Below are 124,085 nucleotides of genomic sequence, written 5' to 3'. Positions count from 1 at the left end.
AAAAAAAAAAGAAAAAAGAAGGACTGAGACCTATCATGTCATTGTAATTTTGGAAAGTCAGCTATTATCATCATAAATGTTTTCTCTTTGCACAGAATGCTATGTGCTGGGATCTTTAGAGTTTCATCTGTGGTTTGTCCATTATATGCACTGGAATGTTCCTGGACAGAGCTGGGAATCTAACCCTTCAATGTGTCACCTAGAATTGCACAATGGGGTAGCCTTACCCAGCAAACCAAAAACTTGTTCTGTGGGATACTGACTAGAATTTAATCATATTCTCCTTCCACGTGATTCTATGTTGTCAGTATGTGGATGTCTTGCTGACACTGCTGTTTCACTCCCACTGCTCTGGGTGGAGTTGTATTGATTGCTGGCCTAGATGCACGTGATTACTTGGTCTGTGTCCTGCTGTCTGCCCAGTGGCCTTGTACCTTGAATTTCCCAATTATGTGAGCCGATACATTTTCTTTTTTGCCTACAGTGATTGAGTTGGATTTCTGTCACTGGCAAACAAAGAGACCTGACTAATATTCCTGGTAAACTTTGTTCAAGGTCTCAGTGGCTTTTCTTAAAATGGAGAGAGTAAAATCTTAAAAATTAACATGTATTTTTTTCCTTGGGGAGCATATGTATGAATGTAAAATTATTATTTTTTTAAGTTTAGAAGGATACACATCAAACTAATAATAATAGCAGGTTACGTCTGGAGACAGAGTTAACAAAGCAGAATAAGGGGTGATGATCAAAAGAGCCTTTGGTTTCTTCTGCAATGTTCCATTTAAAAAAAAATAAGAAGGTAGAAATCGTTGTGACTTTTAAATTAGTAATAAAGTAACCATTTTCAAAAGCAAAGTTCACTTTTCCTCTTCTGTACCAGCCCATTCCTGAATCACTCAGTTTTAAGCAAGGTTAAGCCTGCACATTGGGTGGAGATGGTGGTATATGGCAGGAGCCACCGTGGCCAAAAAGAAATGTCAGGATGCAAACTTGTTAGAGAGGGAGTCCAGGAAGGAAGGCTGCCTGGTGTGAGGTTTGGGAGCCCAGAGAGGGATGTGGAGGGAATACGCACATGAAAAGGGCCCAGGGAATTTTGTTATATAGAAGGAGTTTGCTCAAATAAGTAAATCTACTAAGGAAAATGAAAACGAGTTCTCCTTGAGAAGGGAGTAGGAAATATGGAAAAGGAGGAAACTAGAATGAACTCTGAGATGTTGGACTGTAATTGAAAGTATCTGAGTGAAGTCAAGTTTTTCAATAGTGATAGATGATAAATGATGATAGATAGATAATAGATAGATAGATAGCTACAGGGATTTTCAAAGGAGTATGTTTGTGTGTATAAGTGAACATATGCCTCTGCTCCCTAACTCTCACTGGGAGGCCCTGGGCACAGCAACATCCGCATAACCATGAAACACCTGGCACCCAGATCATGGCTCTAAATACCATTCACCAAAAAGCAACAAGATACTGATTTCAGGGCTGCTGCTGGAAAGTATGAGATAAGCCTGGAATACATTTTTGTGCCAGAAAGTAAGGAAAGTGCTCAAAGAATGACAAAGATGTGACAATTGGGCAGAGAAGGTGGTTTGAAGGGGGTGGGGCTCGCTGGTTAAACAGGCAACAAATTGAGCATCAAAATAAATATTAAAGTTAAAAGAAAAGAACCAATGGAATAAAATAGGAAACCACGTGGTGCCTGGGTGGCTCAGTCGGTTGAGCGGTTGAGCGGCTGCCTTCGGCTCAGGTCATGATCCCAGGGTCCTGGGATCCCCTGCTCTGCAGGGAGCCTGCTTCTCCCTCTCCCTCTGCCTGCCGCTCCCCCTGCTTGTGCTGGCACTCTCTCTCTCTCTCTGCCAAATAAATTATCTTAAAAAAAAATAAGGTAGGAAACCAGGAGTCCATACTGATATTAATTAGTTAATGGGGAATAGAATATTTACATAGTTTCACCGTTTACTTCCCCTCAAAATACTTACTAGTTACCATGGAAAAGTAAGTAACTTTACAGGGGAGAAGTTTCTCAGACGCCACCTGAATCAAGGATGGAAGTGAACTTTGTCAGTAGTGGGACAAACTGAAATCAAGCACCACCTGAGAGGATACACTGAGAGGAACATAGCTTCACCTGTGTGATATTCCTGCCAGCGAAGCCTAGCCTGGATCCGGCCATGAAGAAAAAGCATAACATCCCAAGTGGGGTGCATTCTATAGCAGAACTGGCTTGAGATCTTCAAAAGTGCTCAGGTCATGAAAATCAAGGAAAGACTGAGGAACAATTTCAGACTGGGGTCTAAGATGAGCTGGTGGTGATGTAATAATGTTCATTTCCTGATCTTGACGGCTTGTGGAGAATGCTTATGCAGAATGATGATGTTGGTACAAAATACAACTAAGATATTCAAGGGTGATATGACATCATGGTAGCAACTTGCTCTCCAATAATTCTGGAAAAAAATAGTTTTTTATACTGTATTTGCAGCTTTTCTGAGATGTTAAAAAAAAAGGCACATAACAGAATGTACCACAAAGCAATATTTATATTATCCAAGAAATTAGTAATAGTGACTGGTTCTAGGGAAGAGAACTGGAGAACCAGCAGATAGTTCTGAGGGAAAAACTTATTTTTCATTGCACATCTCCTTTATTGAATTCTTCTTTTAAAAAAAGACTTTATCTATTTATTCATGAGAGAGAGAGGCAGAGGGAGAAGCAAGCTCCCCACAGAGCAGGGAGCCCAATGAGGGACTCGATCCCAGGACGCCAGGATCATGACCTGAGCTGAAAGCAGATGCTTAACAGACTGAGCCACCGAGGCGCCCAAACTCTTTTTTTTTTTTAACATGTGCATGTATTTTCCATGAAGTTTTTAAAATTAAAATTTAAAAATAAATAATAAATAATGGGGGGGGAATGTGACCAGAAATTCCATTTCTAGGTATATACTTTTTTTTTAAGTAAACTCTATACCCAACATGGGGCTCGAACTCACAGCCCCAAGATCAAGAGCTGCACACTCTACCAACGGAGCCAGCCAGGCGTCCTTTTTTTAAATTAAATTAAATTAAATTAAATTAAATTAAATTACATTATTTTTCTTTTCTAGGTATGTACTAGAGAATTATTTGCCCATAAATATGACGAGGCTTAGAGAAGGATGTTCATTGTAGTATTGTTTATAATAATGGAAAATAGGAAACAAAGTTCCCTTGAGCTAAAAAAAATGGCATATCAATTTAATGGCAAACTCTGCAGTAGTTAAAAAGGACAACGTGGACCTACATGCATTAATATGGGTAGATTGCTAAATCTATACTGTTGAATAAAGGCGTCGTGCTGCAGAGTAGGAACACATGACACCCTTTATGTAAAAACAAAATTCAACTGTACATATTCAGAGTGTGTTTGTGAGTGTGTGTGTAAAGAAGAGCAAAGTTTGACTGTAGTGGTGTTTATCTGACAAAGGAGTGGCTAACGGGCCATGCTTTAGTCTTGTTATTTCTCGCCACATTGTTTTACAGGGATATCAGGTCAACCTAGTATCACAACAACGTAATCCTGCGAACTGGGCAAAGAAGGACATAGACCTGCCTGGTAGGGGGAAGAGAAAAAATTAGTGGAAAAAAGTGTAAAACGATCTATATAAGAAAGACCTTGGGGTGAAGAGCTGGAATGGGGAATGAGAGGGGATAGAGGAGGGGATTTGAAATAGGGGATCAGAAGATAGAGGAAGTATCAATGAGAGAGGAGAGAATTGATCAGTCAGGGTCACTTAGGAGCCTGAAAACTTGGGTTCCACGTCCGGGGATAGAAGAGAGATCTATTGTTCCCTTCTTCGTGGAAAGCCGACAAGCATGAGGAACTGCTAACAAGTAGGTGGGCTATGGAGAGGGAAACTGAGATCCAGACTGATGGCTCTGATTTCTTAGTGAATTAGAAGGCAAAACTGTCTCCTGAAAGAGAAGAGAAATGGGTGGTGGGCGTTGAGAGGAAGGCAGGGGAGTGAACATGTGAAACAGTGTTTGGAAATATGATAGGAGCCTGACTAGGGACACGGTAGCATTGTACAGCTGAGGTCCCAACTGTGAACTTTCAGAGACATTGACCCCCACATTTAATATTCCTCTGTCAGAGCTCAGCAGTGGGGATTATGGGAGAAAAGAGGGCCACCGGGTTCAATCGGAATTGAGGTTTTCCTTGGCAAGTGGCTCCAGGATATGAAAGATTTTTGCTGGAGGATTTTTGGAGTGATATAGCCTTTGGGTCTGGGCTTCAACTGGTCAGGGAAGGGCTAGGAGGAAACCAAGGGCCCATTCAGGTTAATATCTTTAATTAAAAGCCAGTGAATCAGAGATAAGCTGGTGTAATTAAACTCAATAGGCAGTATAAATTAGTACAATCCTTTGAAAAAATATTTTGAGAACATTCATGAAGATCCTTCACATTCTACCATTTGCATTAGCATTTTCACTTTCTGTACTCCACACTTGAAAAATATACAAACGGACAAAATATACAATTGCACAAAAATGATCATTGAACCATTATGTATGCAGTGAAAAGTTGGTAATCAGCTAAATGGTCGGCAGTACTACTACAGAGGGTGTGTCAAGAAGGAGACAGACCAATGGTCACCTGGTTCTGTGGAAAGTAGCGTGAGGACAGGAAGGGAACCCTGGCAGTCCAGGAGGAGGTCACCGGCACCTCCATGGAAGCAGTTTGGGAAGAGTGGCGGGGATGGGTGTGTGACCAACATCTTTTCATCCAACATGGGAAGAGGGATTGGAGGCAGTGAGTATGGGCAGATCCCTAGAGGAATTTGGGGGTCACAAGATAAAGATGTGGTGGTGGTGGTGGTGAAGGGACGGCAGGGGGGGAGGACATAAGTAGTGGAGAGAGAGGGAGTGGTGATTTAGGAGAGGAGGGGAAGGGTGGAATGGCTGGAGGGCATGCTGAAGGGCCCCCAGGGGCTGTGCTGTACTGCACATGTGCAGGGACAGGACTCAGACGGGGGGAGGGGGAGGGAAGGCAGGCTGGGCGGCTGCAGGCCCTGGTGGCTGGGAGGGCGTGGGAGAACTATGGGGAAATTCTCCTCCAATTGCTTCAGTGTTTCTCAGTCAAGTTGGTTATCAGCTCAGAGCGATGATAGGAGAGGGCAAGTTGGAAGATTGAAGAGAGAGGAGGGCTTTGGAAAGGTGGTCTGGAAATGGGGAGAATGAATGGAGAATGGCCATATCCAAGAGCATAAAGGCCCACTGGAGATCTGTGGTCACAGATTTCTCCTGGGACCAGTCAGCCTTTGAGTTCTGTTCTCTCCATCCAAGCTCAACTCCATAAGGGCAGGCCTGGGGCAGTGACAGGTGGTATGACCCGGGCTTGTGGTTTGGCCAAGCGAGTACCGCTAAGGGAGAGAGGGGAGCAAAGGAGTCTCGGGCATGGCCAGTGAGGGGAGGATAGCCACAGATCAGGGAGTGTAGGTGGGGAATGAAGGAAGAGAGAATAGCAAGGGGTGGGGTTTAGTGAAAAGGGGGTTGTTGGGTCAGTGGCACTGGAGTCCTGGTGGGCTCAAGAGCACTGGGGACTGGGAGAGAGGTGGAGTGAGCTGGAAGGAGCAGGGGGGCGGTTGCAAGGATGGAGTGCATGCACCTGAGATGCCTCAGGCTTCTGGGAAACTAGGGGCCCAGCCCTGTTGAGCCAGCTTTGCAGTGAAAACCTGGCAGAGCGCAGTTCCCTGCAGGAACAAGCAATTATTTATCTTGAAAACTGTTCAGCTTTGGGAGCAACAACCGGAAGAATGTCCTCCTGCCTCGGATGCTAACTTTCACAGTCTCCCAGACCTGGCAGGTGATAGCACCTGGCCTGTGCAATTCCTGGCGCTTTCCTTTCCTTTCCTTTCTACTCAAAACTGTCCTGCCTTCCTCCTTACAAACTCTACCAGAGGGGCGCCTAGCTGGCTCAGTCGGTCAAGTGTCAGAGTCCTGGTTTCTGCTCAGCTCATGATCTCATGGGTCGTGGGATTGAGCCCCACGTCGGGCTCAGTCTGCTGGAGATTCTCTCTCTCCCTCTCCTTCGGCCCCTCTGCCCATTCACACACCCTCTCTCTATATATATCTAAAATAAATAAATAAATCTGACCACAAAACAAGCTATTGGGATGTGAGGACCTACAGAGAGCGAGGTCGTAGGTAATCTCAACTCCTTTCCCAAGTATTTTTTGTTCAATGTGTTTTTGAAGGGACAGCCTGGATGACCTTTGCCGCTCAAATACTACTTGTTAAGTAATAAATTGCTGCATCTCCCCATGACTTTTGACACATCTCAGTGCTTTCACAAGTCCTCGACTGAGGATTGCTGATGTGGGACCACATGCAGAGTGAACCAGCCCAGGTGACAGGGTCCTGTCCCTGGACACTGACTCAGGGAAAAGGTCTCCAGGAAAACAGTGTCAGTTACAAACATGAACAAAGGGGAAGGTCTTAATTTCCACATACATTCCTCATCTCACGATGCCTGGTCCTCTGGCCCCCAGCCTCATCACCCAAAACTGCTGGATTTTCATGGCTGCTTCGTGAGGGTGGAGGCCAGGAAACCACTCCGCGGTCCTGGTATTCCCTTTCCTTGTATAACGACGACACCCTTTATCCTCATTCTGTACAACTCTCTGTGTGTGTGTGTGTGTGTGTGTGTGTGTGTGTGTGTGTGTGTGTGACATTTACCACAGTTCATGCCCTTGGCTGGCTGGTGCCCCACAAAGGCGCTCCCCACTAAGAGAGCCCTATTCTCTACAGGCAGAGGGTGAGCGGTGGTGTGTGGCCGCGCTGGCGGGAGCAGCCAGGGAATGCCGCCGAGGCTCCCGTGCTGACGCCGCCCAGCCTCTTAGGGGAGCCTGCGTGTAAGTGTCTCTGAAGACATCAATCCTTGTCTCTGCCACAAACTGCTCCTGGTAGAAGTTGTGATGGGAGAAGGGAACGATGCGCTGGTAATTACTACAACCAAGTTAGCTACCCGAAGAGTGAGAGAAGTATGTGCAGGGACGCCTGGGTGGCTCAGTCGGTGAAGCGACTGCCTTCGGCTCGGGTCATGATCCTGGGGTCCTGGGATCGAGCCCCCCCATAGGGCTCCCTGCTCAGCACAGAGCCTGCTTCTCCCTCTCCCTCTGCCTCTCTACTTGTGCTCTCTCTACTTGTGCTCTCTCTACTTGTGCTCTCTCTTTCTCTCTGTCAAGTAAATAAATAAAATCTTAAAAAATACATATGTGTCACTAGATTTGCAGAGAAGGTTTATGCTGGGGGCTGGACTTCCAAGGGAAAGTTTCTGAATCAGTGAGGCAGAAAGGGGAAATGTGACCACAGGAAACAGCGGGCCCAGCAGGCCCCAAGCACAGCAAGATTTAGCTCCTGAAGTGTAAGAGGCTTATTTCAGACACATTCAAAGTGTGAGGTCTCGAGGCTTCCACCTTTCCTGAACACACACAGATTAGTCTTGAAGAGCCAGGAAGGCCCTTTTCCAGTCCTCTCTCTCTACTACAGGAGAGGAAGGAAAAGGGACACTTTGCAGGAGGCAGGCTTCCTGGGGCCTGAGGGATTTTCAGGGTCTTTGGAAATGCTGGAGGCAGCAAAATGTGTGTTCACTCCAGGAACTGGAAACCAAGTGGCCAGAGAGAAGCCTTTTGAAATAAGCGATTGCAGGGGCGCCTGGGTGGCTCAGTTGGTTAAGAGTCTGACGCTTGGTTTTGGCTCAGGTCGTGATCTCAGACCTGTGTGGGGCTCCGTGCTCAGTGCGAGTCTGCTTTTCTCCCTCTCTCTGCCCCTACCCTCTCTGGCGTGTGCGCGCTCTCTCTCTAAAATAAATCAACAGACCTTTTTAAAAAATGAAATAAATGATTACAAAATATATGTCCATCTCATTCATGGTCCATTGTTCCGTAAACAATTTAGGGATCGAAATGTCTCACATCTGAGCCCCTGGGAGGGGGCTCAGTTGATCAAGAGATCAACTCCTCAGCTCAGCTAAGGCCATGGTCTGCAGATTGTGAGATGGAGCCCGCGTGGGGCCCCACATTGGGCATGGAGCCTGCTTGGGATACTCTCTCTCCAGCTCCCCCTCCCTCTGCCCTTCCCCCCTCCCTCTCAAAATAAATAAATAAATAAATAAATAAATNTATGTGCAGGGACGCCTGGGTGGCTCAGTCGGTGAAGCGACTGCCTTCGGCTCGGGTCATGATCCTGGGGTCCTGGGATCGAGCCCCCCCATAGGGCTCCCTGCTCAGCACAGAGCCTGCTTCTCCCTCTCCCTCTGCCTCTCTACTTGTGCTCTCTCTACTTGTGCTCTCTCTACTTGTGCTCTCTCTTTCTCTCTGTCAAGTAAATAAATAAAATCTTAAAAAATACATATGTGTCACTAGATTTGCAGAGAAGGTTTATGCTGGGGGCTGGACTTCCAAGGGAAAGTTTCTGAATCAGTGAGGCAGAAAGGGGAAATGTGACCACAGGAAACAGCGGGCCCAGCAGGCCCCAAGCACAGCAAGATTTAGCTCCTGAAGTGTAAGAGGCTTATTTCAGACACATTCAAAGTGTGAGGTCTCGAGGCTTCCACCTTTCCTGAACACACACAGATTAGTCTTGAAGAGCCAGGAAGGCCCTTTTCCAGTCCTCTCTCTCTACTACAGGAGAGGAAGGAAAAGGGACACTTTGCAGGAGGCAGGCTTCCTGCCTGAGGGATTTTCAGGGTCTTTGGAAATGCTGGAGGCAGCAAAATGTGTGTTCACTCCAGGAACTGGAAACCAAGTGGCCAGAGAGAAGCCTTTTGAAATAAGCGATTGCAGGGGCGCCTGGGTGGCTCAGTTGGTTAAGAGTCTGACGCTTGGTTTTGGCTCAGGTCGTGATCTCAGACCTGTGTGGGGCTCCGTGCTCAGTGCGAGTCTGCTTTTCTCCCTCTCTCTGCCCCTACCCTCTCTGGCGTGTGCGCGCTCTCTCTCTAAAATAAATCAACAGACCTTTTTAAAAAATGAAATAAATGATTACAAAATATATGTCCATCTCATTCATGGTCCATTGTTCCGTAAACAATTTAGGGATCGAAATGTCTCACATCTGAGCCCCTGGGAGGGGGCTCAGTTGATCAAGAGATCAACTCCTCAGCTCAGCTAAGGCCATGGTCTGCAGATTGTGAGATGGAGCCCGCGTGGGGCCCCACATTGGGCATGGAGCCTGCTTGGGATACTCTCTCTCCAGCTCCCCCTCCCTCTGCCCTTCCCCCCTCCCTCTCAAAATAAATAAATAAATAAATAAATAAATAAATAAATAAATTTCTCACGTCAACAGAATTTCTGAGTGTTTGTGATGATTGCAATCACCGACTAACATAAATCATGGGTAGTTGTGAAATTTTTTGTTGTCAAGTAAACTCTACCCCCAATGTGGTGCATGGCCTCAGGAGCTCGAGGTCAAGAGTCGCGTGCTCTGTGGACTGAGCCAGCCAGGTGCCCCTTAGATTCCATTTTTAAGTAATGCTTCATTTTAAAGTAAAACTGGCTCAACCAAGGCAATATCACATGCTCTTTTGGGGGGGGCCTCAGTAACCACAAAGCTCAGAAAAAAAGATTTAACTGGTTTCTTGTCTTGAATTTAAGCTAGAAAATGATGCCACCATCACCAACCGGGATGTGAAGAAGCTTTGTTGCCAAAGCCCCAGAGGAAGACCTCGAACTTTGCCCCTAAAAGGGGGCCCAGTGCCCTATAACGAACTGGCGGTCAAGTGTCGTCTTCCTCCCAAGCTGCAGGAGCCCTTGGGAGGGAGCGCGAGGACCACACCGCGTGGGCAGAGGGCATGAACTCTGCATTTCCCTCTCAGAACTGGGAGTGGGAGGCCCCGCAAGGAAGCAGCATGCAGAGAACTCGAGCGTGACTCACAGAGAGCAGCAGTCCCCTCGGCGTGGGCACAGCGGGGTGGGGACAAGCCGTGTGCCCTTCTTAGGGGCAGCCTCTGTCGGGGATCCCCCGTGCTCCCCTCAGAGCTCTTACCCGGGGTGCATCGGGCCGGCCAGGTGAGTGCAAGGTCTACAGAGACACTGCTACACCTGCTAGTCTGCAGGAGGCCCCCCTTCTGCAGCCCAAATGGTCCGCCCTGGACTCTCTTCTAGAAAACAGGAACGTGCTGAGGCTCACGGGAAGCCCCCTCTGCTACTTGCCTGAGCTTCCTCAGAACCCTTCCCAGGACTGATAAGAGGGGAAACACAAAGGAAACATTGGACAAAATACGTCAGCACATGAATATGGATGTAAGCAATAGAAAACAGCATGAAACAAAGCAAGTTTTTTTTTTCTCTGAAAACTGCTAAGGCCAGGAATTTTCCCTTACGCACCAGTTCTGTTTTGGGGCCACGCCTGCTGGAGAGTGTGTGAAAGGAAGCACCTTGCAGAACAGAGAGGGCTCTTGGACCAGATGACCTGGTTCATAATCCTGCTTCTGCCGCTGTTCAGATTATTGGGTGATTAACTCAATTTCTCTCCCTGTAGTGTCCCAATGGATAAAAGGTCATAACCCTTCCCTTGTAGGGTTAATAGGTGAAGGAACTCAGCTGGCAGGGAGCTCATTGGAATCAGGAGCAGGTCCGCTCTCAGCAAGAAGAGCAGTGGGCAAACCCAGAGCCATGCCTGGCACACAGGAGGTGCTCAGGACACTGTGTTACAGTCATGAATTTGCCTTCCCGCTCTGATGGTCTTGAGGGCAATTTTAAGACCTTCCAACTGTGTCTCCAAAGCTCTCCTCCACCACCAGGGACACTTGACCGCAGTCTCCTTGAGTATGTCCTGTATACGGTCAGGGCAGAGGATGGACGTTCGAGGTTTCCTCTGTCTCTGTTATTAACATGAGGACCAAAGGACCAGCTCCCTTCTGAAACACAAAGCAGGAAACTATTAAGAGAACGGTGTGTGTCTGTCTAATAATCCCATCCTGTCCTCTCGAAGATAATGAGACAAGTCAGCACGAAGCTGGGAAGATGAAAGTATGAATCTCATAGTAGCTGGAGAAGATGTCCAAGGACAGCACAAACGGGCAAGTTATTAGTTGAATCATATGTGTTTGCCATTTTAGTAAGTCAAAGACGGTGGCATACGGGCAATATAATATGATCCAAGCCAAGACACCTAGATTTCTTACTAGAAGTGAAGATGCTTCGGGTGGGGGGAGACTTCAGGGCTGTCTCTGTCCTGTTCAGCTCGGGGTCACTCGCACTAACCCAACTCACCCTGGGGCCAGGCCGAGTGCCTCTGGGTCTCTGGACACCTGAGCCCTTTAATATCCACCGTGCCCTTATGCAGGCTGTTTCCTCTGCCCGGAACACCATGCCCCTCTTTCCCTGCCTTCTCAGGCTACAGCTCAGCTCCTGTGTGGAGCCTCCCCTGATGCCCCATTCTAAAGCTAAACCAGTCACCTCCTCACGAATGCTTCCCTTGCACTTAGTGAATTCCCATGCATTCACTATACTTATTATACAGCTGGGGGCCAGGACTTTGCAAGGTTCTCAACAGTCCATGCCCACAGGGAGACACTAGAGTGACGCATACGGTGTTTTTGCTTTAATATAAATAGCTTCTGGTCTGCTGTCCCTTCCTCAAGCTGGGACGTTAACATGCCCTCACCCCCACCTTCCCCAAAAGACATGCTGGCTTAGACTAAAGTTGCCTGGCAAAACCAGGGTTGGGAGTAACCACAACCGTACAACCAGGAAATCATTGTAGAAGTCTGAAAAGAAAAAAGTTGTGGGGGTAATGCTTCTGAAGTTACGTGTTAATGTGCCTCAGATCTTAACTTCTTCCTGCTCTCTCACCTGACAAATGATGGTGACAGACATTGCATATCCACGGGTGTACTTCTGCATTAGCTTCGACTCTGGTGACCCTATGATGTATCATTCAAACCATTCCCTGTGTCCAGCCTGGACCCATTACCTGCAGCTTCTCCCTGGGGGTTTCCATCCTCATCCTTCAGAGTACTTACCCAGGGTGCCAAGTGAAGAAAGAAAAAAAAGGAAAGTTTCTCAGACTTACCCAGTGAGAGATTTTGTTTGCTGGAGTTAGAACCCCAGCTGTCGGGGGCCTACATGTGTAATGTCTTCTGCCCCACTGAGTTTATTCTCTAAAAAACGCCACTTTAGGGGCGCCTGGGTGGCTCAGTCATTAAGCGTCTGCCTTTGGCTCAGGGCGTGATCCTGGCATTCTGGGATCGAGCGCCACATCAGGCTCCTCTGCTGGGAGCCTGCTTCTTCCTCTCCCACTCCCCCTGCTGTGTTCCCTCTCTCGCTGGCTGTCTCTCTCCGTTAAATAAATAAAATCTTAAAAAAAAAAAAAACAACGCCACTTTAGATAATGCTGAGGTGACTCATAGAAGGTGTCAGGTAATTTAGAGTCCTCTGATAGCTCCATTTGAAAACCAGAAGAGCAATGTAATTCTTCCTAGATTACTTGTGACTTTTATTCTGATTTTATCATTTTCATACAATTTTGGCCACAATTTAGTTGCAGAATGGCAGAGGACAGAGACCTGTCAGGGAGGGGGAAGGTAAGATAAAGACCTCAGAGTGGAGAGTAGGAATGGGGAGAGGCTGAGTAGAGGAGGGAAGAGGGGATTTGAAACAGGAGCTCAGAGCTGACAGAGATGCCAACACCAGGGGCACCTGGGTGGTTCAGTCGTTAAGCGTCTGCCTTCGGCTCAGGGTCTGATCCCAGGGTCCTGGGATCGAGCCCCGCATCGGGCTCCATACTCCACTGGGAGCCTGCTTCTTCCTCTCCCACTCCCCCTGGCTGTCTCTCTCTCTGTCAAATGAATAAATAAAATATTTAAAAAAAAGAGAGAGAGAGAGAGAGAGATGCCAACACCAGGGAAAGGATTGACCAGAAAGCTCACCGAGGAGACTGAAGGGCTGGGCTCCACAGCCAGTGATGGGAGAAGAGGGATCTCGAGGTCCCTTCTTCTGTGGAGAAGCCAATAATCATGAGGTGGGTGCTGACAAGTTGGTGGGGGCACAGCGAGGGAAACTGAGAGATCCAGATGGATGGACCTGATTTCTTAATGAATTCGAAGACAAGGTCTTCTCTTGAAAGAGAAAAAAGGGGGTGGTGGGGTTTGAAAAGAGGGGAGGAGAAAACATCTGAACAGCTGTTGGGGAATATGGGAGGAAGCTGACCTGAGATATGGAGTAGTACTGGAAAGAGGTTGAGAACAGTGGGCTCGTGGTGGCAGCAATCCCCGCAGAAACTAATTTTACTCTAGCAGAACTCAGTAGTCGGTAGTAGAGGAGAGAAGGGCACCAAATAGGTTGACCCAGAAATGAGGTTTTGCTTAACAGGTGGCACCAGGATGGGAGGGCACTGGCTGAAGGACTTTTCTGTGAGTGATCGCCTGTGAGTCTGGACTTAGAACAGGGAGGAGGCCTGGGTAACAGTGAAGGGCTGATATGGTTAATATCTTTAATCCAGGAAATATATAAAAAGCTCATATACTTTAATTAGAACACTATGAGTAAGCCTTTCCTTAAAACAATAGAGAAAAATCATGAATAGGAACTACAAATAACCTAACAATTACATGGAGAACGTCCGACTACATCAGGGGTCAAAGAGATGAGAATTTAAATACTGAGGTATCAGTTTTCATCTACTATGGTACCAAAAAAAACCCAATTTCGAAAAATAAAAATACTTCATGCTGATGGATGAAAGGAAAACTACAAGGGTGTAAATTAATATAAATCTTTAAGAAGATAATTCAACAATTTCTAGGAGGCTTAAAATTTTAGAGGCCCCTGGGTGGCTCAGTCGGTTAAGCATCAGACTTGTGATTTCTGCTCAGGTCATGATCTCAGGGTCGTGAGATGGAGCCCTGCATCTGGCTCCTCGCTGAGCCGAGAGTCTGCTTGAGAGTCTCTCCCTCTGCCCCTTCCGCTACTCGTGCATGCACGTGCACACTCTCTCCCGCAAATAAATAAATCTTAAAAAAATATATAAAATTTTTACCCCTTGGGGTGCCTGGGTGGCTCAGTTGGTTAAGTACCTGACTCTTGATCTCAGGGTCATGGGATCGAGCCCAGCATCAGGCTCAGTGCCAGGCATGCTCAGTGTGGAGTCGGCTTGAGACTCCCTCCCCCTCCGCCCCTCCCCCACCGGTACGTGTGCTCTCCTCCTCTAAAATAAATAAATAAAATCTTAAAAAAAATTTTTTTTTTTTACCCTTTGAATTAGTCATTTTACTCCTTGGAATTCATAGTAAGGAAATAATACAAACGAAGAAGACTTTTACACAAACTATTTTTTATAAGTTCATCTGGAAGAATAAGTTTTGAAAAAGAGTAAGAAGAGGAATCTGATTTAACAAATATCAAACTATAAGCTAATGATACTAAAACTGCATGATGTTGGGACAGAAATATCCAGATGGCTCTAGAGAACGGAATTGGCCCAGAAGAGAACCAGATACAGAGGGAATTGGCATATTATAAAGGTGGCATTTAAAATCAATAAGGAAAATATTGGCTTTTTAATGAATGGTGTTGATACAATTGACTATCCAGCTGGAAGCAAAACAAATTACACTCCTAGCTTATGTCATAAACAAATATAATTTATTGATATATGATAATTACAATTGTTTTAAACTTATACCAGTATTAAAAGAATATGTAAGGGAATATTTTTATTATCCTTAAAGTACAGAAAGCCTTTCCATGCATTACAGAAAATCTAAATGGAATAAAGGTAATGAACTATAGATTTGAATAAAAATTAAAACCTTTGTATTACGAAAAACACTTCTTTAAAAAGGATTTTATTTATTTATTGGACGGATAGAAACAGCGAGAGGGAGAACACAAGCAGGGGGAGTGGGAGAGGGAGAAGCAGGCTCTGTGCTGAGCAGGGAGCCCTACGGGGGGGCTCGATCCCAAGACCCCAGGATCATGACCCGAGCCGAAGGCAGTCGCTTCACCGACTGAGCCACCCAGGCGTCCCTGCACATACTTCTCTCACTCTTCGGGTAGCTAACTTGGTTGTAGTAATTACCAGCGCATCGTTCCCTTCTCCCATCACAACTTCTACCAGGAGCAGTTTGTGGCAGAGACAAGGATTGATGTCTTCAGAGACACTTACACGCAGGCTCCCCTAAGAGGCTGGGCGGCGTCAGCACGGGAGCCTCGGCGGCATTCCCTGGCTGCTCCCGCCAGCGCGGCCACACACCACCGCTCACCCTCTGCCTGTAGAGAATAGGGCTCTCTTAGTGGGGAGCGCCTTTGTGGGGCACCAGCCAGCCAAGGGCATGAACTGTGGTAAATGTCACACACACACACACACACACACACACACACACACACACACACACAGAGAGTTGTACAGAATGAGGATAAAGGGTGTCGTCGTTATACAAGGAAAGGGAATACCAGGACCGCGGAGTGGTTTCCTGGCCTCCACCCTCACGAAGCAGCCATGAAAATCCAGCAGTTTTGGGTGATGAGGCTGGGGGCCAGAGGACCAGGCATCGTGAGATGAGGAATGTATGTGGAAATTAAGACCTTCCCCTTTGTTCATGTTTGTAACTGACACTGTTTTCCTGGAGACCTTTTCCCTGAGTCAGTGTCCAGGGACAGGACCCTGTCACCTGGGCTGGTTCACTCTGCATGTGGTCCCACATCAGCAATCCTCAGTCGAGGACTTGTGAAAGCACTGAGATGTGTCAAAAGTCATGGGGAGATGCAGCAATTTATTACTTAACAAGTAGTATTTGAGCGGCAAAGGTCATCCAGGCTGTCCCTTCAAAAACACATTGAACAAAAAATACTTGGGAAAGGAGTTGAGATTACCTACGACCTCGCTCTCTGTAGGTCCTCACATCCCAATAGCTTGTTTTGTGGTCAGATTTATTTATTTATTTTAGATATATATAGAGAGAGGGTGTGTGAATGGGCAGAGGGGCCGAAGGAGAGGGAGAGAGAGAATCTCCAGCAGACTGAGCCCGACGTGGGGCTCAATCCCACGACCCATGAGATCATGAGCTGAGCAGAAACCAGGACTCTGACACTTGACCGACTGAGCCAGCTAGGCGCCCCTCTGGTAGAGTTTGTAAGGAGGAAGGCAGGACAGTTTTGAGTAGAAAGGAAAGGAAAGGAAAGCGCCAGGAATTGCACAGGCCAGGTGCTATCACCTGCCAGGTCTGGGAGACTGTGAAAGTTAGCATCCGAGGCAGGAGGACATTCTTCCGGTTGTTGCTCCCAAAGCTGAACAGTTTTCAAGATAAATAATTGCTTGTTCCTGCAGGGAACTGCGCTCTGCCAGGTTTTCACTGCAAAGCTGGCTCAACAGGGCTGGGCCCCTAGTTTCCCAGAAGCCTGAGGCATCTCAGGTGCATGCACTCCATCCTTGCAACCGCCCCCCTGCTCCTTCCAGCTCACTCCACCTCTCTCCCAGTCCCCAGTGCTCTTGAGCCCACCAGGACTCCAGTGCCACTGACCCAACAACCCCCTTTTCACTAAACCCCACCCCTTGCTATTCTCTCTTCCTTCATTCCCCACCTACACTCCCTGATCTGTGGCTATCCTCCCCTCACTGGCCATGCCCGAGACTCCTTTGCTCCCCTCTCTCCCTTAGCGGTACTCGCTTGGCCAAACCACAAGCCCGGGTCATACCACCTGTCACTGCCCCAGGCCTGCCCTTATGGAGTTGAGCTTGGATGGAGAGAACAGAACTCAAAGGCTGACTGGTCCCAGGAGAAATCTGTGACCACAGATCTCCAGTGGGCCTTTATGCTCTTGGATATGGCCATTCTCCATTCATTCTCCCCATTTCCAGACCACCTTTCCAAAGCCCTCCTCTCTCTTCAATCTTCCAACTTGCCCTCTCCTATCATCGCTCTGAGCTGATAACCAACTTGACTGAGAAACACTGAAGCAATTGGAGGAGAATTTCCCCATAGTTCTCCCACGCCCTCCCAGCCACCAGGGCCTGCAGCCGCCCAGCCTGCCTTCCCTCCCCCTCCCCCCGTCTGAGTCCTGTCCCTGCACATGTGCAGTACAGCACAGCCCCTGGGGGCCCTTCAGCATGCCCTCCAGCCATTCCACCCTTCCCCTCCTCTCCTAAATCACCACTCCCTCTCTCTCCACTACTTATGTCTCCCCCCCTGCCGTCCCTTCACCACCACCACCACCACATCTTTATCTTGTGACCCCCAAATTCCTCTAGGGATCTGCCCATACTCACTGCCTCCAATACCTCTTCCCATATTGGATGAAAGGATGTTGGTCACACACCCATCCCCGCCACTCTTCCCAAACTGCTTCCATGGAGGTGTCCGGTGACCTCCTCCTGCACTGCCAGGGTTCTCTTCCTGTCCTCACTCGACTTTCCACAGAACCAGGTGACCACTGTCTCTGTCTCCTTCTTGATACACTTTCTTCCCTTGGCTTGAGGACACCACTGACTTGCAACTTAGCTCCTCTTGTCTTGATGCTTCCTCTCAGTTTCCTTTGATGGTTCCTCCACTTTTCCCAGATCCTTCATGTGGGCCCTGGGGGCTCAGTCCCCAACCTCCCGTGTAACTATCCTTCCATGTCAGCCTGCCTGCTGAGCTCCAGACTCGGGTTCCCAATGGCCTCCTCCACATTTCCCTTTGAATGCCTGCCAGGCATCTCAAATGTAACCTTAGGAAGGAGATCATTTTATTTCATGCTCTCCTGAAGGCGGATCATTGTGTAAATCATTTCCACTGAATCCAAGGTAGTTCTTAAGAAGTTTTATTTTTCAAAAAGTGTCTTTGGGAGCGCCTGGGTGGCTCAGTCGTTAAGCGTCTGCCTTAGGCTCAGGGTGTGATCCCAGCGTTCTGGGATCGAGCCCCATATCAGGCTCCTCCGCTGGAAGCCTGCTTCTTCCTCTCCCACTCCCCCTGCTTGTGTTCCCTCTCTCACTGGCTGCCTCTATCTCTGTCAAGTGAATAAATAAAATCTTTAAAAAAAAGTGTCTTTGGTGAAGTCTTAGTATCACGCATCAAGTCAGACCTATATTTTGATCACTAAGACATGTTTTGTGTTTTTCTGCATATTGAGTCCTACTCATGAGTTGTGAGAATTTTTTTTTAAAGATTTTATTTATTTATTTGAGAGACAGAGCATGGAGGAGCAGGGGGAGAAGCAGGCTCCCCGTTGAGCAGAGAGCCCAACATGGGGCTCAATCCCGGGACCCCGGGATCATGACCTCAGCTGAAGGCAGATGCTTAACGCACTGAGCCACCCAGGCACCCCGTGTGGAGAATTTTTGAGGCAACCTAAGGAACTAGTAGACACCGTGTGAACCTAATCAAGGATCAACTTCGGAGAGAGACAGGTGTTACTGTTTCCTGGAAGAAATGCCAAAGCTGGTCATGTGATGCCCTCTGAGGGGAAGAGAGTCCACCCAGCAGGACCAGCTGCAGCCAAGAGCTCCACATGCAAATTTTACACATTCCCATGATTCTCTTATCCTTGCACTAACCTAGCACTGGCCCGAGAGCCCGCTGGCATCCTGGACAAGTGGTCTGAGGGCAGGAGGATAGAACACCACAGAGAGAGTCTTGAAGCTGAAAGGTGTCCTACGGTTGTCTGGCCGGCTCAGGGTGTCGAACGTGCGACTCTTGCTCTCAGGATTATAGTTTGGGCCCGACCTTGGGTATGGAGATTACTTAAAAATAAAATCTTATGAAAATAAAAAAAATTAAAAGGCTAGCCCAGTCAGCCTGAGGTCTGAACCAACTTGTGGTCTAACATAGTCAGGTCTTTTGACTTATTGCCATGAAGGAGCCTGCATTCCAGAAGACCCATGGGTCATCCACCAAACAAAGGAAAAGAGTTAGTACAGGATATAGGAGTGAAGCAATGTTTTGATAGGCTCCAAGCAAAGCAGGGCTGTGTGAAAAGGGGTCTACCTCAGGTCTGAACTGCAAAGTGGACCCAGGGTCTGTTACCTTAGAAAGCATATTTGACTCTTGAACATCAGGGCTTGGGGCACTGACCCCCTGCATAGTCAAAAATTCACAGGTAAGTTTTTTTTTTTTTTAAGAATCCATTTATTTATTTGACAGAGAAAGACACAGCCAGCAAGAGAGGGAACACAAGCAGGGGGAGTGGGAGAGGAAGAAGCAGGCTCCCAGCGGAGGAGCCAGATGCAGGGCTCGATCCCAGGACTCCGGGAACACGCCCTGAGCCGAAGGCAGACACCTAACGACTGAGCCACTCAGGCGCCCCCAGGTAAGTTTTGAGACCCTAAAAACATAACTATAAATAGCCTACTATTGCCTGGAAGCATTACCGATAACGTAAGCAGTCGATTGACACATATTTTTATGCTATATGAATTATATACTGTATCATTACAATAAAGTAAGCTAGAGAAAAGAAAATATTAAGAAAATCATAAGGAAAGTGCAGGAAATGGCAGAAAAGAAGTCAGGGAGACTTCGATGGTGAAAGGTGCTGTTGATGGTTCTGAGACGTGAGCCATTTACAATTAGTTACTGGAGAGAGGCTTCCAGGACTTTCTCCAAAGCATAAGGACGTACACAGACAGGCTCTAGGAGCAAAGACTGGTTCCTGAGTGAGAGCCAGCCAGAAACTGAAGATCTTAATCCTATAACCACAAGAAAGTGAATTTGGCCAACAGGGTAAAAGGGCTTGGAAGCAAATTCACACCTAGAGCCTCCGGTGATCCTATGATGGGTTCATAAATATTTACAAATACAGTATCGTTATGTCATATCCTTATCCTGACTACCAGACATAATATATTTTTTAAAGTTTTTGAGTATAGTTGACACACAATGTTACGGTAGTTTCAGGTGTACTATATAGTGATTTATCATCTCTGTACTTGGCTATGGCTCTCCACAAATGCAGCTACTACCATCAGCTACCATCCGTCACCATACAACACAACTACAATATCACTGACTATATTCCCTATGCCGTGTTTTTATTCCCATGACTTATTCACTCCATGACTGGACGCCTGTACCATATATAATATTGCATTAACTAAAGGGGTCACCCTCTTTTCTCTGAGGTTTGCAAAAATGCCTCTTCCCAGCTTGGGTGAAGAACCTTCTCCTACAAATGAGGAAATCATAATTTCAAACAGAATATTCAGTCCTCGGTACAGGGAGGTGCCTGCTATATCCACGCACGAGGCCATCTGGTACACCAGGTTCCAGCTGCCAAGCTGAAGGTCTGGCTTGAGTTCCACTGGAAAATAATCACATTACAGGTGGTGTCACGGAGCAAGCAGAACTTCCCACCTCCAGACATCTGGTCGATTCATCAGGCATCCATCTCAAATCCTAGGTTTTATTATGCAAATTCAAGGATCTGATTTCAAATGCCAATGTGTTTTCCAGATGTGCTCCCCCCTAATTTCAAGAATAGCAAATGTTCAAATAAATTTTATATATTGCAAAAAAAAGAAAATCATAAAATACCTTTATAGTACTATATTGTATTTATCAAATTAAAACAAATCTGTATATAAGTAGACGGTGAAGTTCAAACCCATGTAACCCGTGTTTTTCAAGGCCCAAGTGTACAGTTAAGATAGCCGCGGAATGTTGTGTCTAGCACCTGTTAGCTGAAGCCCTGTATCTGAGTTGTATATTGAAGCTGCTTCTGTGTCAGAGTGACTCTGAGGCAAGAAGGGCATATCCATTCTTTCTGATACAATTTTAAACAGCAAAGTTTTTGATAATTGATCCTTTTTCAGAGAACAAGGTTTCTCAGTAGGTGAAAATGCAGAAGTCACTGGAACAAAAGGGTTGTTAAAACACTTCACGGTTGCAATATGTCCTTTGGAGAAACATTTGGCCAGAAATCTGGCAGAAATTTACTTTCTCAGCTCACGTTAATATTTACTTTCTCAAGAACCAGAGCAGGACCTGGGGGATGCAGGGGAGCAGGCGGCAAGTGGCACAAGGCCTTGGTTAAACTATTGCTTTCTTTGCAATTCACTCTGCAGCTCTCTTGCATTTTCATCCTGTGCCTATCCCTCCCCCTTCCGATCTTGAATAGAAAACGGGATATTAATATTCTCTGCCTGACCCCACAATCCTTTCATCCCCAGTAGCTCCGGGCCCCTAGCCTGACGTAGGAAGTGAACATGTCAGCTTGGGGGCTGTAACTGTTTGAGGAAAATAAAAGATCTTCTTTTGAGACTTGGCAAGCAAAGTCTTTTCAAAGCTGTTGACAACCTGTCCTATAAAAGCCACCTTCTCCTCTGACACCTCTGGGATGGTTTGAGCCTATAACCCTGTTCAAGACCCTTTCATATTCACTGCCTAGCAATTAACATTTCATGTACTTGTTTAATATGCTTGTTATTTCAAGCAAGTTGTAATATTTTTGAGAGAAGGAATGTTGCCATAAATACGTGTGTGCACTTAATATGTATAAACAATCTCGTGGTCTTTCTCAGGAGCCCTCGGTGGTGCTGGGCACAGAAGAATCAGCAAATGCCTCCTGCCCAGGCTGGTGCGGGCAGCGCCAAGACAAGATCCCTTAGCCAGAGTGCAGAGCCGAAGCTGTATATTGTGCCAGATGCTACCCTCTTGGCCTGTGAATTTTTAACTCTTAAAAAATGAAAATAGGGAAGGGTAGTGAATTTTAAAAGCCAAGCAAGTCTGGGTAATTAATTTTCAAATGAGCACGAGTGACCACCCTAGAGGCTTTCAGGATGAGACACCCCCAAAATGCCACTTTGGCATAAAGATTATTTTGAGTTAAAAGTAGTAAAAAGCCAGCAGGTGCAGGAAAGTCTCCCTGCCTCCCCCATAACTGCCCAAATTTACTTTGGAAGGGAGAGCCTGCATTGGGAAGAGACATATTAATAGAGACCCCTCTTTACCAAAGGAACTCCGTGGCTTTTGATAGAACAATCCTGTTTTTCCAAACATCTCCTTTCACCTTTCACCTTCTCTCTTTTCTCACCTTTGTGTCCTCAGGCCCTTAGCTCTGTCCTGAGCTCACACGAGCTTCCTGCTGCCTCATTATCTTCAGAGCCTCATGTCTGTGTGGATTCCCCATACATGCGCACCTTAAATTTCATTTTCTCCTATTAGGCTGTCTCATGTCAATTTGGTTCCAAGTCCAGCTGGAAAGACCAGAGGGCAGAGGAAGGTCTTCCTCCCTGACAATGCCCTACCTCGTCAGTCGTGAGGAGGTCAGATGCTATGGCCGGGAGGATTAGGATCCGACTGATCCCCTTTTGTGTCCTTCTTCGTTTCCTCTGCCTCCTTCTTTGCCTTCTCTTCCTCTTCTGCTTATTCCTTTCTGCTTCATCTACTTCCTCTTCTCTTCTCTCTTCTATTTTTCTCCCACACCTTTGTGGAAATGGCACAGTGTTTCCCAGACTCACTGCCCAGCGGCGGGGTCCCTTCATAACACCCCCACCCTGCTTCCTGGGCCAGGGACGGGCGCCGCCTGCCCACGCGGGTACGCTCCGACAGGGGCCTCTGAAAGCACGGTGTGCGCGGCACCCGGTCGCTGGAGTTAATACAAAGCAGCCGTGATATCACAGTTTACAAAGGGCGTCATTACAAAGCTACAGGAAGAGGCAGACTTATCTCACCAACAACATAAGCCTCATTTGCTTATTATCCAGCTTGTTTGTTTGTTTGAGATTTAAAAAAATAGGAGAGGGGTACAGATTACGCAGCTAGGAAGTCCGTGGATGTAGGTAACACACATGCCCATCACGTCTTAGAGAGAAAAGTGAAGAGCACGGAGTCCGCTTGTGTTTCTCTCTCCCTCTTCCTTTGTCCCTCCCCCCAGATAAATAGGTAGGTAGGTAGGTAGGTAGGTAGATAAACAAACAAACAAACAAAATTTAAAAAAATAATTTAAAAATTTCTTTTTAATTTTTAAAAATTAAAATTTTAAATCATTAAAATTCTTTTTTAAAAAAGAATAAAATACTTAGAAACAAACTTAAGCGGAGAGGCAAAACACATAGAAATTACAAAATGGTACTGAAAGAAAATAAAGACAACATAAATAAAAGGAAAGACATCCAGTGTTCATGGATTGGAAGATGTTACTACTACCCGAAGAGATCTACAGTATCTGTGCAATCCCCATCAAAATCCCAGTGATGTTTTTTTACAGAAATTTTTAAAAAATCCATCCCAAATTCTGTTGGAATCTCAAGGGGCCCTGAATAGCCAAAACGATCTTAACAAAGAACAAAGTTGGAGTTCTCACACTTCCTGATTTCAAAACTTGCTACAAAGCTAAGGTGGTCAAAATAGTGTGGTATTGGCATAAAGATAAACATACAGACCAATGGAATGCAGTAGAAAGCCCAGAAATAAAACACTGCGTATACGGTCGAATGATTTTTTTTAAGATTTTACTTACTTATTGAGAGGGAGAGAGAGACAGAGAACTCGCGTGCATGTGCACACAAGCGGGGCGGAGGGAGAGAAGCAGACTCCCCGCTGAGCACGGAGACTGATGCAGGGCTCTGTCCCACAACACTAAGATCACGACCTGAGCTGAAATCAAGAGTGGTGCTTAACCGACTGAACCACCCAGGCACCCCATGGTCAAATGATTTTTGATGAAGGTACTAAAACCATTCAAAGGAGAAAAGATGGTCTTTTCAACAAATGGTGCTTGGAAAACTACATAGCCACATGCAAAAGAAAGAAGGTAGACCTTTACCTTATACTATACACAAAAATTAACTCAAAATGAATCAAAGACTTAGAGATATAACTATAAAACTCCTAGAAGAAAAGACAGGAGGAAAGCTTCCTGACATCAGATTTGGCCATGATTTCTTGGATATGACACCAAAAGCACAGGCAATAAAAGAAAAGAATAGATACATTGGACTACATCAATATTACAAACTTTTTTGCACTTCTAACTTTTTGATTATATATTTTGCTGTCAAAACAAAGGGTTTGAGGGCTGTTTGCTCTGATAGTGGGGTCATGTGGGTGGCTTTTATGTCCATCGCAAACACATGCCTCCCTCTGCAGAAGAAGAGTAAATTGTACAACCACTTATACACAGATGGCATGATCTCCTTCTTCAACATTTCTCTCTCAGATTTTCAGGCAAGCTTTTAATTTTTTTACTTAATAATAAACCAACCTTATGACTGACACTATAATAAAAGGCAAATACCTTAAATCACTCCTGCAATGTATTAGCCAAATAGCATTTGATCAAAAACATAAATGGAAGTTGATGATCCAAGGCCTTCATGTGGGGAAATTATTTTTCCAGACATTATCCAATAGTCTAGACAAAATTTAATTTTCCTAAAAAGTAGTCAATTTACAAGGTGTAGTTAAAATAGTGATGATTAATATTACTGTTTTTAATGGCCAAGTACATTTTTCCATGTTCCAAATACAGATCTCCATGTTCTCCTAGTTCATTCTTAACCTCCCAGCCTCCCCCATCTCATTTAAACAAAAGAACAAATAAAAAAGGTTATGATTTTGCTTTTATTATCTAGGTTAGGCAAATTGTTTCCCAATTCTCCATTGTTAAAAAACAAAATTCAACCAAGTAAATTTGAAGATCTAATTGGTTTTATTAAAATGAGTCAAGAATCAGACAGCATCCCATTTAGCAAATACAGGGGGGCGCCAAGGAACTGTACAAAATGGAAGGTTTTTAAAAGCAGAGAAGGATGTAAAAAAGGAATGTATTACCAAGGAAGCATTGCTTTAGGCATGTCACCCTCCTGAGGGGAATCAGAGGGGTGAGCTAGGAAATTACATCCTAGTATCTACCAGAAAATTCAGTTTGGCTGGTTAAAGTTTACATTCAGGTAGGGCTGGGGGTGGTTAAAACTGCAGTTAGATTAGGTATTGAGGCTGTTTTGTGACATGGGGCCTTAACATGAGTGACACAATTTGGGGACTGTGGTTTTCTTTTTAACACCATCCAGTTTTAATTCTATCAAAGAAACATGATCACAATCCCCTTAAAAGCCCATCCCAAGTAGTCATTTTTCTATCATGAACTTATCAATTACCCAGTCATCTCAAGGGTTAATCAGCACAAACTTCTTTGACTCATTCTCATTTGCATTTAATGAAAAGTCACGCTATTCAGTTTCTGAACATTGATATGAGCTGGGACCAGGCTGCACTGACGTTCATGGATGGTGCAATTGGTTGGCCCTGAAAGACCTCTAAGCTCCAATGGGAAGGCAGATAAGAGCAGGTGATATGCCCGGACAGCCTGTACCGTGGAGCAGGTGGGTCAACAGACTGTATACATGGAAGGTTCTGTGTTAAAGTACAATCAGGTCCCCAGGGGAGATTTTCTTCCTCTGACCCTTTCAGTTGAGGCCCCAATGCTTCAAATAGAATGTAAGATTTAACAGAACAAAATAGGCCAATCACCACCTGGGTTCAAAACCACATGGATTAAAGACAGAAAGGACTTGTACTTGAGAAACTCAGGGAGAAACCACTGAACATCCGAGATGAATCTGCCCTCACCAAGAGGGGAGAGGTAGAGAGAAAGAGCCCAGGCTGACATGAGGCTCCTGTAGACAGCTCCGCCTTGGCCAACGCAAGGTTAGAAAAATCAGCGGATAAATTTAATATACAACTGTGGTTATGTTATGCTTAATCAAATTGAAGCTTTGGAATATTTCTTTCTCAAATCCATTCCTTTTTTGTTTCTTAAATACATTAATCTGACATTTTGTGAAAACATTAAATCTGAACATTAGCCTGTCCACCCAAGATAAATATCTGATATTAAAGGAGTCTCTTTAATTCAAATGATGCCTTGTGATATCTCTGCCCCGAGCAGTGGGACCCCCATGACTAATGCCGTCTAAACCATCTATTTCAATGCATTTGTCGATACATCGTGTTGGCAAAAAGGTGTCAGTGTTATGTGTTATGTAAGTTGAGCTAGATGTTTTCTTGGCTGGGTTTACTGAGTTTTGTCAGATAGTTAACATTCCAGCCTAACCTCAAATTATTTTCTCTTTAAAGAAATAGAAGCAAAGAAATTGTTTTTCATGTATATACACGAAGCAAGTTACAAAAGTGCAGAATTCATATGTGTAAAACGAGAATCATAATCGGTAAAAAAGAAACACCCTTTCATCAAAAAGCATATGGTAGGGGTGCCTGGGCGGCTCAGTTGGTTAAGTGGCCGACTCTTTTTTTTTTTTAAGATTTTATTTATTTATTCAACAGAGATAGAGACAGCCAGTGAGAGAGGGAACACAAACAGGGGGAGTGGGAGAGGAAGAAGCAGGCTCATAGCAGAGGAGCCTGATGTGGGGCTCGATCCCATAACGCCGGGATCATGCCCTGAGCCAAAGGCAGACGCTTAACCACTGTGCCACCCAGGTGCCCCAAGTGGCCGACTCTTAATTTTGGCTCAGATCATGATCTTGGGGTCGTGGGATGGAGCCCCAGGTCAGGCTCCACGCTCGGCATGGAGTCTGCTAGTCCCTCTCCCTCTGCTCCTTCTCTCTCTCTCAAATAAACAAATCTTTTTAAAAAGTGTATGGTAAATACCTGATTGCTCAAGATAATTGCACTTAATCCATTTTAGATCACTGGAATCTGTCTTTACTACTTTACATAACCAGTGACCAAGTCCCACTCAATTCTTCCTTTGCAGTGCCTCTAGGATCCAGCCTTTCTCTCCATTTCAAAACAAGATAATCGATTTTTTAAATCTTTTCTATACACTGGAAAATACTATACAAATACAAAATATTACTATTATTCCCACTATGGTCTCCTTACTTTGTCATCTCCCCTTTAGGTCCCTGTACCCTCTGATTCTCCTTTCTCCAGTCTTATCCCTTCTTATTCCCACTAATTTGACATTAAAGACCATAACTATCTTGGATCAAAATATCCCCTCCCTGGGACATAGAAGCTGTGGCACATATGACAAGCAAACAGCTAACAGCTCTGTCACGTAAACGTCCACATATGTTAGTAGACGAAAAACGTCAAGACCCCATTAGATAAAAGAGCACAGAATTCTGTACTGTGGGACAGAAAAGAAATGGGTCTACAGAGACCTCAGGTACCTTTGCTGTAACTTAAAGTTTTTCTATCTTCAAATTGTCTGTTGTAGAACCATGAAAATATGCTCCCTGACCTCCCCCACCCCAATAATACAAAACACAGATCTAAAGTCCCAGTGCAGCTCACTGCAGCAGCACTTACAAACACAGATTTTTTTTTTAAAGATTTATTTTATTTGAGGGGCACCTGGATGGCACAGTCATTGGGCGTCTGCCTTCAGCTCAGGGCGTGATCCCAGCGTTCATGGGATCAAGCCCCACATCAGGCTTCTCCGCTAGGAGCCTGCCTCTTCCTCTCCCATTCCCCCTGCTGTGTTCCCTCTCTTGCTGGCTGTCTCTCTGTCTCTGTCAAATAAATAAATAAAATCTTTTAAAAATTTTATTTTATTTGAGAGAGAGAGAGAGCACGTGCGTGCACGAGCTGGGGAAGGGGCAGAGGGAGAGAGAGAGAGAAAGAATCCTCAAGCAGACTCCCCCCCACCAGCTCTGCACCCCCCCACCCCCGAGTGCAGAGCTCCAATGCAGGCCTTAATCTCAGGACCCTGAGATCATGACCTGAGATGAAATCAAGAGTCAGCTGTTTAACCGACTGAGCCACCCAGGCTCCCCAAACACAAATATTTTTTTTTAAACAGCCTAAATATCCAATTACTAGAAGTTACATGAATTATAAATTATAATACAAGTCATTAAAATGTATAAAGATTATGTAGAGAGACAGTATATTAACTGAAAGAAGGACATTGTTTTGACACTATAATTAAAATATTAGAAGTATGTCTGCATAGTGAAATGTAGAAAAAAATGTAACAGTTTAATTTGTTAGGGTGACTGAACTCTTGTTAGTTGAATTATTATCTTTCTTTTATTTTCATTTGCATGAATGCTGTTGATGCAGTTTTTAAATTTTTTTTAAAGAATTTAGATATTGATTATTTGAAAACAAAGTTGTTACAACTTGGATCCTATTATCCCCTCTGTAACATAGGGATAATAATAATACGCCCTCAGGGGAATGTTGAGACTTAAAATTAGACAATGTTTTTACCAACATTTTGGAAATTGCCCAATATTAGGCAAATGTAAAGTCACATAAAAAGCTAATGAGATTGGGTACCTGGGTGACTCAGTCGGTTAAGCGTCTGCCTTTGGCTTAGGTTATGATCCCAGGGTCCTGGTATCAAGTCCCACATCTGGTTCCCTGCTCAGCAGGGAGTCTGCTTTTCCCTCTCCCTGTGCCCCTCCTCCCGGTTCACGCTCGCTCTCCCTCTCTCTCTTTCTCCCTCTCAAATAAAAAAATAAAATCTTTAAAAGAAAAAGCTAGTGAGAGAGATTAAATCACACCTTAAATGTCTTATAATTTTATGTCAATTATAACACAATAAAGCTTTAAAAAGAAGCTAGTGGGATATAAATATGAGAGAATGAAACTAACATTCATTGACTACCTACTACATGCCACTGTACGAGGATCTCTCTACATTCATGCACACACACACACACACACAATCTCATTTAATCTTCAAGCAGTTCCTGCCCCCATAGGTCCCACCTTTTCCATCACCTGATCTCCCAATAGGGTTCCCCAGCATGAACATTCTCTTAAGGACAGTCTTGCCCGCACACGCCCCTGCATGAGGCTGCTCATGCACTTTGACTCACATTGTCCAATCTGACAAGTACTTATTGAATAGTTACCAAGACAAACGCTACAAATGCATAGAAGATTGAGTCCTTTATCTAAAGAGCTGCCAGTATCTGGGTACCTGGCTGGCTAAGTTGGTAGAGCACACAACGCTGGATCTCAGGATCAGGAGTTCGAGCCCCATGTTGGGCAGTAGACCCTACTTAAAAAAAATAAACTAAAACGTTATCAATCTCATTGGAGAAAATAGGTAAGCTTTAAAGAACTAGCTTACTCAAGGGAGAAAAGTTATGTGCAACTTGGAACATATAATTTATTATTCAAATCAAGTCATTTTTGAGACTATGAAGAGAGGTATTAATAATTATGCTGAGGCAGTAGGAGTAAAAACTGGGCAAAACAGGACACATAGACTCCCAGAAGGAGATTAGATCTGGGTAACCCTTTGTTTGCTGAGCACCATGAGAGACATGGGTGCACACCTGGAATAGGAAATAGGACCAAGTTAAATCAATCCACGTGATGGAGAATTTGATGTTCCCAGGGGGAAATCCCCAGAGCAATGGGAAGAAGTCAGGAAGCTGGGTGCAGGTGGAAGAGCACCAGAGAGAGAAGACCCCGTGATAAAGTTAAAAGAGAAGACATTCGGCGGATCAAACCACTAATGGATTTTAAGGTGCTTTCTTTGAAGTCGGTGAACACCTTCTAGATTCTCTCTACAAAATCTTCAGTAAGACCCACGCTGCCCGTTACTATTCTTTTGTAAATGGATTCTCTAGGGGGAAGTTGGAGAGATTCTGAGTTCTGCTTTTGTGTTTATGTGGGGCAAAAACCGACGTGGCTACCTGAGCGAGAGCACAAGAGACTGCCACATCAGGGTTAATCAACAAAAACAACTCCTTGATGTAGCCTATATACTAAACACTAGAGGCTTTATATGCATTGTCTTTTTTTTTTCAAGATTTTTTTAATTTATTTGACAGAGAGAATACAAACAAGGGGAACAGCAGAGCAAGACGGAGAAACAGGCTCCCTGCTGAGGAGGGAGCCCAGTGCGGGTCTTGATCCCAGGATCCTGAGATCATGACCTGAGCCAAAGGCAGGCACTTAACCGCCTGAGCCACCTAGGCGCCCCTGCATTTTCACTCATCTTTTAAACAAGCTTCAATCCTTGTGCAGTGTGAAAGTGTGCAGTATACACTGAGTCTCCTTGCGTCCGTGACCTCACTGCTGGGCTCGAAGGAGTTCATTTGTGTTACATGGATGCCAGTTTGGAAAATAAAAGCTAAAGGAATAAAAAAAAAAAAAGTTTAGGGGACATCACATTTCCTTGGGTCTAAACTAAAGAGACCTCAGCTCTGGGCAACTTTGTTACATAATCACATTAGAAGTTTTTTATGGCACTATTTTCTATTCATTTTGAGCCTCTGTGCCCTCGGTGTTCCACATAAAACCACTGTCTTCTTACCACTTCCACCCACACCAAAAACCTGCAGCATTGCTCAATGAACAACACTTCGTATCTGTAAAGCTCTGAAGTGTCTGTCTCTGCTGTTTCATTCCATGAATATTTATTAAGCAACTATTATGTTCAAGGCACAACGTCTTCTGACGTCCCCCGCAGCCCCCTTGAGACCCACTGCAAGAAATAAACAAAGGCGCTGTTACAAATGTACACCCCGACACTGAGTAATGACGGGCGACGGTGCACCCAGCGTTACCTCAACTTCTGCTTCCAAAGTGATTACACCCTGAACTTCCTGCATCCCGGCTGTCCCTGTGCCTTTTAAACTTTTTAAAACTTGGGCTGTCAGCATGATACAAGCCATCTAGAAACAGCATTTAAAAGTCAAGTTGTTAAAGTTTAGGAAAACTTTGTTGTTCTTGGTATGTTCTCATTTCAGCTTCTATGGCCAATGAGAAGTGACTACAATAGGTGAGAAGTAAAATGTGTCCTTAGACCAGCAGACCTGAAGAACTTGACCACAATAACAAATTGCATGGCTCTTCCTCATCAAACTAAACTGCATAATAATAGAAGTTCAGTTTCCAACTCAATGAGGAAGTTTATGGAGTTGGTTCAATGTAGAGAAGAGGGCTGGCGTGAGGTGGGGGAGCCTGGGGACACACAGAGGATGGAGGCCTCCTCAGAAGAGACTTAGGAAGGTGTGGTGTTAAGAAGTCTCAAGAACTGGTCAAGAGGCAAATACTATAGTGAGGTCAGTCAATGTCGGAGCTAACCAGCATCCATTAACTTTTTTATCTGGAAGTTACAGGAGTTGGCAAAGAAAAAAGCTAGGTTGGGGGTGCCTGGGTGGCTCAGGTCATGATCCTGGAGTCCCAGAATCCAGTCCGGGATGGAATACCGCATCAAGTCCCACATCGAGTCCCATATTGAGTCCGGCATGGGGCTCCCTGCTCAGCAGGGAGTCTGCTTCTCCCCCTGACCCTCCCCCCTCTTGTGCTCTCTCTCTCTCTCATTCTCTCTCTCTCAAATAAATAAATAAAATCTTTAAAAAATAATAAAAGAGCTAGGTTGCACCAGATTGAGGAGAGCACAAGGGTAAAGAAGTGGAGAGTGGGGGTGCCTGGGTGGCTCACTTGGTTAAATGTCTGCCTTCGGCTCATGTCCGGATCCCAGGGTACTGGGGTTGAGCCCTGAGTACGGCTCCCTGATCGGTGGGGAGCCTGCTTTTCCCTCTCCCCCGCTCACCACTGGTGCTCTTTCTTGCTCTCAAATAAATAAAAAATCCTTTTAAAAAAAGAATAAAATTAAGGAGGGCACGTATTGCATGGTGCACTGGGTGTTAAACGCAAGTAATGAATATGGAACTTTCATCGAAAACTAGGGATGTACTGTATGGTGACTAACATTATATAATAATAATAAATTTAAAAAAAGAATAAAATGGGGTCATCAAAAATATTTATTAAAAAAAAAGTGGAGAGTGGAATATAAACTGCTCTTTTTGAAGAATTTGAATTCAAAGGGAAGAGCAAGACAGGGCAATATCTAGGAAGAGATGCTAGGATGAGAGGAAGTCTTTTCAAGATGGCAGATGGAAGTGTTCTCTAGGCTTGAGGAAAGAGCCTATGGACAGAAGAGGTTGAGGACACAGGCTAGGGAAAGAGTAACTATGGCAGTAAGATGCAGGAAGGGATTGGATTCCGAACGGGGGAAGGAATTAGCCTTACAAGAGGAGGAACCCTTATTTCATAAAACTCCAGGGAAGGAAATTATGTTGGTCTGTGGGAAACACAGGAAATGGAGGGTTTCCTCATTTGGTATCTTCAATTTTTGGGATAACTGGTAGATTGGGGTTGGAGCATTGAGAATAATGGTGAATGTTTAAATGAATCCCTGGGGAAATGGGAGACAGCTGGTGGGGGAGTAGACAATGCCACAGTAAGCTAGCTGAGTGTAAGACCGCAGTCTCAATATTACAGTAGCAGGACGGGTCATATGTCTGTCCTCTCCTGGGAAGAAGGTGAAGGCAGGAGCAGGTTGATAGATTAGAGGGAGTGAAGGAAAGGGTCAAGGGACCTGCAGAGTACAAGAAGCCAGAGAACAGGGATTTGGGAGGACAAAATTGAGAGACCTGGAAATATCATGTAAAAGAAAGAAACAAACAAAAGCTTCAGAGAAGGAACGCCTCTGAGTGTTAAAAGTCCAGACTGAGTTAATGACCTGCGGCTGCCTTTAGCAGAAATAGTCACTAAAGTTGGAGAGACCAAGAAAGTGAGGGGGCGCTTGGGTGGCTCCGTCAGTTAAGCAACTGACACTTGATTTTGGCTCAGGTCATGATCTCAGTGTTGTGAGATCGAGCCCCATGTCAGCGTCTGCACTGAGCATGGAGTCTGCTTGGGATTCTCTCTCTCCCTCTGCTCCTCTCCCCCTTTCTCTCTCTCCCTTTCTCAAAAAAAATGGGGGGGGGAGTGTGAAACTAGGTTATCATATCATCATCACGGGCACTGAAGACACTTAGACTGATGGCAGAACTGTGATGGAGAAGACCATAAGCCAGATGAAAAAACATGATGGATATGGAGGGCATTTGGTTTTTGACTACCCAGCTTCTAATGCTTCCTCTTTAAATATAGCACCTGGAGGGGCACGTGGCTGGCTCAGTCAGTAGAGCATGCAACTCTTGATCTCGGGGTTGTGAGTCTGAGCCCCATGTTCGGTGTAGATTACTTAAAAAAATAAAATCTTTAAAAATAATAATAAATGAACAAATATCGCATCTTGACTTCTCTTTGGGGAATCACCTCTCATGGTCTGCAGGCTAGATGGGTGTGTATATCCCAGCACCTTGCCCTCCTCTAGCCAAGGGATGGGCATAGTACCATAGTTTAGACCAGTCAAAATCTCTGTCTCTCTCTCGACTTCGAGGAGTATAGGGCAGTACAAACACAAAGGATGATTAGGACACATTTATTTCAGAGTGGCGCCCTCACAAACCTGGCAAGGAGTTCTTGCCACTGAGACTCTCCGAGCCTGGCTCTCTAGCCTTGAGTTCTATACCCCACCCTGAAAAATTCTTCCCATAAATCGTCTTTTTGCATGAGTTAACCAAAGGTAGTTTCTGTTGCTTACATGGAGAGAACCCTTACTAGGACAGTAGTAAGGTGACTCTACATCTCGGGTAGCCTGGGGCTGTCCTAGCTCGTGCCTGTGGCCACAGTGTCACATCTGATTTAACATTTATCCTGGGTTTTTCCTTTTCTATTTATCATTATTATTATTATTATTAAAATAAATGCACATGGCTTTGGAAGAGTTCACTTTGTATTTATGCCTTCTGCCATGCTTGTCTAGCAGCACTGAAGAGAATTCTCACTTTACCGGAGTTAAATCTACCAGAAACCCAGAATTAAGGCATCTCTCTTTTCTCAAATCTTCTCAGGGTGGTTCAAAGATAAAACAACACGCAAAGTGTGCTTGGACACGAGCAGATGAGAACAGCCACCTCCTTCTGGTCTCAGATGGTAAGGGGAGAAGTATTCCAGACTGCTGCCCCTGTTGGTCTCTTGGTGAATAAACTAGCNCTTTGTTACATAATCACATTAGAAGTTTTTTATGGCACTATTTTCTATTCATTTTGAGCCTCTGTGCCCTCGGTGTTCCACATAAAACCACTGTCTTCTTACCACTTCCACCCACACCAAAAACCTGCAGCATTGCTCAATGAACAACACTTCGTATCTGTAAAGCTCTGAAGTGTCTGTCTCTGCTGTTTCATTCCATGAATATTTATTAAGCAACTATTATGTTCAAGGCACAACGTCTTCTGACGTCCCCCGCAGCCCCCTTGAGACCCACTGCAAGAAATAAACAAAGGCGCTGTTACAAATGTACACCCCGACACTGAGTAATGACGGGCGACGGTGCACCCAGCGTTACCTCAACTTCTGCTTCCAAAGTGATTACACCCTGAACTTCCTGCATCCCGGCTGTCCCTGTGCCTTTTAAACTTTTTAAAACTTGGGCTGTCAGCATGATACAAGCCATCTAGAAACAGCATTTAAAAGTCAAGTTGTTAAAGTTTAGGAAAACTTTGTTGTTCTTGGTATGTTCTCATTTCAGCTTCTATGGCCAATGAGAAGTGACTACAATAGGTGAGAAGTAAAATGTGTCCTTAGACCAGCAGACCTGAAGAACTTGACCACAATAACAAATTGCATGGCTCTTCCTCATCAAACTAAACTGCATAATAATAGAAGTTCAGTTTCCAACTCAATGAGGAAGTTTATGGAGTTGGTTCAATGTAGAGAAGAGGGCTGGCGTGAGGTGGGGGAGCCTGGGGACACACAGAGGATGGAGGCCTCCTCAGAAGAGACTTAGGAAGGTGTGGTGTTAAGAAGTCTCAAGAACTGGTCAAGAGGCAAATACTATAGTGAGGTCAGTCAATGTCGGAGCTAACCAGCATCCATTAACTTTTTTATCTGGAAGTTACAGGAGTTGGCAAAGAAAAAAGCTAGGTTGGGGGTGCCTGGGTGGCTCAGGTCATGATCCTGGAGTCCCAGAATCCAGTCCGGGATGGAATACCGCATCAAGTCCCACATCGAGTCCCATATTGAGTCCGGCATGGGGCTCCCTGCTCAGCAGGGAGTCTGCTTCTCCCCCTGACCCTCCCCCCTCTTGTGCTCTCTCTCTCTCTCATTCTCTCTCTCTCAAATAAATAAATAAAATCTTTAAAAAATAATAAAAGAGCTAGGTTGCACCAGATTGAGGAGAGCACAAGGGTAAAGAAGTGGAGAGTGGGGGTGCCTGGGTGGCTCACTTGGTTAAATGTCTGCCTTCGGCTCATGTCCGGATCCCAGGGTACTGGGGTTGAGCCCTGAGTACGGCTCCCTGATCGGTGGGGAGCCTGCTTTTCCCTCTCCCCCGCTCACCACTGGTGCTCTTTCTTGCTCTCAAATAAATAAAAAATCCTTTTAAAAAAAGAATAAAATTAAGGAGGGCACGTATTGCATGGTGCACTGGGTGTTAAACGCAAGTAATGAATATGGAACTTTCATCGAAAACTAGGGATGTACTGTATGGTGACTAACATTATATAATAATAATAAATTTAAAAAAAGAATAAAATGGGGTCATCAAAAATATTTATTAAAAAAAAAGTGGAGAGTGGAATATAAACTGCTCTTTTTGAAGAATTTGAATTCAAAGGGAAGAGCAAGACAGGGCAATATCTAGGAAGAGATGCTAGGATGAGAGGAAGTCTTTTCAAGATGGCAGATGGAAGTGTTCTCTAGGCTTGAGGAAAGAGCCTATGGACAGAAGAGGTTGAGGACACAGGCTAGGGAAAGAGTAACTATGGCAGTAAGATGCAGGAAGGGATTGGATTCCGAACGGGGGAAGGAATTAGCCTTACAAGAGGAGGAACCCTTATTTCATAAAACTCCAGGGAAGGAAATTATGTTGGTCTGTGGGAAACACAGGAAATGGAGGGTTTCCTCATTTGGTATCTTCAATTTTTGGGATAACTGGTAGATTGGGGTTGGAGCATTGAGAATAATGGTGAATGTTTAAATGAATCCCTGGGGAAATGGGAGACAGCTGGTGGGGGAGTAGACAATGCCACAGTAAGCTAGCTGAGTGTAAGACCGCAGTCTCAATATTACAGTAGCAGGACGGGTCATATGTCTGTCCTCTCCTGGGAAGAAGGTGAAGGCAGGAGCAGGTTGATAGATTAGAGGGAGTGAAGGAAAGGGTCAAGGGACCTGCAGAGTACAAGAAGCCAGAGAACAGGGATTTGGGAGGACAAAATTGAGAGACCTGGAAATATCATGTAAAAGAAAGAAACAAACAAAAGCTTCAGAGAAGGAACGCCTCTGAGTGTTAAAAGTCCAGACTGAGTTAATGACCTGCGGCTGCCTTTAGCAGAAATAGTCACTAAAGTTGGAGAGACCAAGAAAGTGAGGGGGCGCTTGGGTGGCTCCGTCAGTTAAGCAACTGACACTTGATTTTGGCTCAGGTCATGATCTCAGTGTTGTGAGATCGAGCCCCATGTCAGCGTCTGCACTGAGCATGGAGTCTGCTTGGGATTCTCTCTCTCCCTCTGCTCCTCTCCCCCTTTCTCTCTCTCCCTTTCTCAAAAAAAATGGGGGGGGGAGTGTGAAACTAGGTTATCATATCATCATCACGGGCACTGAAGACACTTAGACTGATGGCAGAACTGTGATGGAGAAGACCATAAGCCAGATGAAAAAACATGATGGATATGGAGGGCATTTGGTTTTTGACTACCCAGCTTCTAATGCTTCCTCTTTAAATATAGCACCTGGAGGGGCACGTGGCTGGCTCAGTCAGTAGAGCACGCAACTCTTGATCTCGGGGTTGTGAGTCTGAGCCCCATGTTCGGTGTAGATTACTTAAAAAAATAAAATCTTTAAAAATAATAATAAATGAACAAATATCGCATCTTGACTTCTCTTTGGGGAATCACCTCTCATGGTCTGCAGGCTAGATGGGTGTGTATATCCCAGCACCTTGCCCTCCTCTAGCCAAGGGATGGGCATAGTACCATAGTTTAGACCAGTCAAAATCTCTGTCTCTCTCTCGACTTCGAGGAGTATAGGGCAGTACAAACACAAAGGATGATTAGGACACATTTATTTCAGAGTGGCGCCCTCACAAACCTGGCAAGGAGTTCTTGCCACTGAGACTCTCCGAGCCTGGCTCTCTAGCCTTGAGTTCTATACCCCACCCTGAAAAATTCTTCCCATAAATCGTCTTTTTGCATGAGTTAACCAAAGGTAGTTTCTGTTGCTTACATGGAGAGAACCCTTACTAGGACAGTAGTAAGGTGACTCTACATCTCGGGTAGCCTGGGGCTGTCCTAGCTCGTGCCTGTGGCCACAGTGTCACATCTGATTTAACATTTATCCTGGGTTTTTCCTTTTCTATTTATCATTATTATTATTATTATTAAAATAAATGCACATGGCTTTGGAAGAGTTCACTTTGTATTTATGCCTTCTGCCATGCTTGTCTAGCAGCACTGAAGAGAATTCTCACTTTACCGGAGTTAAATCTACCAGAAACCCAGAATTAAGGCATCTCTCTTTTCTCAAATCTTCTCAGGGTGGTTCAAAGATAAAACAACACGCAAAGTGTGCTTGGACACGAGCAGATGAGAACAGCCACCTCCTTCTGGTCTCAGATGGTAAGGGGAGAAGTATTCCAGACTGCTGCCCCTGTTGGTCTCTTGGTGAATAAACTAGCCAGTGGTGCCGTGGTCTGTGCTGAGGCCTGTGAGGTGCACAAAGCCCTGAGCTAAAAATCTTTGGGGTCAGTGAGAAATTATAGGTTACATGTGCATGAATTCTGCCCAGGAACGAGACCGCGTGCTACTGCTGGAGTCTGGATGTTCTGTTCACAGTGATTTTGTATGGTACAAATCGACAATGATTTATTTATTTTATTGTTTGATCATGGTTTCCTATTTTAAATAGACCTTTGGCAGCAATGAGCCTAAAAGTGCATATTTAACTTGAAATTAAGTAACAAATTTCCATTTCTTTAAAAAGTTAAGGTAACTGGCAACTATTTGTTGACACCTAGAGGCCTTACTAATACCACTGACCAACCCAGGAAGGTAAAGAACCATCTGTATCTACTTCCAAAGTTAGCCATTACTGGGGCACCTGGCTGGCTCAGTGGCTAGAGCATGCCACTCTTGATCTCGGGGTCGTGAGTTTGAGCCTCACATTGGGTGTAGAGATTACTGTAAAAAAATCTTTTTTTAAAAGAAAGTTAGCCATTATTTTATGAAGACTGTACCCAAAGACAAAGACTTAACACCTGCAACTGCAGACGACACATTTCCATATCCCTCTGTGAAGAATCACTTTGCATTTTGAACAAATGACAGTTTTGATTCCCAGTTTTCTCGTCCACATGTGATAAGTGAAGCCAAAGCTGTTGATGTGTCGACTCATTAGCAGAAGAATTTCACAAATGGCTAATAATGTCATTTTATGTCAGTATTATGTGGTTCAAGTAGAAAATGAATTAATTAAATCATGCTTTTTTTTATCCAATTATTAAAATGAAAGTAAAGTTTTTGAAGTTAATTCTGTCAAATATGAAAACATGCAACATTGTAAACGGAACTGTAAATTGAGCTTAAAAGTTCAACATTAAAGATAAAGTTATTCTTTTTGTCAGTAATAATTACAAGTACAAAAGTTGATAGAGTCCAGTGTCATAATGAGAACGATGTTTTCACTAAATTAAAAATCCGTGGAGGAGAAATGCCCTTGGCCTTGGTTGTGGCGCACGTATCAGTGATGGCTTCCCAACAAACTGTGATCTCCTACCAATCAAAGTAAAAGTTGTTATCAGTCAACTTTTACAAATATTTTAATTTATATACAGATAACTGAACTACACTGTTGAAATTTGTTGTGACAAAACTGATGTTAAAAGTAAATACTTTGGGGGCGCCTGGGTAGCGCAGTCGTTAAGCGTCTGCCTTAGGCTCAGGGTGTGATCCCGGCGTTGGGGGATCGAGTCCCACATCAGGCTCCTCCACTGGGAGCTTGCTTCTTCCTCTCCCACTCCCCCTGCTGTGTTCCCTCTCTCACTGGCTGTCTCTCTGTCACATAAATAAATAAAATCTTTAAAAAAAAAAAAAAGGTAACTACTTTGTTCTAGTAATTCAATTACAGAGTATTTTACCTGGATACAAAGGATACAAAACCACTAATTCAAAAAGATATATTCACCCCTATGTTTATTGCAGCCTTATTTACAACAGCCGAATTATGGAAGCAGCCCAAATGTCCATCAGTAGATGAATGGATAAAGATGTGGTATAATGTACAATGGAATATTACTCAGCCATTAAAAACCACCAATGAAATCTTGCCATTTACAACAACATAGATGGAGCTAGAGAGTATAATGCTGAGTGAAACAGTCAGAGAGAGACAAATACCATATGGTTTCACTCGTATGTGGAATTTAAGAAATAAAACAAAGGGGGAAAAGGCAAACCAAAAAGCAGACTCTTAACTACAGAGAATAATGGTTCTCAGAGGGGAGGTGGGTGGGGGGATGGAAGAAATAGGTGAAGGGGATTAAGAGTACACTTAGCACGCTAGTACTGAGTAAGGTATAGAATTGAATCACTATATTGTACACCTGAAACTAATAGAACACTGTATGTTTACTATGCTGGAATTAAAAATTTTAAAAATAAAATAATTTTAAAAAGAAGAAGAAATGCATGCTTTGTGTAAAACTTAACCATATAGTAGGCCATGAAGCAAGTCTCAATAAATATCAAAGTCCTTTGCTGATAGTTCTCTCACCAAAAGATATTCTACAAACCAATAACCAAATGGTTGCTAGAAAATCCTCGTGAGTTTGAATACACACTGATGAAAATGAAGAAACTTCTCCCATGTACAACACTACAGGCAAACTGTGTAAGCACACCCACCACTCTGCACTTGTCCCTGCCCTTCCTTGACAAGAGTTTAAGACAAACAGCTTATCTTGAAAGTCAAAGACAGAGATTTAATATGCATTGCCATGTTAAGATGTGTTCTTTTCAACTGATGTGTTGGTGCCCGAAAACTGTTTACATTCGCCCATTCCACAAATATTTACTGTGTTTGTATTTGGCTAAACCCAGGGCCAAGTACCCTGTGTGCCTGGTACCTGGTACCTCTCTGGAATGGTATAATCTACTGTGAGAGAGAAGTCTGTGAATAGAAAACAGCAAGCCACTCAGGAATAGCAACAGTGTTGACCACATGCACAGGAATCCCTAGGAGGGAGAGGTCACTTGGGCAGGTCATTCCAGAGGGTAAGGGTAGCATGTACTAACGCACAGGATTTGGAATATTATTTAAAACCATAATCCAACTCCAAACCCTTATTTAACTTAGATGTAAGGAGACAACTGAACCAGCGGTATTCTTCCATTTTTTATTCCTTCCCTCAACAAATCTCTACGGGAACTCCAGGGGAAACTGAAGTCTTCGAAATTGTACAGGCTAGAGGAAGAGATAGCTACGTCACTCTACACTCTCATTACAGTGCGATAAATGCTGGGACAGCAGTACATCTGACGTCTGTGCTCCGACAAGAGGAAACGCCATGCCTCAGACGAAGGGGAAGAGAACAGAGTCAGGAAAGTGTTCTTAGACACAGTACCTAAACTGAGATTTTATTTTTTATTGTGATAAAACATACATAACGTAAATTTGACCATTTTAATCATTTTAAAGTGTACAGTTAAGTGGCATTAAGGACATCCACATTGTTGTGCAACCTGAACTGAGACTTTTAAAATGGTTCTTTTTTGCTTATTACAATGCTCATTGTAGAAAATTTAGGAAGTATAACATAAGGTATGAAACAAGGAAGGAAGCAAGGAATAACGAAAGGCAGACAGGCAAAAGATGGAGAAAGAGCTATCTATAATCCCACTAGAGACAGCCCTTGTTAACACTATAATGTGCATCCTTCTAGACTTTTCTTTATCTGTGTGAGTATGTGTGTCCCCTTGTGCAACCATCTTATTTATTTCTTATTTTTAGAGAGAGTGATGGGAGACAGGCAGAGGGAGACAGAGAGAGAAAGAATCTCCAGCAGACTCCCTAATAAGCGTGGAGCCTTTTGCAGGGCTCGATCCCACGACCCTGAGATCATGACCTGAGCCAGAATCAAGAGTTGGACACTCAACCAACTGAGCCACCCAGGTGACCCACATGTGTATCCTTTTTTAAAATAAAAAGCGGATCACACTAATCAAACTGTTTTGTAGTCTTTTTTCACTTTTGAAGTATACTGTGAATATATTTATAATTATTATATTAAAGTAAATAAAAAGTTTGATCATTTTATTCAATAATGTTATTATATTTACTTTATACTATATAAATGTAAGTTAAATATCCTTAAATCTGTGAAATATTTAATATTATTAGATATATTGTAAACATACATATTAAATATTCTTCTATGATATGACTGCTCTGTTTTTCTTATAGCTTTTCCCCTATTTTTGGAAATTCAAATTATTTCTCATTTGTTCTTTATTATATTTTTAAAATGCAGCCATGTGCATTCCTTGTATGTAAGTCTTCGCTTGGCCCATATTTTATATCCATAGACTAAAGTCTTAATTAAATTGCTGAATGTAAGAGTATTTAAAACATTACAAATTCTAATGATGCATAATCAAACTTGCCCCCAACAGGCTTGAAGCAATCTACATTCCCATGAGCAGTGGGTGAAAGTGCCCTAATCCAGGACTTGAGGCTTCCTTAAGGACGTGCTGCGCTTGTTTGGAGAGTGGTAGTTAACTGTGGGCAGAGAGTTGAACAGTCCAGATCAAGAAAAACCTTGAAAACCATTCCAGGGCTTGGCTTCCTTTAACTAGAAGTGAAAGGATAAAAACGTCTAGAGCTGCCTACTTTGTCCTCTTGGAATAAGAAGATATACAGGTGGTAAGAGCATCAACTTAGCCCTTAACTGATTATGGAAGCTTTGGGTAATGCTCTCCCCAACTCCCATCCTATCTTCTACCCCAGGTAGAAATAACCCCAGTGCTTTCCCCTACTGTCTAAGAACAAGAACCTCACCATACTGATTAACAGAATGGTTTTCTGTCCTGCCAGAAATAGAAATATAAAATAGCCCCAATCATAGGGGTGCCTGGGGGGCTCAGTCGTTAAGCCTCTGCCTTCAGCTCAGGTCATGATCCCAGCGTTCTGGGATCGAGCCCTGCATCGGGCTCCTTGCTCAGCGGGAAGCCTGCTTCTCCCTCTCCCACTCCCCCCGCTTGTGTTCCCTCTCTTGCTGCCTCTCTCTCTGTCAAATAAATAAATAAAAATCTTAAAAAAAATAAAATAAAATATCCCCATCATAAACACAACATAAATTATAGAAAACTCAAATATTATAAAAGTGTACAATGCAGAAAGTGTAGGTCCAACCCCCATCCTGCCTCTGAGACAAACCAACAATTCGGATTATTCCTCTCTCTCTCTCTTTCTCTCTCGCCCACACACACCACATGCTTGCATGTGTGTATATGTACATGTGTAAATTTATTTTTACAGAGATTTCATAATATACATGCTACTCCATATTTTTTTCATTGATAATAGATCTTAGACACAGCTTTCTATTTAGATAAAAAGTTGATGACTTAGAGGTTTTGCTTAAGCAATTCGTTAACAGAAGGATCAATGTTTTGCTTGTCCTCTCCGGCACATCTAAATGAATGTTTAGAGGCTTCCAACAGTACAAAATAGTGTAGTCCACGGGAAAAACTCCTAAACGTGCAGAGAGAGCTCTCACTCTTTTGAGTTCCAATCAGCAATTTCAATTGATTTTTATTCCTATAATTGCTAACTTCTAAAGATAACTTTCCCCTCAAAGCATCAGAAAAACAACCTTCACACTTCATATAATTTTGTATTTCCTATATTTGCTTTATTCAACAAATATTTATTTAATGACTATTAGATGCAAGATCCTAGAAATTAAAGTTTTACTGTCACATTTATTGATTGATTTCCTCCGCAAGGACCAAACTATTTTGTAATTCTGGTGCCCTCTAAACATTCTACATTTTACTAAATCAACTGAGAGGATAAATAAATAGGAGTTTCTGTTAATGATCTACTTAAACACATTTTTTAAAATGGTGCTTGGCCACAATAAAATTTACAACAATATCTACTAAAATGAGAACCTAGACAAGTAGATTCAACTTATTGCTCCCTACTGAAAAAATGTGGTTTGTTTTCAACAAATGCTTTTTGATTGTTTACTACACACGATTTTGGTTTTTGGTTTGTCTCTTTTTTGTCTCCTTTTTCCCCTGTCCATTTTTCTATCATTGTTTCTTTTCTTTTCTTTTTTTAAGGTAATCTCTACATCCAACGTGGGACTCAGACTCACAACCCTGAGATCAAGTTGCGTGTTCTACCAACTGACCCAGCCAGATGCCCCTTCGTTGTTTCTCTTGCTTATAAATTTCAAGTTCTTTCCATTTAACAATAAAACTTTGTGGTATATATGGAACCACAAAAGACCCCTAATAGCCAAAGAAATCCCTAGAAAAACAAAGCAGGAGGCATCACACTTCCTGATTTCAAGCTACACTATAAAGATATAGTGATTAAAACAGTATGGTGCTGACATAAAAACAGTCAACTAGACCAATGGAAAAGAATCAAGAGACCAGAGATAAATCCAAACAAATACAATCGACTTATATTTGACAAGGGAGCCAAGAATACTTGATGGAGAAAAGACAGTCTCTTCAATAAATGGTGCTGTGAAAATTGGATATTCACATATAAAAGAATGAAAGTGCACCTTTACCTAACACTACCCACAAAAAATTAACTTGAAATGGATTAGACTTAAATGTAAGACCAAAACCATGAAACTCCTAGAAGAAAACAAAGGGGAAAAGCTTCTTGACATGGGTCTTAGAAATAATTTTTTTGGAAGTCATACCTAAAGCACAAGCAACAGAATAAAAAATAAATAAGTGGGACTACATCAAACAAAAAGGCATCTGCACAGAAAAAAAAATCAACAAAGTGAAAAGTCAACCTACTGAATGGGGAAAAAAAAAAATTTGCAAAACCATATATGTGATAAGGGGTTAATATGCGAAATATATAAAGAATTCATTCAACTCAATAGCCAAAAAAAACCCCCCAAAAACAAAAACAAATAATCCGATTTTAAAAAAGGGGAAAGGACAGAATAGTCACTTTTTCCAATAAGACACATGAATGGCCAAAAGGTACATGAAAAGATCCTCAATATCACGAGTCACTAGGGAAACGCAAATTAAAACCACAATGAGATATCACTCACATTTATTAGAATGGCCGTCACCAAAAAGACAAGAGATATCAAATGCTAGCATGGATGTGGAGAAAAGGGAATCTTTGTGCCCTGTTGGTGAGAATGTAAGTTGATACAGTCACTATGAAAAACAGCATTAAAGTTCCACAAAAAATCAAAACTGAAACCACCATATGACCCAGAATTCCACTTTTGGCAATATATCCAGAAGAAATAAAAAACACTAACCCAAAAGGTATCTGCACCCCCATGTTCATAGCAACATTATGATATTGGCCAAGACAGAGAAACAACCTAAGTGTCCATGGATGGATGAATGGATAAAGTTGTGGTGTATATATATAATGGAATATGAGCAATAAAAATGAGGAAATTCTACCATTTGTGACAACACGAACAGACATCAAAGGCACGTAAGTCAGAGAAAGACAAATATTGTATGATCTCACTTATATGTGGAACCTAAAAAAAAACCCTCATCAAACTCAGAAAAGAGAGCAGATTTGTGATTATCACAGGCTGGGATAGAGGGAGGAGGAATTGGAGGAAGGAATGTGTGTGTGTGTGTGTGTATACTTAAGTATATATATGCCCACATACATACATATATATACACACACACGTGTGTATATATATAATGGAATATTATTCAGCCATAAAAAAGAATGAACTCTTGACATCTGCAACAACACGGATGGAACTAGAGAGTATAATGCTAAGTGAAATTAAGTCAGACAAAGATAATACATATGATTTCATTGATATGTAGAGTTTAAGAAACAAAACAAATGAGGGGGCACCTGGGTGGCTCAGTCAGTTAAGCGTCTGCCCTCGGCTCAGGTCACAAATCCAGGGTTCTGGGATCGAGCCCCCACATGGAGCTCTCTGCTCAACAGGGAGTCTGCTTCTCCCTCTTCCTCTGCCTGCCACTCTCCCTGCTTATGCTGTCATATAAAAAATTAAATTAAAAAAAAAAAGCAAATGAACAAAGGAAAAAAAAGAGAGAGAGACAACCCCAAAAACAGACTCTTAACTATAGAGAACAAACAAATGCTTACCACAGGGGAGGTCGGTGGGGAGATGGGTGAAATAACTGAAGGGGATTAAGAGTACATTTACTTTTTAAAGATTTATTTATTTCATTCTCTATAGTTAAGAGTCTCTTATAGTTTGCCTCCCTCTTTTTTCCCCTTCCCCCATCTTCATCTGTTTTGTTTCTTAAATTCCACATATGAGTGAAATCATATAATTTTGCCTTCTCTGACTGAGTTATGTCACTTAGCATAATACACTCTGGCTCCATCCATGTCATTGCAAATGGCAAGATTTTGTTCTTTTTGATGGCTGAGTAATATTCCATTATGTACGTCTACCACATCTTCTTTACCCATTCATCAGTTGATGGACGTTTGGGCTTTTTTCATAATTTGGCTATTGTTGATAATGCTGCTATAAACATTGGGGTGCATGTGCCCCTTCAAATTAGTATTTTTGGGGGCGCCTAGGTGGCACAGCGTTTAGGTGTCTGCCTTCGGCTCAGGGCATGATCCCGGCATTCTGGGATCGAGCCCCACATCAGGCTCCTCCACTATGAGCCTGCTTCTTCCTCTCCCACTCCCCCTGCTTGTGTTCCCTCTCTCACTGGCTGTCTCTATCTCTGTCAAATAAATAAATAAAATCTTAAAAAAAAAAAACCAAATTAGTATTTTTGTATCCTTTGGGTAAATATTTAGTAGTGCAATTGCTGGGTCATAGGGTAGTTCTATTTTTAACTTTTTGAGGAAACTCCATACTGTTTTCCAGAGTGGCTGCACCATTTTGCATTCCCACCAACAGTGTTGAGGTTTCCCCTTTCCCCACATACTCACCAACATCTGTTGTTTTCTGTGTTGTTAATTTTAGCCATTCTAACCAAGGTGAGGTGGTATCTCATTGTGGTTTTGATTTGTATCTCCCTGATGATGAGTGATGTTGAGCACCTTTTTATGTGTTTGTTAGCCATCTGTATGTCTTCTTTAGAAAAATGTCTATTCGTGTCTTTGGCCCATTTCTTAACTGGATTATTTGTATTTTGGGTGTTGAGTTTGATAAGTTCTTTATACATTTTTTTTAAAGATTTTATTTATTTATTCAATATTTATTCGACAGAGATAGAGACAGCCAGCGAGAGAGGGAACACAAGCAGGGGGAGTGGGAGAGGAAGAAGCAGGCTCATAGCGGAGGAGCCTGATGTGGGGCTTGATCCCATAACACCCGGATCACGCCCTGAGCCAAAGGCAGATGCTTAACCGCTGTGCCACCCAGGCGCCCCTATGCATTTTCAATACTTACCCTTTATGAGATATGTCATTTGCAAATATCTTCTCCCTGTTGGTTGCCTTTTAGTTTTGTTGATTCTTTCCTTCACAGTGCAGAAGCTTTTTATCTTGATGAAGAAGTCTCAGTAGTTCATTTTTAATTTTGTTTCCTTTGCCTCCAGAGTTGTGTCTACTAAGAAGTTGCTATGGCCAATGTCAAAGAGGTTGCTGCCTCTGTTCTCTAGGATTTTGATGATTTCCTGTCTCACATTTAGGTCTTTCATCCATTTTGAATTTATTTTTGTGTGTGGTATAAGAAAGTGGTTCAGTTTCCCCAACACCATTTGTTGAAGAGACTGTCTTTTTTCCATTGGATATTCTTTCCTGCTTTGTCAAAGATTAGTTGACCATAGAGTTGTGGGTCCATTTCTGGGTTTTCTATTCTGTTCTATTGTTCTAAATATCTGTTTTTGTGCCAGTACCATACTATCTTGATGACTACAGCTTTGTAATAGCTTGAAGTCCAGAATTGTGATGCCACCAGCTTTGGTTTTCTTTCTCAGCATTCCTTTGGCTATTCGGGGTCTTTTCTGGTTCCATACAAATGTTAGGATTATTTGTTCCAGCTCTGTGAAAAATGTTGACGGTATTTGGATAGGGATTGCACGAATGTGTAGATTGCTCTGGGTAGCATAGACATTTTAACAATATTTGTTCTTCCAATCCATGAGCATGAAATGTTTTTCCATTTCTTTGTGTCATCTTCTATTTCTTCCATAAGTGTTCTATAGTTTTCAGAGTGCAGATCTTTTTTTGTATTTTATTTTATTTATTTATCAGAGAGAGAGAGAGAAACCACAAGCCGGGAGAGCAGCAGGGAGAGGGAGAAGCAGGCTCTCCTTGCTCAGCGGAGTCCTACATCAGGACTCAATCTCAGAACCCTGGGGTCATGACCTGAGCCGAAGGCAGACCCTTAACCAACTGAGCCACCCAGGCATCCCTAGAGTGCAGATCTTTTACCTCTTTGGTAAGGTTTATTCCTAGGTATCTCATGGATTTGGGTGCAACCGTAAATGGGATCGATTCCTTGATTTCTCTTTCTGCTGCTTCATTATCGGCGTATAAAAATGCAACGTATTTTGTATCCTGCAACTTTGCTGAATTCATGTATGAGCTCTAGCAATTTTTTGGTGGAGTCTTTTGGGTCTTCTATATAGAGTATCACGTCCTCTGTGAATAGTGAAGGTTTGACTTCTTCTTTGCCAATTTTGATATTCTTTTTTTAAATGTTTTTTTATTATATTATGTTAGTCACCACACAGCACATCCCTGGTTTCTTATGTAAAGTTCAATGATTCATTAGTTGCGTGCCAATTTTGATATTCTTTACTTCTTTTTGTTGTCTGATCGCTAAGTCTAGGACTTTCAGTACTGTGTTAAATAACAACGTGTAAGAGTGGACGTCCCTGTCTTGTTCCTGACCTTATCGGAAAGGCTCTCAGTTTTTCCCCATTGAGGATATTAGCTGTGTCTTTCATATATGGCCTTTATGATGTTGAGGTATGTTCTCTCTATTCCTGCTTTGTTGGAGGTTTTTATCAAAAATGGGTTGCTGTACTTTGTCAAACGCTTTTTCTGCATCTATTGAGAGGATCATATGGTTCTTGTCCTTTCTTTTATTAATGTGGTGTATCACTTTGACTGATTCGCAAATATTGAACCACCCTTGCAGCCCAGTAATAAATCCCACTTAATTGTAGTGAATAATTCTTTTAATATACTGTTGGATTCGGTTTGCTAGTATCTTGTTGAGAATTTTTCATCAGGGATATTGGCCTATAATTCTCCTTTTTAGTGGGGTCTTTGTCTGTTTTTGGAATCAAGATAATGGTGGCCTTATAGAATGTGTTGGGAAGTTTCCCTTCCATTTCTGTTTTTTGGAATAGTTTGAAAGAATAAGTATTAACTCTTCTTTCAATGTTTGGTAGAATTCCCATGGGAAACCATCTGGCCCTGGAATTTTGTTTGTTGGGAGATTTTTGATTACTGATTCAATTTTTTTACTGGTTATAGGTCTGTTCAAATTTTCTATTTCTTCCTGTTTTGGTTTTGATAGCTTATATGTTTCTAGGAATCTATTCATTTCTTCCAGGTTGCCCAATTTGGGGGCATATAATTTTTCATAATATTCTCTCATAATTGTTTGTATTTCTGTGGCATTGGTTGTGATCCCTCCTCTTCCATTTGTGATTTTATGTGTTTGGGTCTTTTTTCTTTTTGATAGTCTGGCTAGGGGTTTATCCACTTTATTAACTCTTTAAAAAGAAACCAGGTCCTAGTTGTGTTGTAGGTTAGGGTTTTCTTTCCCTTGCTACTTTCGGGATTCTTTCCTTATCTCTGTATTTTGCAAATTTTACTACAGTATGTCTTGGTATTGGCCTGCTTTTGTTGATTTTGATGGGATTCTCTGTGCCTCCTGTATTTGGATGTCTCTTTCCTTCCCCAGATTACAGAAGTTTTCAGCTATAATTTGCTCAAATAAACCCTCTGTCCCCTTTTTCTTCTCTTCCTCTTCTGAGACTCCTATGATTTGAATGTTGTTACACTTTACGAGTCGCTGAGTTCCCTAAGTCTACATTTGTGATCCAATATTTTTCTTTCCCTCTTCTTTTCAGCTTCATTATTTCCCATAATTTCATCTTCTACATCACTTATTTATGTTTCTCTGCTTCTTCCATCCTTATGGCCGTTACATCCAGTTGGTTTCACATCTTGGTTATAGCATTTTTCATTTTGGCCTGACTAGTTTTTAGATCTTTTAACTCTGTGCTAAGGGACTCCCTGGTGTTTTCTATGCTTTTCTTGAGCCCAGCTAGTATCCTTAGGATTGTTGTTTTAAATTCTGGTTTAGGCATATTACTTTTATCATTTTGATTAGCTCCCTGGCTGTGACCTCTTTTTGTTCTTTCTTTTGGGATGAATTCCTCTGTCTTGGCCTTTTGTCTAGGTCCCTGTCTTCTGTGTGTTACGAAAGCCTGTTATGTTTCCTGCTCCTGAGAGTAATGGCTATATTAAGAAGAGGTCCTGCACTGTCCAGGGCCTGGCACTCCAGGAAGTGTTTCTGGTGTATGCTCTGTGTACTCTGCTGTTGTGTTTTGGCTGCTCTTTCCCTCGGTCAGTCCTCTGCAGAGCTTCTCCTTGCCTGCAGTGGGGAGTGTTTGGACCTTGCCCAGTGTGTGGCAGTTTCTAACTAGGTGTGCTTTGGTCTGCTTGTTAAGAGGTTAGATCCTATTTCCCCTAGCTGAAGCTTTGCAGCACTCTATGGTCAGTAGACTTGGTGGGTGTGGGGGGTTTGTGCTGGTCTTCTGGGGGAGGGCCCACTGCTACTCTGACTCTCATGCACACTTGCCCTAGTTCAGGGGGATGGGGCTTGGTATATTTGGCTCAAGGCACCACTGTGGCACTGTGATAATGGGGGGTGGGGAGTGGAGTTCACACCACAGCTGTTCAGGAAACCCTCACAGAAGAGTGAACAGAAGAGTGAACAAGCTCCCCTCCTGTGTCCCAGGCACCCCTTAGATCCCTGCCTTCACCCGGTCTGTGTTCGAGCCATCTCCGCCCCCACCCCCCAACAAGGCAATGCTCCTGTGTTTTATCTCAGGTTCATTGGCTGGGTTTCAAAACTCCAAATTTTAGGAAGCCAGCAAGGCACAGACCAACACTGATCCTCTGGGGGAAAGTCTTGCTGCACTGTGGCTGGTGCCAATTTGTTCTAGAAGGGCAGTCGCAAGAATGCACAGGGGCTTGGGGTTAATGGTAAAGCACAGCCAAAAGTGGTCAGTTAAGCATCTGACTCTTGATTGCAGCTCAGGTGGTGATCTCAGGCTTGTGAGATTGAGCCCCACATCAGCTCCATGCTCAGCAGGGAGTCTGCTTGAGATTCTCTCTCCCTCTCCAACTGTGCCCCCCAACACACACTCTCTCTCTCAAATAAATAATCTTTAAAAAAAAATAAAGTTGTATGGGTAGAAAAATTCTAAAAATATGAAACACATGACAGAAATGCCTTAACTAATTAACTAAGCATCCATGAGTCCATTCTTTCTAAGATTTTATTAATTTATTTGAGAGAGAGAGAGCACAAGCTGGGGAAGAGGCAGAGGGAGAAGCAGACTTCCCACTGAGCAGGGAGCCCGATGTGGGGCTCAATCCCAGGACCCTGGGATCATGACCTGAGCTGAAGGCAGAGGCTCAACCGACTGAGCCACCCAGGTGCCCCCCATGAGTCCATTCTTATAACAAATAAAAAAATAAAGGAGATGGAAATTTCAACTTGTAAATGTAGATGGAATGAGGGAGTTAAAAATCACCATTCATAATCATCATAGTAATAACTGATTTAAAAAAGAATCAATAATTCTAAAAATAGTTGGTAAAGTCTGATGAGGAACAGGACATTTATATAATCTCAAAATATCCTCACAAATTATTTATTAGTTACAAAAGAAAAAAATCAACTTTACAGTGGAGAAATTTGGCAGACTTTTTTTTTATTTTTGAAGATTTTATTTATTTATTTGAGAGAGAGAGAGAGTCAGCAAGAGAGAGAGAGCACAAGCAGGGGGAGAGAGAGAAGCAGACTCCCTGCTGAGCAGAGAGCCTGACACAGGGCTCGATCTCAGGATGCTGGGATCATAACTTGAGCCAAAGGCAGGCACTAAATCAACTGAGCTATGCAGGTGCCCCTTGGCAGACTCTATTTTAAACAAGGGTTCAAACTTAACAACATTACCGATAATGAGATAAACTGACATCTATGCCCACTGATACGATGCACTGAGAGGGACATAATATTACTTCTGTGGCATTTCTCCCAAAATGCATAACCTGGATCTGATCATGATGACAGACTATACAAATGGGAGGATGCTTTATAAAATAACCAGTACGCTTCAAAAATGTCAGTATCATAAAAGATTATTTTTTGAAGTTAAGAAACTATTATAGGTTAAATGAGCGTACAGGGACATACCAACTAAATCGAAGTGTGATCCTGTAGTAGATCAGCTGAAATGCAATGGGTAGTTTGTTTAACTATCAAAAAATACTACTGACAGGGACATCGGGGTGGCTCAAGCATTTAAGCACCTGCCTTCGGTTCAGGTCATGATCCCAGGGTCCTGGGATCGAGTCCCACATTGGGCTCTTTGCTCAACGGGGAGCCTGCTTCTCCCTCCGCCTGCCATTTCCTCTGCTTATGTGTGCTCTCTGTCTCTCTCTCTCTCTGACAAATAAATAAATGAAATCTTTTAAAAATAAATAAATAAATAAAAATAAAAATACTACAGATAGGGTTTTGACATCTGAGAGAACCAAAAAAATTAAAGTAAATTAAAACCAGTGCAAGTAAAAAAGCAAGGCAATAATTAACTCTAAGAAAAACAACAAAAAAATGGTACTGTAAAGGAAAAATACTTGACTGAACAGTAAGCAAATTTACATACTGAACAATCCAAACACTATTAATTACTGAAAATAAGATAAAATTTTATTAAAAATATGGGGAACAGGAAATGGTCAGGAAAGTGGTATAAATTAATGGAAAATCAACAGGATTTTTCTTAATGGGAAATCAATTGAGAATGTCTAAACTTAATAAATCAAGAAATAAAAGTATATTATTTAGAAATATAAAAATTAATACCAGAAGAAACAGCTAAAAGTTGAAAGCATTTACCTCTGAGGAGCAGCAATGAAGGGTGGGGGAACTGCTGTTTTTTATTTTTAAGCTTTTGAGTATTAACTTAACATCTGACTATGTGTGTGTATATTATCTTAATTTACAAAATTAAAAATCATTTATTTTTAAACAAGGTAGAAACATCATCAAAAATAGCTGGCAAACAGACAGAAGAAAGCAAAATGAAATATTTATTACAAGTACCGTAGTTCAGGGGCACCTGGGTGGCACAGCGGTTAGGCGTCTGCCTTCGGCTCAGGGCGTGATCCCAGCGTTATGGGACCGAGCCCCACATCAGGCTCCTCCGCTATGAGCCTGCTTCTTCCTCTCCCACTCCCCCTGCTTGTGTTCCCTCTCTCGCTGGCTGTCTCTCTGTCGAATAAATAAATAAAATCTTTAAAAAAAAAAAAAAAGAAGTACTGTAGTACAAATAAGGATAAATTTCTCAATATATTTCTCAATAATCCTCAAGCAATAGTGTATCATAGCACAGAACTATTCATTTATATAAAGAAATAACATCAAAACAAGTTGAATTGTTTTCCGTCTACTCTGTTTAATAGGCAAAGAAGAATGATATATTTTGTAAATATTCTCATCAAAAAATGCTTAAAACAGTAAAAACTCATCACCTCGAGGAATAAGCTTTGGATATCTGGAATATAAACATGTTAGTTCCCAATAAGGATTACTGAGACACTAATTATCAATTTCAGACTTTTGTCTTCTTCATTTCGAGGGCCATCAAACCAGTTTTCTTTAGACTGCCTGGGCTGGTTTGGGCCAAGATCTCGTCAATATGTAGTCTGACAGTGATGTAGGTAAATAAGATAGAGGAATGAAGAAAAACTGAGAATCCCAGCCAGCTGAATATCGAGTGCGGGGATGCACAGAGGTCAAAGCGTGTTCCATGCAGTCCGTGACCAGGTTCAGGTTTGTGCTACATGTCAACAGCCCTTGTTTGACACCATTGTAATCTGTATACAAAAAAGAGAAATGGCGGTCAGCAATCTTATTCCTTGTATTTTTTTTTAAAGATTTTATTTATTTATTTGAGAGAGAGAGAGAGAGCATGAGCGGTAGGGAGAGGTAGAGGGAGAGGGAGAAGTGGGCTCAGAGAGGAAGAAGCAGACTCCCCGCTGAGCATGTGACCCGGGGCTTGATCCTAGGACCCCTCAGAGTCATGACCTGAGCCAAAGGCAGACACTTAACCAACTGAGCCACCCAGGTACCCCAATCTTATTCCTTGTATTTTAATGTTAAGATCCTGGTACACACAGTCACAGAAGTCTAACTACATTTAATTTCTACAAGGATTAGGCTGATCAGATCTATGCTTCCCAGTGACAGCCACTAGCCAAATGCAGCTACTGAACACTTAAAATATAGCTAGTATGACTAAACACTGAATTTTTAAATTTTAACTAATTTTAATTTTAAAACTCAAATCCATTACTGGAAAACGTTTTTGTATTTTTGGAGTTATCCATGGATCAGAATTTTTACAGCACTATCCAATTTTACAGAATTACTACAGCGCTATCCAATAGATTATAATGAGAGCCATATATGTAATCTTAAATTTTCTAGTTGCCACTTTTAAAAAAGGAAACAGGTGAAATTAATTCATCTTAATAATACAGTTATTTAATCCTACATATCCAAAATACTATCATTTCAATATTTGTTATCAATATAAAGTTGTTAATAAGGTATTTTTTATCCTTATGAATAATGCTGCTGGCAACTCTAAATTTTCTTAATCTACAGATGAAGTATTTCCTAGGAAAATTTAACATCCAAGTTGAGATATGCTGTAAGTGTAAAATAGACACCAATCTTCAAAGACGGATAAGAAAAAGAATAAAAAATACCTTATTAACAACTTTATATTGATAATAATTCTATGAACAATTTCAACTCCTTTTATTTTTTTTTAAGATTTTATTTATTTGTCAGAGAGAGAAAGAGCAAGAGAGTGTGAGCACAAGCAGGGGGCAGGCTGAGCAAGAAGCAGGCTCCCTGCTGAGCAAGGAGCCTGAGGCAGGGCTCGACCCCAGGACCCTGGGCTCTTGACCTGAGCCAAAGGCAGATGCTTAACCGATGAGCCACCCAGGCGACCCTCAACTCCTTTTAAATCACGAAATATATATATCCTCTTATAACCACATATACTTTTATGTATAGTCACTACAATAAATTCTATTTTCCTCTTAATTTCTATTGTCAAACTATATGTATCCAGAAGGGGGACAAATTCCCTAACACAGTTTAAAATCCTAGATAGGGAAGAGTTTACAACTATGGCTGGACCTCTGGCATGTTGAGAACCTAGCTTGCTGTGAGTTCTGAGAGCTCAGGCACTGTTTTGGGCCAGCTTTTCCTTGATCCAATTTTTCACCCCTCTGCTAATGGTGACCCTCTCAGGCCTGATGCACCCAGAAGACCGTGCTGTAGGTCGGGAGTCTTCTGTCTGCCTTCTTTTCTCCGGACTACAGTATCACTCAAAGCCAGTGACAGGGCTGCTGCTACCCACCCATCACAGGGTCCCTTTGTGAAAGGAGAGCTGCTCCCTTTGGCCTTGGCAGGCTGCTGACTTCTTTGTGTGAAGAAAAAGCATCGCTTCCCCCAGGAAGATGGAACCCCACACCAATGTGCATGAATAAGACGGCTTTGCCTCCACCCCCAAACTGTCTCCTCTTCCAGGTCAAAAGAGTGACATTCTTACAAGAAACTGGACCATCTCACTCCCATGACGCTCCTGAGGGCTGCACATGAGGTCCAGTCTCTGGGCACAGCCAATAAAGCCCTGCACAGCTGGTCCTCACGCGCTGCCCTCTGCCCACACACACCCTCCCTCCTCCCACAGTAAGACGTGGACTTTGTGTCTGGGCCCTTTGTTACCAAAAGGGTGGACAATACTGAAAGCTGTACTTCAGTTGTGCAGGCCTCCCACACCAGCCCCGAGAAACTACAGAGGGGCACACCCCTCTTGGGACCCAGAGGTTCCAGGCCCCTAACCATGTAATACCTCCCCAGTGCGCAGGTGGCCAGGCCCATAGGTGACAAGGCAGCACCAGCCTTGGCCCTAGGCTGTCCATATAACCTCCTCCTCAGCCCCGACAGCCATCACCAAGCCAACCACGAGGGCACTGGGACCTTCCCAAATCCCTCCTGTCCTGGGAAGGCTTTGTTTAAGGAGCTTTGTTCTCAGAGGACCTGCCAATCATTCTTTACCAACCCTCTTTTCCCTTCTCATGCAAGGTTAGCCATTAGCCTATCCAAAGAAAAGCTCACGGGCTTCAAAAAACTGCTGTCCATAGGCTTCTTTAATATGCGCAGGGACTTCTTCCCAGGCTTGCTTTAGTTTCTCTAAGCACTCCTGCAAGTCTGTCATTCCGGTTCTGAAGTAGCCAGGTTCAACTATGCTGATTTTCACCCCAAAATGCTGAAGCTCACGCCTGAAAATAAAAACCCTTGAGTTAATTCTTTTGATTGAAAGACACAATTTCCATGCTCTCAGGGAGAAAAACAAAACAAAACAAGTTTATAAAAACATCTCTACTGAATATTTTAAAGGATAAAGAAATGGAGAGGAAAAAAAATTTTTTTTTAATATCCTTAAGTCCAACAATAGGAACATGATTATACAAACTACCATAACCATTCAATTCTACACCCACTCTTTTCACAGAGTTATTAAGTCCCTACCATGTGTGAGACAGGAAAGCCATGCAGAATATAAGGAATAATAAAGAAAGTTCACATTTTTACGGCAGCTACTGTGCTAAGCATTTTACGTGCACAATCTCAGAAAATTAAGACTCAGTTGCTTGCCTCAAAAAGCTCACAGTGAGTCAGACAAGTAAGCAAATAACTGTAACACAACTCAAAAGAATTATAAAGGAGAGGTATTCAAGGGGCGACATAAGTAGAGAGGAGAAGGCAGACAGATTTTCTGAGGGAGTCAGGGAAGGCTTCATTGAGGAGAGAAGGTTTCAGTGAGGCCTTAAAGGATAAAGAGGAAATTTCTGAGTGAAGAGAGGAGAAGAACAGAATACCAGGTCGTGGGAGCTGGACCGGCAAAAGCATGGGCCTCTGAAGAATTAGAGTGTATTCAAAGACTACAAGAGACCATTAATTGAATATGAGGTGGGTATGAAAATTGCAAGTCATTGGTCATTCTAGAATATTCAGGTTAGTTCAACAAACAGTTCCAAAATCCTGGCTATGTACCTGGCACTGTGCCAAGTGCTGCCTTCCCCAAGTGAAACAAGACGGTGTTGTGTACCACAGGAGCGTATACTCCGGTGTTTAGGGACAGTGATGAGGGCTGTTCCCTAATCTAGAGGTTGAAGTAGCCTCACTGGAGAAGGTGAAGCCCAAGCTGATGTCAAGGAGAAACGTCTGAAATAATGGTCCATAAGAAGGTAAAACGCAGAGCATCATGACCCTCTAAAGCAGTGAGTGGTTCTCAAAGTGTGGCCCCCAGATAAATGGCAACATCAACATCCGGGAGCCTGTTAGAAATATAAATTACTAGGCTCCAGCCCAGATTTATTAAACCAGAAACGCTGGGGGTGAGACCCGACAATCTGTTTGAATAAGCCATCTAGGTGGCTCTGAGGCATCCTAGAGGTTAAAAATTACTATTCTAAACGAAAATCCTCCCTTATCAAAGCAAAAATCTAAAACCTTCCAAGGTAGAGCCTCAGAGAAAGACTCTCCAGGTGCCTGTGTGTGCTGGAGAAGAGAGAGGGCTGTGCAAGCCAGGGGCGCCTCTGCCCTAAAATCTCACTTCTCCTTGCAGCTTCCTCACCGTGGTTTCCATCACACCATGACATCTGCATTCCCTTTAAAACTCCAACTCATATGTGGGACAGAACTTCCTTTTCCTGTTCAGGCTTAGCACAATTAAAGCACACTGGAATTTTCTAAAGGAATTCGTGATTTGACCATTGGAAGGACATCCTTTGCTCTTGGCCGGAGAATGAGTCAAGGGGTCTGAGACACCAGTCATGAGTGGTGGTAAATCAGCAGGCAGCAGCCCTGTGGAGGCAGAGAGAAGGTCAGCTGGGCTGGAAGCCAAGCAAGGTGCCTGCCACATGGTGACAATTCATATGACTTCCTCAATTATTTCCCTATTCCCTTTCTAGGCCGATAATACAATATGCATATTATAAGCAATATCCACTGGTCATGGCACATGGGAGGCTAAATAATGGCCCCCAAAGATACTAGGTCCTAATCTCTGGAAACTCTAAATGTCACCTTTTGTGGCACTTTGTAGCTGTGATTAAATTAAGGATCTTGAGACAGAGATTATGCTAGATAATTAGGGTGTGCAATCACAACTATCTTTTAAGATTTTATTTATTTATTTCACAGAGAGAGAGACAGAGAGCATGAGCTAGGAGGAGAGGGAGAAGCAGACTCCCTGCCAAGCAGAGAGCCCTACATGGGGCTCGATCCCAGGACCCCAGGATCACGACCTGAGCCAAAGGCAGGTGCTTAACCGACTGGGCCACCCAGGCACCCACCATCACAACTATCTTTATAAGAGAGACAGAGGCAGATCTGAAGGCCCACAGAAGAAGAGAAGGCAATGTGACCTTGGAGGCAGAGACTGGAGTGATGAAGCAACAAGCCAAGGAACGCTGACAGCCCCCCAAAGCTGGAGGAGGCACAGCTAACAGAATGAAAAGGTAAAGGGAAACAGAAAAAAGAAGCAGCTGATAGAGCGACACAGGCTGAAACAGGTGTGAAAAGAAGCCAGGAGGTAGAGGCGGGACCATTACAGGCCACAGTGAACTGAAGTTCTAAGAAAAGAAGTTCTTAGCTAAAGAAAAGATATACAGAGTAAAGCTGATGAGTGCCCAGAGGAAAGCGAGTCACCAGGGAGAGACAAGGATGGGCTCACTGTAAGGAGGAAAAAAGACAGTCACCTTCTCTTCAGAAATGAAATTCTATCAAGGAGAAATCTTGAGAATTAAAGCGTGATGTGGTGGCAGGAGACAAAGACCTGGGGTCAAAACACAAGTTCTACCAAATCCGGGTCGTGGCAGGTGAACTTGGAGAAAGAGACTTAAATCTGCGGCCAGTTTCCTACATAAAACAGACTAGTAACAATATCTACAAATCAAGATTTTTGGGGTAATGAAATTAGATAATGTAGGCAAAAGCAATACGCACAGTGCCTCAGGCATACTGAAGTGCTCAACAGTTGCTTTTGTTTTAACTTAAGAGCATTACCTCAGAGTGTCTGAAAAGGCTTCTACTCCATACTTGGAGCTACAGTAGACTCCTCCAAAGAAAGCAATTCTTCCCAAAACGCTGGAGACATTAACAATCCTCCCCCGTGCTCTCCTCACCAAGGGAAGCATGCTCAAGGTCAACTCAATCAAACCAGTGAGGTTCACTTTGAAGACATCCATATAGGCCTCCATTTTCAGCCACTCACTGCAGCAATGTGGGTGAAAAATGCCTGCATTGTTGACCAGGCCCCAGAGTCCTAAAAAAGCAGAAGTTCGGGTTCAGACAAAACTGACAAACTATTTACCTTCATCCATCTTCCTGCTGACAACAACTAAAAATGTTAGACAAATATATTTTTTTAATGTTCTTAAAAACATCAGTTAACAAAAAAGTATAGAAAGGTCAAGGCAAAAACTAAGACAAGGCAGGAACCAGAAACAGCAAAGAGAACACTGATGCTGGCTTTTGATTTGAGGGAATTTGCCAACCAGTGTGAACTTGAATTTCAGTATTTATAGCCTCAAAAAGATCCACAAGAAGAGATGAAGTCCAGGGCCCACCTACGGTAGGGATTCTAATAGAAAACACTTCCGGGGCGCCTGGGTGGCTTAGTCGTTAAGCGTCTGCCTTTGGCTCAGGGCGTGATCCCGGAGTCCCGGGATCCAGCCCCACATCAGGCTCCTCCGCTGGGAGCCTGCCTCTTCCTCTCCCACTCCCCCTGCTTGTGTTCCCTCTCTCTCTGGCTGTCTCTCTCTCTGTCAAATAAATAAATAAAATCTTTAAAAAAAAAAAAAAGAAAAGAAAACACTTCCTTCATTACACTGGGATCTTTAATAGCTATGCGATCAGTACAAGGGTGAGATAGGAAGTCCTTCCAAAGGCCTGAGAGTTAAACTGTCCACCTTGAACTTTGGTGTTGTGGGGAGGGAGCAAGAATCAACCCTATCAATCCTGAGGAATCATAACTATGAGCCATCCCTCATGAGAGTTTGCAGCCAAATTTCCACGATCTGGATGGTCCAAAAATCTCAAGCCAAGAATTAAGTTCAAGGTGGTCAAGGCTTCTGAGCACCCCTGGCACCTGACAGAAGCAAACATGGATCTTCTCTAGAAGAAACTTTATGTCAGCCCTAGGGAATCACCATAGTCATTAAGAAAAATTGCAGTTCATAAAGAAGGAAAGAAAACACCAAATGCAAAAACTAGCAGAATCAATAGATGGCAGAAAAAGACTCACAAAGACATTAGATACCAGAATTATGACATATCATATAAAATATGTATGCTAAATACAACTTTTTTTTTTTAAGATTTCATTTATTTATTTGTCAGAGAGAGAGAGAGAGCACAAGCAGGGGGAGTGGCAGGCAGAGGGAGAAGCAGGCTCCCCACCGAGCAGGAAGCCAGATGTGGGGCTTGATCCCAGGACCCTGGGATCATGACCTGAGCCGAAGGCAGATGCTTAATCGACTGAGCCACCCAAGTGCCCAGGAATGATATATATTAAATGGTAGCCAAGGGGAAAAGAATCCGTTTCTTAAGAATATCTTGTAAATTCTTTAAACATAAGGAACTATGGTAATAAATACTCCAGTGGGCAAGGTGAGATAATAGCTTCAACTCTATTTGGCTCAGTTTCCAAGGTAAACATTGTGAAGGAAATGAAACACCACCAAAGAGCACGACTAACCTTCACATGAAAAAGACAGCCTCTTAGGCCCTGTTTTTGAGATTTTATCTATAGGGAGAAAAACGTTAACAACTTCATGCCCAAGTAAATGAAAGGAGAAAATACTTCTTCTCCATACCTCTGTCCCCCACACGCTCCTTCACCCACTGGGTGGCCGCAGAGATGCTCTCTGTCTTGGTGACGTCCAGGATCACCGTCTCCAGCCTGTCTGACGTCTGGTCTCTCAGCTGCTGGGCCCCCTTCTCCGTCAGACACGCAGCCAGCACCCTCAAGCCTCGCAGGTCCAGCTGCCTGGCCAGCAGGTGCCCGAAGCCCGAGTCACAGCCCGTGATGAAGACGTACTTGTCCCGGAGGTGGCTCACCACCTGCTTCTCCCGGTACCAGCGCAGAAGGTACCAGAGGCCCACGAGGGCGGCCACGTACAGCCACATGGTGAGGGGACCTCCTTCCCCTTCAAAAGAAAGAGAACAGCTTTCATGGCCTTCTGTGCTTTTCTCTTTAACCAGTCATCTACTAAGTATATCCTATGTGCCAGGTCTTGCCCCCGGTGCTGGGGACTCCATAGTCACCAACACTCAAGGAGCCACAGTCCAGAGAGGGGATCGGAGGTAACGAGATGGGTGCAACGCAGTGTGGCAGGTGCCATAACAACATACACACAGTCTTACGAGGCTGCAAAGGAGGAGGCCCCACTGCCTACAAAGTTAGAAATGGCTTCACAGAGGCAGTGATTCTGGAACTCCTTCCTGTAAGGTAGCTAAGAGCTCAAAAAGTAGACCTGGATGAAGGACACTGCAGGCAGCAACAGTGTGTATGTGAATGGAGCAGCCTAACTTCCTGATGCCTATAATCAGTCCACCCTGGTGAGGGACAGAGCAGAGACAGCGACGGCTCCGACCAGGACATTCCTTGTGGGCTGCACTAAGGAACCTGGACATGACCTTGCAGGAACCAGAGTGTGCCATCACTGGGAGGTGTTAAACTGAGGAGTAAGAGGAGCAGATTGAGCTTTAGAGAGATCTGTCTCACGTGGGAGTGGAAGGTATGTTAATGGGACTGCGAGGAAGGCAAAGAGATCGGTTAAGAGACCCAGCTGTTTGGGTGAGATATTGCAGCCAAAGCAGTTTGTAAATAAAGACCAATCAGATGTGTTGTTGAAATGAGTGTTCAGAGACGCCTACATTTCTTCATGTGGTTTCAGAGAAACAGTCACCATTTGGGGACAATCTATAGTGTTGGGTGAAGTAACAGGATTCGTAAGGACATAAAACCCCATCGAAGATGGGACATCGTAAGGCCCGCACCACGACAGCTCCATGAGGTGAATCTATGCCAAACTCCCTGGCTTGGCATTCAGGCCAACCCAGTGCTCTGGCCCTGGACTTACTCCTTTGGCTTCTTTTTGCCACATCTCTCTTGCACTCCGTGCTTCAGTCATAACTAGCAGCTTTCAGTACCCCACACAGTACAGGCTTTTCATGCCCCAGTACACAGTTCTCTCAACAATTCCTTCTTTCCCAGCCCTCATCTGTTTGGCAAATAAGGCTCATCTGATAATACTCAGATGAATCATCATTTTCATTCAACAAACATCAATTCAATACCTACTAGAGTCAGACACAATGTTAGGCACGGATAAACAACAGTAAACCCAACAAGGTTCCATAATTCACTGAATTCACCATCTCAGTGTGAAGACCAACAAGAAAACAAAGCAATGGGATAGAATTAAAGGACAAGATGCGGTTGGAGCACTCTAGGGAGATTGGAGGTTTCCAGAGAGAGTAAAATAGAAGTTGAGATCTAAAGGATAATAAAATAATAATAATAACAATAGCTAGCAACAACAGCGTAACACTTGCTGTGTACCAGGCCCTTTTCTAAGCATTTCACATATATTAACTCACTGAATTCTCACAACAGCACTTTAAGGCAGGTCCTGTCATATCCCTGTGTTGGGTTCAAAAGCCAACACATTTAGGCATGCAAGTGATTCGGTGGGGAAAATACCATGAGAGGATAAACGGGAGAGCAGGAGTGGGTGGTGATGGGGGTCTGCCGCCTCTGAAAGGAGAAAAAGGAGGAAGGATTTGAGAGGAAACTCCTTAAAGGGCAGGACCCTGAGAAAGTCTCAGCCAGGCCAATGGAGGGCCCTTGAGCAGAGACTGCCCAGTAGAATCCCACGCTGGGCAGAACTGGCTGAGGTCCACTGCTGCGGCCACGCAGAGTCCCTGGCCGGGGGTGCCCGGGAGAGGCATGCCTCAGTATCCAGGACATCGCAGACCCAAAGGCAACAACAGCTGGAGGCTGTGAGTCAACTGCACTCCTCAAAGCAGATTCTCTTGAAAAGACATCAGAAGAAACACACCTCCACGACTGCCACGTTACTTTACAGACGAGCACTGAGAGATGAAGTATGGCTCAGGGCAAGGCAGGGGAAGAGTGGTCCAGGCAGAAGACTTACTTTCCTGACCCCTCTTACCCCGACCCCCTGGTCTAACAAAACGGACCACTCCCTCCCCAGCATCCCCACTGCAAGCCTGCCCGTGAGCATATTGTGAGGCCCATTAACTTGTCTGCACTGCTTCCTCCCACTTTTAGACTAGAAAGCCCTTGAGAGCCCAGGCTACGTGCTCCTCTACACCTGGCGCTCTGAATGGTACACAGCCGGTGCTGTGTGGTTAGATATACGCTGTTAGATAGATAAATTAAAAGAAAATATCCTGGGGGGGAGGCGAAAAACAAAGGGAGAAAAGAATAACAGAAAGAATGAGCCAGAGGAAGTGGGAGAAAGAAAGGCAAAGGGAGCCAAGGGAAGAGGGGCTTAAAGAGGATCAACTCTGCAACACGGAGGTCCACTGAATACTAGCAGGTTACTGGTGATCTAAACTGGCCCACTGAATACTAGCAGGTTACTGGTGATCTAAACAAGACTCTCGGAGTTAAGAGTAAAGAAGCCAGCCTGCGGTGGGCTGATGGATGGACTGGAGGGCAGGGAAGTAGAGCCAAATAGAGACTCCTTTCAAGAGAGTCCGGGAAGGAGAGGAAAGAAGGCAGTAGCCAAAGGGGAATGAAGGGTTGTGATGCTGTGATTTATAATAAAAAATATATACGTGGTCTCTGTCCATTTCTGGTACAATGCTCCTAAAATACTTGGAATTTCCTAAGTGAGGAAAACAACAAAGCTGTCTTATTATGTTGATGAGGTTACCTTGGGGCCATACCTAAGGAGAGGGAACCAACAATGTGATTGGAGGGTTGGAATGAGTTCCACCCACCCCTCTATCTCTGGGAAGCGGAGAAGGGCTGGAGATTGAGTGGCCAATGATTTAAATCAATCATGCCTAGGTAATGAAGTTTCCACAAAAAACACAAAAGAATAGGGTTCAGAGAGCTTCCAGGTTGGTGAACACATGGAGATTTGGGGAGATTCACATGCCTGGAGGGGGCATGTAAGCTCCACATCCCTTCACCACACCTTGCCCTGCGCTCTCTTCCATCTGGCTGTTCCTAAATTACATCCCTTTATAATAAACCAGTAATCTAGCACATAAAATATTTCTGTGAGGTTTTTTTTTTTTTAATTCCAGTAGAGTTAACATATAGCGTTACATTAGTTTCAGGTGCACAATATAGTGATTCGACAATTCTATACAGTACTCAGTGCTCATTAGGATAAATGTGCTCGTAATCCCCTTCACCTATTCCAACCACCCCTCCACCCACCTCCCCTCTGGTGACCTTCAGTTTGTTCTCTATAGTTAAGCATTTCTGTGAGTTCTGTGAGGGTTTCTAGCAAATTAATAGAACCCAAAAAGGGATCATTGGAACTTCCAATGTGTAGCCAGTCAGTCAGAAGTACAGGTGATAGGGGCGCCTGGGTGGCTCAGTCGTTAAGCATCTGCCTTCGGCTCAGGGCGTGATCCCAGGGTCCTGGGATCAAGCCCCGCATCGGGCTCCCAGCTCTGCTGGGAGCCTGCTTCTTCCTCTCCCACTCCCCCTGTTTGTGCTCCCTCTCTCGCTGGCTGTCTCTTTCTGTCAAATAAATAAATAAAATCTTAAAAAAAAAAAAAAAAAGAAGAAGAAGAAGAGGTACAGGTGATGACCTGAACTGGCAACTGGCATCTGCAGTAGGGGCGGGGGTAGGGGGAAGTCTTGCAGGACTGAACCTCTAATCTGTGGGATCAGATGGTATCTCCTGGTAGATAGTGCTGATGCGGGAAATAAAGGCAGAAGAAAAAGTATTAAATTTCCCTACTACTTACAGCCCATTGACAAGTCCTTGAAACAGGCAGGGTGACGTTCCTCTAGGGACTCAGGTGCCTTAATCTTGACACTTTGCTAAGGGCAAAAGGCAATCTTAATCTTAGCCGACACCCAGGACCCTGTAAGTCTACTTTACCATACACAAATTCCTTTAGAAACTTCCTTTATCTCTACTCCCCAAGATACATGTTGGCAATCATCCCCCAAGCCTATGACCCACTGATAAACATTGGAAGGGTCTCATGACTAAGGTTTTACTGGACAGTAACAAATGATCTTTTCCCAACAATAGCTAGTCCCCTCAAGGTCCTGGAAAGCTTGCTTCCAAAATTCCTTAGAGACGTACACTATCCCTAACCCCCTCCCAACTTGAAAGTATATAAACTGTCACCCCTCACCACCCCAAAGCAGCTCTTTCTGCCCATGGGTCCTGTCCCCGTGCTTTAATAAAACCACCTTTTTGCACCAAAGACGGCTCAAGAATTCTTTCTTGGCCGTTGGCTCAGTGTCAGAATGGACTGGAATCGGAGGACACCCAGCTGGAGTCCCAGAGAATTGCTTGTTGGTGGGGAGAACCCCCACCCCCGCCAACACATTATAACTGGGTGCAGAACCGCTAAGGGTGGAGGGGAGTAAAACTGAGGGAGCCAGTGAGGGGGAGAAAATAGTTGACAGAGACATTTAATGCTCCATCCCTCTCCTTTTTCCCTCTCCCTCCACCACCCCACTTTCTCTCTCCTGCCCCCACCTTTCTGTCTTTCTCCAATCTGAGAGCTTGTGTTCTCTAGCCAGCTCCTCTGTTCTGCCTGCCTGGGATTCTCTGGTGCACTGGAGTAACAGGGCTTCCTCCTGCCTGTCTATTGACTAAGACAGTAATTTCCTGATGCTAATCAAAGATGAAAATCCATTTCCCCCATGAGAGAGCAGCTCAGGGCGCACAGCCTCTCTGGGTCTTCCTCTTCAACCGCACAGCTAGCAGCAAGAAGACCGCACTCGCAGAACAGAGACGCCAGGCCGGACAGAATCTGCAAACCTGGGCCAAACCTGAACACGAATCAAATTCCCTGAAGATGCCTTGACTACTTCAAATATCAGACCCCAAGTGGCCTGCTTGTTTTTACAGCCATTCATCTGCAAAAGCCATGCAATCACTTCTATTTCTGCCTTTGACTCAGGAGACTTACATATCTATGCTACTATTTCTTGATATATTGATTCTAGACGTTTTCAGCTGACTTCCTGTTGTGGTAATGAGAACTTAGCTCTCTCACGATATACTGTCAATTTCTTTTCTTCTCACCCACAGGATGCTGCCTGGTTAATTTTCTTTAAGGAGTTCTGAAGTTGAATTCAGAACACACCTTCGTGATTGCAGTGCACACATCAAGCTCTCCTGTCTCCTCCAGGCCCGACCCTGGCCACCCTCGGGTCTTCATCATCGTCTGAACCAGCTCTCCCACCAAGATCTCAAAAGCTGAAACTGCCCTCTCTGACTACAGCCCTTCATCTCTTTAGGGCTCTTTCCCCTCGTTCCCTCCCCTCTCCCTGCCTCCTTCCTCCCACGGTGCCCTCCCTTTCCTCAGTCTATTAGTACAGTCCTCTTAAGGCTTCGTTTACCTCCTCACTCAGAGTAGGTCCCTCAGGCAGCCCCTTGAGGGGTGTTTCACTGGCGTCCCATCCATGTTCCCTCGTTGCCAGCAGCCAAGTAGCACCAGAGAGAGGCCTAAACGCGAACAAGCGATTTCCACAACAAATCAACGATACCCCATCTCGGCTAGACTTCACGGACACAAGGCAGACCTTCTGCATGCCTCCATCTGACCCCTCCCTCGTGTGTTCCCAATAACACCGGTTCCAAATCTTCTCCAACCTTCTCAATCTCCCAGCCTCATGTTCATCAGGTTCTCCTTCAACAGATGAACTCACCACTTGCCTCCCTGCCAAAATCCAGATCAGCTCAACCGCATCCTTCTCACTTCCAAACCAATGACCTGCACAGTCTAATTCATACCCACATTTGCCTCTCATTTCGGGGGCTGCCATATCTGCTGAGGACATTCCTGCTCTAAATGTCTCTATATTGTCTGTCCTCTGAGCTGCCTCTTTTGTCTTTCCTCCTCCCTGAGACCACGCTACCCTGCCATCCTCTAAATGACCATCCTCTCTTACCCCACATGGTCAAAATATTCAAAGAGCATATACACAGGTCCTCTATTGTCTCCCTGCCCACGCGTTCCCCAACCCCTTGTACTCCACCTCCCATTCCCATCCCTCTCCGGAAACTCAGAGCTCACCAAGGACCAGCAGACAATCCCTAAGGCCTTTTATCTCGCCTCCTTCTCAGATATCACTGCAATAGTTAGCACTTTCTTTTTTCTAGTAATTTTATCTGGTTCTCAAGTTCCAACTGGGTCTTGGGTGAAGGAGGAGATTGCTTTCAGACCTTGTTATGCCCTTGTCGGAGCCTGTCCATGGCTTCCTGTCACCCACAGATAAGGTCAAAACTCCTCAGCTTGGCGCATAATTATAATAGTGAACAGTAATTTAGAATTTACCTTGTGCCAGGCACTGCTCAAAACACACACACACAAACTCATGAAGTATGTGCAATCATTATGCCTACTTTTCAGATAAGGACACTGAGGCACAAATTAAGGCAAAAACGAAGTGAATTGTCCAAAGTCAAATAGATAGTGAGTAGTAGAAACAGGATCAAATCACCATGCCATACTATCTCTCCCCTAGAAGACTTCCCATGGTCTGGCCCTGGCCTACCTTTCCCACCTAAGTTCCCTGCTCTCACAGTCAGAAGCCATCACCTGCTCCACCTTGACCACCCAATTCCCGGAAGACGTTCCTCCCTTGAGTTCCGAGATACTTCACTCTCCTGGTTCTCCTGCTTCCATTACAGCGCCCCTTCCCTTCCTCCTCGTCCTCTCCTCCTCTCCTTCCTATATCCTCAATGCAAAGATTCCCCAGTGTTCTGTCCCAGAATCCTTTCTGCCTGTTCATCACTCTCTCCTTGGCAATTTCATCCCCTCTTAAGGCCCAGATCTATATCTCCAACCTGACCATTTTCTGAGGCTCTGTCCTTATTTCTAATTCCCTGAGGTACTCTCCAGCCAGATTCTTAGCCAGATACTCAATATACCCAACACAGAACCCATCATCTTCTCTCCTAAAAGTGCTTCTCCTCTAGCATTCCCAATTTCTATTTGTATTACATTTTAGTCTTAATGCTCTGACACTTCCTCCTCCTTGCCGCATGCATTCCTTGAGAAGACGAGGCTATAGAGTCAGGCTCTGTTGTGTCTGGGGCACCTGTCCCCTCCTCTTCATTCCCATGGCCACATCCCTTGTTCAAGGCTTCGACACTCAGCGCCTCTTGCTTGGCCTATCACAGAAGCCTTCTCACTATCCCCACAGTGTCAGTTCCTTCCCCTCTCATCCACACGGTGCTGTCTGCTTAATTTTCCCAAAGCACAGCTCTGCTGATGCTACTACCTGAAAAGCATTGAACCTACTAAAAATAATCTAAATCTAAAACTTTAGTTGGGTGTACAAGGCCCTCCATGATTAGGCCTCAAACTTACCTTCCCTTCCTCCCACTCATACAACCTACGTTCCAGCCAAACCAAAGAGCTTGCTGCTCTCCATTTAGTTGTGCTCTGCTCTTTCCATGCTCTAGGTCTATGCTCTTACCATTTCCTCTGCCCTAAATGCCCTTGATGATCATCTCTGGGTGTGAAATACTCCCTTGTCCTGCAAGGCTCAGCAACTCATACCTCCTCCATCATAAAGCTTTCTCTGAGTCATCAATAGATCTGCTCTCCCATAACATCTATTCATACCTCTCCCATGTAACTCATCTCTCCGACTGGACTGATACCCCTGGCACAGTTCTGTGAGCGATTCATCTTTATAAGTGACACAGCACCTACTTCAGGGCTTTGGGCCAGTATGAATAAACAATTACCACTTCTGGAAGAGCCTGTCTGTTTTTAGCACAATTGAAAAACAATGCCACTGCACCCAACCGATTGACTACAATTATATGTCACAGCTGTATTCCCTGCATTATTTTTGTTTTTCTTGAAGGTTGTAATTATAATACATAGTAAGTGTTTCTACAGGCTTTTTCCTTCTCTGTAGATAGTTAGAAAGTATCTACCTCCACTTGGAAGCAAGTATAATAAGCCAAGACTCCAGGACTGAACCTGACCACTCTGCCAGGCATGGGGCTGCAAAGCCTCCCCAGTCTTTGGCTCTTCCATCTTCCTCACTCTTCACTCATACTCAGTCACTCTCCAAACCATACAGATTCGTGTGTGTGTGTGTGTGTGTGTGTGTGTGTGTGTGTGGCAGTTTTATACCTTTATTTGATAATTAGTGGTTGGTTAGTTCTCATCCACATTAACTGTCTGTACATTTTTGAAAGTGGTGACAGGTACATAGGCAACCAACATAGAGAGCTTGTTTGGTGAATCTTCATCCTTGTTATGTTTTCTGGACAACTGCACATGGATACGGTATGGAACATTCCTCCTTATTCCTTTGGCCCAGACAGCTTTGTTGAGTCTGGTGTCCACACATCGGGAGTTCCCATTGCCTTCATGGCAAATTTCAGGATCTCTTTGAGAGCCCAAGGGGCATGCTTCTTGAAACCCACTCCATGGGCGTGCTAGTGAAGGTCACTGGTGTGTTCTCCGGTTACTACCGCGTTGATGGCACAACAGCCCTTCTTTGTGGGAGCCGTTCGGCCAGACCCTGGTTGGAAAGGAAACCAAACCCTACACATTCTTTAGTACTATTTCTCACTCCTCTGCCCTTCCTGACACTCTACCTTGGATTTTACCTTCACTCTTTTCACCTGGCCTAAAGCCTCCTCATCTGTCTCCTACTTTCCAGTTCATTCTACACACCACTGCTGGGTTAATTTTTCTCAGGCCCAGCCTCAGTCATCTTATTCCCCTTCAGCAGTCCCCAGTGGCCCACCAGACAAATTATAAACCCCTCACCAGATGATTTTAGGCCCTGTACCTAGAGTCCAACTCACAAATGTCAGTTTGCAGCTGTTAAAAAGAAAACTACAAGCCCAAAATGGAGTCACTTACATCAAAGCTCCAGATCAGTAAACCAAAACCTAATGCCCTACCTGACCTGCAGTTTCAACCCCCACCCCCAGGAATGTAATCTTTAACCAGCCAAACTGGATTTCCTGGAAGTAATCCCCTGATAGATGCATTCTTCCTTAGAAGGGCAATGTTACCTAAGTAATACATTCCTTTTGATAATAAATTTCTCTTTATGTAATGCCCTCTCTGCCTTTTAAAACCTTTCCTTTATTGAAGCTCAGTGGAGCTCCCTCACTATCTGCTAGATGGGATGCTGGTTATTTAAGGAGGGAAAACTTAGGACAATATCTAAATGGAAAAAAAAAGTTGAAAAACTTTTTATTTATTTATTTATTTATTTTTACTTTGTAAAAAAGAAAGTTGTAAAAGTTTCATGGAAAAGGAATCTTTGAAAATGAATTTTAATGTGTGGTCACGCTGGCTAAGATTAAAATGAATTTATTTAAGCCTGAGTTTTAATATCAAGAGTATACTGGTACAAAATTAGGATTTGGTTATAGCAGCAATGTCCACAATAGCCAAAATATGGAAAGAGTCCAGATGTCCAACAACAGAGGAACGGATAAAGATGTGGAACGCACACACACACACACACACACACACATACATACACAATAGAATATTACTCAGCCATCAAAAAGAATGAAATCTTGTCATTTACAATGATGTAGATAGAACTAGAGGGTATTACGCTAAGGGAAATAAGTCAGCCGAAATCAAGAGTCGGATGCTTAACTAATTGAGCCACCCAGGTGCCCCAAGACCAGACAGTTTTAAGGAATGGAGGTTGACTTTACACAGTCAATAAAGCCCCTTGCACAAAAATCAACCTGGTACCTTGTTTACAAGGTTCCAGCAAAGCAGTTTTACAAAGAGCTTATGTGGTCGATCACTATTCATTCTTACTGCGCTTATACAAATAATCAGGTAAAGTTTAATACAAACAAGTTAGTTTTACTATAAAAAATGAAGGCAGTTTTGGAGAGAGGAAATTATATTTACATCTTTGTCTATATTAGATTCTAATCTGGTTAATTGTCTTTGAGGTTCTGTTAAATACCTGCAAATTGGACTGGATCCTAAATTCTTCTAGTCTCCTCAGAAATCTGACTATAACTCTTCAAACTAATGCTTCCAATTTTCTCCCATCCTTCTGATTTGGAACAGATAAGAGCAAAGACTGCCTTTGAATCTCCTTGGAAGGGACTTCACCAGGTCTTCTTCACTACCTAAAGGGCAGCCGGACTTCAGGAACTTAAACCTTGGATATGCATCTCACAGCTGAAGAAGGCCCCACGTGACATCTGGTCCTACACAAGCACTGGAGACTTCCAAACCAAAGTGACTAGGAAGAGAAGAAGTTGACATCGAGGTAGACTGCTTCCTTCCAAGATGCCAGATCAAGACTTAATACTTCAATTAAATATGAAACCGTTTCTTCTTCCCTTTCTTTCCTTTACTCTGGTGCTGGCCTGGAAAGGTAACACCATCATCCACATCTCCTGGGCCATGGCTAGGAGTGGAAACCTTCACCTTTCAGACTACTGGATTTGTCACCAAAATCTCCTGTCTGTCCATCAACAGTGCTACCTTACTGGAATTGGTTTGTGCCTTGTCAGGGTTTGCCTTTGTCTGTGGTCATTACCATTCTCCTTGGGTCTACATGGCTAGACAGTTGGCACACAGCTGGGCAATGCCTCTTAGGGTATCTAACTGTGTCCCTGATTTTTCACAAGTGAAAGAAGACATCTCACTGGTTGGTTTCCCTGGATTGACATTATCAAATGAGAAAAAACCTACCAGGGGGCATTCATGACTCAGGATTCACTTCCTTTGGCAGAGTCAGATTTCCCTGGTTAGGAGTGAAAGTAAATGAGAATATGATCAGCAACTCTCCTTAACTCTTGAAAATATTGAAGAATTTTGCTAAAATAATAGCTGCCCAACAAGAATCCCTAGACTGTCTGGTCAAAGTTGTTCTTCATAATAGAATAGCCCTTGATGTTAGCTGAACAAGGTGTCTCTGCTGTGGCCAACATCACGTGCTGGCCTAGATTAATACTTCGGGGAAGTTAAAACTCAATTACATAAAATCACTGAAGAGGCCACTTGGCTTAAAAAAGTGACTCCTTCCATAAGGTCTTTGTTTGACTTATTTGATTTTGATTGGTTTGGGTCTTGGGGACCATGGCTTTGAAGTACACTTCAAACACTGGGAATTATCTTCCTTATAATCATCATAATAATCTCCCTGGTGTGTTGTATCCTCTCAAAAGTTTTACATGCATGTTCGTATCCACTAACCAACAAGCAAATGATCTCCCTAAGACTGGAACACCAGAAAAAGAACAAAGAGGATGACCAACTCAAAAACTGTGAACCTGAAGTTGTAACCTGTGGCTATCTCAGAGATAAGCAAAAAAAAAAAACAAAAACAAAAAAAAAAAACAACCAAACTCATGACCTGTGAATACCAAACAAAGGATCAACAAAAGCTGTGTTAAAAAGAAAACCACAGACCCAAAATGGTGTCATTTAGGTCAAGACCCCATACCGGGGCTTAATACCTAATTTAACTGCAGTTTCAACCTCCTCCAGAAAAACAGTCTTAATCAGGAATTTTCTGATCAGCACCTAGGAGTCTGCCACAAGCGCCCTCTCCACCCTCCAAAGGAAGATGGGATGACCTTCCTGGTAAGACCCCCTACTCTTCTGCCTAAGGGAAAGCAATCTTGCCTAGAATAATCCTTTTCTTTTGCTAATAACTTTCTTGCCCCACCCTCCTTCCCATAAAAACCTTCCATTTTGTACAGCTCCTCTGAGCTCCCCCCTACTTGCTAGATGGGATGATGCCTGATTCATGAATCATTTAATAAAGCCGATTAGATCTTCAAATTTACACTTTGAATTTTGTTTTTTAACAGCTGCAAAAACTATAGAATAGTAGCTGAAAGTGACGCTGATGCCCTAAATTTTTATGACATCTCAAAAAAAAAATTTTATCACATCTCTCACTTAAACTGAGGGTCTGATCAGAAGGGGGGGAATGTTAAAAAGAAAACCACAGGCCCCAAATGAAGTCACTTATGTTAAGGCCCTGTGTCAGTAAACCATGATTTAATACCTAAGCTAACTACAGTTTCAACCTCCCCAGGAATGTAACCTTTAACCAGCCAAAATGGAATTTCCTGGTCAACACTAGGAGATAATCCCCCATAGATCCTTTCTCCCTTAGGAGCGCAACCTTGCCTAAAGAATGCATTCCTTGCTAATAAATTCCTTTTTTTTTTAAATGCCCTCTCTGTGCCTTTAAAAACCTTTCTTTTTCCAAGCTCCCTTCTCCTTGCTAGATAGGATACTCCCCATTCATGAATCATTTAACAGAGTCAATTAGATCCTCAAATTTACTCAGTTGGGTTTTGTTTTTTAACACAAATTGGAAAACGCATTGTTTCTCAAACCTGCCAGTGTATTTCTCCCTCTGGGGTTTTGCTCTTGCTATTTTCTCTACTTGTTCACTGAAATAGACATTTATTAAATAGCAACTCTGTGCCAAGCCCTGGGTAAGTGCGGAGGATACGAAGATGAGTAGAACAGTGCCAATCCTTAAGAAGCTCACAGAACTAACAGGGGAAATAGAAATAGAAATAAATTATTAACAAAATGTGGAGGGGACAGCAAGAGAAAGCACCTATTACACCAAAGGTGTAAGGGCACAGTAGTATCAGAGGTGAACAGAACTCAACACCAAGCAGAAGTACGAGAAGTATACCTCAGGCAGCAGGGACAGGATGTGAGAAGGCAGAGAGGTTTGTAAGGCTAGAGGCCATGGAGTAGCAAGAGATGATGCTGGAAAAATGGATAGAGACCTGATCAGGAAACCCCTTGGATGGCATGCTAAGCAATGTAGATTGCGTCCTACATTTTTTCATCCATACATTTAATAAACATTTATTGACCACCCACTATGTGCCAGGCACTGCGTTAGGTGCTCACCCCTCATTCAGTGCTGGTGAAAATGCAAAATGGTGCATTGCTTTGGCACCTTGAAAACATTACGCTCAGTGAAAGAAGTCAGTTGCAAAAGACCACGTATTGTATGATTCAATTTATAAGAAATTTTCAGAATAGGCAAATCTATAGAGACAAAGAGTAGGTGCGTAGTTTCCTAGGATTGGGTTGAAGGAGTTGGGAGAAAATGGGAGGTGACTGCTAAAAAGTAAGGGGATTCTTTTTTAGGGTAATAAGAATATTCTAAAATTGATTTTGGTGATGATCACACAACTCTGTGAATATATTAGGAGTGACTAAATTGTAAGCTTTAAATGTGTGAATTGTATATGTCAATTATATCTCAATACAACTTTTTAAAAAGTAAAATAAATATGTCAGAAGAGGGTATGCACTTTGCAAAACAGAAAAAGACCAGAAAAAGGGGGATCAAGAGGGCTAGAGGGAGGATAGTTTACAGCATTAAATATAGTTGTCAGGTGGGGGGGCGCCTGGGTGGCGCAGTCATTAAGCGTCTCAGGAAGTGATCCCAGCGTTCTGGGATCGCGCCCCACATCAGGCTCCTCTGCTGGGAGCCTGCTTCTTCCTCTCCCACTCTCCCTGCTGTGTTCCCTCTCTCGCTGGTTATCTGTCTCTCTCTGTCAAATAAATAAATAAAATCTTAAAAAAAAAATATATATATATATATAGTTGTTGGAGTAGGCCTCACTGAGAAAGCAACACCTGAACAAAGATGTGCAGGAGGTGAAAGAGTTGACCATGCAGTGCGTATAAGGAGGTGAGGAAGAAGGGAGCAATTAGAAATATACAAGAGGCAGATGCCCTAGGACCTAGTGATTGGATGGGGGAGCCCTAGGATGATTTCCAGTTTCAAATCTCTGAGATGTAAGGATGGTTCAACGTATACAGAAAATCCTAGGGGTGCCTTCAAGGCTAAGGGGGAAAAAAGAAAGAGAGAAAATCCTAGAGTCCACCAAGAAACCACTGGAACTAATAAACAAATTCAGTAAAACTGCAGCATAAAAAAATCAACCTACAAAAATCAGTTGCATTTCAATACACTAAAAACGAGCTACCTGAAAAAGAAATAAAGAAAGCAAACCCATTTACAATAGCATCAAAAACAACAAAATACTTGGGAATACATTTAACCAAAGAGGTGAAAGATCTGTACAATGAAAACTATAAGACTTTGATGAAAGAAATAGTACAATACACAAATAAAGGGAAAGATATCCCACGTTCATGGATCAGAAGAATTAATATTGTTGGGGCTCAGTTGGAAGAGCATGCAACTCTTGGTCTCTGGGTCAGGAGTTCAAGCCCCACATTGGGTGTAGAGATTACTTAAATCAATAAATGTTTTTAAAAAAGAATTCATATTGTTGAAATGCCCATACTACCCAAAGCTATCTTAGATCAAATGCAATCCCTATAAAATATTCCAATGGCGTTTTTCACAGAAGTAGAAAAAACAATCCTAACATTCTTAAGGAAGCACAAGAGACCCTAAATAGCCAATTTAATACCGAGAAAGAACAAAGCAGGAGGCATCACACTTCCTGATTTCAAACTATACTACAAAGCTATAGTAATCAAAGAGGTATGTTACTAGCATAAACACACACACATAGACCAAGGGAACAGAATCAAGAGCCCAGAAACAAACCCACATACACAGTCAACATATATACAGAGCCAAAAAAGACAGGAAATAGTAAGTGCTGCCAAGGACGGGGAACAACCTGAAGGAGACTGGAAGGAGAAAAGGGAAAGCCTGGGAGAAGTCTCAGGGAGATGAGCAATACTGAGGGCTGGGTTCTGCTTAGTAAGCGTCACTGATCTATCTCCCTGGGCTGGAGATGCTTAAGTCCAAACAGGACTCTGTAGGAAACACCTCCACAGCCTTTTCTTTAACAACAGTGCAGTCATTGGCCCGTTCTGTCTTGGAGACTTGGCTCTGAGGCTATCTACACTTTATCTACCATTTCCCAGCCTGAGATTTCCTTTATCTTCTCTCCATTTAGAGTGAGCTCTTCTCCCAGGGAAGATTATTTATATTTGTGGATGAGGCATTGTAAGTACAAGGAAAAAAGGGAGAAGCTAGGGGAAGAGGAAACAAAGGTATAAAAGGGTGTAGGGAAGTGAGACATGTCCAGGGGCTCCAAGAAGAAGTGAACATCGTTTAATCTCCACCTAAGAACCCACGAGGGTGTCCCTGCTTTGTTCCTCCCTCCCCACTATCAGTATCCAGATCCCACCCTCCAGCCCAGGTCTCAGTGACAGGGCCCCTTTGGAGCCCCATGAATTGAACTCTCTGGTTGTCTTGGAATCTGGGGCAAATACAGGGTCCCTAGCCACTGCCTTGGGTATGAGAGATATAAATCATATATAATATGATTTAATATAATCATATATATATAATGATGTATCATAATATATCAACTGCTGCCCTGATTGGTTTCTCTACAACCAGGAAACCCAAAGGAAATTAGCCGTGATACTCATCATCTCTCCCTCAGTAGAGCAATCATAAAACCTCACACAGGTATGAGGAGGGAAGACTGGCGATCCTCAATGTTAGGCTCCCTGCTAAACTGGGCTTCCCTACCCAGCATCGTGTTTGCTGTGTGTCAAACACTCTCACATCCAAACCTGGAGATGTTCCAGGCTTCCACGATTTTCCCCTTCAGCAACAGTGCAGAATGTCTTCCATCTGTCAGAACACTTTTTTGGGAGCCTGTTAGTTGATAACAGTGAGACCACCTGGCTAATTCCTCCCTACTTTTCCTTTTCTTCCTTTCCAAGAATATCTCTGCATAAGTTTCCCTGCCCCCAACCCTAATTTTGTGGATAGCGAAGTCCTGAGCCTGGATTCTGAGGCCAGATGACCTGGGTTCAAATTCAGGCTTTATTTATCATTTACTTGTTGTGTGACCTTGGGTAAGTGCATTAACCCCTCTGTACGTGGGTGCTCATCTTCAAAATGGGAAAAGGACATCTCTGTGATTTGTTGAGAAAGTTAAAGGAGTTAACACACATAAAACACTATAAAATTATAAGATATTAGCATTATTTTGGTTGTTGTTGTTTTATCAGTGCCATTCTAGGCCTTTCTCTATGAGCCCTACCACTTCCTCCAGGCTTTAACAGAAGGAAATTTCACCATGAGAACTCAAACTGTCTGGTGCATTCAGATGTCAAATTCCATGTGTTGCAACATCCTTCATCATTTCTACCAGCTGTTTGTCACCATGCTGGACAATGCTAATTCATCCTGACTTCTTCAGCCTCAAGCAGAGGACCCACCTCCCTGCAATATAGTGCATGGCAAAATAAGGAGTAGCCTGTATTCCATCCTTTCAAATCTTCAGACCTGGGTTTGTCTATTGACTCCTATCAGTCTAGTCACTGATCCTAAGAGCAAGTCTATAATCAGTACATGGGGGTGGGGGGGTCTGGGTGGCTCAGTTGGTTAAGCATCTGCCTTTTGCTTGGGTCATGATGCCATGGTCCTGGCCCAGCATCAGGCTCCTTGCTCGATGGGAGCCTGCTTCTCCCTCTCCCTCTGCCCCTCTCCCTTCTTGTCCTCTTTCTCTATCTCTCAAATAAATAAATAAATAAATCAGAAAGAAAGAAAGAAGAAAGAAAGCAAATTTTTTTCACCACTCCCACTGCAAAGTGCTTGCTGGCCACAGGAGAGGGGGTGGCGTTGGCGGGGTCGGGTTAGGGCAGAACCCAAACTAGACTACCAAGCTTCAGCAACACAATTCTCATAACTTAGAGAAGGCTCCTTTTGCTTACCCACAGTTTCACGAACTATGAGAGATGATTTTCCCCACTGTCAAGAATCTCAATTTATAAGGCATACCCACGGGATCTTATTTGGAAGGATAAAATCACCCCCAACTTTTTAAAAAATATTTTATTTATTTGTCAGAGAGAGAGCACAAGCAGGGGAAGCAGCAGGCAGAGGGAGAAGTAGGTTCCCAGCTGAGCAAGAAGCCCTATGCAGGACTCGATCCCAGGACCCTGGGACAATGACCCAAGCCAAAGGCTCAACGGACCGAGCCACCCAGGTGTCCCTCACCCCCAACTTTTAAACAATATTTTCCCAAAATCCAAAGGAGTGAAGATTTAAAAAGCAGAAAAAAACAATGGTGATGAAATTTCTTTCCGGAATCACAACTGCAAGATCTTTTGAGAAACTAAAAAATCATTATCAAGAACTCTCTCTACACAGACCTTATCTCTTCCCCGTCCGCAACCCCCCCCCCCCCCCCCCCCCGCCCCCAACCGCTCCATTCGTGCTCTCTCCTAATCTCTCTCTCTCTCAAATAAATAAATAATTAAAATNCCTGGAGACTTCGAAGGACTTCATGAATTCCCATGGGGCAACGGCCCCAGCCTCTCCCCATGGCCGTCTCACCCCCCACCTCCCCGGCGCACGCCCCCACCTTCTGCACTGCTTGCAAAACATCTCCCTCTTGTGGTGAGAGCCGGGGCCACTCCACACCCTCTGGCCAAGCTCGCAATTCTCACCAGCATCCTCCTCGCTCAGGGAGAGAACCAGATCTGTTATAACCGAAATGAACAGCAGGAAGAAAAGAGGGGTCCTGGCCAACCAGAGCATTTCCCATGCCCTTCGGCCCCCATCCTCTGATTTAAGTTGGAATGCTAAAATATAAAACCCCTGCTGGAGTGAGTAAGGAGTAAGGAGGCCAGCTAATTTTAGTTGAGTCCCAGATCGGGCTCCTTGCTCAGCGGGGAGCCTGCTTCTCCCTCTGCCTGCTGCTCCCCCTGCTTGTGCTCTCTCTCTGACAAATAAATAAATAAAATCTTAAAAAAAAAAAAAAGAGCAATGGGAGCATCTTTCCTTATAATGTTTGGCCTTTTGTCCTCAGTTCCTGAAATCGCTTCAGAGCCATGAAGGTAAAATGAGGTATTGTTATTCCTAACGAGCCCCTTTCTACCACTACTGGGTGTATGCTAATGAGGCGACTTTTAGAAAGCACTTCATTGGCTGCCAGGGGAACCAACCAGGAACAGAAGTTAGAATTTTCAGTCCCACCACCAGACCTCAGGGAGAGAGAAGGGCTATAGACAGTTAAATCACCAATGGCCAAAGATTTAATATATTGTGCCTATGTAATAAAGCCGCCATAAAACCCAAAAGGTCAAGATTCAGAGAGCTTCCAGGTTGGCAAACACATGTAGATTAGATTCAGCAAGGATCCGGAGAGGGCATGGTAGCTCCAAGCCCCTCCCCACATACCTTGCCTTATGTATATCTCTTCATCTGGCTGTTGATTCATATCCTTTGTAATAAATTGGTAATTTCCTGAGGTCTGTGAGCAGCTCTAGAAAATTAATGAAACCCAAGGAGCGATTTGTGGGATCCTGTGATTTGTAGCCAGTTGGTCAGAAGCACAGGTGACAAGCTGGACTTACGATGGGCATCTCAAGTGGGGCAGTCTTGTGTGACTGAACCCTTACCCTACGGAATCTGATGCTATCTCCAGGTAGTTAGTGTCAGAATTGAGTTGAATTGTAGGACACCCAGCTAGTGTCTGAAGAATTGGTTTGGATATGTGAGAACGCCCTCCACCCACCCTGGAACTGGTATCAGCACCCTTTCACAACCCCCCCCCCTTGGCTTTTATGAAATCACCCTTCCCAGCTCTTTTTCTGCTTCTATTGCTATTCATTCACTTTGTCTTTTGCTGGCTCCCCTTCCTCTACCCAGTTTTTAAAGTCAGTATCTTGGGGCACCTGGGTGGCACAGTCGTTAAGTGTCTGCCTTCGACTCAGGCGTGATCCCAGCATTCTGAGATCGAGCCCCACATCAGGCTTCTCTGCTATGAGCCTGCTTCTTCCTCTCCCACTCCCCCTGCTTGTGTTCCCTCTCTTGCTGGCTGTCTCTCTCCGTGAAATAAATAAAATCTTTAAACTAAATAAATAAATAAAGTCAGTATCTTTAAGAGTTCTATCCTGGCCTTTCTTCTCTCCTCACTGTACATATCCTCAGTCATCACTGGCTTCAACCCTTATCTGAGTGCTAATAACTTACAAATCTCTGTCTTCAGTCCAGATCACTCCTGAGATCTAGCTCCTCAGATCCAAGTACCTGCTGGACATCTTCCACCTGGCTTCACCCATACATTCCAAAAACAGAGTCCCGACTATGTGCTAGGTCCTATCAAGTTATTGGAGACAGTAGAGGTGAGAAAAGTAGACATGATATTTGTAATCTTAGAACTTAGTCTTAGCAGGAAAAATAGACATTAAATATATATTCCCACAGATAAATATATCATTACATACCGATGGGGACTGTGAAAGAAAAGCACAGGGTGCTTAGGGGGTATCACAGCAGTAACTCAAATTAAACTTCCCAAAATGGTATGACACTTCATTACAATCTGATCCTCCTCATTTTCATGTTATTTCCTATCCCTAAATCTATTCAACATTTAACAAATGTAATTAGTGCCCACTAGGTGCCAGACAACTCCCTTCTCTCCAGTTGCCCAAGCCTAAAACCTGAGAAATCATGCTAGACCACTTCCTCATTCCCCACATCCAATCAATATTAACTCAATCTCCTTAAATCAGTTATGTTCACCCAATTCCCTCCATCCCCACTTTACTGCCTTAGTTAAGGCCACAAGTATTTGTCACCCGGATTCCAGCAACAGTTTCTGGGGATCGCTCTGCCTCTGGTTGCCCTCTCCTGTCCTATCTGCCCTCCTCAGGGCTCCAGAATATATTTCTAAAACACAACTCTGGGGCACCTGGATGGTTCAGTTGGTTAAGCATCTGCCTTTGGCTCGGGTCATGGTCCTGGGGTCCTGGAATCGGGCCCTGCATCTGGCTCTGCATCGGGCTCCCTGCTCAGCAGGGAACCTGTTTCTCCCTCTCCCTCTGCCCCTCCCTCCCCACTCATGCTTTCTCTCACACTCTCTCTCTCAAATAAATACATGAAATCTTTAAAAAAAATAAAAATAAAAAATAAAGCACAACTCGGATTATGCCTCTCCCCTGCTTAAAAGCCTTCCAAAGCTCCCCACTGTCTTCCAACCAACTCAAATTCCTGTGGAAGAACAAGGTTTGAGGTGTTCCCATTTGAATCTGCCACCCTTTATTTTATACAGTCTGCAGAGAGAAAGCTAGACCCAAAGAGCATGCAGCTTCATGACTAGCATGAAAACTTACACGATACGTACACTGGTGGGTAACTTACCAAAAAAACTGATGGGTTAACTTATAGTTGAGGTGGAAAAATTCAATTTTGCATCTGAAATCCAGTGTAGAGATTAAAGAACTGCAATGTCCAATGTTAATTGGCTTTGTGGCCATCATTTGCTTTGCAGTTAGAAGAAGCATCCCAGTGAGATTAAACTAAAACTTTGCCCTTAAACAATTATGAAGGCGCTCTGTATTGCTTCTCAGTAGTTCATTATAACAAGAGACAGAACCTGTCATAATTAAACTGAAATACGACCTTGGCCCCACCTGCATAGTCTCTCTTTATGAAGCTCTTGATTTATCAGAACACATTCTCTAATCTTCTCTTTCTTATTTTACTAAAGAGGAAAACAACTAGCACAGAAGTATTTCAAATTTTCAAATTACTTGTTTCAACAAGATTATTTACTCCCACGATGTCTCATTAAATGATATGATCAATATTTTATCTTAATGTTAATCAAAGCGAATAAAAATGGAAGATAAATAATTTTTATTTCCACACTCCTTATCTTGGCATGCAATGCTCTGGGCATGGCTTGCTTCTTAGCCCCATCTCTCACCAGGCCTTCCCTTCAAGTCTGAGCTCTGTCCATATGGGACTACTGGCAATTTCCAGACAGTGTCATGCCATTTGCAATTTTGTGCCTGTGCTCCCTGTACCAATCTCACCCAAGTCTTAAGGAAAATGCTGACGCCAATAGACAGCTGGGTTATAAATGCATCTATAACACTTCCTTTCACTTCTTGATTTGTGTCTATTGCCCCTAGTAGGTTATAACTTTCTCGGAAACAGAAACCATGTCATTAATTTTTTCCTCCCCAGAGCCTAGCTAAGTGCCCAACAGAAATGTTCATCAACTATCTGTGGATCTATCCACCATGTAGATCATCTTTTACATGCTAAAAACATCCAGAATGACAGGACTTGAACTGGGATGGATGTCCATGAGGTAAGTGTCCAAGTCTGCAAATAACTTGCGGAGACCTAGGACTGATGGATTACCCAAAGAGCATGACAGTAGATGTATATAGTAAATGTAAAGAGGTCGGCAGATAGTGTGAGGCTTGAAGGACAAAGGGGTTTTGCACCCATGCGGATGAAAGCGCAAGGGGAAACCAATTGAATGGCAATACTGCCTCCCCGTGGCACCTAGGATAACAGCCTCTATACCAGAGCATTTGTAGAGAATTACACAGCTTTCTCACACCATGTGGTTGTGCCCTATGAACTATGCTAGGGACCTCTTACTTTATCTCATTTAATTCTCATGACAACCCCTTGTAGAGACAAAGCATGTAGCTTACAGGTTAAATGCAGAGAGCTACCTGGCTCTCTCACTTAGGAGCTGTTGTGACCTTGGACAGAATATTTAAACTCTCTGCATATTTCCCCATCTATAAAATAGGATAATATTAGTCTCTACCATATAGGGTTCTTATGAGGGATAATTTTTTTTTTAAGTAGGCTCCACGCACAGCATGGAGCCCAACATGGGGCCTGAACTCATGACCCTGAGATCAAGACCCGAGCTGAGATCGAGTCAGACACTCAAAGGACTGAGCCACCCAGGTGTTCCAATAAATTCTTTTTTTTTTTTTTAACTTTAACAACTCTATACGTTACTCAATGCTTACCACGGTAAATGCAGTCACCATCTGTCACCAAACAGTGTTATTACAATTTTGTTGACTATATTCCCTATGCTGTACTTTTCATCTCCATGACTTATTTATTTTATAACTAGAAGTTAATACTTCTTAATCCCCTTTATCTATTTCACCCATACCCCCACCCACCTCACCTGCAAATGCAACCAGCATTTTGTTCTCTGTATTTAAGAGTTTGGGTTTTTGTTTGTCCCTTTGTTTCTTAGACTCCACATATGAGTGAAATTGTAAGGTATCTGTCTTTCTCTGTCTCACTTATTTCACTTAGCATAATACTCTCTAGGTCCATAATACTCTCTAGGTTGTTGCAAATGGCAAGAGTTCTTTCTCTTTTATGGCTGAGTAATATTCCATTGTGTGTGCATGTGTGTATTATATATATAATATATATATAAATATCACATCTTTGCCCATTCATCTATTGGTGGATACTTGGGTTGCCTACATATCTTTGCTACTGTAAATAATGCTACAATAAACATGGGGTGCCCATATCTTTTCTAATTAGTCTTTTTGTTTTCTTTTTTCTAATTTTTAAAAAGATTTTATTTATTTGAGAGAGAGAGAGAGAGAGAAAACATAGAGGGAGAAACAGACTCCCCACTGAGTAGGGAGCCCGATGTGGGGCTCAATCCCAGGACCCCGAGATCATAACCCAAGCCGAGGCAGATACCTAACCAACTGAATCACCCAGGCGCCCCAGTGCTTTCATTTTCTTTGGGGAAATACCCAGTAGTGCAATTACTGAATCACATGGTAGTTCTATTTTTAATTTTTTGAGGAAACTCCATATTGTTTCTACAGTGGCTGCACCAATATGCATTTCCACCAACAGTCCACAAGGTTCTTTTGTCTCTACATCCTCGCCAACACTTGTTATTTCTTGTCTTTTTTATTACAGCCATTCTGACAAGTGGAAGGTGGCAGAATAAATTCTCAAAAGGGTACCTGACAGCATAGCAAATGCTATATAAATACTAGCTATTATTATTCCCTTTTTCCTAATGAGAAAATTAATGTTAAATAAATCGAGCATACAGTAGGAACTCAAAAAATATAACTTCCTTTGCTGTCTCCCCTTACATCTTAGCTCCTTCAGGTATTGCCCTCCTTAGTGGTCCTGATTCAAATAGGGGACTCCCAAAGAAGTCAGATCCTAAAGGCAGCAAGGAGAAAACTGAGAAACCTCCATTTAAACAGTCCAGAGGGATATGGTTCTGGAAAAGAGCACTTCCCAGGGCACTCTTGTCATTATTATTAGAGTGAAGACCTTCCCAGTAACAAAATTCACCCTACCCAAAAGAAGATGCATATGGACTGTGAAAATCAACTAAGATCTGTGCAGGAAACCAGATTTCAAGGAATATTCAAATTAGTATGATCTGTCCAGAGTCCACTTTTGACCACTTTGCCCACAGGAGCTGAGACACCGTGATCATTTTCGAGATTAGGTTAATAACAACTTACTAGAGACTGTATTCTCTCCCTGCTCTCCTACTGTTACTGCAAACATAAAATTCATGAAAATGATCATTTTCAAGTGACATGATATCTTTGTGATTATAGACTGCCCACTCCAGTCCACATTTGCAATGAGGTATATCTTCATCAGGGAAGACTGATTGGCACATCTGCACATTGGTAGCAAACAGGCTCCTTTCATACTCGTAAAGCTCTCCATGATTCTGCAAGATTCCTCTAATTCAGATTTTAGCATTCCCAGGTATTCTATTTGAGAGACTGAATATACAAACAGTAGCCGGACCATATATAAAAACAGAACTCTGAAGGCTGCTGGCTGGCTCAGCTGGTAGAGCATGCAACTCAGGGTTGTGAGTTTAAGCCCTATGTTGGGCGTAGAGTTTACTTAAAAACAAAAACAAAATAGAATTCTGACCTACAACCTGAAGAAGCCAACCCAGGAAACCAATCCCCTTACCTGTAATAAACAGCTCAGGAAGCCAGCCTGCTATAAGGTAGACTTGCAGAAGTTAGACTGTTGTCTCTAGTGATAGTTCAGGAAGCCAAACAATAACCCCTGTAAACCACTGGCCCCAAATGGCCAGAACTTGATTAATAATTATCAGCTTCCCCAGATTTTGTGGCCACTTCCAATTTAGGACCAACCAGAGAAAGCCAAATATGCGCCCCTAACCAATCACACAGAATGCCCCTCCTCCTAGTTAGCCCAACTACAGAGTTCCCATTGCAGAGAGCCTTGAATCAAGGTGTATCTGAAACCTCCCCTCCCCCCACTCTAAAGCTTCCCCGCTCCTCTGCCGCCTTTGAGTCTCTGCCAAAACTCAAGTGTCTGCAGCTGACCCCCTTGCTATATAGCAAGTTCTGAATAAAAAGCCTTTGGTTTTCTTATTTGGTTGGTCTTCGTTTATTTCCACATATTGGACCTAGTAATTCTATGAAGAATTAATTCCCAAACCCTCTAAAAAAGACATTGGCTTAGAGGCAGGGGGTGGGGAAGGGGGTGGGAGGCTCAGTGGATTAAGCGTCTGCCTTGGGCTTGGGTCATGATCCCAAGATCCTAGGATCGAGCCCTGCATTGGGCTCCTTGCTCAGAGGGGGGCCTGCTCCCTTTGCCTGCCTCTCTGCCTGCTTGTGATCGCGCTCTCTCACTCTCTCTCTCTGACAAATAAATAAAATCTAAAAACATTTTTTAAATTTTTAAAAATTGGTTTACATTGTTTAAATGCGTTACTTCTAAAACATTCATAAAGTTAGAGGTGAACATCATTTTTTATTTCATCTTAATAACCTAAGTCAATATGCTCAAGGGCTCACCTTTCTGCAGATTTTCCTTGCTGAAACCGGAGCGGGTTTCTTCTACCCACCAGAACAGAGGACCTAGTGAGGACGCTGATAGGCCGAGACCACGCCGCGCCCAGGCCAACCCCCAAGTGGGAACTACAATTCCCAGCGGCCCGTGCAGAGGCCGGGACGCGGGCACAACGCCTGCGCAGTGTCAGAGGCTCCGCCTGTGTGGTTCCCGCCAATTCTTGCGGTAGCACTGCAGACGTTGAGTACTGCGTTCCATGGAGACGTTTGACCCAGCCGAGCTGCCCGAGCTGCTTAAGCTTTATTACCGGAGGCTTTTCCCCTACGCCCAGTACTATCGTTGGCTCAACTATGGCGGAGGTGATGGAAGCCGGGAGCGGAGTGGGTAGTGGTTCGGCGGGGAGGGTGAGGAGGTTCTGGGAGGGTACCTTGGAATGACAATAGGAAGCGCCTCTTGTGCGTTAGGCATTGTGCCAGGCGCTTTCTTGCATTATCTGGAGCCCCCCCCCCCATCACCACCACCACATCAGAGGTATAAAGGGTCGAGAGAGGCTACGGTAACCAGCCTCCGGCCACAAAGTAAAAGAAAGAGCCGCTGCTCCTACCACTACATGGTGGGACTCACGTTCAGTGCCCCGTTTACCTGCCGCGGTCGGTGCCTGAGCCGAGGAGATTACTGGGTCGTAACTTGAAGCGGCAGAGGCGTGTTCTCTATCTGGGACAGCGGGGCATCTCCCAGAAGACGAGAGGCACTGAACTCTTCGCCGCTGAACTTACTAGTGCCCACCGAGGAGGGACAGGTGACATTACATTTTTAAAATAGTTCTGCATCTTTTACCTCATTTTTACTTTTTCTATCAGACGCAGGATGGTAAGCCCCTTCAAATTAGGGACTAGGTCTTTTTTTTTTTAACGTGTAGCACAGTGTTGGGCACAGAGGGCTCATTAAAAATATCTTGTCATTGGTTAATGTTTTAATGCCCGGGGCCGAATAAAGTACCAAATTAATTTTAAAATTGTATATTTATTTTGCAGTAATAAAGAATTACTTTCAACACCGTGAATTTTCATTCACATTGAAAGATGATATTTACATTCGCTACCAATCCTTCAACAACCAGAGTGATCTGGAAAAGGAGATGCAGAAAATGAATCCATACAAGATTGATATAGGCGCGGTATATTCCCACAGAGTAAGAAACCGGTTTTTTATGTATTTTGTAGTTTTGTTTTTTAAACCAAGAATGGATTGGTGCTCCCATTGTTTTGAGGTTAAATTTTTAGAGTTTATTCTAGTTGAGTCCCACTTTAACTTTTTGCAAGTAAATTGTAATATTTGTTGTTCTTTGATACTCTACATCACTGACTGGAAATCCTTTGGAAGTGAGTTGGTTGTATTCTCACTAGGACAATAAAACTGATTAAAAAATTGATACATTATAAATGAGGAAGTAAGCATGGTTTAAAGGAGGGAATTTTAAAAGAATTACATTGTCTTCCAGCATTGGAGGTGGTGGTGTTGTTTTTTAAGTAATCTCTATATCCAGTGTGACCCCGCGATCTAGAGGCACATGCTCTACTGACTGAGCCAGGCCAGCACCCCATGGAGTTATTCTTGATTCCTCTCTTTCTCTCACACTCCTCTGTCTGTTCCATTAGGAAATCTCTTTAGCTCTACCAAAATAGTATGTGAAATCCAACCACTGGTACCGGTGCTACTACCATCCTCATCATCTTTCATCTGAATTACTGTAAAAACTTCTGAACAATTTGCTCCTATAAATTCTAGAGTCTATTCTCAACACAGTAGCCAGAGCAATCCTTTTAAAACAAGTTAGAGTCTGTGATTCCTCTGTTCAAAAACCATTCTCTAGTGGTTCCCCACTTCACTCAGTAAAAGCCCCTCTCTCCCCCTCACTCACTCCACTCCTGCCACACTGACCATTGCTCAAGCAGTTTCCACTGCCCAGAGCCCATTTCCCAAGGTATCTCCTTGGTTCCTTCCCTCACCTCTTCAAGTCTTCACTCAGCGAGGCCTACTGCAACCTGCCACTCCTCCTACCCATTGCCACTGATACAGTCTAAATGCCTAGAATAGTGCCTGGCAGAGAGAGTACACCATAACTATTTCTTGAATGAATGAACATACCAAAATTGCCTTTCTTCTCTCCTTAAAAATACACACATGGGGCGGGGGAGGGGCGCCTCGGTGGCTTAGTCGGTTAGGCGGCTGCCTTTTGCCTTCCACTCTGGTCAGGGTCTCAGGGTAATTGGATCAGGCCCATGTGTCGGGCTCCCTGCTTGGGGAGTCTGCTTCTCTCTCCCCCTCTGCCCCTCTCCCCTACTCGTGCTAAGTAAATTTAATTAAAAAAAAAAAAAATACACACATGGGGGGAGAAACACACTCATGGGATAATAGCTTTTCTATGGAGGTTTTACTTTTTTTCCCCCCAAGATTTATTTATTTATTTGAGAGAGAGAGAGAGAGGTTGTGCCCAGCAGGGAGAAGGCAGAGGGAAAGAATCTTAGGCAGTCTCTGCAGAGCGTGGAGCCCAACGCCAGGCTCCATCCAGTGACCCTGAGATTATGACCTAAGCCAGAATCAAAAGTCAGACACTTAACTGACTGAACCACCCACGTACCCCAGACTTTTTTTTAAGGGTCTCCTACTCCCATATTTTTTGTTCCCCAGAGGCAACCAGTTCTTTTTAGCTGATTCTTAAGGTATTTGCCCCTTGTGTGTAAATAACATTTTTATATTTCTTCCATTTTCCATTTTAAGCATTATCTACTGACCTACTCAGGCCGACTAGGATTTAGCTTTTTTTTTCTTTTTCTTTCTTCTTCTTCTTTTTTTTTTTTTTTAACCTTACCGTTTACCCTCATCTTGCCTTCCAATTTCCACATGTCCTAATGTGTTTGTTAGATTAAAAATCAGGGTTAGGGGGCGCCTGGGTAGCGCAGTCGTTAGGCGGCTGCCTCCGGCTCAGGGCGTGATCCCAGCGTTATGGGATCGAGCCCCACATCAGGCTCCTCCGCTATGAGCCTGCTTCGTCCTCTCCCACTCCCCCTGCTTGTGTTCCCTCTCTCGCTGGCTGTCTCTCTGTCACATAAATAAATAAAATCTTAAAAAAAAAATCAACTAAATCAACCCCAGACTCCTTGCCAATTGTCTGAATCTCCCGATGTATTCAGACCCACCAAGTAGTTTGTCAGTTTCATCCCAAAGAAATTTCATGGGCAGTTCTGACCTCCAAGCTGGACTGATTGCTCTCTCTAAGCCTCATGGATAAATATGGTCTTGCAATCACCCCAGTTTCCTTTCACCTCTCTCCCATTTTGGATCCTGTGTTGCCCAAATCCTTTGTTCTCTTTTTGGTTTACTTCCTCTTTATGGTAGAGCACATCTTCCAGGAGCTTCCAGAGAAAAGGTGCATGGAAAAGAAAATACTGGACCCTTTCTGTATCTGGAAAATGACTTCATTCTACCTTTATGCTGAACTAATGGTTGAGTTTATAAATCAGTTTTCCTTAGAATTTTGCATTATCTGCTAGTTTCCAGTGTTGCTGTTAAGAAGACAATGCCATTCTGATTTTTGTTCCACTGTGTTGGACCTGAAGGCTCTTAGGATTTTCTCCCTATCCCCTGTCCCTAATGTACTAAAATTTCACAGTGATGTGCCTTGGCATGCATCTTTTTGCACGTATTGTGCTAGATACTTGATGGCCTGTTATGATCATGAACTCATGTCCTTCAATTCTGGGAAATTTTCCTTTTTTCTTTTTTAAGATTTTATTTTATTTTTTTATTTCTTTATTTTATTTTTTTTAGATTTTATTTATTTATTTGACAGAGATAGAGACAGCCAGCAAGAGAGGGAACACAAGCAGGGGGAGTGGGAGAGGAAGAAGCAGGCTCACATCAGAGGAGCCTGATGTGGGGCTCGATCCCCCAACGCCGGGATCACGCCCTGAGCCGAAGGCAGATGCTTAAGCGCTGTGCCACCCAGGCGCCCCTAAGATTTTATTTTTAAGTAATCTCTATACCCAACATGGGGCTCGAACTTACAACCCAGAGATCAAGAGTCTCATGCTCTACTGACTGAGCCAGCCAGGCACCCCTATCTTTTTTTTTCTTATATACAGTTTTTTCTATGTATAATTTTTCTTTGGTCTCTCTAGAAATCCTAAAGTTAGATGTTATGTGTCTTGGACTGGTCCGCTAATTCTTTTTTTTTTTTTTTTCTCCTGTTTTCTGGTTTTTTTGTCCTTTTCTCTACTTTCTGGGGAATTTCCTCAGAGGTTTTCATTTCTGCTATTATATTTTAATTTCCAAGAACTTTTTTTTAGAGCATTCTGTACTTTTTTATTGATATTCTCATCTTTTGAGGATATCAATGATAGTTTTCTGTTGTAGAGTCTTTTTTCTCAAAGTTGCTTTTTTTCCTGTTTTTTTTCTCTTTCATATTAGAGGCTTTCCTCGTAAGTCTATTAATTTTGTAAATGTTGTTATATTTAAAAATAGAGTACTAAAAAAGCTGATTGGAAGTTGTGTATACATGGCTGAGATTTTTTTATTACAGGGTGATCTGGCTGGGCCATTTTGCGGGGAGCAGCTCTGATGTCAGTTTCTCTAGATCTTTGCTTGAATGGAAACTGCACTAGCACAGAGGTCTTTGTTTTGATCACTGATCTTCTATTCCTAGAGCCTATAATAGTGCCTGACATTCCTGATCAGATTCTTCAGAGAGGAATCTTCTGGTCTCCTGCCTGGGATGGCAGTGATAGGTATAGAAGTGGGGGAGAGGGCTGGGTCTCAACTTTCCGCACGTTAATGTCCACTTAGTCCCCTGTATATCAGTACAATAATACACTTTCTTCAACTGCACTTTTGTTCCTGCCCCCTATCCCAGTCCAGAAAGACCCACCATTTGAGGTTCTCCAGATAATAATTCAGGTGTCTTTGCCAGGGAGATGAAAGCACAGTCACCTAGCTCTGCAGACTAAATGGAGGAATCTGGGGAAGTAACTGCTTCATAAATAGATTTTTAACTGATACTCCTATTTTTAATCTTAGCTTCACCACTATCTCTCTCTCTCTTTCTTTCCAGGGATACCCATTGTCACCTGAGTTTTGGGGGGATGCTGAGGTGTAAATTGGATTGCTTCTTATCTTTCCTTACTGAGAGCTTAAGATTCAGCTCTTATGGGTATCCTTATAAAAATTGTGGTGGTATTTTCTCCTCGCTGGTACTTTTTTTTTTTAATTTTAAAAAAATTTTCCCCCTATGGTCCTTTTTTAAAAGACTTATGCCTTTCTTAAGAAAACCTTTACTATCATTTTTGTGCAGGTCTGAAAAGAACAAGATAAGTATCTGTATTCAGTCTCCTTTCTATATCTGGTGGCCCACGGCCTCAAAGGAAGCTACTTACAGCTTGAGCCAAAAGCTCAGTTCAAACTAATTGAGATCTTTTGAATTACTGAAAAATTTTAAATACATTATTGTTACTTATATGTCCAGTAATAATTCAAGGCCTTTAAAACAACAAGGCATTAGGGGCGCCTGGGTAGCGCAGTCATTAAGCGTCTGCCTTCGGCTCAGGGCGTGATCCCGGCGTTGCGGGATCGAGTCCCACATCGGGCTCCTCCGCTGGGAGCCTGCTTCTTCCTCTCCCACTCCCCCTGCTGTGTTCCCTCTCTCGCTGGCTGTCTCTCTGTCGCATAAATAAATAAGATCTTTAAAAAAAAAAAAAAAAACAAGGCATTAATTATTTGTATGTACTTTTCCTTATCAGAAACCTTAAAAAACTTTATTATGGGGCGCCTGGGTGGCACAGCGCTTAAGCGTCTGCCTTCGGCTCAGGGTGTGATTCTGGCGTTATGGGATCGAGCCCCACATCAGGCTCCTCCGCTATGAGCCTGCTTCTTCCTCTCCCACTCCCCCTGCTTGTGTTCCCTCTCTCACTGGCTGTCTCTATCTCTGTCAAATAAATAAATAAAATCTTAAAAAAAAAAAAAACTTTATTATGATTTCTATTGATTAGCAAATATTAATTGTTCAATGTTACATATCAATTATATCTCAGTAGAACTGGTAAAACAAATATCTATGGTAATACATATTTATCAAAACCTGTTTTAGGTAGATGAAATTTACATGGTCATCGAGTCTGGGTGTGTAGAATCCAAATTAATGAACTTTAACTGAGTAGAGTTGGCATTATATTATGGTTTTTTCAATTCTCTTTGGCCACTTCCTTGTGTGGATAGAAAATGGCATAATTGGCAGCATGACAGCTCTTATACAAACTTGATTGATATTTTCTCCTTGTAGCCCAATCAACACAATACAGTGAAACTGGGAGCTTTCCAGGCTCAGGAAAAAGAACTGGTGTTTGACATTGACATGACAGACTATGATGATGTGAGGAGATGTTGTAGGTAAGCACTGCTTGCCTTGCTGGTAGGGTGGGTGATATCACTGACAGTGAGTAATGATGCCTCTGCTCCAGTTCTGCAGACATATGTTCTAAGTGCTGGACCCTCATGACAATGGCCATACGCATAATCGACCGAGCACTGAAAGGCAAGTATTGGCAGTGTCTGAACGGGGTCAAATGCAAGAATCTGTTTCCTCTGAATATTTGTCTGTCTATACCTTTTTATAATCAAATCTCATAGATTTCTAACATGTTTCCTTGAAACATATGGCTGGAAAAGAAAAAATGATTAGAATAAAGTTGTATGCGAAACTCTAATAAAGCTGTTGATCAAACCAGTGAGTTTTTTCTCAAATCAGTCATCTGTCGAGCAGCTCTGTGTGCTACAAACTGTTCTAGATGAGGGAAATATAAAAGATAATGGTTGCCTCAAGGAGGTTATAGTCTAAGAAGGAGACAAATAAAATTGAAGATTACATTTACATTAAGTAATGTGCACAGGGTGCCATGGGGATATAGAACAGCAGGAGTGCATACAGGAATGGAAAGAGATTAGATCAGAAAAGGTGATGATAAGAATGATAATGATATTAAAAATAGCTAACTCTCAGTGTACATGGGTAGCTCAGTTAAGCCTCTAACTCTTGATTTTGGCTCAAGTCGTGATCTCAGGGTCCTGGGATATAGCCCTGTGTTGGGCTCCATGTTGGGCATGGAGCCTGCTTGGGATTGTCTCTCTCCTTCTGCCCCTCGCCACCCCTGCACACCCATGCTTGCGCTCTCTCTCTCTCAAAAAAAAAAAAAGCTAACTCTTGTCCTCGCTTCAGCAGCACATACACTAAAAAGAGCTAACTTTTTTTTTTTTTTAAGATTTTATTTATTTGACAGAGAGAGAGAGAGAGAGAGAGCACAGGCAGGGGGAATGGCAGGCAGAGGGAAAAGGAGAAGCAGGCTCCCCACTTAGCAGAGAGCCTGACATGGGCCTCCATCCCAGGACCCTGGAATCATGACCAGAGCCCAAGGCAGACACTTAACTGACTGAACCACCCAGGTGCCCTGAGAGCTAACTCTTAAGAAGAAAAAAAAAAAAAAAAAGCTAACTCTTAGATAAGATGCTTATTATGTACCAGGCACTGTTCTAAACACTTTAAATTTATTAACTTTTTTAATATCCCTAGATAGGGTCTTAAATGATAAATGGCAATTGGTCAGGGAGAGAAATGGAAATGCTGGGGTGTGAAGAAATCCTTGGCACAGAGAACAGGATAGGTATAAACATGAAGGCAAGACCATGGGAGACAGAAAACTACACATAATTAATAGTTAAGGTGAGTACATGTGGATAAGGCGTAAAAATGAAGCCAAGGACATAAGCAAGAACCAGGAGTTTATAAATTTATTTATAGATTTTAAAACCTATTATTTCTTCCCTCCTCAGAGGACTTTGGATTTAAGCATCGTCTCTGGGTATATTCTGGAAGGAGAGGTATTCATTGTTGGGTCTGTGATGAATCTGTTAGAAAATTGTCCTCTGCAGTACGTTCTGGGATAGTTGAGTATTTGAGTCTTGTAAAGGTAAGATCTTAATGATTCTTTACATTTCTTTATTTGCTAGATGTTACCAAGCCTGAAATGTTTACTGAAAAAAATGAAACTGTCTTTTATAGCATCCACATTCCAGAGTAGATGATCTTACCAGCAGATCAAATAATCATAGTAGCTACATTTTTTAAGGTCTTTCATATTTTGCTGTAAGTATGCTCCTTTGTAGCAAAAGGAAAATTACTTTTCTGCTTCAATTATGTGAAGCAAAGTTAACCCAGAAAGTTACAGGTACTGAGACTATATAAAATAGCATCTAAACTTCTATGTTTTGACAGAATTTAATTAATATCTTTAGAACACATTTAAAAAAATTTTAATTATTTCATTTGTGTCATATACATGAAGTTCTTTTTTGATGGTTTATTTTTCAGGGTGGTCAAGACGTTAAAAAGAAAGTCCACCTAAGTGAAAAAATTCACCCTTTTGTCAGGTCTGTTGGAAAAGACCCCATGCAGTTTAAGTTGTGTCTAATTTACCTACACATGCTTTTAGAATTACGTTGTTACCAAGTTTCTCTATGGGGGTAGCATATTACAGGTAATAATAGCTAGACTTAATTGAATGACTATTTTATGCTGCAGTATTCATGATAGGTGCTTTACAAATGTTATCATTGGTCTTAACAACTTCATAAGGGACATGATGGTATCTCCATTTGTAGTTGAAGTAGGATTTAGAAAGATTGTATAATTTCTTTGGTACCACACAAGTAATTGTTAAATTTAGGATTCATGTCTTCCTAGTCTGCTTAATTTCAAAACGCATACGCTTTCTACCAAATTCACTACTTCTCTAGGTGAAAAGAGCATTGCGTTAAGAGTAGGAATCTCTGTTCTGTGGCTTTCTAAGACCCTGATAAAATATTAGAGCCTCTATTTCCTTAAAGTATGATGGGGAAAACAACATCTGCTCCATCCATCTCAAGAGTTGTGGCAAAGATTAAATGAAACATTAGATGTGAAGTCTGTTTGCAAATTGCTAAGCACTACATATTGTTGAGATGTTAAGCAAGTAATTCAGAGTAGAAACTGTACACTCTATCCCACACCACTACTGATGTATTGTTATGTTGTCCTGGCTTGGTTGCTTTCTACCCTTGTTACATATTTATGATGCTATTGATCTGCTAAATTGTGGAGTTTAAGAAGTAAACATTTCTTGAATTCTAAGCCAGTGCTATACTAGGTTCTTCCCCCTTAGAATGTCTTAGTCAACGCTCATAACCCTGTGAAGGCGTATTATTCCCATTTTATGTAGCTAATTTCTGTTGGGTAGCTAATTCTGTCTTCTTATTAGACTAATATATGCTCATTAAAAAAAAAATTCAGTAGAAGCAAGCACTAGCCTCCCAAATGGCAAAAAAAACTATGCAGTGTATGTGTTGCTAGTAGTATTAGGACTATGCTATTGTTATTCCTACAGCAAGTCTATAAACATAATAAAAAAATACTTTGAAGAATATGCCTTAGTTGATCAAGATATTCTTGAAAATAAAGAAAGCTGGGATAAGATTTTAGCCCTCGTTCCTGAAAATATCCTTTCCCAAGGCCTTTTTTTTTTTTTTTAAAGATTTTATTTATTTATTTGACAGAGAGAGACAGCCAGTGAGAGAGGGAACACAAGCAGGGGGAGTGGGAGAGGAAGAAGCAGGCTCCCAGCGCAGAAGCCTGATGTGGGGCTCGATCCCAGGACCCCGGGATCACGCCCTGAGCCAAAGGCATATGCTTAACAACTGCGCCACCCAGGCGCCCCCCAGGGCAATTTCTATGTGAGCTACATGTCCTGATCTAGATTATAAATGTGTTCTGCCTACATATTGTCATATACTTACTCTTGTAAGTTTAATCTTTTAACACAAAACTCCTGTTTTTCTGCATTTTAGTATTTCTAGTCTGGAATACAATAAGAAATGAGACCATTTTGGAAATAAATTTCCTCATTTTGGAAGTCGATCCTCATAGAATTAAAAGGTACTTAAAGGAATGCTGAATCATTTTGTCAAAATATGTACAGACCAGGGAAAGGTTTTACATTAAACCATATAGTTATTTTGGCATTCTTTCTGTCATATCACTATATATTTTTACAGGGGAATTTTTTAAGGATGTGTGTTTAATTAATATTTGCATTTTAGAAAACAATAATCACTTTCTAGTAAACTTTTGATAGCCTTGTGGTAATACATACTGAAAATAAGTTGTTCATCGATGTGCTCTAAAAGAGTGTGTTCCTTAATGACTCATCACCAATTCATGAGAAACTTCAGCAAAACTTCCAGAAGTGTCACAGTTCACTTCAGCGTTGGGAATATTTGAAGCAAGGCATCAACTGTCAGGTATACTCCATTGAAATCTCTATTATAAATATAATAATAGAATTCTTAGTTAAATTCTAATTGTTTTGCTTAGTAAGTTAAAGATCATTGAAAGCCATTTTTTTAACCTCTTAAAGAAATCCGCAAAAGTTCCTACTGATCCTCATGCTAGACTTGGATCTGCTTTTAGGATAATACCAAAAATGACAAATGTGGACCCTGGCTTGAATGGGAGATCATGCTCCAGTACTGTTTTCCACGGCTGGATATCAATGTTAGCAAAGGAATCAATCATTTACTGAAGAGCCCTTTTAGTGTTCATCCTAAAACAGGTACAATGTAAAGAAGGTAAAGAAAACTAGAAGAAAAATGAGTTTATTTTTTGTTTTAGTAAGCGTGTCACTGGGTATGAATATGTCTGATGCCTGAGATATTAAAGGTTGAAAGACTGTCAGCTAATACATAAATTATTTTTTAATTGTCAATTAGTAGCTACCAGATGAGTTTCCACTACATAAATAATTTTCCTCTGGGTTTCTGAGGTTTAGTGTTGGAACTATAGAGGAACTTAGAAATCACAGGACAACAGCTCTCATTGTATAGGTGAGAAAACAGTGGTCCAAGAGGTTAATGTGACTTGTTCACAGTCTTAAAACAAATTGTGTCAGAGCCAGGAACAGAAGTCAGTTCTTAAAACTCAAAGTTCTGTGCTTTTCCCATTGTGCCTCCTCCCTCAGTTCTTTTTCCATAGTTTTAGCTTTCCTACTTCACATTTCTCTTAGATATGTTTTGATGGACTGAAACTGACTTTAAAATAAATATAACAGTTGCTGTATTGACTATATTGACGTAAACTTTGCTTCATCCAGCCAGGAGACATATACATTGTATATAGTTGTCCTTTTTAGCCTCAATAATCCAACTCTACCACTTGCTGTGGGATGTTAGGCTCATTACTCTCTGTGCCTTGGTTTCCTCATCTGTAAATGGAGATAATATAGTACCTACCTCAGTGGGTTATTGTGAAGATCTAAAATGTAAAGTGCTGGGGTGCCTGGGTGGCTCAGGTGGTTGGGCGTCTGCCTTCAGCTCAGGTCGTGGTTTCCAGATCCTGGGCTCAAGCCCTATGTTGTCCTCCCTGCTCAACAGGGAGTCTGCTTCTCCCTCTGCCTCTCCCCCTGCTTGTGCCCTCTCTGTCTTTGCCGCTCTCTCTAAATCTTTTAAATTAAATAAATAATAAAATGTAAAGTGCTTAGAAAAGTGTCTGTCACACATTCAATTCTCCCAAGTTGCCTAGTTTCCTTTAATAATTTGTAATGATTCTCTAGTCCATATATTTGAATAGCCCCTTTCCAAACCTATCAACTATGTGTTTTCAGCTTCTTTTAGTAATAAGTTTAATATTTCTTTTTTTATTTTATTTAAATTCAATTAATTAACATATAGCGTATTATTAGTTTCAGAGGTAGAGTTCAGCCACTCAGCATTTCCATATAACACCCAGTGCTCATTACGTATTTCTTAATTTTTTTAGACCTAACTCTAGGGGTGCCTGGGTGGCTCAGTCATTAAGCATCTGCCTTCAGCTTAAGTCCTGATCCCAGGATTCTGGGACGGAGCCCTGCGTCTGGCTCCCTGCTCAGCGGGGAGCCCACTTCTCCCTCTCCCCCTGCTTGTGTTCCCTCTCTTGCTGTCTCTCTCTCTGTCAAATAAATAAAATCTTAAAAAACAAACAAACAAACCTAACTCTAAAGCTATAGTGGATATCCCCTTATTCTAATATTCATGGCTTGGGTAAATAATTATGTTCATAAGTATATATATTTTGATTATATCCTTTTCCCATTAAGTAGCTGCAGTCTTTTTACTCTGTCTTCAAACAGCAACTCCCAATTCTCTTAATTATTTTACTTGTTATTTACCTGGCATCCTTTAGATTCATTATCTCATTTCTGAGATGTAATGAATTTTATGAGTTATCCCAGATGTGGATATTGTGAAAGGGTAGTAGAATGCTGTGTATTTTATTTCCAAAATGCTTTCTAAAGATGCCCAACATATAGGTGTCTATTCTGATCTCAGCAAATAAACCAAGTTAATGAAATGAACTATATCTGTGTTATTTCATTTTCAGGACTCACTAAATTTGATATCATTCTGTACTTAAATATAAAAGGATATTAGGAAGAAGGAGATAGAAATAAAAGTAGAGATAAGAGCACTAAATAATAGCCCAACTGTCTTTCATACCCATTTTTTTTGGTTTTTTTAAGAGAAAGTAAAAGCACAGCTAATGTGGAAGTAATTTCTAGCTATTGTTTTTAACAGATAAATCTAACCCTTTATCTAAGCCTTAGATTAAGATTTAGCCAAAATAACATAGGATTGTATTTTACAATCATCAGTTTATAACTTTTGGTTCTTACAGGTCGTATTTCTGTGCCTATTGATTTACAGAAAGTGGACCAGTTTGATCCATTTACTGTTCCAACCATAAGGTATGTTCTAGTTCATTGATCATTCCTTTTTTGTTTGTGGCTGTTACTCTGAATTTGAAGTAGACTGAATTAGACCCCTTTTGCTCTGAGGCTATATGACGATGCCCTAGTAGAGCAGCATCCCTAGTGAGTCCAGAGACCACAAGCTGCTGTTCTCTAATGAAAAGATTATAAGTTCAAATAAGTTTGGGAAATAATGACTTAAACAGATAAAATGTTCTTTACTGAAAGATTTCCCAGTTTTTATTATGCATGGAAAACTCCAAGAAGGGATTGTGATTTTTAGAATATCCCAAATTTAGTTGGTTACACAATTTTTTCACAGAAAATCTTGTGGGATTCTTGTGCTATCATACACTGGGTAATGTTGACCAAGAACCAACTTTAAAATTCCTATTCCAGGGTCCCTGGGTGGCTCAGTTGGTGAAGGGTCCAAATCTTGATCTCAGCTCAGGTCTTGATCTCTGCGTCATGATTTTAGGCCCCGAGTTGGGCTCCACAGAGGGCATGGAGCCTACTTTAAAAAAAAAAAATTAAGATTCTCTTTATCTGAGGCTCATTTGGTAGGGCATGTGACTCTTGATATTGGGGTCATGAGTTCGAGCCCTACATCGAGTATAGAGTTAAAAAACAAAACAAAACAAAAACCTCTTATTCTATTATTTGTAGCTCCATCTGCCATGAATTGGATGCCATTTCCATTAATGATGAGGGAAGGGAGGGAAACGAAGCCGAATCTGATATCAAACATAGAACCAGAGGTATGTTAATATATTGAAGTCTCACTTTAACATAAGTTTCTTATGTAGATGTCCTTCTGTCAGTCCAGTAATTAATTCTGCTTGGATCCAGCCCAGAATGGATCAATGTTTATCCTGAAACCAGCTCAGTAACAAATAATACCATAGCAATGTTTCTGTCCTTTCTTCATCAATTGCCCAAGTGGCTGTTGAATCTAATTTAAGTCAGCAGATATTTACTGAGCAACATCTAAATGCCAGGATCTATAAGATTAAATTATCAATTTGTGTTGATAGTTGTTTGACTCTCACAATCTTAGGTTCAACAGCTATTTATTTAACAACTACTGTGTATGCAGTACTTTTGTTCTTTGTTCTTGATGTATCCGGAGAGTATTATGGTAAATATATATCTAAACTGTGGTTGAATTGTATATTCAAGAATTTGAAGGAGCTGGGAATTTATAAATCTTCCTACTAATAGAAGCCAAATCTTCACATACCAACACCTAAGAGACACTCTATAGCTACAGAGCCAATAGAACTTCCTGTGATGATAGAAATGTAATGCACTGCCCAGTGTGGTACTCACTAGCCACGTGTGGCACACTCCCCTTGAATTGGGAGAAATCGGATTTTCAATTTCATTTAATTTTAAATAGCCACATGTGGCTAGTGACTGTTGTAACACAGTGCAGATCTGTGATCTCTGATTGACCTTTCTTGGTCAAATGTTGCTACCTTCTTTCAAAACCCAAGCTCGAATATCACTCCACTAAAACAAAAAACAAACAAACAAAAAAAACCTCACTTCATCTCTTCCAGTTCTAACAATACCTAAACATAGTACATTCCACTATTATTGTTTGAAGAATGATTATAAGCATTCTGTCTAAAGAATTTGAGGGGCGCCTGGGTCGCTAAGTCATTTGGGCCTCTGATTCTTGGTTTTGGCTCAGGTCATGTTCTCAGGGTCATGGGATGGAGCCCCACATCTGGCTCTGTGCTCAGCGTGGAGTCTGCTTGTCCCTCTCCCTCTGCCCCTCCCCTCCTCAGATAAATAAATAAAATCTTTTTAAAAAATGAAGTATTTGGGGGGCGCCTGGGTGGCACAGTCGTTAGGCGTCTGCCTTCGGCTCGGGGCGTGGTCCCGGCATTCTGGGATCGAGCCCCGCATCAGGCTTCTCGGCTGGGAGCCTGCTTCTTCCTCTCCCACTCCCCCCTGCTTGTGTTCCCTCTCTCGCTGGCTGTCTCTATCTCTGTCAAATAAATAAAATCTTTAAAAAAAAAAAAATGAAGTATTTGAAAAACATCTCCAACATGAAAAATCAGGAAAAAACTGGAAAAAGGAACTCACAGAAAACAGATAAATCAAGGAACAAAGAAACCCTCCCTTTTTTTTAAGAAATCTCTGTGCCAACATGGGGCTCAAACTCACAACCCAGAGATCAAGAGGCACGTATTCTATTAACTGAGCCAGCCAAGCACCCTGAAAATCTTTTTTTTTTTTAATTAATATCCTCAGAATAAGAGAAGATAGTATATCCATGAAGCAAGATCAGAATGCTATGAAAAGAAACATTCAGAGAACAAGAAAGAGCTCTTAGAAATCAAAAACATAATCATTAGAATACAAAATTCAGTGGAAGGGCAGAAAAGAAAAGTTAAGATTTTCCAGAAAGTACTACAAAAAAAGATAATTTTGTTATTTTAAGGAGGTAAAAGATAAAATTAGAAGAATGGTTCAGGGGTCACCTGGGTGGCTCAGTCAGTGAAGTGTCTGCCTTGAGCTCAGGTCATGATCCCAGAGTGCTGGGATCGAGTCCCACATTGGCTTCTTGCTCAGCAGGGAGCCTGTTTCTCCCTCTGCCTGCCTCCCCCTGCTTGTGCTCGCTCGCTCTCTCTCTCTCTCTGACAGATAAATAAAATCTTTTAAAAAAGAAGAAGAAGAATGGTTCAGAAGGTCTAATACCTGACTATGGGAGTTTCAGAAAAACAACAAACAGGGAGGGGAAAAACATATCAAAATTATATAGGATACCATCACAGAAATGAGCCCTTTATTGAAAAGGCTCAGCATAATAAGAAATCAGACCCACACCAAGGCACATCATTTTGAAGTTTCAGAACACTGAGAATTAAGAAAAGATCTTCGCTTTCTGACTCCTTCCTACTTCCCCTCCCCCCAAAAAAGCCACAGACCTAGGAAGAATGGCCTTGGATTTCTGAACATTGGAAATGTTCAGCTGTTAGAAGTAGGTGCTGGAAAAAAAAAAGTGGTTGCCATTCAAGAGGATGGAGAGGTCAGGGGCACCTGGGTGGCTCAGTCATTAAGCGTCTGCCTTCGATCCCAGGGTCCTGGGATTGAGCCCCGCATCGGGCTCCCTGCTCTGCTGGGAGCCTGCTTCTTCCTCTCCCACTCCCCCTGCTTGTGTTGCCTCTTTTGCTGGCTGTGTCTCTCTCTCTGTCAAATAAATAAATAAAATCTTAAAAAAAAAAAAAAGAGGATGGAGAGGTCAGAATTTGGGCAGGAAGCTGCTATTCTTTCTAACCTGTTAGTACTATTTTATTCTTTTTAACAACATGCATACATTACTTCAACACAATTTTTTAACAATATTGTCTCTTGATGGATATCTTTTTTCTTTTGTCCAGAGATTTTATTTTATTTTTTAAAGATTTCATTTATTTATTTGACAGAAAGGGCACAAGCAGGGGGAGCGGGAGAGGCAGAAGCAGACCCCCTGCTGAGCAGGGAGCCTGACACAGGGCCCAAACCCAGGACCCTGGGAACATGACCTGAGCTGAAGGCAGTCACTTAACCAACTGAGCCACCCAGGCACCCCTGTTCGAAGATTTTAAAGAGAAATTTTCTAATATAACTATTCAAAAATAAACTGCCTGTCATTTCAAGTATTCATAAATAGCCTAATAGCCATCAGTCAGGGGTGCTTTAGAGATTGTGGGGGTTGGAATAAGTGATATTTAACTTCCTTACTATCGCTTTAGTTTCTGTGATTTTAAGCCTTTGTCCTTTTTCACACTAGTACCATTTGTTCCTGCCCTTCTTCACAAGTCCTGGAATGTTCTCTTCTCTTGTAATTATATCTTTTTTCTTTTTCTTTTTTAAAGATTTTATGTATTTACTTATTTGAGAGAGAGATCGCGAGCATGAGTGGAGGGATGGGCAAAGAGAGAGGCAGAGAATCTCAAGCAGACTCCGCACAGAGCGTGGAGCCTGATGCAGGCCTCAATCTCATGACCTGAGTGGAAACCAAGAGTCGGATGCTTAGGGGCGCCTGGGTGGCTCACTTGTTAAGCGTCTGCCTTCGGCTCAGGGCCTGATCCCAGGGTCCTGGGATCGAGCTCCACATCGGGCTCCTGCTCTGCTGGGAGCCTGCTTCTTCCTCTTCCACTCCCCCTGCTTGTGTTCCCTCTCCCGCTGGCTGTCTCTTGCTCTGTCAAATAAATAAATAAAATCTTAAAAAAAAAAAATAAAAGAGTCGGATGCTTGACCAACTGAACCACCCAGGTGCCCCTAATTTTATCTTTTTTCTAAGACCTACTTCACAGCCACCTCGGTCAACACTGACTGGTAGCTTCTTTGGTCTTATAATTATCCATATGCCTCTTTGGTCTTTTAATTATATATTGTTTTCTGTTATTACATACAGGACTTGTTTTTCCAGTTCATTTAAAAACTTTTTTTTTTTTAAGATTTTATTTTTATTTATTCGACAGAGATAGAGACAGCCAGCGAGAGAGGGAACACAGCAGGGGAGTGGGAGAGGAAGAAGCAGGCTCATAGCGGAGGAGCCTGATGTGGGGCTCGATCCCATAATGCTGGGATCATGCCCTGAGCCAAAGGCAGACACTTAACCGCTGTGCCACCCAGGTGCCCCAAAAAAACTTCTTAAAGCCAAAGAGTTTGGCTTATGCTTTTTTTAGAATTTAGCAGAGTACTTAATACATAATAGATAGTTAGTAAATATTTATGTAATTATTGAATGCCTATTACATATTCCACAGTGGTGAAGTAAACACATAGACCTATATGCAAGGAGCTTAGAATCTTGAATTAAAGGTTCAAAGTACTATGTGGTTAAACTGTTTCCTTGGTATACAATTTACATTATTATAAGAAAATTCATATGTAAAGTTGAGGACAAAATATAATGTACTTTCATAATTGCCACAGTTCAGATATTCATCCTTAATATTCTCATCAAGATTCCTTTTCTAGGGGCACCTGGGTGGCTTAGTCAGTTGAGCGTCTGCCGACGGCTCAGGTCATGATCCCGAGGTCCTGGGATGGAGCTCCGGGAGAGAGAGCATAAGCAGGAGGAGTGGCAGAGGGAGAGGGAGAAGCAGGCTCCCTGCTGAGCAGGGCTCCATCCCAGGACCTCAGGATCATGACCTGAGCCGAAGACACTCAACCGACTAAGCCACCCAGGCGCCCCTTAAAATTTTTTTTTTTTAAGTATAGTTTCTTTTTTTACTCTTCTGAATGAACTATTACAAGGACTCTTCCATGCAGACATAGCACACTACCAAAATCCAAATCTCATCTTGTTCTCAGATTTTTCTCCCCTATTGGGTATTATAGATTGTGTAATTAAATAGATGATTAAGATTCTGTATTCAAAATTTTGTTGTGTACATTTTTAAAATTTTATATAAATCAAAAAAATACCTATAGTTAAGGCACTATGACTATAAACTTCTGTTTGTCTCCAGGTAGAATGGCCCTGACTTCACATTTTTAATGTTTGCTCTGTTGTTAAAACTATTTATTACTGAAGCCACAATTTCTAAAGAAAGGAATATTGTATGGGACTTAACACAGAACAATAGATTATGTTGGTCTAATACTAGAAAGCCTGACTACTAAGAAGTAGATATGTACATGTGGTTTGGATATTTTCAAGCAGCACTGTCATAATACAGTAGCCACATATGGCTATTAAGCACTTGAAATGTGGCTAGTATAAACAAGAAACTGATTTTTTTAATGTAATTTTAATTAATTTAAATTTTAAAACTGATAGGGGCACCTGGCTGGCTCAGTCAGTGGAACATGCAACTCTTGACCTCAGGGTTGTGAGTTCAAGTCCCATGTTGGGTATAGAGATTACTTAAAAATAAAATCTTAAGGGGTGTCTCTCTAAAATAAATATTTTTTAAAAATCTTTTTTAAAAATTTTAATAATTTTAAAACTGATATTTGATTCAATTATTGGAAAACTTTGTAAGTATGTTTGGGAAATTTGGGTATATGAGCCTACTTTTACACTATTTTATAATTCAAATCTATAGATCAAGTATTTCTCATGATAATGTATCTAAATTGAGATGTATTTTAAGTATAAAATGCTAGATTTCAAAGACTTAGTATGAAAGAGAATGTAAAATATTTCCATTTTTATTATATGTTAATGATAATATTTTAAATACACTGGATTAAATATTAAATTAATTTTACCTTTTTAAAGTAGCTACTAGAGTATTTATTATTTATTTATTTATTTTAAGATTTTTATTTATTAGACAGAGAGAGAGAAAAAGAGCATACAAGCAAGGGGAGCGGCAAGGAGAGGGAGTAGAGGCAGGCAGATGCTTAACCAACTGAGCCACCCAGGTGCCCTGCTACTAGAGTATTTAAACTACACATTTGGGGCGCCTGGGTGGCTCAGTCGTTAAGCATCTGCTTTCGGCTCAGGGCGTGATCCCAGCGTTCTGGGATCGAGCCCCGCATCAGGCTCCTCCACTGGGAACCTGCTTCTTCCTCTCCCACTCCCCCTGCTTGTGTTTGCTCTCTTAGTGGCTGTTTCTCTCTCTGTCAAATAAATAAATAAAATCTTTAAAAATAAATAAATAAATAAATAAAAATAAACTACACATTTCTCATTATATTGGACAGCACAGTTCTAGAGAATTCTTGTTCTAGAGAATTCTTTAAAGAAGCTTAAAATTATACTGTCATGTTATTCTTACTTCCAAAATGCTAATTATAATGCATGGCCTTCATAATTTAGATTATAAGAAGACCAGTCTAGCTCCTTATATAAAAGTTTTTGAACAGTTTCTTGAAAAGCTGGATAAATCCCGAAAAGGAGAACTTCTCAAGAAGAGTGGTAAGACTCTATACCTTTCCCTTTTAGCTATTTAGATCCTAAGTGTGGGAACTTTAAAGCATCTAGCAAGTGAATAATTTTAGAGCTTTAGCCTTTGCCCTCCTAAAACAAGTTATTGGTTTAGCTTACTATCCTTAGTGTTTTAAAAATTGAGCTCCCTTAATTCAATTTAACAGATATACATAAACACCTTCTGTGTATCAGGTACTATGAGGGAAACAAAGATTAATTATCCAAAGATGAATTCCACACCATGCCTCCCTGCCCTTAGGAAGTACTAACATACAAAACAAAGAAGTATAAAATGCTAAGAAAAAGATCTCATCTCACTGAGAGAACCTGAGAAGATTTCATATGAGAAGAGTGGTATCTGAACTCTTTACACTGAGATGCTATATAGATTCTAATTCCCAATGCCAATATACCATGCCTTGAGGTATGCATAGGATTTTCACAAGCAGAGATTTGGTAAGGGTACAGGAATAGAAAAGGGAGACAGATTGTTCATTCTTAAAGGAACAGCAAAGGCAAAGGCATTAGGCAGAAAAGCATCAGGTCACTCTGGAGGCCATCAATAGTACAGCTAATCTGGAAAAAGATGTGTCAGGAAGCAATGGGATAGAAATCTGAAGAAGCAGACTGAAGCCAGAGTTATAGATGGCCTTGAATTCCAGTCTTGAGAGTTTGGGCTTAATTCAATAGGGACAGGGAATCTATTAAACGTTTTTGAGGAAGGGAGTACCATGATTTATAGTTTTATCTAGTAAAATAAAACTAGCAACAATGTATCTGGGGAGAGAGATAGGGGATAAAATGGAGCCCAAGAGGCCAGTTGGGCTACTACCATTAGGACACTAGTACTGGATATCTCCAAAAAGTGCAAATACTAGAGCCATCCTTGAGAGTTGGTAATGATTTGGAAGTGGAGAGATGAAAGAGGAAAATTAAAAGTGTCACAGAAGCCAGGGGAAAGGAAACTTTCAAGGAGATTATCAAGTGTCAATGCAGTAGAGAACTGATAAAATCCTGTTGGATATTGGAACTAAAAGGAGATACTAAGAGGACAGCAATGTCAAAGAAAAAGTTCTTTGAATTGGAGGGACCCGAACATATGTGTAAGTCAAAATGAAAGAAACGAGCAGTGAATATTATTCAGGAGATTGATCAATACCATAGAAAACTGTAATAGTGTTATAGAAATACAAACTCCCTTTCCACTTCATTTTTTAATAATATGCATGATGGTTAAAGAGTAGCGCCTAAGATAATGCTGAACTCATAGTAGACACTCAAATATGTGCTTATTGAATGAGCAATGATGACTCTGAACTTGGAAAGCCTCAATGAACCTGCCATTCCAACTGGCTATATTAAGTCCTTTGTATTCTTGTTCTGTACTAGCTCAGCCTATAATGTGGGCTTCAGCAAATGTGAAAGCAAATCTTTATGTATGATGTGAATTTAATAGAAGCATTAAGCAAATCAGAATGTGAAAATAAATGGGATTTGTCTTGTTTTCCTTTACTATTCCCTTGATGAGAATCTATTCTATTCCAGATTTACAGAAAGATTTCTGAAGATAACAACTCTTCCTCAAACCAATGTAGATATATCTTCTAGCTTCAAGAATCAAATACTTCAGGCGCCTGGGTGGCTCAGTAGGTTGGGTGTCTGCCTTCAGCTCGGGTCATGATCCCAGGGTCATGACTCTGAGATTAGAGTCCAGTTTCGGGCTCCCTGCTCAGTGGGGAGTCTTCTTCTCCCTCTGCCCTTACCCCTGCTCGTGCTCTCTCTCTCTCTCTTTCAAATAAATAAATAAATAAAATTAAAATCTTTAATAAATACTGTAGAACCATAATGTGTCTTAATGCTCAAAGCAAAATTTCATTTTCTTGAAAAATTATTATGCTGAAAAAATTCTTGAGGCCACCAAAGGAGAGTGTCCAGGTTTCTGGAAGGAGCAATAATGGGAGGACATTTTGTAAAAGTTAGTATTATACAAAGATAATTCTAAGATTTTTAATATACCTTTTACCGGTTACCATATGTATTTTTATATATTTCTACCAGTTGCCATATGTAGAGGCAAGTAAGCAGTAATATGCTCAAGACTTTAATCTCAGCTCACTGGATATAGCCTACTTATTTCTGGACTGAATATTGTAGGTGCATGAGAGCTTTGTCCTTAAGTCTTAGACACTTATCATTATACCTGGAGAGTGTATTTTGTCACTTCTAATTTTGCTTACTGATATTTATATTGGTCAGGCCACACCCCACTGCCTATCTTTTAAAAATCATTTTAAACTGGGCACCCAAACATAGCAAAACCTCAATTCAAAAGATATGAGTTATTAGATTACAATAGGGGATAGTAAAGTGCTTTTTTACAACTGTTGCATTTGTAGCGCCTGACTTCTTTCCCCAGAAAACAACTGGATTAGTCTGTACCATAAAGAAGTAGTTTAGAATAACCAATTTCACCAACATAAAACCTGTTTTACTTGTCAAAACATTTCCCTTTCTACATATCCAGATACTTAATTTTAAAGGTTTTTTTTCTTCCATAGTTGATTTTTTTTTTCTGAAAGTATCAGATTTCTTTTGCCTAGTTTTGACAACAAAACAGTCATTCTGGTTTACAGTCCATCTTCTTGAGAAGTCAAGCTATCAGGCTCGTGCTTTCTTTGATTTATGAAAATTTTCCTTCCTTTGCATTTCCTTTAACATTGTTTTCTCTATAGCCACACAGTCTTTTTTTTTTAATCTTTTGGTTTATATATACAAAAAACACTTAACACAGTCAACACATGGCAATGGCTTGCATTTCCTTCTAATTTTTTAAGAAAAAACATTAAAGACCATTGTGCAAAATTCCTCATTTGAGCCTCTATTTACTATGTATTGTTCAGTTCTTAGGTTTGGAAAACAGTGGGTCGGTTAAAATTCCTGAATACAAAATTATTCTAAAGACTCAGTCCATCTTAAGAACTCAGAACGAGAGTATAAAGACTGGTATTATGCTTTCAACAAGAGATGTTTCAAGCTTCCAATATGTCTACCATTAAAGTATTTTAATGCTTTAACATTAAAGCTCTTGGGTAAAGCTGAACATACTGTACTCATGTAAAAGAATAAATGTTTTTACCTGTATGCTAACTGGAATTTTTTTAAAAAATTAAGTCCTTTTTTTTTTTCAAAATAAATATTTGGTTCTTGAAGATAGCAGAAATATGCCCAAAGACTATTGACTTCCCTATTCTCTGATTTTACCAACTCATCCATATATGAGAATTGTAGAAACAGGGTACAGAACTGACTTCCATCTCCAGACTTGCCCAATTTATAAAGAAATCCAAAGAATGAAAATACATCCTTCCGTAGTCATTAACAACAGAGAGAAGAGTCAGTGGGCTTAATGGAAAAGAAAGTGAAACGGTCAAAATAGTTTTCTTACCTAAGAAGATAATTGGCTGGCCCTTTCTTCTGAAGGTGAATAGACTGTGCTGACAAATCTTCCAGACCACATATTTACTTAGAAAAAAATAATAGTAACCACTTTTTAAGTAATGTACATATATTACCTAATCTTCCTAACAATCCTATGAAGTAGCTACTGTATCCCCATTTTATAGCTGAGGAAACTGAGGCACAAACAGGTTAAATTGCCCAAGGTCGATATGACGTGACTAAACTGTGATTCAGAGTACAGCTACAGAGTCCATGTTCTATATGTATATATATATATTTTTTTTAAGTTTATTTAAGTAATCTCTACACCCAGCATGGGGCTTGAACTCATGAACCTGAAATCATGAGTTGCATGCTCTTCTAACTGAGCCAGCCAGGCGCCCCTACACAGTTCATGTGCTTAATCACTCCAGAATATTGCCTCCCCTATCTGAAAAAAATTTCAGAATTTCTCATTCCTGGTAAACTCCACTATTTCATTTAATCCTAATTTATTAATCCTCACTTTACAAGTAGTTTTCAAAGCATAACGTCACTGCTTCCCTTAAAAGGCAGCCACAATTGTCGTAAACCCTTTAGCTCAAATAGTGCTGGCTGGTTTAGGTAATGTATTTGTTGAGTCCTTTGTAGGGCTGAGGGAGGGCATGGGGATCAGGACCCATGGCCTTTTCTTTAACAAAACACTGAATTTACATTCTACTCTCAGGAATCTTAAGTATAAAGCATGAGCTCTTAACGTGCGGCCTGGGACTATTAGAATGGATTAGTTTTAGGATATCTATTTGCCCAAAACAGCAGGCAAAAAGAACTGTATATGTGTCTGTTCTTTTTTCTGAGGAGTGTAATCGAATAGTTTCAACATCGGTCTAAATTGTGTATTCCAAAAATAAAATAACTGAGGGTTAACCTAAGGCACTGCTAGCTTACACTGATGTGACTACAATCTGTAGCGTTCGATATTATTTGGTATCTCCTATTTCCCTGCATTAGTTGAAAAAGGGAAAGCAAAAAGTCACTATAATACCTCTGTGGCTACTTTACAGACCAGAGGGCAGAGGTTGCTTCTCTCAGAACAATTTTCCTTCGGGTATCAAAAATGCCTCGACTTAGGACACTGGAAAGGGTCGCCTATCTACGGAGTGCATGGCTCGGCGCTGAAGCTCCTGCCAGGCCAGCGCATCCTGTACCGAATTCTTACCCTTATTTAGACCTCGTCACCACCCCCGTCTGGGAACAGTAGGACGGGTCACTAGTTAAAGGAAGTGACTGCCGGCAGCTCCTGACCCGGAATCGGATCCTGATCCCGCCCCCTCCGCCAGGCTTCCCTCTGCAACAGGCGTGGGTCACGCTCCCGCTCGCTCTCTTTCTGCCGCCATCTTGGTTCCGCGTTCCCCGCACAGTAAGTCCTGTCTTCGCCGCTACTCTATCCGTAGCCATCCGCCTTTCTTGAGGACTGAGCCGCCCCAGAGACTGAGAGCTAAGGGGAGTTGGAGGTTTTATGGGGCTACTGGGTTCCTACTCGGCCCTGGGAAGTGTGGCCTTGGGGCCTCCGGACAAAATGGGGTCTGCGGTTGATATCCTGGCAAAAGCAGGGCAGAGGGGCCGCGTGCCTGGCCTGGAGGCTAGGGCTGGGGAGATAGAGCCGTTGCGGTGTTGGGGGCGAAAGCGGAGTGCGTCTGCCGTTGGGAACAGCTTCACGAGAACCCAAAGGAGGTTAAGGGGGTCACAGCCTTGGAACACCCCCCCACACACACACACGCCGTTCTTAATTGTGACAAGCGAGTGTTGGGACTTAGGCACCGTCCTTCCCCTCCTGGTTCCCGAAAGTCGGCAAACGGGAGACCTGGTGCTCCCAGCCCAGGCGGCGTGAGTGTAGGAGGGGAGGTGGTGCAAGGTAGCGTCTGAAGTCTCCCGAGGTCGGGAGCCAGACTGGGATCCTCTTCTCGGGTTGAGAACGCAGTGGTGACTGTTGCCTTCGTGGGATTTGGAGTGTAGAGTGAAAGGAACCTCTGGGTACTGGAAGTCCGTTCTCTGTGGAGTAAAGAGAGGTAGAAGGTGATTCGCTTGATCCGAGATCTGAGGGTCACGTCTTATTTCTTACCTATTCCCAGCTGCTTTGGGGAGGATTGTCCCGAAACACCCTCGTGATTTTTTTTTCTTAACAGCCCTTCGCAGAGTTTTTAAGGATATTTGACTCTGGGCTGGGCAGCAGAACGGATCCCAGTCAATTCAGGCCTCCTTTTTATTCCCTTCAGAAATGCCTGGTGAAGCCACAGAAACCGTCCCTGCTACAGAGCAGGAGTTGCCACAGCCCCAGGCTGAGACAGGTAGGTTCCCCTGGCCCCCTTACTGTTCGTTAAAATTGTAAGACCTAAAACCATTTGGTGGGTAAAATGGCAAAGGGAATACCCTCTGGTTTTTCAGAGTTAACTCATTAAAGATGGCTGTAGCTTTCCCAGGGAGGAGAGAATCCATGCTCTTAACTGCTGCCCTGGAGGGACTTCATTAGGGATTGGAACATAAACAGTATATTTAAGATCTAGGAGCGTAAAAAGCTCCCAGGCCTCCTTTGTAGGTTATGGCAACTGCCTCACAGGATGTTCTGTGGAGCCCTCACCTCACACAGGAAAACTGAGCAGGGAAGGGGCTTGGTGATTCTTACCTATTGGAACTGGACGACACTTGCAGGCCAAGGAGACCTGAGCTTTTGTGAAGTTCCAGCCAGCAAGTTGCATCAAGGTTTTAGATGGCAGAGCTTGGCATTGTGCCTTCATCACATGTCTGGATGAGATGTGTGTTGGTGGTAAATGTGTCCTACTGGGCCCCTCGGCCCTCCTAGGTTGGTTAACTTATTTTATGGGTTGGTGCTATGATGTTTCTAGTGTGCTGGAATAAGTGCCTGCATCAACAGCTTGCCTGGAACCCAAGATTGAAATAAAGCTTTTCTTTGACTGCTCTTCAGCTTTGAAATTGATGGATATAAACAGTGTAAAGACAAGTTTTGAATCATGGTGAAAATACTTCTCTAGAAAACTTGAGAGAGGGTAGTGAAAAAATATTCAGTGATATTCTTGCTGCGTCAGTTGTGCTGAAATAAATGAAGGGACTCTTCAGGCTGTAACTTCCATCTTCACTTTTTCTTACTATAAATTTTTTTAACTCCACCTGTCACTTCAGGGTAATTCTGTTCTCTTTCTGCAATTAAAATAGAGTTGTTTAAAGTTGAAAGCATTGAGGTTCTCTTTCCCCACCTGTCTGATTTTAGCAGCTGAAGGGATTAATACAGCTGCTAGAAAAGAAAAAGGAGGGGGCCTCTAAGCTAGTGAACAAGCTATATGAAATCCTTGAAGTACAAGGGACTTAATGGAAGGAGAAAATAAAGGACTGGTCTTGAAAGATCCTGTAGTTTGGTGCTAAACAAAACCTTATTGAACAACTTGATTTTACAAATGTGGAGACTGAAATTCAGATGAATTTAGAATAATCTGGTTTCAAGTTCATGCCATTTGCTTCTGAAGTCATCTTTAGTGCTGTTAAGCTTATTTCTGAATAGTTTGAGCTTGACAGTAGGTTTAATAATATTAAGGGAGTGCCAGTAGTAAAACACTGAATTTTTTCTGTAACTACAGTTAAGTAATTATTACAACAAATGCAAAAACTAGCCCAAGGAATTGGTTGTGGTGTCTGAAGCAAGTAAATTGGGGCTTATCCCATCTTGAAGTCCAGTCAGAGGAAAACATTCTAAGTTTCAAATTCTCATTCATATGTTTGGAGACATTTACGCTATAATTGTAAGACTTTGACCCACCAACTCTCCAGGAAAAACTGGTTGAGCCACCTGTCTTTTCTGTAGTAGGATACTCTTAACAATTTTAGAATTACTGGTTAAATAAATTGTGAATTTTTATCATTCAGAAAATCTTTTACTGAGCTTTACTCCAGTGCTGAACATTGGTCTATTTTGGCAGAATGACATACTTATCCAGTAAGGGGTGGAGAGCCAATGTATTCTCCACTCCAATTCCCTGCTTCCAAAATAGAACCACAGTCTGGTTTAACAAGTTGGGCTACAGTTTCATAATACAGTCCCTACCCTTGTGACTAAGCTCTCTCCCTGGCAGTCTAATTCATCTTAAATTGATGTCTGAAGAGCTAACAATACCTGGGAAGGTGTGTAGACATTATAAAGTGCAACCCATTTGTGGTTGGTTTTTTGCTTGTTTGTTTTGGGTGAGTGGGTAAACTGAGGCATAGGGAGGCAAAGTGACTTAGTATTTAATACTTCACATAGAATTGTGTATTGACACCACCTTCCTAAAACTTTATTCTAAGAGATTTTTCTTGACCCGGTGAAAGCCTGAGCATGTAAAGACTTGGTTTGGTTTGGGGGAGGGGGGTTGTTTTTGTTTTTGTTTTTCGTTCAGTTCCACCTGCCCATCATTATCACCACTCACTGCCTTCCTTGTTCCAATTTTCAGTGTCTGTTTCAGTTAGTTCGTGATCCTTGACAGTAAAACAGCTATTCTACTGGTATTCTGTGGCCTGTAAGAAAGACTTTGGATTCATTCAAGGAGGGAAGGGAGGCACATCTGGGAAAGGGTGGAAAGCATGCTGTTCCCAAGCCACTCCTAGGCCTGTGCTCCCCATTTAGAGACTAATAGGCTGCTTAGACTGTTATCTCCACCTTAAAATAGTTTGCTTTTTTTTTTTTTTTCTTTTTTTGGTAGAACTTGGGAAATGTGGGAGATGGGGAGAGGGTTGTATTCTTACTCGACCACTGAAGTATGTTTGGGGAAGGTTGCTGTTGCCTGTCACCTTTGTCTAATCCTGTGTGGTGACTTTCAGTCTCAGATTAAAAATTCCGTGTTTCCTGTGAGGCATGTTATACCAAGTTGGGCTGCATAACTCACCTTTGTTTTTTTCCTTCCCTTTCCTTCTTTATCCCCTTTTTTGCTTTTCTCCTCCAGCTGTGCTTCCTGTGTCTTCAGCCTTGAGTGTTACTGCTGCCCTAGGGCAGCCTGAATCTACACTTCCCCCTCCTTGCTCCCTGGCCCCCCAACAATGCCCTCTGGCAACCCCTAACCAGCCTTCCCCATTCCTTTCTCCCTCTAGTATTGTCTCAACCCCTTTTGAAGCTCCCTTCCCCCAGTCATCCTCTGGAACAGCCCTGCCTTTGGGAGTTGCTCCTTCCCCCACTGACACCCCAACTTTCCTACCAAACCTGATAGGGCCTCCCATCTCCCCAGCTGCCTTAGCTCTGGCCTCTCCCATGATAACTCCAACTGTGAAAGGTGCCCATTCCTCTTCAGCTTCCTTGGCTCTGGTGGCCTTGGCTCCCCACTCAGTTCAGAAGAGCTCTGCTTATCCTCTTAACCCTCTTAGTTCACCTCCTTTGATTGCTATGGCTGAGTCCGGGTCAGTGACGTCTCTGTCAACTCCCATTGCTTCCTCAGAACCAAAGACCTCTCCTGTTCAAGCTCCCGTGCAAGTAGACCCTAATCCAAAAGGCACCCCCATCCCTCCAGGTATAGTCAGTGCTGTTCCTTCCCAGTTTGGAACTCCCTTGGCCTCTGTTCAGTCTGGAGTAGCCTCGTCTCCTCAAATGCCATCCGCCACTCCCCCAGCCATCACTCCCCCTCAGTTCAAAGACATGCCTATTTCCTCAGCTCTGACTTCTACGCAAAACCCTGAAAGCCTCAGCCTAGAGGGACCCCTTAGTTCACCGGCTGCATTATCGCTTTCAACCCAGTCTGTAACTGTGGCTCCCAGCGTCCCTCCAGTTTTCCTCACTTCTCTAGGCTCTCCTCTTGCACCTTTACATCAGAGTTCTCTTGGTTCTCCTATTCGGCCCTTAGGTCAAACAGGCCCTAATGTTCTGTCAAATCCTCGAGTGGATGCCATTTCTGCAGATCATTCTCCTGTAGGGACCTCTAACCCTTCTCAGAGATCTGTAATTCCTCCACTTCCTTCCAGAAATGAGGGGGTTCCAGCTTCCCCTCTGGCTCTTTCTGTTGAGAAAGACCTCTCTGCCGTCACTGACATAGCCTCCTTCAGCCCTTCTGGCTCATCAAATGTAGCTGCCTCTTCTCCATTGTCTCCTACAGCCTCTCTCATTCTCAAAGGCTCTCCTAATGCCACTCATCAGCCTTTGGTGGCCCAAATTCCTCCTCCTCCAGGGAGTCCAAGCTTGAAAGCTCCTGTTTGTTCTGTCGGAGCCATCCCGTTTGTTATGACGAACCCCTCTACAATTTCTGCAGCACCTGCTACCTTCGAGGTAGCTTCTTGTATGTCTCCTCCAATTTCATCAGGTCGCATAAGTAGTAAGGACTCAGCTTCCTCAATTATGGCTCCTGTGGCTCCCAAAGAGTTTTCTACTCCTCAGGTAGCCCCTCTGGGAATACCAGTCCTCCCTCCTCTGTCATCCTCTGAGAACCCCAAAAGTCTCCCTGCATCAGCATTGGTAAAGTTACCAACCCAAAAAGATACCCAAACTGAACCCTCTCCTGTTATAGGAGCTCCTGTTACACTAGCACAGGCAGGACTCCCTACCAAGGAAGACTCTACTCTAATACCATTGGCCCTGGCAGCCCCTAAGAATCCCCCCTCTCCCCAGAGTACATCATCATCTCTGGAGATAGCTCGTTCTCCTGAAGGCACCTTAGCAAAGAAAAGCCTTGTAGAGCCTCTCCCTGTAGTTCCACCAGCTGGTACTGCTCCCTCTCCTCTGGGCGTTAACTCCCCAACCTCTGTAATCAAGACAGATCCTTGTGCAAGCCCTGACCCCACTAGTCTGCTTCTCAAAAGTTCTCTCACTACCCCAAACATAGCTACATTTCCTTGGGAACGTGCTGCTGCTGCTGCTGGGGTGGCTCCTGCGATTACCAAAGCTACCTCCACTCCTGCCACTACAGCCAGCCCTTTTCTAGGAGATGTCTCTTCAGCTCATAAAAACCACCCAGATAAGAAGGGTAGTTCCACTCTTACTATTTTACCTTTGGTTCCTCCAGCCTCTGAAAGTTGCCCTGTGGCTCCAACTGTGACTTTATCCCCCCAGAATATTTCTGTTTTTCCAGCTGCCATGGTACTAGCCCCTGAAATTTCCAAGTCTGAGCCCTTTCCCTCTCTTCCTCCTCAAAGTGCAAAGAAAGTTCATGGTATTTCTCATACCTCAGCATTGGCACCTGTGGCTTCCTCTCCTGAAGGGCACCTGGCCGAGGACTCTGGTGCTTCTGTTAATGCATCTTCTGAAGGAACTTCCTTAACTGACTCGCCATCTCCTTTAGGGACTAGTGTGTCTCCTCAAACTAAAAGACATCTCACCAAGAAGGGTTCAGCTCCTTCTACCTTAACTCTTTCTCCTCTTTCAAAAAGTGTTCCTGCTATCCCTGATACTCCTGCTGGAAATCACTCATCCCCTGTTTCTCCAGTTGAAGCTTCCTTTCTTCCAGAGGCCAATCTTTCTTTTCAAGTCCCTAAAGGGTCACTGGCCAAGAAGCATTCCCCCACTCCCTCCCCTAAAGAGACTCCAGTTACCCCATCTCCCAAAGAGGCCTTCACTCCCCTAGCTGTGGTTCCTTCCTCCCCCAAAAGAACCCCAGCTACTCCATCTCCCAAAGGGACCCCCACTGCCCCACCTGTGGCTCCTCCATCCCCTGAAGAGACCTCCACTCCCCCAGCTATGACTCCTTCCTCTCCCAAAGAGTCCCCCACTACCCAGTCTTCCAGAGGGGCCCCCACTGCCCCAGCTGTGGCTCCTCCCTCCCCCAAAGGGGGCCAAGCAACGCCATCTCCTAAAGAGACCTCCATTCCCCCAGTTACGACTCCTTCCTCCCCCAAAAAGTCCCCAGCTACCCAGTCTCCCAGAGGGAACCCCATTGCAGCTCCTCCCTCCCCCAATGAATCTCAAGCAACTCCAGCCCCCAAAAGAACCCCAGCTACTCCATCTCCCAAAGGGGCCCCCACTGCCCCACCTGGGGCTCCTCCCTCCCCTAAAGGGGGCCAAGCAACCCCATCCCCTAAAGAGACCTCTACTCCCCCAGCTATGACTCCTTCCTCCCCCAAAAATTCCCCAGCTGCCCAACCTCACAGTGGGGCCCCCACCTTCCAAGCTGTGCCCCCTCCCTCTCCCAAAGAGTCCCAAGCAACTCCAGCCCCCAAAAGAGCCCCAGCTACTCCATCTCCCAGAGGGGCCCCCACTGCCCCAGCTGTGGCCCCTCCCTCCCCCAAAGAGTCCCCAGCTAGCCAATCTCCCAAAAGAGCCCCAGCTGTGGCTCCTCCCTCCCCCAAAGGGGGCCAAGCAACCCCATCCCCTAAAGAGACCTCCACTCCCCCAGCTATGGCTCCTTCCTCCCCCAAAAAGTCCCCAGCTGCCCAACCTCCCAGTGGGACCCCCACCTCCCAAGCTGTGCCTCCTCCCTCTCCCAAAGAGTCCCAAGCAACTCCGGCCCCCAAAAGAGCCCCAGTAACTCCATCTCCCAAAGGGGCCCCCACTGCCCCAGCTGTGGCTCCTCCCTCCCCCAAAGGGGGCCCAGGTACCCCATCCTCTAAAGAGACCTCCACTCCCCCAGCTATGACTCCTTCCTCCCCCAAGGAGTCCCCAGCTACTCAACCTCCCAGAGGGGCTTCTACCCCCCAAGCTATGGCTCCTTCCTCTCCCAAAGAGTCGCAAGCAACTCCACTCCCCAAAAGATCCCCAGCTACCCCACCTCCCAAAGGGGCCTCCACTGGCCCAGCTGTGGCTCCTCCCTCCCCCAAAAAGTCCCAAACAACTCCAACCCCCAAAAGAGCTCCAGCAGCTCCATCTCCTAAAGGGGGCCAAGCAACCCCATCCCCTAAAGAGACTTCCACTGCCCCAGCTGTGGCTCCTTCCTCCCCAAAAGAGTCCCCAACTACCCAGTCTCTCAGAGGGAACCCCATTGCAGCTCCTCCCTCCCCCAAAGAGTCTCAAGCAACTCCAGCCCCCAAAAGAACCCCAGCTACTCCATCTCCCAAAGGGGCCTCCACTGCCCCAGCTGTGGCTCCTCCCTCCCCCAAAGGGGGCCCAGCAACCCCATCCCCTAAAGAGACTTCCACTCCCCCAGCAATGACTCCTTCCTCAAAAAAAGCCCCAGCTGCCCCATCTCTCAGAGGGTCCCTTACTCCCTCAGCTGTGACTCCTTCCTCCCACAAAGAATCTCCAGCAACTCCAGCCCCCAAAGGGGCCCCAGCAACCCCATCTCCCAAGGGGGCCTCCACTCCCCCAGCTGTGACTCTTTCCTCCCCCAAAGAGTCTCTGGCATCCCCAGCCCCCAAAGGGACCTCAGCAACTCCATCCTCCAAAAGAACCCCAGGAGGAACCCCATCCTCCAAAGGAGCCTCGGCAACTCCATCCCCCAAGAGAGCCCCAGCTACCCCATCCAAAGGTGCCCCCACTCCCTCATCTGAGATTTCTCCCTCACCCAAAGAGGCCCCTACTTCTCCAGTTTCAGTCACATGTCCCTTGGGGTCCATTGCCCCTCAGGCTTCTAATGGCCTACCAACAAAGAAAGGCTCCACAGCTCTCAAAGCAGGACTCCTTGCCCCAGCTCCAGAAAGTGCACCGGTTGTCACAGCTCCCTCTGAGAAAGGTCCACTGGCCAAGAAGAATTCTGCTACTTCACCTCCTGTGTGCCCAGACCCTTCAGCTAAGAATGGTACTAAAGGACCCCTTTCTACAATGGCTCCAGGACCGCTGACGGTCTCTGCTCAGAAAGTCTCTTCAAAGACTCCCCAAACCCTTCCTGTTTCTCCATTAAAAAGCAAAGAGTCTTTTCATTCCCCAAAGAGCCCTTTGACTCTTCCTCTTGAGTCTGTGACACCTACTCCTCTAGCAACAGCTTTCTCTGAGAAGGTCCTTCCTAAAGCTGGATCAGCATCTGTCCCTCCAGCACCCACTCCGTCAGTCTCTCTGCCTCTCGCTCCCTCCCCAGTTCCCCCTGTGCTTCCTAAACAGCAGTTTCTGCTGTCCTCACCTGGGCTGGTGCTGGAATCCCCCTGTAAGCCCTCAGCCCCTGCTGATGAGGATGAGCTGCCGCCTCTGATTCCCCCGGAACCAATCTCGGGGGGAGTGCCTTTCCAGTCGGTCCTCGTCAACATGCCCACCCCCAAACCTGCTGGGATCCCTGCCCCAACCCCCTCTGCCAAGCAGCCTGTTCTGAAGAACAACAAGGGTATTTGCCTTGGTTTGCTGTGTGCATGGTGTGTCGCCCACACCCCTCCTGGGGCTACCCACCAATACTAACCCTAGGATGCGCCGCTTTCTCCAGTCTATCTGCTTGTGTTTGGACATAGAACATAGAGTGATAATTTTAAATGCAAAAGCTCTCGGAATGTGAAACAATCTTGGTTTTCATCACCTCAGTCTGTTTCATAACATCTTGTTATAATATGGTCCAAGCTAACCCTGGATCTACCATCTTTTTTACCTGGATGATCTGACGTTGAAAACCAAGACCTATTAGACCTTTTAATTTGCTCTAATCTCTACCACATAACTAACCTTGTCCCTGGGCCTGGGATTTGCTAAAATGTTGGGAAATCTGGAACTATTCGAATTTCTTTTCACATCTTAGATTTAATAATGACCAGTGCCCAAGGGACTCCCTTTTCAAGACTTCTTTTCCTAGCCTGAGAATGGTGCAGGTGTATGCTTTTTTCTCAGTAGTCTTTATTGATGCTTGGCCTTTTGATTGAGGTAAACTTAAAATACATGAGTTATATTTGGAAGAAATGGGAGAGGTCACAGGACAGTCTCTAACAGAGGTGACTGTTAGAACTGCAGGTTGGCAGTCATTGAGACTCTTCAAGCTATGTTGATGAAACCAGATTGCTAGGGTAAGTGGTTTGAAAATAAGGCTAAACGTGTGTACACAACTGCTTCTGGCCTTCCCCAACTCAGTATGAGGGGAAAGTGTCCTCCCTGGGCTGCCGCCACAATGTGATCTTACTGTTTTTTCACTTAAATGTATCTGGAGATACCTTGTCTGCCAAAACCTTTTGGGGATGGTTGGGCTGTTGGATAGAATTTGGAGTTACAGAAGTCATTGATGTTGGCCTGTGCCAAGTGAAGACTTTGAGAGAAAGGAAGAAGTTATTGTTTACAAACTTGCTTGGCTTTAATTAGTAATTACCTCTTATTTCTGGGGCTGGGTCTTTAATAGATGTGTACACACTAGTTTATGGCTAAATTGGAGGCTGTCAAGCTGGCTTCATACAACTCAGTTGGTTTACATTTAACTTTGCGAGGTCTAGCATAAGCCAGTGACCTCTAGTCCAGGCAGGCTATGGTGAGGTGCCTCCTCCTTATAATGAACTGTAAAATAGTAAAAGTTATTTGTCATCTCAGGGTCTGGAACAGAATCTGACAGTGATGAATCAGTACCAGAGCTTGAGGAACAGGATTCAACACAGGCAACCACACAACAAGCCCAGGTGGGTGTTCTCTTACTTGCTGGTCAAAATACTTGAGTCAAGAAAGCATTGAAGAACAAGGGTTGATAGAGAAGTTGACGTAAGTATTTGGAAATGTGAACCTTCATAAAGAAAAACTTCATGGGCATTGTGACGTCCAGGCCTTACATTCCTTATATTCATAGCTGTGTTATCTCCTTAGCTGGCAGCAGCCGCTGAAATCGATGAAGAACCAGTCAGTAAAGCAAAACAGAGCCGGAGTGAAAAGAAAGCACGGAAGGTAAGATTTTAAGTTATAAACAAGGATTAAAGGTTCTGATGAAGCAGCTTTAGATAGGGGGAACTGTGGTGGTAGAATCATATTTAAAGTGTTAGAAATTGCGATGGCAAAAAAAACAGTTAACCTGGGAAGAGGCTTTGCTTTGTTTTTGTTTGTGTTGTTACTTTTTTGTTTAAATTCAATTAATTAACATATAATGTATTCTTGGTTTCAGAGGTAGAGGTCAGTGATTCGTCAGTCTTGTCTCCCCCCCCCCCTTAAGATTTTATTTTATCTATTTGAGACAGAGAGAGCACAAGCTGGAAGGAGGGTCAGAGGGAGAGGGAGAAGCAGAGTCCCCACTGAGCAGGGAGCCCGATGCCGGGGCTTGATCCTGTCCTGGGATCACGACCTGAGCCAAAGGCAGATGCCTAACCTACTAAGCCACCCAGGCACCCCAGTTCATCAGTCTTACATACTACCCAGTGCTCATTACATCACATGCCCTCCTTAATGTCCCATCACCCAGTTACCCCATCCCTCCACCACCACCCCCTCCAGCAACCCTCAGTTAAGGCTTTGCTTTGGATATAGTTATTACTATGTTCTTTATTTCCTAAAGCTACTTCTTTTTTAAAAATTTTATTTGAGTGAGAGAACGTATGCAGGGGGAGGGGTAGAGGGAGGGCTCCATCTCACAACCCTGAGATACGACCTGAGCCAAAATCAAGAGTTGGACATTCAACTAACTGAGCCATCCAGGTTCCCCTCCAAAGCTACTTCTAGAGAAGTTGAAAACCTGATGTTCTTTTCTATTCCTTAGGCTATGTCCAAACTGGGTCTTCGACAGGTTACAGGGGTTACAAGAGTCACTATCCGGAAATCTAAGAATATCCTCTTTGTCATCACAAAACCAGATGTCTACAAGAGCCCAGCTTCAGATACCTACATAGTTTTTGGGGAAGCCAAGGTAAAATAAAGTTTTCTTGGATGCGCTCTAGACCGGGGTTTCTCAACCTCACCACTATCGATAGTCAGAATTGGATAATTCTTTAGTGTGGAATTTGGGGTCAGATGATTCCTTGTTGTGAAGGGGTTTTCCTGAGTGTTACAATTTTTTTTTTTTAAGATTTTATTTATTTATTTGACAGAGAGACAAGAGAGGGAACACAAGCAGGGGGAGTGGGAGAGGAAGAAGCAGGCTCCCAGCGGAAGAGCCTGATGCAGGGCTCCATCCCAGAACACTGGGATCACGCCCTAAGCCGAAGGCAAACGCTTAACAACTGAGCCACCCAGGTGCCCCTGAGTGTTACAGATATTTAGCAGCATCCTACCCAGTTGTGATAACCAAAAAAATCTCCAGGCATTTGATAGATGTCCCTGGATGACAAAATCACCTCCCAGTTGAGAACCACTGCTTTAGACATACACTAGTTCTCTTTGTACAGTGATATGTAATCTTAGTGAGTTAACCTGAAGTGGTTTTAGAGTGAGAGTTTGGAAAAAATATATATAAAAATATATAAACGATTTACTTCATTTACTGCAGACTAATCTATTCACATAAATCTTTATTTTCTGCCCTATAGATCGAGGATTTATCTCAGCAAGCACAACTAGCAGCTGCTGAGAAATTCAAAGTTCAAGGTGAAGCTGTCTCAAACATTCAAGAAAACACACAGACTCCAACTGTACAGGAGGAGAGTGAAGAGGAAGAGGTATATAGGGAAATCTTTTATACTTTTAATCCTCTCCAGATAGTAGTGTTTTGTGTGGGGTTTTTTTAAGATTTTATTTATTTATAATATTATATATATAATATAATTATTTGTAATATAAATTTATTATTTATCCATGAGAGATAGAGAGGCAGAGGGAGCCCGATTCAGGGCTTGATTCCAGGACACCGGGATCATGACCTGAGCCGAAGGCAGATGCTTAACCAACTGAGCTACCTAGGCACCCAGTATTGTTTTTGTATTGACAAGTGCATTCTATATTGCTTTTGGGTCTCAAATTCAATTTACTTAATGAGTTTCTGAGTTATATTAAGAACTAGATTCAAGAGACTCCTGACTCCAGGGAACTACTGGAGTTGTTCTTGGCCTTTAGGTTATTGTGCTTTTTTTCCTTCTCTTAGGTTGATGAAACCGGTGTAGAGGTTAAGGACATAGAATTGGTCATGTCACAGGCAAATGTGTCAAGAGCAAAGGCAGTCCGAGCCCTGAAGAACAACAGTAATGATATTGTAAATGCTATTATGGTAAGTGTCCAAGCTTTTATTCCTGACTTCTGCCCTGACCAGTTATGGGTGACTTTATTTTCTGTACTTAATATCAGTCAGTTAGAAAGCTTCATTCCAAAGCCTATACTGAGTTATTCATATTTTAGTGGCCTGAATTCTCAATTTGCCTATGACTGCTTCTAATGATCTCTTTTCTTACAGGAATTAACAATGTAACCATCTGAAAACGAGGACTTTTTTTTTGGTGTTTCAAAAGAATAACTGCAGCTTGGTTTGAAATTTGTACTGTTTCTATCATTAATAAAGTTATGGCTTCTTGTTGGATGAACTCAGTGGGTGCTTGGTCTCTCCCCCCCCCACAAAAAAAACACACGAAGGTTCTAGAAACGAAAACACATAATTACTCTTAAGGCCTCAGTTTCAGTTGAAAAGGTTTAGTGCCACAGATTCCTCACTTAAAATCTCAGTCTTTTCATCTCTTAAAAGTTACTATACTAGGCTATCTGTTAGGACTTTCTTGTCTTCAGTGAATACAATTTACAGGTAAAGTTTCTCCTTTCCATTTTCTTTCCCAGATGTTAACCATTAGCAGATCGTGTCTTCTGCCTATATTTAATAATCACCAGCTTCTTTTCTGGCCCTACAGTCTTTTTGAATATATATATATTGGACTTCATCTGGCCTTTGAGAAGCAGTTCACATTGGTTGCATCCTGATCTGTAGGAGCTTGGCACGGGGTTGGAGAGGGTGCATAATGGATGTGGATGCAAGGACTGCACTTTGTACAAACTGTAAAGGTACCTCATGAAGGGAGTGTTTGGCTGTTGTATACAGTGCAAACACTGCTCTCAGACATACACTGTACAGACATTTTAATGTGCAAAATAAATTATGGTTAGGGTAGCCATCATTATGTGAAGACAGTAAGTGAAAACTAGGCAAACTGATAAATAACAATTAGCCAGTGTATGAAAATATGCATAACTCCATAGAAGTCCTAGGAGAAGAGTAAAGCTTCTGAGTTTGGGTTGTTAGAAAATGGTTTGGGCAAAAAGCAGAGGACTAAAATTTGGAAATGGGAAGGCTAAAAGTAAATGTAGAGGCAAGAATCCTAAAACAAGTGATAATATACTTAGAAGGAATGTTAAGATGGGAATAAATCAGATTAACATGGTAGAAGGCTTTGTGGGCTAAAGAGGTTTAGACATTTCTATTCCTGAATTCAATTTTTTTTTTTTTTTAGTTTAATCTCTTTACCCAACATGGGGCTCAAACTCAACCCCAGGGTCAAGAGTCGTATGCTCCTCTGACTGAGCCAGCACTTGAATTCAGTCTTCTTGATCCCTATGAGAGTAGATACTATTTTAACAGATGTGAGTGAAAGTTGGGGACCAAAGAGGTCAAGTGACTTCCCCCAAAAACAGCCATACTGAGTAGGGTCTTTTCATTGCGGTAGGCTGTATTGGTGAGTGGTAGTCTACCACTATCCTGGAGAACCACAAATTGTCTGGCTGAGAATGATGACCTGCTTCCATTTTACTGGGGTAGAACAGTTCATTTGCTGAACAAAACTCTCCAGGCTGGGAAGCCTGCGTGGCTCAGTTGGTTAAGCATCTGCCCTCAGCTTAGGTCATGATCCTGGGGTCCTGGGATCAAGTCCCACGTTGGGCTCCTTGCTCAGTAGGAAACCTGCTACTCTGCCTGTTGCTCCCCCTGCTTGTGCGTGCTCTCTCACACTCTCGCTCTCTCTGAC

General features: G+C 43.0%; 3 protein-coding genes across 7 annotated transcripts; 2 read left to right on the top strand and 1 right to left on the bottom strand.

Annotated features, from left to right (window-relative positions):
* Positions 1–52,464: 52,464 nt before the first annotated feature.
* On the bottom strand, positions 52,465–108,451 carry LOC100474694 (17-beta-hydroxysteroid dehydrogenase type 6). 3 transcript variants are annotated; one of them, XM_034643600.1, is made up of 5 exons: positions 108,388–108,451; positions 60,196–60,528; positions 58,385–58,643; positions 55,430–55,593; positions 52,465–53,109 (listed from the first exon to the last, which is right to left on the bottom strand). In XM_034643600.1, exons 2-5 carry the CDS (start codon positions 60,506–60,508, stop codon positions 52,892–52,894), a joined length of 954 nt encoding a protein of 317 aa, XP_034499491.1. In that variant the 5' UTR covers positions 60,509–60,528; positions 108,388–108,451; the 3' UTR covers positions 52,465–52,891. The 3 variants fall into 3 exon arrangements, with proteins under 3 accessions (XP_034499491.1, XP_019651743.2, XP_019651745.2); XM_019796184.2 differs by lacking the exon at positions 108,388–108,451 and adding an exon at positions 85,205–85,319 and having other exon boundaries at positions 52,466–53,109; XM_019796186.2 differs by lacking the exon at positions 108,388–108,451 and adding an exon at positions 84,348–84,457 and having other exon boundaries at positions 52,466–53,109.
* On the top strand, positions 85,388–106,716 carry PRIM1 (DNA primase subunit 1). The gene is made up of 13 exons (XM_034643599.1): positions 85,388–85,558; positions 86,234–86,391; positions 91,534–91,640; positions 91,712–91,785; positions 93,078–93,214; positions 93,616–93,674; positions 94,667–94,776; positions 95,491–95,579; positions 95,749–95,890; positions 97,987–98,056; positions 98,726–98,817; positions 104,832–104,930; positions 106,488–106,716. Exons 1-13 carry the CDS (start codon positions 85,456–85,458, stop codon positions 106,505–106,507), a joined length of 1,260 nt encoding a protein of 419 aa, XP_034499490.1. The 5' UTR covers positions 85,388–85,455; the 3' UTR covers positions 106,508–106,716.
* Positions 108,452–109,646: 1,195 nt separating the features above from the next.
* On the top strand, positions 109,647–122,660 carry NACA (nascent polypeptide associated complex subunit alpha). 3 transcript variants are annotated; one of them, XM_002915995.4, is made up of 8 exons: positions 109,647–109,800; positions 110,657–110,728; positions 119,764–119,849; positions 120,031–120,108; positions 120,911–121,057; positions 121,677–121,805; positions 122,228–122,350; positions 122,534–122,660. In XM_002915995.4, exons 2-8 carry the CDS (start codon positions 110,659–110,661, stop codon positions 122,546–122,548), a joined length of 648 nt encoding a protein of 215 aa, XP_002916041.1. In that variant the 5' UTR covers positions 109,647–109,800; positions 110,657–110,658; the 3' UTR covers positions 122,549–122,660. The 3 variants fall into 3 exon arrangements, with proteins under 3 accessions (XP_002916041.1, XP_034499492.1, XP_019651742.1); XM_034643601.1 differs by having other exon boundaries at positions 109,698–109,800; positions 110,567–110,728; XM_019796183.2 differs by having other exon boundaries at positions 109,730–109,883.
* Positions 122,661–124,085: the final 1,425 nt, after the last annotated feature.

This window comes from Ailuropoda melanoleuca, chromosome 15 (genome assembly GCF_002007445.2).
Source record: "Ailuropoda melanoleuca isolate Jingjing chromosome 15, ASM200744v2, whole genome shotgun sequence".
Lineage (NCBI taxonomy): Eukaryota > Metazoa > Chordata > Mammalia > Carnivora > Ursidae > Ailuropoda > Ailuropoda melanoleuca.
Note: the sequence above shows the minus strand (reverse complement) of the source record. Positions and strands in the feature narration are given on the sequence as shown.

What these genes read in the sequence shown, in the direction of transcription:
- NACA (XM_002915995.4), top strand. Translation starts at nt 110,659, where the DNA reads ATGCCTGGTGAAGCCACAGAAACCGTCCCTGCTACAGAGCAGGAGTTG. An exon ending in CAACCACACAACAAGCCCAG is followed by an intron (nt 119,850 to 120,030) that starts GTGGGTGTTCTC and finishes TTATCTCCTTAG; the next exon opens with CTGGCAGCAGCCGCTGAAAT. An exon ending in TAGTTTTTGGGGAAGCCAAG is followed by an intron (nt 121,058 to 121,676) that starts GTAAAATAAAGT and finishes TCTGCCCTATAG; the next exon opens with ATCGAGGATTTATCTCAGCA.
- PRIM1 (XM_034643599.1), top strand. Translation starts at nt 85,456, where the DNA reads ATGGAGACGTTTGACCCAGCCGAGCTGCCCGAGCTGCTTAAGCTTTAT. An exon ending in TTGGCTCAACTATGGCGGAG is followed by an intron (nt 85,559 to 86,233) that starts GTGATGGAAGCC and finishes TTTATTTTGCAG; the next exon opens with TAATAAAGAATTACTTTCAA. An exon ending in TTTAGCCCTCGTTCCTGAAA is followed by an intron (nt 94,777 to 95,490) that starts ATATCCTTTCCC and finishes ATGACTCATCAC; the next exon opens with CAATTCATGAGAAACTTCAG.
- LOC100474694 (XM_034643600.1), bottom strand. Translation starts at nt 60,508, where the DNA reads ATGTGGCTGTACGTGGCCGCCCTCGTGGGCCTCTGGTACCTTCTGCGC. An exon ending in GGAGCGTGTGGGGGACAGAG is followed by an intron (nt 58,644 to 60,195) that starts GTATGGAGAAGA and finishes CTGCTTTTTTAG; the next exon opens with GACTCTGGGGCCTGGTCAAC. An exon ending in GCCTTTTCAGACACTCTGAG is followed by an intron (nt 55,594 to 58,384) that starts GTAATGCTCTTA and finishes TTTTATTTTCAG; the next exon opens with GCGTGAGCTTCAGCATTTTG.